General features: G+C 49.7%; 2 protein-coding genes across 4 annotated transcripts in view; both read right to left on the minus strand.

The window, feature by feature from the left end:
- mtmr10 (myotubularin related protein 10) overlaps positions 1–281 on the minus strand; it is a 38,135-nt gene extending 37,854 nt beyond the window's left edge. Inside the window, exons 1-2 of the mRNA XM_038784317.1 lie at positions 198–281; positions 46–103 (exon numbers count right to left, since the gene is read on the minus strand). Of these exons, the coding sequence (XP_038640245.1) occupies positions 46–103; positions 198–245 (106 nt within the window). The 5' untranslated portion in view covers positions 246–281. The remainder of the gene's footprint in view (positions 1–45; positions 104–197) is intronic.
- Positions 282–6,111: 5,830 nt separating this feature from the next.
- Positions 6,112–88,431, minus strand: trpm1a (transient receptor potential cation channel, subfamily M, member 1a). 3 transcript variants are annotated; one of them, XM_038784122.1, is made up of 27 exons: positions 88,097–88,431; positions 76,390–76,469; positions 76,080–76,272; positions 72,746–72,959; positions 68,749–68,873; positions 63,951–64,122; positions 60,584–60,758; positions 58,120–58,243; positions 55,998–56,070; positions 54,439–54,539; positions 51,924–52,073; positions 51,698–51,832; positions 47,265–47,315; positions 44,934–45,074; positions 42,119–42,148; positions 40,769–41,067; positions 34,210–34,438; positions 33,569–33,688; positions 32,875–33,006; positions 32,019–32,147; positions 31,218–31,469; positions 26,064–26,256; positions 21,373–21,393; positions 20,114–20,258; positions 19,534–19,724; positions 13,377–13,509; positions 6,112–8,283 (listed from the first exon to the last, which is right to left on the minus strand). In XM_038784122.1, exons 1-27 carry the CDS (start codon positions 88,175–88,177, stop codon positions 6,942–6,944), a joined length of 5,031 nt encoding a protein of 1,676 aa, XP_038640050.1. In that variant the 5' UTR covers positions 88,178–88,431; the 3' UTR covers positions 6,112–6,941. The 3 variants fall into 3 exon arrangements, with proteins under 3 accessions (XP_038640050.1, XP_038640051.1, XP_038640053.1); XM_038784123.1 differs by having other exon boundaries at positions 26,082–26,256; positions 88,097–88,430; XM_038784125.1 differs by lacking the exon at positions 88,097–88,431 and adding an exon at positions 78,882–79,006.
- Between the last annotated feature and the right edge of the window lie 24,628 nt (positions 88,432–113,059).

The following is a 113,059-nucleotide window of genomic DNA, read 5'->3' on the forward strand; positions in this document are numbered from 1 at the left end:
CCCCCGGGCCTAGTCCCCCCGGCCCGGGCCCCGGTTCTCACTCACCCGGCAGCAGCGCGGCCTCGCAGACGCGGCTCACCTCGGCCCGGCTCGGGAAGGAGCTCTGCGGGGAAAAAAGAAGACCCGTTACCCCGGCTCAGGCCCAGCTCCGGTACCCCCCCCCGGGCCGCCCCGCCCCGCCCCGGGCGCGGCCTCACCTCCGCCGGCGGCAGGTAGCTCCTGAAACTCGGCTTCGAGCTCTTCATCCCGGAGACTGGAACCGCCCGGGAGGGGCCGGGGAGAGAGGGAGGGGCCGGGGAGAGAGGGCGGGGCCAGGCTGAGGGGCGGGCCACAGCGGGGGGGGGCCCACCGCGGGGGGCGGGGCCCGAGAGGGGACGGGCCTGAGGGCGGGGCCAGGCAGAGGGGCGTGGCCCGGGAACGGGGCGGGGCCCAAGCGGGGGGGCGGGGCTGAGGGCGAGGCCCGGGAAGGGGGCGGGGCTGAGGGCGAGGCCAATTTGGTGGGCGGAGTCGGAGTGGGGCCTTATGTTGGGATAGGTCCCAGCGTGAGGGAGTCATGGTGACGACGGTGACGGGGATCTCAGGGTGAGGGGGGATCTGAGGGTGAGGGGGGATCTCAGGGTGAGGGGGGATCTCAGGATGAGGGGGATCTCAGGGTGAGGGGGGATCTGAGGGTGAGGGGGATCTCAGGGTGAGGGGGGATCTGAGGGTGAGGGGGGAATCTGAGGGTGAGGGGGGATCTCAGGGTGAGGGGGGATCTGACGGAGAGGGGGATCTGAGGGAGAGGGGGATCTCAGGGTGAGGGGGGAATCTGAGGGTGAGGGGGGATTTGAGGGTGAGGGGGGATCTGAGGGTGAGGGGGGATCTGACGGAGAGGGGTATCTGAGGGAGAGGGGGATCTGAGGGAGAGGGGAATCTGAGGGTGAGGGGGGATCTGAGGGTGAGGGGGGATCTGAGGGTGAGGGGGATCTGAGGGTGAGGGGGGATCTCAGGGTGAGGGGGGAATCTGAGGGTGAGGGGGGATCTGAGGGTGAGGGGGGATCTGAGGGTGAGGGGGATCTGAGGGTGAGGGGGATCTGAGGGTGAGGGGGGATTTGAGGGTGAGGGGGGATCTGAGGGTGAGGGGGGATTTCAGGGTGAGGGGGGATCTCAGGGTGAGGGGGGATCTGAGGGTGAGGGGGGATTTGAGGGTGAGGGGGATCTCAGGGTGAGGGGGGATCTCAGGATGAGGGGGGATCTCAGGGTGAGGGGGGACTTGAGGGTGAGGGGGGGATTTGAGGGTGAGGGGGGATCTGAAGGTGGGGGGATCTGAGGTTGAGGGGGATCTGAGGTTGAGGGGGCTCTGAGGGTGAGGGGGGATTTGAGGGTGAGGGGGGATTTGAGGGTGAGGGAGATCTCAGGGTGAGGGGGTATCTGAGGGAGAGGGGATCCCAGAGTGAGGGGGATCTGAGGGTGGGGGATCTCAGGGAGGGGGATATCAGGGTGAGGGGGGATCTGAGGGTGAGGGGGATCTCAGGGTGAGGGGGGATTTGAGGGTGAGGGGGATTTGAGGATGAGGGGGGATCTGAGGGTGAGGGGGATCTCAGGGAGGGGGGATCTCAGGGAGGGGGGATCTCAGGGAGGGGGGATCTCAGGGTGGGGATCTGAGGGTGAGGGGGGATCTGAGGGTGAGGGGGGATCTGAGGGTGAGGGGGATCTCAGGGAGGGGGGATCTCGGTGAGGGGGGATCTGAGGGTGAGGGGGATCTGAGGGTGAGGGGGGATCTGAGGGTGAGGAGGCTCTGAGGGTGGGGATGTGAGGGGGATCTGAGGGTGAGGGGGGGGGATAAAATGAAAATCGCTTGTCGCAAGTCGGCTTCAAATGAAGTTACTGTGAAAAGCCCCTGGTGGCCACATTCCGGCGCCTGTTCGGGGAGGCCGGTACATGAATTGAACCCGCGCTGCTGACCTGCCTTGGTCTGCTTTAAAAGTCAGCGATTTAGCCCTGTGCTAAACCAGCCTCTGGTTCAGAGGGTAAGAGGGGGTCTGGGGGTGAGGGGGATCAAAGGGTGAGGGGGGAGTGGCATCTGAGGCGAATTTTGGATGGCCTCAAGTTCACCGAGGATTGGGCGGCATGTGGCGCAGTGGCTAGCACTGGGACTGCGTCGCTGAGGACCCGGGTTTCAATCCAGGCTCTGGGTCACTGTCCGTGTGGAGTTTGCACATTCTCCCCCCACAACCCAAAGATGTGCAGGGCAGGTGGATTGGCCACGCTAAATTGCCCCTTGGAAAATAAAAATAACTGGCCAGAGGATGGAATGTGGGGGAGGGGCCAAGAGTCAAGTCTGAGGAGATAAAAATCATGAATGAGGGTTTAGTGACGGAGAACAGCCCCACTGCTGTGGGATCAGCCCTACCTATGTGGGCTTGGCCCAGTTCGCTCGGGCCTGCCCTCGCTCATGGTCATTCAAGATGGCCACCAACTCAGTCCTCATTTCCCATATCTCCACGTGTTGCCTGCTGCAACTAGCGCTCTACCCTCCCTTCCCCCTCAGTTTCTCCTCCTGTACCACCTACCTTTGTGCACCCCCTCTCCCTTTGGCTTTACCCGCTTCTCTACCTCCCCCGACCCCCCCCCCTCCACTTTTTGCACGTGTCCCCTGAAGTTCTGTTTCTTCCTCCCCCTCTGCCAGGAGCTCCCTCTCTCCCTGGAGGCGTGCACAGCCTCCTCCTTCGCTGTACGTCTGTACACCAGCCTGCTCGCCAGTGTAGTGGCTCCCCTATCAGTCGGATTCTCCTATTTTACCCCCCGCCTACCTCTCCCCCACCCCTCCGCGCCTCTGCCTGCGGTCCCCCCTGCCCCTCTGCCTGTGTTTGCCACTGCCCCTCGAATTCTTGCAGCCCACGTTCTGGCCATTGCCTCTGTCGTTGGTTTCCCAGTCTATTTTTCTGGACCAACCTGTTGGCTTCCTCCAGGGCATCCACGTAATGTTCTTGATCCCGGTACGTGAGAGGTCCAAGCCTGGATATTGTCCAGGTCTTGCTGCATTTGGACATGGACTGCTTCAGTTTGAAGAGTCGTGAATGGTGCTGAACATTGTGCAGTCATCCGCAAACACTTCTGACCTTATGATGGAAGGGAGGTCATTGCTGAAGCAGCTGAAGATGGTTGGGCCTAGGACACTACCCTGAGGAACTCCTGCAGTGATGTCCGGGAGCTGAGATGATTGACCTCCAACCACCACAACCATCTTCCTTTGTGCCAGGTATGACTCCAACCAACGGAGTTTCCCCCTGATTCCTATTGACCCCAGTTTAGCTCGGGCTCCTTGATGCCATGCTCGGTCAAATGATGCCTTGATGCCAAGGGGAGTCACTCTCACCTCACTTCTGGCATTCAGCTCTTTTGTCCATGTTTGAACGAATTCTGTAATGAGGTCAGGGGCTGAGACCCTGGCAGAACTCAAACTGAGCCTCCATGAACAGGTTAGTGCTGAGTAAGTGCCGCTTGATAGCACTGTTAATGATTCCATCACTTTGCTGATGATGGAGAGTAGAAGGATAGGGCGGTAATTGGCTGGGTTGCATTGTCCTGTTTCTGGTGTACAGGACACACCTAGGCAATTGGGAGGCAGAGTAACAAAGAGGAGAGAAATTGAAAGAGATATAAAGACAGGAGAGAAAGAGATAGGTGGGGTAAAGAGAAGAAAAGTAAAACAAAAAGTGTGAATAGAATAGAATAAAACGTACATGCAATTGGACGTAACTTGAAATTCAAGTTCAATAGTCCTGGTGATGTAGCAAATTAGGATGCATTAAAACCAGGTAGTAAACAGGGACTAGATAGGAAGGAATCCAGAGTTCAAATCAGATGGTGCAGATATGGGGCGAAATTCTCCGACCCCACGCAGAGAATCGGCCGGCAGCGGCGTTAATCCCGCTCCCGCAGGGTTTTTTATTCTCTGACCGGCCAAAAACCGGCGTTGTGCAAATCCCGCCGGCAGCCTCTGAAAACAGCTGGCGCCGGCGGGATTTCATTATATTTTTGTTTCAACAAATCTCCGGCCCGAATGGGCCGAAGTCCCGCCGACGTGGCCATGGGTCACGTCGGCGAAAAACAGAGTAGCTTTAAAACGGCGTCAACCATTGATGATGGTTGACGCCGTTCAGTGTCCCGGGGGGGGGGGGTTGCGGCGTTGAGGGGGGGTAGGGGTGGTGGGGAGGGGGGTAGGGGTGGTGAGGGGAGGGGGTAGGGGCAGCGGCGTGCAGAGAGGGGGCGACGGTGCGTTGGCCCCGGGCATCCGTCGCCCCCCTCCTCTGCACGCCGCTGCCCCAACCCCCCTCACCACCCCTACCCCCTTCACCCCTACCCCCCTCCAACGCCGCCCCCCTCAACTCAATGCCGCAAACCCCCCCCTCTCCTCTCAACTCAACGCCGCAACCCCCCCAACGCCGGGTCTGTCTCTCTCCTCCTCCCCGCCCCCCCAAATGCCGGTCTGTCTCTCTCGTCCTCCCCTCCCCCCAATGCCGGTCTGTCTCTCTCCTTCCCCCCCCCCCCCCCCCCCCCCCAACGCCAGGTCTGTCTCTCTCCTCTCCCCCCCCCCCCCCCCCAATGCCGGTCTGTCTCCTCTCCCCCCCCCCAAATGCCGGTCTGTCTCTCTCCTCTCCCCCCACCCCCCCCCAAATGCCGGTCTGTCTCTCTCCTCCCCCCCCCCCCAAATGCCGGTCTGTCTCTCTCCTCCTCCCCCCCCCCCCCCAAATGCCGGTCTGTCTCTCTCTTCCCCCCCCCCCCCCCCAAATGCCGGTCTGTCTCTCTCCTCCTCCCCCCCCCCCCCCCCAAATGCCGGTCTGTCTCTCTCCTCCTCCTCTCTCCCCCCCCCCCCCCCAAATGCCGGTCTGTCTCTCTCCTCCCCACCCCCCAAACGCCGGGTCTGTCTCTCTCCTCCCCCCCCCCCCCCCCCGACGCCGGGTCTCACCACTTCCGCAGCGGGTGAAACTGACGCGTATCGCGTCAGCCCGCTGCTGGCCCCTCCGGGAACGGAGAATAGCCGCCTAAAAGAAGGCCCCCACGCCGGAGTCATCCACACCAATTATGCTCGCCGGAAATCGGCGTTACGACGGTCTGCGGAGAATTTCACCCATGATCAGAAACTTAGCAGGGGTTAAATTGGCATTAAGGTTGGCCTTGGTCCAGCCTCAGACAGTTGACAGGAAGAGCATTGAAGACTGGATAGAGAATGAGTCACCATGATGCTGACTTCCCAAGAACACAATTCACCATGGAAATTAGCAGGACATTGAATTAGAATCACAGTCATAATAAACAGAAGTGGGGGACGGTTTAAAGAAGACAAAAAACTCAGTCATAGTAAACCCAACATTTTTATTACCATTGTTCTCTCAGATGCTGTCTAACACCATGGGAAAAGGTGTATTTTTAAGTGACAGTAAACCAGAATCTTAAACATGAAAAAGACAACAAGAGCCACTCTGCACATTGCAGAGAGTTACAAGGACATTTTAAACCTGCAGATTTGGCAACACCAAATTCAGAGTGTAGAAACAAACCAGACAACAGGGTCCAATGAATGAAGTTGGTGAAAGTTACTGTTGAGTCACATTGTCAGTTAATGCTCATTATCTGCAGTGCTGGAATCAGGTTCAGTAAGTGTTTTGGAAATAAAGCAATTGAATACACTATCATCAGTAATTCTTGAATCAGAAACAGCTTTGCATGCTGAAGGATGGAGTCCACATGTAAAACAATTCCATTCTCTTGCAAAAAACATTTTTTTCTGCATTTTCTTTTAGCAAATTTTGTGTTCACCTACTCAGACTGCCTAATTACATGTGTAATGCGGCAAAGTTTTATTCATTCAATTCTTGTTAACATGAACTGTGTTAAAACCCAATTTCCAAAAGATTAATGGACCCCCAGCACGGTGGCACAGTGGTTAGTGCTGCTGCCTCACAGCGCCAGGGACCCAGGTTCAATTCCGGCCTTGGGTCATTGTCTGTGCGGAGTTTGCACTTTTTCCCCATGTTTGTGCTGGTTTCCTCCGGGTGCTCCAGTTTCCTCCCACAATCCAAACATGTGCAGGTTAGGTGGATTGGCCATGCTAAATTGCTCTTGGTGTCCAAAAAGGTTAGGAGGGGTTATTGGGTTACGGGGATAGGGTGGAAGTGAGGGTTTAAGTGGGTTGGTGCAGACTTGATGGGCCAAATGGCCTCCTTCTGCACTGTAGGGATTCTATGGATTCTGTCACACTTAGGATCTAGGCTAAAATATCTGTGGGTACATTTACAATGTGAATGAGCTGGAGAATGCAGGAAAGGTCCTGACACTTTTGAAGCCAAATGCTATTTGTGATAAGGCAATCTGCTTGACTGGTACCCTAGCCACCACCTTAAACATTCACTCCCTTAGTGGCTACAGCGTGTACCATCTACAGGATGTACAGCAGCAGTTCCCCAAGGCTCTTTCCAAAACCATAATCTCAACACCTGGGAGGACATGGGCAGCAGAAGCATGGGACCACCATCACCTACAAGTCCAGCTCCAATTCACACACCTTTGTGACTTGGAAATATATCACTGATCCTTCATCGTTGCTATATCAAAAGTCAGGAACTCCTTCCCTAATAGCATGTGGATTGCAGCGGTTCAACAAGTTGGCTCATCATCTTTTCAAACGAATTGGCAATAAATACTGGTCTTGTCAGCTTTCTCAACATCCTGTGATTCTTTTTAATTTCTTGTCTACAAAAGAATGACCATTTGAGGATTTATCTGCTGGTGGTGTTGTATCTGACCCACAGCAGAGGTCAGTGTCTTTAGGGGAGGAAGGAGATAAATTGATGAGAAAAATAGACCAAGGATGATTTAAATCTGTGGTGAGAATGGTGCACTAAAGTTCTTCTGATAATAATTGGGCTTTTAAGGATCAGACAGTTGAAGGAAATCCTTTAGCAAAAAGTCTCTGTGGATTTCTTCTTCGGGCCTGCTGCTCGACTACTGCCTGTCCGCCTGGGGTCTCTATACACCTGCTGGGGGTCTCTGCTCATCTGCCGGGGGTCTCCGCAAGTCTGCCGCAGATCTTTTGTACTGAATGCTTGTTTTGGTTTGTTGACGTTTTCTTCCATCATGAGCATTGTTTTCCTGCTACGCCCATGAAGACTCTTTGACCTTGAAGAGATTAATCTATCCGGTGTGACTGTTAAAAAGTTTTTGGACTTTGGGACTGTTCTCGGCACCTCCACTCTCGGTGGCGGGAGATCCAAGACGTAGCGGCCAGTGCCAATGTCATCCTCCGTGTCTGTCAGCTCCTGTTTTTGTTCTGCCAGTGTTTCAGGAGAGGATGGTAATGTTGGGTGAGGGGCATCTTCCACCATCCCTCGTTCTTCAGGCAGATTCTTATAAAACTTGTGCTCACACTGAGTGACCCATTCAGGGGTCTTTGTAGAAGAAGAGCCGCCAGAATGTACATGATCTATATTATAGCCACAGTCTGGGCTCCAGCTTTGCTCTGGTCTACTCACCATACCCTCTAGCCCAAAGATGACACTTCTAGCTTTTACCACTGTGGCTTGGCATGCACCATGGCTTTGTGAAGGCAAGTAGTTTGCTGCTTTAGACTTCTCTAAGGGAAATGATAAACAGGCCTTCAATGTTGTCCGTGTTACTAACCCAGCTTCTTTTACTAATTGTCCATTAAGCCCAGCTTCTACTGTATGCAGGAACCTTTGATAATTAGTTTCCTCTTTTGTGTTCAAGGGGCTCGAACAGCCATCAGATGAAACAAAGATATCAACACAGGAGTTGAAATTCCTGGTGTCCTGTGTGACTCCCAGCCTTAGGCTGTTTTCCTTCATCCTACAGGAGCTGGAGGATTGATGCAGCCCAAACCGACGCTTTGGTGTCATGTTAATCTTCTGTTCTGCAAGTTCTTTTTCATCCCTCAGTGCAATCGCCGAATAAGTCTTCCTGTGAGATCCCATTAAAGGAGACATCAGGCCAGAGCTGTCTTCAAAGTTTGTGTCATCTCCATCCATGTGGAAGCGATACATGCTCGTTGCCTCAGTGCTGTTTTGTCTTATCAGGTAGGAGGCATCACATTCTGAAGGGCACCTTGAGCGAGTATGGGTTAGCTCCGCCTTGTCTATACCAGCCAGTTTTTCCATTGCATTGACCATGCGGCCAGAGAATTCCTCGAGTTGGGCCAATCGAATATCAACAGTTTGAAGTGAAGCTTTCATAAAATGTTCCCTCTCATTCACTTCCTCCAAACGCATTGCCATGTTCTCCACCCTGAAATATCGAGGCAAGCATTTGTCAAATAAACGCGATCGAGTTTCTGTCAGAAGTCACCAGCGGAAATTATATTCAAGCAAAGTTACTGTGGATTCTGGAAATCTTACATTAAAAACAGAAAATGCTAGAAATACTCAGCAGTTGGATTGGATGTGGATTTGGATTTATTGTCACATGTACCGAGAGGTCTTTAATTATGCTGCCCACTTTCCCAAGGCAGTGCGAGGTGTAGACAGAGTTAATGGTTGGGAGGTTCGGGGAGCATCTGTGAAGAGAGAATCTGAGATACAGGGTTTGATTTGTAATTTGGTGTCAGGAACCCAATGTTTGGATAATTTCCATAGCTGGTTTTGTGAAGGGAAGGTCGTGTCTCACTAACTTGATTGAGTTTTTCAAGGAAGTGACAAAGATGATTGATGAGGGTAGGGCAGTGGATGTTGTCTACATGGACTTCAGTAAGGCCTTTGACAAGGTCTCTCATGGCAGACTGGTACAGAAGGTGAAGTCGCACGGGATCAGAGGAGAGCTGGATACAGAACTGACTCGGTCATAGAAGGCAAAGGGTAGCAGTGGAAGGGTGCTTTTCTGAATGGATAGCTGTGACTAGTGGTGTTCCATAGGGATCAGAGCTGGGGGGCGGTATTCTCCGCTCCCGATAAAAATCGGGATAGCCGTCGTGAAATCGGCCGAGCTACACGACAGCCTCGGGGCCCGCTCCCCAAATCTAATTCACCCTCACCCGGGGGGCTAGGAGTGAGCCCCGGCCGCGACCTTATCGCGCCGGAAATGACGCTAAAACGGGGCTTTCCTGATGTCATCCGCGCATGCGCGGTGCGGTCTTTCTCCTCCGCCGCCCGACAAGACCTGGTGGCTCGATCTTGCCGGGCGGCGGAGGGGAAAGAGTGCGTCCGTTTTGGACGCTGGCCCGATGATCAGTGGGCACCAATCGCGTGCCTGTCCCCTCCCGAGCACAGTCGCGGTGCCCCCTAGATGCCCCAAACGGGCATCTGACGCTCGTTTTACGACGGCAGTGACCAGGTGTGGTTGCTGCAGTGGTGAAACAGGCGTGAAGGGCCGGCCGCTCGGCCCATCGGGCTCGGAGAATCGCCGTCCGCCGTGAAAAACGGCGAGTGCCTATTTTTCCAAGCGCGGGGTGGGGGGAGAATCGCTGGGGGCGCCAGGGGGGTGTAAAAAATGTCAGGAGGCCCTCCCACGATTCTCCCACGCCACGTGGGGAGCAGAGAATTCCGCCGGGGGCCTTTGCTGTTTGTATATATATATATAAATGATTTTGAGGAAAATGTAACTGGTTTGATTAGTAAGTTCGCCGATGACACAAAGGTTGATGGAATTGCGGATAGCGATGAGGACTGTCAGAGGATACAGCAGGATATAGATCGATTAGAGACTTGGGCAGAGAGATGGCAGGTGGAGTTTAATCCGGACAAATATGAGGTAATGCATTTTGGAAGGTCTAATTCAGATGGGAAATATACAGTAAATGCCAGAACCCTTAAGAGTATTGATAGGCAGAGGATCTGGGTGCACACGTCCACAGGTCACTGAAAGTGGCAACGCAGGTGGAGAAGGTAGTCAAGAAAGCATATGGCATACTGGCCTTGATCGGCGGGGACATTGAGTTTAAAAATTGGCAAGTCATTTGCAGCTTTATAGAACCTTAGTTAGGCCACACTTGGAATATTGTGTTCAATTCTGGTCACCACACAACCAGAAGGATGTAGAGGCTTTGGAGAGGGTGCAGAGAGATTTACACGGATGTTGCCTGGTATGGAGGGCATTAGCTATGAAGAGAGGCTGGAGAAACTTGGTTTGTTCTCACTGGAATGACGGAGGTTGAGGGGCGACCTGATAGAGGTCTACAAGATGTCCGTCCTGAAAGAAGAGCGGCACGGTAGTACAGTGGTTAGCACTGTTGCTTCACAGCAGCAGGGACCCAGAGTTGATTCCCGGCTTGGGTCACTTGTATGTGGAGTCTGCACGTTCTCCCCTTGTCTACGTGGGTTTCCTCCGGGGGCTCCGGTTTCTTCCCACAAGTCCCAAAAGATGTGCTTGTTAGGTGAATTGGACATTCTGAATTCTCCCTCAGTGTACCCAAGAGAGACACTGGTCTCCAAGGTGGCAGAGTGTTGTGACTCGGGGATTTTCACAGTAACATCATTGCAAGTTTAAATAAACCTATTTGTGACACTAACAAAGATTATGAGGGGCATGGACAGAGTGGATAGTCAGAGGCTTTTCCCCAGGGTGGCATAGGTTTACGGTGTGAGGGGCAAGGTTTAAAGGAGATGTATGCAGCACATTTTTTACACAGAGGGTAGTGGGAGCCTGGAACTCGCTGCCGGAGGAGGTGGTGGATACGATAGTGACTTTTAAGGGGCGTCTTGACAAATATATGAATAGGATGGGAATAGAGGGATATGGACCCCGGAAGGGTAGAGGGTTTTAGATCAGAAGGGCAGCATGGTCGGTGCAGGCTTGGCGGGCTGAAGGGCCTGTTTGTGTGCTATAATTTTCTTTGTTCTTTGTTCACTCATAATATAATAATCGCTTTGCAATGCAATGCAATCTTGAAATGTAAATCCCAAATTTGGGCCAGAGGTGAGCTTGGCACCCAACTAATAACCAGCTGGTGGGAGTTGCCTGTAGAGCAGGCAGAACATGACTGGCAAAGGCAGATGAAAGTTATAATGGGTCTGCCCCTGCCTTACAGAAGAAAGAAGGCAGCTCCTTCGAGGGCCAGAAGCCTGATCAAGCACCAAGTGGCCACTTGGCCAAGTGAGAGGTAATGTACATGATCGGCACAAGAACCCTAGGTGCTGGGATTTTTCACCCCGGCGTTGGCACGCACCAAACTAAATTTGGTTTAGTTTCCAAACAAACAGGTTCACTAAATTCCCTATTAAACATTGCACCTCGCCCTCCTGGTTTGAATTTAACAGACTGTTAATTGGATGTGAGAGGGATCCCCAATCTATCTCCCTACTTCACTTCAAAAATCGAAGTGCATCCCAGAGAGGTTGGGATCCAGACTTCCAGGAACACAATTTTCAAATCATGTCTGCATCCATTTCTGACCCCACTGGCAATTGAAAATTGGGTCCAACGTTTTAGTTCTGATGAAAGGTCTTTGGCCTCAAACATTAGGGCAGTACAGTAGCATAGTGGTTAGCACTGTGGCTTCACAGCTCCAGGGCCCCAGGTTCGATTCTCTGCTGGGTCACTGTGTGCAGAGTCTGCACGTTCTCCCCGTGTGTGCGTGGGTTTCCTCCGGGTGCTCCGGTTTCCTCCCACAATCCAAAGATGTGCAGGATAGGTGGAGTGGCCATGATAAATTACCCTTAGTGGCCAAAAAAAGGTTAGGAGGAGTTATTGGGTTACAGGGATAGGGTAAAGTCAGGGCTTAAGGGGGTTGGTGCAGACTCGATGGGCCAAATGGCCTCTATGCACTGTATGTTCTATGTATTAGTCGGAATCTTCCCAAAACTGCATGGAGTGTTATCGTTTCTCGGCCTTTTGGCTAAGATGAGCGTGAGGTCAGATGCCTGGAAGTGATATGTCTGTCTTGTGGAGACAATGAATTGGATTCAATTTGAATTGGTTTTTGGAGCTGTATTAGGAGTTTGTCCACACTCTTGAGCTCTGGCTTTGTAACTCTGATAAAGTAATAAAGCAAAACGCATGCAGTGTTGGAGCAGACAAGAAAACCAGTGTAAGCTTACAGGCTGCACAGTGGCTTTTCTCGCTCTATTGAACAGCACTCTGGGCAGTTTCAAAGGGGAAGCAAGATTCACGCAGTCAGCTGGAGGGGCGGGGCCTAGTGGGCGCCCTGATCTCAGATATTTAAAAAGACACCCCTTCCCCCCCACCTCTCCCCAACGACACCGAAGCCTCCATGGACACAGAGACCCCCCCCCCCCCCCCCTCCCCTAACCACAGACATGGAGACTCTCTACTTGTAGCTTCTTTAACTCTTTCTCACTGAGGATTAGTTCTGTCACAAGGAAGGGGAAATGGGGCAGCACGGTGGCCTAGTGGTTAGCACAACCGCCTCACGGCGCTGAGGTCCCAGGTTCGATCCCGGCTCTGGGTCACTGTCCGTGTGGAGTTTGCACATTCTCCCCGTGTCTGCGTGGGTTTCGTCCCCACAACCCAAAGATGTGCAGGGTAGGTGGATTGGCCACGCTAAATTGCCCCTTAATTGGAAAAAATAATTGGGTAATCTAAATTTATTTTAAAAAAGGAAGGGGAAATGATTGGCCGAGCGACGTCACGCCAGCTGGGTAGTTAGGCAGCATCAAGCCCGCTAATATGTTAATTTACGCAAATCCGGTCCATACTCTTCTTGGGCGTCACCGGGGGGGGGGGGGAGAGATCTCACTGGCACATAACCCGTTTTTAGTCTCTTGCAATATTTAGGGGCCATGATAGGATTGGCACCCACAGTAAGTGGACCGTTAGATCACAGCCATTCATTCTGTTTCTCCCTTCACAGGTGCTGCTGAATATTTCCAGAATTTACAGTTTTTATTTAAAATTATATTTGCTTTAATATTGCGTGTATTCCCTCGAGTATAGAAGTATTTTAACTTTGATGGAAGGATTTGATAGGATAGATGAGAGAAGCTATTTCCATGGGTGGGTAAGCCCAGAACATTGGGCCTAATATTGAGCCAGGATTCCTGGGGTGGTGTCAGGAACACTTCTTCACACAAAGACTCATGGAAATCTGGAATTTCCTTCCCCCAAAGCCTGTTGGGATTCAATCAAAAATATATAAACTGAGATTAATCGATTTTTTTGCTGGGAAAGAGTTCTAATGGTTACAGAACAATGGTGAGTAGACGAGGTTGAGATTACAGATCAGCTATGATCTAATTGAATAACAAAACAGGTTTGAGGGCTGAATGGTCACCTTCGGTTCTTATATTCTCGTAGCGGAAGAATCATGGGTAGAAGCAGGAAACTCTTGCCAGTACGTTGGGAAGAGAACATGTCACATAATAAGAAGCTGCACCCGGACAAGATTTATTCTAGGAATGAAAAGCAAATCCATCCGGCAAACTGCCCACCTATCAGCTGTGATCCGAATGCGCTCATCATTCGAGGATTGCTCTTGGTCTTCTTTCTGTGTGAAGTACTGTTCCACACACTGCTCCTCAAATACTTGTAGCTTCTTTAACTCTTCCTCACTGAGGATTAGTTCTGTCACAAGGAAGGGGGAATAAGGATATTGTTTATACACACACGCTAAGGTAATGCAAGTAAAAGATTATTAAAATTCAATAAAGAAAGATAATAAAGAAAGTGAATGGAATGTTGGCATTTATAGCTAAAGGAATACATATAAAGGGAAGGAAATGTTGCAACTATACAAGGCATTGGTGAGACCACACTCGGAGTACTGTGCACAGTTTTGGTCCCTTTATTTGAGGAAAGATGTAGTGGCATTGGAGGTCGTTCAGAGGAGGTTCACTGATGAGGGGTTTGTCATGAGGAGAGATTGAACAGTTTAGGTCTATACTCTAGAGTTTAGAAGAATGAGGGGAGAGTTAATTGAGGTATATAAGATAATAAAAGGTATGGACAAAGTAAACATGGAGCAGATGCTTCCCCTTGTGGGGAATTCTAGGATGAGAAATCATGGTCTTCGGATAAGAGATGGAAAATATAAAACAAAGGTGAGGAGAAACTACTTCTCGCAAAGGCTCGTGAATCTGTGGAATTCGCTACCCCAGAGTGTGCTGGATGCTGGGACAGTGAGTAAATTTAAGGAGGAGTTAGACAGATTTTTAATTGGGAATGGGTTGAAGGTTATGGAGAATGGGCAGGACGGTGGAGTTAAGGCCAGTATGAGATCAGCCAGGATCGAATGGTGGAGCAGACTCGATGGGCCATAGACTAATTCTGCTCCCATTTCTTATGAATTTATGAACTTATAATACTGGTCTGTCTGAAAAAGCAAAGCTGAAAGCATTGTGAAATGTTGCTGGGGCTGGGAATGGGGAGTGAAGGACGGCTGGAACATAGGTACATTTAGACTCTGAAGCCTATTCCAACATTCAATGAGGTTGTGGGAGATTGTGACCCAAGATCCTATACCCACCTCTGCCTCATATCCTTTAATAGCTGTCAATCTCAGCTTGATCCAGCATCAATTGCCATTTACAGATAGAGTTCCAAATTTTTGTTTCCCTTGTGTACAGAAATGTTTCCTAATTTCACTTCTCAAGACCTTGTCCTAATTTTTAGACTTTGCCCCCCCTAGTTCTATACTCCCCAACTAGCAGAAATAGTTTCTCTAGCTACTCCATCTTGAGAACTTTGATTAAATTAACTCCAAACATTGTAAATTCCAGGGAATACAATCCTAGTCTGTAATCTCTCCTTGTAATTTAACCTTTGGAGTTGGTATAATTCTGGTAAAGCCGACACTCCACTCCCTCTAAGGTCAAAGAGCTGGTACCTGCACCCAGTCTGGGGCTGGTTTAACGGAGTTAGCTGAACAGCTGGGGCGGGATTCTCCCCTACCCGGCGGGACGGGGGGTCCCGGCGTAGGGAAGTGGCGCCAACCACTCCGGGATCGGGCCTCCCCAAAGGTGCGGTATTCTCCGAAGCTTTGGGGGCTAGCCCCATCCGGAGCGGTTGGCACCACGCCGACTGGCACAAAAACCGGCGCCAGCAGCCTTTCAGGCCCGCCACCCAGCAGCGGGGCTGGCCGAAAGGCTTTCGCCGGTTCGCGCATGCGCCGGCGGTGACGTCAGCGGCCAGCTGCTGCTGCCGTCACCACTGGCGCATGCGCGATGTGGGTTTCTCTTCCGCTGCCGCCATGGCGGAGGCCGTGGCAGCGGCGGAGGAGAAAGAGTGCCCCCAGGGCACTGGCTCATTCCCTGATCGGGGGGCCCCGATCGCGAGCCTGGCGACCGTGGGGGCACCCCCCGGGGTACGATCGGCCCGCGCGCCCCCCGGGAGCCCGGTCGCGCCGCCGATCCCGCCGCCAGCAGAGGTGGTTCAAACCTCGGCGGCGGGAGAGGCCTCCCAGCGGCGGGACGTCGGCCCATCGCGGGCCGGAGAATCGCCGCTGGGGCCTCGCCGATCGGAGTGGCGTGATTCCCGCCCCCTGCCACTTCCCGGGTGGCGGAGAATCTCTGCCACGGCGGGGGCGGGATTTGCAGCGGCCCCAGGCGATTTTCCGACCCTGCTGGGGGTCGGAGAATTTCGCCCCTGGTTCGAGGTGCAGAGTGAGGCCAACAGTGCGGGTTCAATTCCCGGACTGGCTGAGGTTATTCATGAAGGCACCGCCTTCTCAACCTTAACCCTCGTCTGAGGTGTGATCCTCAGGTTAAATCACGATATAATGGTTTGACTCTGGATGGGATTTATCAACCTTGTCTTGTGTTTTTCCAGCGGGATCTACTGGACGGGTAAACCCCGCTCGGGGTTTGGGGAAACACCCCACAACCTATTTCAAAAACACATCTGCTTACGGAAAATAGCAAGAAAATTAAAGGGGTTAATTTTTGTCTTTCTCCCCCACTCAAAATACTTACATTAATTTTGGTAAGGCTCTGTCCAATATTAGTTTCTCTGGGATATCTGGACTGCTGCTCTGCCTCTACTCAAATACTGAAGCAAATTAATGATTCAGCAAGTCCATCATTTCCTTCTTTCATGGGGAATATCACCACTACGAATTTTGAAGGGGCCCCATTGCTCCTGACCGTTTCTAATATAATTGTAAAAAGGTTTTGTGTTGATTTTGATATCCTTTGCAAATTCCTTTTCATAGTCCCTTCTTGTGGTTCTTAATCTCTCTTTAATGTTGTTATTCTTTGTATCTTTTGCTGTTGCCAGGATCTGTGGTATTTTGTATTTTTGATTGCATTCTCTTTAAGTTTAATGTTATCTCTTAATCTTTGGCTGTCCTTAGCTCTCTTTTTTGCCAGGTAGACCTCCTGTTCCTGAGGGATATAACCTGGTCTGTATCACCTTAAATTATCTTTGAACCCCTCTCACAGATCTTGTGACGTTTTATCCATTAACAGATTTATCCAGTTCAGTCTCATCTCAGCCTAGTCCAAATCTAGAATCTTTGTAGCCGTTTCATATTTCTCCAAGTCAAACATTTTAAAAAATAAATTTAGAGTACCCAATTAATTTTTTTACAATTAAGGGGAAATTTAACGTGGCCAATCCACCCACACTGCACATCTTTGGGTTGTGGGGGTGAAACTCACACAGGCACGGGGAGAATGTGCAAAGAGCACATGGACAGTGACCTGGGGCTTGGATCGAACCTTGGACCTCGGCGCTGTGAGGCAGCAGTGCTAACCACTGCGCCACCATGCTGCCCAGATAAATGTTAATGCAGCGTGAAACCGTTAAGTAAATTTAGCTCATTACTAAATAGACTGCGCCCTTATTGTTACTAGGACATATTATTTCAGATAACTATCCCAGGATCATAAAAAAATTAATGATCTCTCTGATATGAGTCAGAATGCTTATTAAGATCCTGCATTAAGACCACTCTGCCTTTACTATGTTTGTTTAATCTCTGTATTTATACAATCTACCACTTCACAGCTGCTACCAGGAGGTTCGTACACAACTCCCACCTCTGTCTTAAATCCTTTCTATTTCTTCTTATAAATAAATTTAGAGTACCCAATTTTTTTTCCCAAATAGGGGACAATTTAGCGTGGCCAATCCACCTAACCTGCACATCTTTGGGTTGTGGAGATCCCACACAAACTCGGGGAGAATGTGAAAACTCCACATGGACAGTGACCCAGGGCCGGGATTCGAACCCGGATCCTCAGCGCCGCAGTCCTAGTGCTAACCACTGTGCCACGTGCCGCACTTCTATTTCTTAATTCTATCTATAAAGTCTCCACTGCCTGCCTACCCCTCGTTTTGTGCAAGGTTATGGGAATAAGGCAAAGGAGTGGGTCTGGGTGGAAAGCTCTTTCAGAGAACCAGTACAAAACCACTGGGTTGAATGGCCTACACTGTAAAGATGCTTCACTCTGTTCTTTCCTCCCTTGTCATCGATGTGATTTCATCCTTAATCACTAAGGCTACTCTATTCATCATTTTCCCAAATGTTCTTGTCGACTTCATACCTGCTATATATATTTCCCAATCCTGATCATCTTGCTGCCATGTTACAGGAATGGTGCAGTTCTCCCAAAAGGGAACAAAGTCCCCTGGCGAGCACGTTTAGCACCGTATTTCCCGGCACTCATTGAATAAGGGGCCTGAACGGGGAAGGTGTAGTCGAGGCCACACACAGCCTCACTTTGTACACTGGGGAGCTCCACTTGCTGTAACTGGGATGGCACCCAGGTGACACTGCCAGGGTGCCCAGGTGCCACCAGCAGTGCCAGGGCACCACCCTGCCCAAAGGGCATCCATCTGGCCGCCTCCGACCCCTGAGGGACACCTCCGTGTGCCGTTCCATCTGGTCCCTGTTTTTTTTTCAAAAAATATACTTTATTCATAAAATCTATCATAAACTTTACAGAACATTTCAAATTGTCTTGACTGTGCATTTCCATCCGAGTTACATTCATTTGTCTTTCTTCAATTCAATTGGGATAACGTTACACACGTATCCTACAATGAGTTACAGTTCTTTCTTAAATATTTACATTGTTTTGCTTCTTTCATACATTGTGGTATTGAAGACCCGGGCCGAGGGCCTGTGCTGAGTTGAACTCGCCTGAGATCCCCGAGGCAAAGGGGATGAATCCCAAAGTCTCAGGTACCTCGGGAATCTGCACATTAGAGTCAGGCTTACTGCCTCACTCCAATATGCAGATTTCCTAAAAAGTGATCCTGCCCATTGTGGGGGGATTCACATCGCACCTTTTCGAGAGATTGCATTGAATCTGGCGAGGCGTTGCCAACTGGGTGGATGCTGGGAGTGGGGTCTCCCGGCTTTCACCGGCCACGCTGCGCCGCAGCGAGCTGCTTTTCAGAAGCAGCGAGACGTTGGATCGCAGCCTACGTCACACCCTTCAAACTGAATTTGCAACCACAAATCATCCGAATTGGGTTTTTTTCTCCATTCATTTATATAAAGATTCTTTATTTGGGTCACACACCCTAACCACTCCTGCTCTAATGCTTTACTTCAATAATTCTCTTTTCTGGTTTCATTCATTTCCATCTTTTAGTTTTCTCTTTACCCATGATGCCAAAAGCACAATTTCTAACTGGTACACCACTCTACTTCCTTTCACTATTATCTATTTTACCTTTTCTACCAAAGTCCTCACCCGTAATTACCCTATTTCTCCATTTCTCTAGGATTCTGGTACTAACCCCAGTACAGGTGGAGTCCATCTCAATGTACATTTCCTTCCAGTACTAATACTGTGCAATATCCCATGAAATGGAGCCCCTCTTTCTCACATCGTTCCTTCAACCATGTTTTTACCTCTCTAACCTTTTTTTTTCATAGTATTTACAGTGCAAAAGGAGGCCATTCAGCCCATCGAGTCTGCACCGGACCTTGGAAAGAGAACCCTACTTAAGCCTAACGTCTCCACCCTATCCATTTTATCCCCGTAACCCAATAACCCCTCCTAACCTTTTTGGTCACTAAGGGCAATTTAGCTTGTCCAATCCACCTAACCTGCACATCTTTGGACTGTGGGAGGAAACCGGAGCACCCGGAGGAAACCCACGCAGACACGGGGAGAACGTACAAACTCCGCGCTGACAGTGACCCAAGTCGGGAATCGAACCTGGGACCCTGGAGCTGTGAAGCCACTGTGCTGCCCAAAATTTTATAAATTTTATAAATTTAGAGTACCCAATTATTTATTTATTTCTTTCAATTAAGGCACAATTTAGCATGGCCAATCCACTTAACCAGCACATCTTTGGTTTGTGGGGGTGAGACCCACGCAGACACGGGGAGCATGTGCAAACTCCACACGGACAGTGACCCGGGGACGGGATTCGAACCCGGTTCCTGAGTGGCGTAGGCTGCAGTGCTAACCACTGTGCCACCATGCCGCCCTTTTACCTCTCTAAGCTGCTTGTCCAATTTGCACAAAGTTCAGGTACTAATCCAGAGGTGATAATGTTTGAAGTCCTGGGGGTTGGTGGGGAATGAAGGAGTTTGTAGCGGAGGTTGGGTTGGAGACAGCTGTTGGGAATGGGAGTGTTGCACGGGAGTGTAAGGCAGCATTATTATTGGTCCGGTAATGTACATACTCAATCCCCGATCTCGTTCTTCCACCTCCTTGCCCTTCCTGCGACAGCAGTGATGAGCGACCATTGACAGGTAACTGAAGACGATGAGCGGTGGAGGGAAAACTGGCCTTTCATGGAATGTTAAAATAAGCTGATAGCGTTGGAATTTCCACACCTGGTTCGAGATGGAAATCACCTCCAGGAAAGTGTTGCTGCAGAACAGAGGACATCTCTATCAACAAAGCCCAAGAAGAAAGGCAAGCGAGGATCAGGGTCTTACAGTCCAGGGCAGGGGAGGGAAGCAGGGAAGAGTAAAGGGGATTGAAGGACGGGGAGGGAACCAGCAAGGGAAGAGGGACGGGCAGGGGAGAGAGAGGGCAAGGGTTCAGGGTGGGGGACAGGCGAAGGAGGAAACAATGTAATGAGCCTCAATTTCATTCCGAGAAGGTGGTGGGGAGGAAAACTAATCCTGGAGTTTTGAAAAAATAAGAGAGCGGGTAAATAATCAGCTGCTTCAGGACTGATTATAATCTGCAGTTTGGTTAAACTATCAGTTGCTTTAGGATCTCAAAGGTTACAGATTAACTATTCTGATTCTTACTTGAAGACAGCAATCAGCAGATTTACTAGCAGGACATTTGCGACCAGCAGGTAACAGGCCATGATAGCAGGAATAATCCAGGCTCCTGGGATACAGGGAGGGAGTCGCTTCCCATCATCGTCAAATAGATTATCTCCACAAGGCGCTACAGGAAAAGAAACTCCTCACAGTTTGATAGAAACAAGAAATGACACTGGATGCACCCAATGCTTCATTTCATTGACAATTATTTCAAGAACGTGACCCTCCAACCTCCCATTTCTTGTTTGCCCCTCATCACTTGGGGAACAAAAGTGACCCCATTAAAAAGTCTCAGGTGGACTGAGAAAAAAGGATAACCAGACTGCGGGGGCACACCTGTCGAAAACCACAGGGCACACCTGTCCAAACCGCATGGGCACACCTGTGAAAACCGCATGGGCACACCTGTCGAAAACCACAGGGCACACCTGTGCAAACCGCATGGGCACACCTGTCCAAACCGCATGGGCACACCTGTCCAAACCGCATGGGCACACCTGTCCAAACCGCATGGGCACACCTGTGCAAACCGCATGGGCACGCCTGTCGAAAACCACAGGGCACACCTGTCCAAACCACATGGGCACACCTGTCCAAACCGCATGGGCACACCTGTCCAAACCGCATGGGCACACCTGTGCAAACCGCATGGGCACACCTGTCCAAACCGCATGGGCACACCTATCCAAACCGCATGGGCACACCTGTCCAAACCGCATGGGCACACCTGTCGAAAACCACAGGGCACACCTGTCCAAACCGCATGGGCACACCTGTCCAAACCGCATGGGCACACCTGTCCAAACCGCATGGGCACACCTGTCCAAACCGCATGGGCACACCTGTCCAAACCGCATGGGCACACCTGTCCAAACCGCATGGGCACACCTGTCCAAACCGCATGGGCACACCTGTCCAAACCGCATGGGCACACCTGTCCAAACCGCATGGGCACACCTGTCCAAACCGCATGGGCACGCCTGTCCAAACCGCATGGGCACGCCTGTCCAAACCGCATGGGCACACCTGTCCAAACTGCAGGAATAACCTTAGCAAACTTACAGGGCACCTGCACAGTATAGAATTGTAGCGTATTTGTGTGAAGTGCAGAGGTGGTAGATTTATATCTGTCCTTTGTGAACAGAGAATCACAAATGTAAATACTGTCTGTCATCATCAGGTTACATCCATATGACAAACTACTCCATCCCCGAGCAAAAGATATGTTTCACACTTACGATTAATCTCCATGGCGTATACTAGTGCACGATTCCATCATGTGGAGCAAAAATAAATAAAGAGAAACAGGAAATGAGAGAAACTCTACAATATCAAAGGCAATACATAATAAAAATAATGTTGCAGTGCTGAAGAATGAAGCATAGAGGGTAGGATTCGAAGTGCTCACCACCAGAGGGTGGTGAATCTGTGGAACTCTTTGCCGCAGAAGGCTGTGGAGACCAAATCACTGAGTGTCTTTAAGACAGAGATAGAGAGGGCAGCACGGTGGCACGGTGGTTAGCATTGCTGCCTACGGTGCTGAGGACACGGGTTTGAATCCCGGCCCTGGGTCACTGTCCGTGTGGGGTTTGTACATTCTCCCCGTGTCTGCGTGGGTTTCACCCCCACAACCCAAAGATGTGCAGGTTAGGTGGATTGGCCACTCTAAATTGGCTCTTAATTGGAAAAAATAATTGGGTACTCTAAAAAAAAATTAAGGCAGAGATAGGTTCTTGATCAATAAGGGGATCACGGGTTGGGGGAGACGGCATAAGAATGGGGATGAGAATATTAGCCATGATTGAATGGCGGAGCAGACTCGATGGGCTGAGTGGCCTAATTCTGCTCCTATGTCAGCATCTACTGCATCACATACAGCCAGCATATACTGAATCAAATCCATCCAGCATATACTGAATCAAATACAGCCAGCATATACTGAATCAAATACAGCAAGCATATACTGAATCACATACAGACAGCATATACTGAATCACATACAGCCAGCATATACTGAATCACATACAGCCAGCATATACTGAATCAAATACAGCAAGCATATACTGAATCACATACAGCCAGCATATACTGAATCAAATACAGCCAGCATATACTGCATCAAATACAGACAGCATATACTGAATCACATACAGCCAGCATATACTGAATCACATACAGCCAGCATATACTGAATCACATACAGACAGCATATACTGAATCACATACAGCCAGCATATACTGAATCACATACAGCCAGCATATACTGAATCAAATACAGCCAGCATATACTGAATCAAATACAGCCAGCATATACTGAATCAAATACAGCCAGCATATACTGAATCAAATACAGCCAGCATATACTGAATCACATACAGCCAGCATATACTGCATCAAATACAGCCAGCATATACTGAATCACATACAGACAGCATATACTGAATCACATACAGCCAGCAGATACTGAATCAAATACAGCCAGCATATACTGAATCACATACAGCCAGCATATACTGAATCACATACAGACAGCATATACTGAATCACATACAGCCAGCATATACTGAATCACATACAGACAGCATATACTGAATCACATAAAGACAGCATATACTGCATCAAATACAGCCAGCATATACTGAATCACATACAGCCAGCATATACTGAATCACATACAGACAGCAGATACTGAATCAAATACAGCCAGCATATACTGAATCAAATACAGCCAGCATATACTGAATCACATACAGCCAGCATATACTGCATCAAATACAGCCAGCATATACTGAATCACATACAGACAGCATATACTGAATCACATACAGCCAGCAGATACTGAATCACATACAGCCAGCATATACTGAATCACATACAGACAGCATATACTGAATCACATACAGCCAGCATATACTGAATCACATACAGCCAGCATATACTGAATCACATACAGCCAGCATATACTGAATCACATACAGACAGCAGATACTGAATCAAATACAGCCAGCATATACTGAATCAAATACAGCCAGCATATACTGAATCACATACAGCCAGCATATACTGCATCAAATACAGCCAGCATATACTGAATCACATACAGACAGCATATACTGAATCACATACAGCCAGCAGATACTGAATCAAATACAGCCAGCATATACTGAATCACATACAGCCAGCATATACTGAATCACATACAGACAGCATATACTGAATCACATACAGCCAGCATATACTGAATCAAATACAGCCAGCATATACTGAATCACATACAGACAGCATATACTGAATCACATACAGCCAGCATATACTGAATCAAATACAGCCAGCATATACTGAATCACATACAGCCAGCATATACTGAATCACATACAGACAGCATATACTGCATCAAATACAGCCAGCATATACTGAATCACATACAGCCAGCATATACTGAATCACATACAGACAGCAGATACTGAATCAAATACAGCCAGCATATACTGAATCAAATACAGCCAGCATATACTGAATCAAATACAGCCAGTATATACTGAATCACATACAGCCAGCATATACTGAATCAAATACAGCCAGCATATACTGAATCACATACAGCCAGCATATACTGAATCACATACAGCCAGCATATACTGAATCAAATACAGCCAGCATATACTGAATCACATACAGACAGCATATACTGCATCAAATACAGCCAGCATATACTGAATCACATACAGCCAGCATATACTGAATCACATACAGCCAGCATATACTGAATCACATACAGCCAGCATATACTGAATCACATACAGACAGCATATACTGAATCAAATACAGCCAGCATATACTGAATCAAATACAGCCAGCATATACTGAATCAAATACAGCCAGCATATACTGAATCACATACAGCCAGCATATACTGAATCACATACAGCCAGCATATACTGAATCAAATACAGCCAGCATATACTGAATCAAATACAGCCAGCATATACTGAATCACATACAGACAGCATATACTGAATCACATACAGACAGCATATACTGAATCAAATACAGCCAGCATATACTGAATCACATACAGCCAGCATATACTGAATCACATACAGCCAGCATATACTGAATCACATACAGCCAGCATATACTGAATCACATATAGACAGCATATACTGAATCACATACAGCCAGCATATACTGAATCACATATAGCCAGCATATACTGCATCAAATACAGACAGCAGGGGCTGGTTTAGCACACTGGGCTAAATCACTGGCTTTTAAAGCAGACCAAGGCAGGTCAGCAGCACGGTACAATTCCCGTACCAGCCTCCCCGAACAGGCGCTGGATTGTGGTGACTAGGGGCTTTTCACAGTAACTTAATTGAAGCTTACTTGTGACAATAAGCCATTTTCATTTCATATACTGAATCAAATACAGCCAGCATATACTGAATCAAATACAGACAGCAGATACTGAATAAAATACAGCCAGCATATACTGCATCAAATACAGCCAGCATATACTGAATCACATACAGCCAGCATATACTGAATCAAATACAGCCAGCATATACTGAATCTGGGATTCATGTCGCATTACATTCGGCCCCCACCAACAAGCCTGGACTTGCAGAGGCCTACCGACTGAACTGGCCTGGGACAATTCACACCTCTTTAACCTGGAGTTACCTCTCTCTCTGCATCTTTGATGATTTGATTGCCTGCAGGTGCTCGCATTCCGGGGCATCTCTGACTGTGTCTATATAAACATTTCTGGAACAAGCCTTTCCATTCACCTGAAGAAGGAGCCGTGCTCCGAAAGCTCGTGTTTGAAACAAACCTGTTGGACTTTAACCTGGTGTTGTAAGACTTCTTACTGTGAATCACATACAGCCAACATATACTGAATCACATACAGCCAGCATATACTGAATCAAATACAGACAGCATACACTGAATCACATACAGCCAGCATATACTGAATCACATATACAGCCAGCATATACTGAATCAAATACCAACAAACTCTAACTCTTGAGTACACACTCCGAAATTATCAACATCTTTGTATTGAAGATTGAACACGCCCTCAGTCTCCGGGAATGCAAAGATTAAATGTGGCAGGTGATTTTCCTGCACAACTATCAATCGCTAATGTAAGAGGTTCCCTGAGGTTTTCACATGTGGCTCAATTGTGAAGTATTTTACTCGGTGATGCTGTGAAATTGTCAAATAGACTGTCATGTTTTGGGTCCCACTTTCCAATGTTAAATAATTCAACTTTCAAATCTGAATATTGCAAGTATGTTTGCTAATCCCTGTTAGTTCATGAACTGTCAATATTTCCATCAACATTGCTCCAAATGCTAGCGACTGGTAATGATTTCTGAAACTGAAGACTGCGGACCCATCTCCCAATGAAATAGTACGATATGATATTAGGAGTGAAAGCTCTCTCAATCCATACTCTCCTTATTTCTGTTTACTGCAACTTAATTTCTTGCCCTTCAATAGACTCGTTTCTAATCAGTTAGATTTAGACACTCTTACAAATGTATATTTAATTATCTTTTAATTCCTCAATGCTTCATTGATTAGATTTTATGGTTCAGTTCAGATCAGAAAAGGATTAGTTTGAGATCTGTTCTGTGCTGGGTTAGCTGCCCAGTGAACACTGTATATGTGAATGAGGTTACATGATGTCTACCATGGATAAATATCCTAGTCAATTACTAGACTGTAATTGGCACCTGTGGAACTGTGCCCCAACAGAGGTAAGCACCTTCATGGAGGTGAGGAGAATATAGAGATACAAACACCTGCTGTGTGTCAGGGTGTTATTGCTTCAGACACTAATGGTGACTGTAATCCTTGGTACCAGTTTGGTTGTTCAAGTACTGATCATTTGCCGAAGAAACAGAAAGCAGAGTCTTACTATAAATTCTAGTCTTACGGTCTAACTGATCCGCAAACACCTCTCCGTAGATCATCCAGTACGGCATGTAGAAAATGTTCCGGGCCAATCTCCAAGAAGGTTCCTCGTCTGGGTGAAGAATCGCCTGCCTCGACACTCCAAAACTCATCAGGATCACCAGCATAATGACAACAAAGTAAAGCATGTCGACCATCTGCAATTGAAAAGTTAAATGCCCGCCATCAGAGACATAGATGATGAATCATCACACAGCCAAGGTCAACACACAGCTTCCCTTTTCAATTCGGTAGAAGAGTCATATGGGCTCGAAACATTGGGCGGAATTCTCTGAAAATGGGGCAATGTCCACATGCCCGCAAGAAAACAGGCGTGAATCACTCTGGACTTTCCTGGACCAGATCACGAGGACCCACTGATTGGTGGCCCCCGATCATAACCCTGGCCGTCCTGGAGGCCCACCCGGTGACGGACCCCTCCGCCCCACAGCCGGTCCACAGCCGCCAGTCCGAGTGCCCACCAGGTGGAACCATGAGGGAACTACGCCGGCAGGAACTCGGCCAGCTGTCGGCGGAGAATCGCCACGGGTGCCTCTTTCAATGGCCCCCGACTGGCGCCGTGTCGACCGTGCGCGCGACTGGCGGCGATTCTCTGGTCCGCGGAGAATTGCGGGAAGGCGTCGGACCTGATCCCGGGTCTGACACCCCATTCTCAGACCCCGCGCCGAGCCCGATTTTGCCGCGGCGGCTCTAAGAATTCCGCCCATTAACTCTCGCTCCATGGATGCTGCCATGAGTTTATCCAGCATTTGCTGCTTTTATGTCATCACACAGGCAAGGTCATGACACAGCACCCAGTCATGGGATCATCACAAGCTGCGGGGTTGGGGCTTCAGCTCATTACACAACCTATAATCAACTGCATCCAGTTTTCCTATCCTGATCACGCCCCATTCCAAAACAATCCCTGCATTTTGGCAAAATGATTGTGTAATAATTTGTATTATTTCTATATTGCACCTTGCACGGTTTTTAAAATTCTTCCATGAGACATGGATATCGTTGGCTGGGCCAACATTTATTGTCCATCCTGAATTGTCAACCACATTGCTGTGGGTCTGGAGTCACATGTAGGCCAGACCGGGTAAGGACGGCAGATTTCCTTCCCTAAATGGTTTGCCATCATTAGACTTTCAATTTCAGATTTTTATTAAATTCAAATTTCACCACCTGCCCTGGTGGGACCCGGTTCCCCTGGGTCTCTGGAATATCAGTCCAATAGGAATGCTCCTGCAGCACCACCTCCATTAGAGATAGCTTGGTTTTAGTTTGTGATAGATGGAATAAATCGATGAATTGATTTCAGTTAGCTCTACATTTAAATTAATCAGTTCTCTAAGACAAAGCTGGTGTGGGAGGAGGTGGAACAGGGAGGGCAGTGGGCAGGGGGAGGGGGAGGGGGGAGCAATGCGTGTGGCAGTAGCTGCAGCACAAAACTGACCAAATGCCTCAATGAGCATTAGTAGTTTTTGTCATTGAAGTGCAAACATCAATCCTTCAATTCACTATAATAAACTTGCAAAGTCAAACAATGTGAGGGCAATGTAAAATCATGTCACTCACCAATGTCTGCATTGGGAAGACTGCAAAACATTGCTTTGGATTGGATTTGTTTATTATCATGTGTACCGAGGTACAGTGAAAAGTATTTTTCTGCGAGCAGCTCAACAGATCATTAAGTACATGGGAAGAAAAGAAAATACATAATAGGGCAACACAAGGTATACAATGTAACGACATAAGCACTGGCATCGGATGAAGCATGCAGGGTGTAGTGTTAATGAGGTCAGTCCATAAGAGGGTCATTTAGGAGTCTGGTAACAGCGGGAAAGAAACTGTTTTTGAATCTGTTAGTGCGAGTTCTCCGACTTCTGTATCTCCTGCCCGATGGAAAACATTGGAAGAGTGAGTAAGCCGGGTGGGAGGGGTCTTTGATTATGCTCCATCCTAAAGTCTTGCATGTAATGGAACTGATGCTAAAACTTTGAATATATTCAAGAGGTGGCTGGATATAGCACTTGGGGAGAATGGGATCAAAGGCTATGGGGAGAAAGCAGGATTAGGCTATTGAATTGGATGATCGGCCATGATCGTGATGAATGGTGGAGCAGGTTCGAAGGGCCAAAAGGCCTCCTCGTACTCCTATCTTCTTTGTATGCAAGTCAAAAACCTGATGGATCAATTCTAGCTGTTTTCTGTATTATGTTACCAAATACTTGCTGGCTTACTGTTTGTGCAGTCACATGGTTTTAGCCTGAAGATAGTGCCTCTGTGGCACGACATTGAGTTAAGTTACAGAGTAGACTGGAGGACGTGACGGACTCTCAATGCAATCTCTGGTGTGTTTTGTACAATTAAATATTTTCTCTGAACTCATTTCTACACACACAGGGCCAAGAAAAATAATTCAAAAACACTTCAAAGAACTTTTTTGACATGGATCATAAAGCAGGTTCCCTTTAAGTAGGACCAGATGGAGCAGCAATTCCTTCTGAATTCAAGCAATCTATCAGATCCATAGAATTCCTCAGCAAATGTTTGAATATTAAGCAGAGAATTATTTTGCTTGCCCTGGTTTGAAATTTTCAGTAGATGGTAATTTAATTTCAGACAATGATTTGAGATTTTATTTGTATTTAATATGTTCATTGTCTATGTCACCCAGTGACTATCAAACTGTGACAGATTCTCGGCAGTGCAGAAAGAGGCCATTCAGCCCATCAAGTCTGCACTGACACTTCGAAAGACCACCCTACCTAGGCTCAATCCCCTGCCCTGCAACCCCACCCTAAGGGGCAATTTTTCGTGGCCGATTCACCCAACCTGCACATCTTTGGACTGTGGGAGGAAACCGGAGCACCAGGAGGAAACCCACGTAGACACAGGGAGAGAGTGCAAATTCCACACAGGCAGTCACCCGAGGTCGGAACCGAACACCGGGTCCCTGCGCTGTGGACAGCGGTGTTAACCCGGGTCCCTGCACTGTGAGACAGCAGTGTTAACCCGGTATCAACACTGTGAGACAGCAGTGTTAACCCGGGTCACTGGCACTGTGAGTCACCAGTGTTAACCCTGTGGCAGCAGTGTTACCCAGGTCCCCTGGCGCTGTGAGACAGCAGTGCTGACCCGGGTCCCTGGTAGCTGTGAGGCGCAGTATTAACCAGGTCCCTGGCACTGGTGAAACACAGTGTTAACCCAGGTTCCCTGCACTGAGACAGCAGTTTTACCCTGGTCCCTGGCACTGTGAGACAGCAGTGTTAACCCGGGTGCCTGGCGCTGTGAGACAGCAGTGTTAACCCGGGTCCCTGGCACTGTGAGACAGCAGTGTTAGCCCGGGTCCCTTGCACTGTGAGACAGCAGTGTTAACCCGAGTCTCTGGCACTGGGGAGACAGCAGGGTTAACCCCGGGTCCCTGGCACTGTGAGGCAGCAGTGGTTGCCCAGGTACCTGGCACTGGTGAGACAGCATGTTAACCCGGACCCTGGCACTGTGAGGCAGCAGTGTTAACCCGGACACTGCACTGTGAGACAGCAGTATTAACCAGGGTCCCTGGCACTGTGAGACAGCAGTGTTAACACCGGGTTCCTGGCACTGGAGGCAGCAGTATTACCCGGGTCCCCTGGCACTGTGAGACAGCAGGCTAACCGGGACCCTGGCACTGGTGAGGCAGCAGTATTAACCAGGGTCCCTGGCAACTGTGAGACAGCAGGGCTAACCCGGACCCTGGCACTGTGAGGCAGCAGCAGTATTAACCAGGGGTCCCTGGTACTGTGATACAGCAGTGTTACCCGGGTCCCTGGCACTGTGAGACAGCAGTGTTAACCCGGGTGCCTGGTGCTGTGAGGCAGCAGTGTTAGCCCAGGTCCCTGGCACTGTGAGGCAGCAGTGTTAGCCCAGGTCCCTGGCACTGTGAGGCAGCAGTGTTAGCCCAGGTCCCTGGCACTGTGAGGCAGCAGTGTTAGCCCAGGTCCCTGGCACTGTGAGGCAGCAGTGTTAACCCGGGTCCCTGGCCAGTCCTTCCCTCTGCTGATCATCGTTTATAACCAATTGGTGGTGTTGGTTTCTGCTCAACCCTGGGGATTTTGTTTCTCCTTATTTTTCAGGGGGATATGGGTGTCCCTGGCAGTGCCAACATTTGTTGCCCATCCCTAATTGCCCTTGAAACAAGTGGCTTTTAAGAGTCAACCACATTGTTGTGGGTCAAAAGTGTCACATGTAGGCCAGACCAGGTAAGGACGGCAGATTTCCTTCCCTAAAGGGCATTAGTGAAGCAGGTGGGTTTTTACAACAATTGATAGCTTCATGGGTACCATTACTTTATATTCCAGATTTATTAAGGGAATTTAAATTCCACCAACTACCATAGTGGGATTTGAACCGCTGTCCCCAGCTTGGACCTCTGGATTAGTAATCCCTTTGCCACTGTTTCCCCACAACCTCAGGAACAAGGGTCTACAAATCCTGCCTTAGAGAGCTGAACAATCTTTTTCTCTAGATTCAGTCAGAGTCCCACAGATAAATATGTCCAGAAGATTGACAAGGGAAGCGGAGAGAATGATTGGAGACGGGAAGGAAGTGAGGGGTGGGGGACAAAGACGCAGCCCAGAGGCATAGAGATTGAAAGATCAACAGCTGAGGGGGAAACACTGGGAACTAGAAATATTCTGGAACTCCAGGGGTTCAGGGCAGGAGTTGGGACATTCAACTGCAGAAGATTATAAAGGTCAGGCAGAGTGGAACCAGATCAGGATTTAAATCCTGAGCCTGTGGATTCACTGCAGGCGAGCCAGCAGCAGGTGGAGGATGTCCTGGAGTTTGTACAGAGGGAATCCAAGCACAAAATTCCATCAAGCTGGAGCCAAGCAGGAATGTCCAAGACATTTATTGAGACATTAAAATGCCCCCAAAAAAGGTCAGTTCCAGAACTGGATGGAAATACTCTGCCCCTTGCTCCCCGTTTGATATTAAAGTTCAATACCTTTCATTCTGATTCTATCTGAATGTTCACTAAAATATGGGGGCAGTGAGAAGTGAGAAATAGTTCCAGACCAAAGCACAAATCCCAGAGCCTTGTGACTGAGGTGTGTGGCTGACTCACCATCTTCCCAATCATCATCACATAGGGTCCCAGGTACTTGTTGACACCAAAGATATCGAGGACACGGATATACCAGATAATGATGTCCACACAGTAAATGACACGACCGTAGCTCATATAGGGCTGATTCTGGAGTCGCAGTAACACACCACAACTGAAGATAGCAATTGCCACCATGTCAGTGACATTCCAGTATTCCTGCATCCAGACCTTCACCTTCTGCCTCAATTTACTGGGCTCCGACATTAGGATCTAAATTAAAAATTAAATTAACAAGATATAATTTGTTATAATTTAATACAAGCAAATCCGTCATCTCCAAATTGGTCTTCTTGTACATTTGCTGAGAGCAGGTTAATGTAAAGGAGGAGAATGTGGATCCCATCATACATAGTCAGTTCATACAAAAAATTAGTGCACAAAAAATATCCAGACCAAAGGTTTGGCAGAAAGCAGAGTGAATTAAGCCTTCAACGATCAGTGACCTTCCCCAAGACCTAGTGACCTTTTCCCCCATGCCAGTGACCTCCCCCATAGCCAGTAACCTTCCCCTGTAGCCAGTGATATTCCCTCTCAGTCAATCACATTTCTCCACAGTCAGTGACCTTCCCATACATCAGTGACCTTCCTGATTGGCCGATGACCTTTCCTGTGGTCGGTGACTTTTTTCCATGGTGACCTACCCCTCCCCTAGCATTCTCTCACGTTAAGACTTCCTACACAGGGAGAAACATATTTCCTTTTTGGGGACACTCTTCTTAAAGGTCAGGTTTGAAAAGGATAAAACTCTGATTTTCTCACCTCCCTGATTTTCTCAACAGCCAACATTAAAATGTATGAGATGAGAACCCATTCTGCCATCGAAGGTAAACCCTCCATCTTTACCAGGATTACATAGTTGTAGAGAAACAAGTATGCAAGGTATGCCATCTGTAAAAAAATGGACACAAGAACCTTCTGTAGGATTAGCACACTCTCAAATGTTTATTAAGACATAAGAGAGATCTATAATTTACAAGCCGACAATGCAAAAACAGCAGAGTGGGATTAATTGGTAACTCTTTCAAAATGCCATGGATAGAATGGACTCTTTCTTTACTGGTCAATTCTATTCAACAATTTGTATGTGTAGAGAGTGTACAAGGCAGAATTTCTAAGGATCATTGTCAAAATATAAAATGATTAAGAGACGTGTTCACTAGGGTCAAACCAGCCCGTCCCTTTTCGATAGGTTAACATTTTCACCATCTACATCCTCAATCCCTCTCACCAGGTCACTAAATCTTACAGTTTAGGAATCCATTTACCCACTGTGCGCATGTAGCTCTTCACAAGAGTTACCAATCAGTCCCACTCCCTGATCTTTCCTCAAATGATTTCCTTTTCAAGTAGTTATCCAATTTCCTATTGAAATGTATCCCCCAGATCCTTCAATTCCATCACACTCTACCATGGTAATGGTGGGATTTTACAGGGCAGGGCTGGATAATGCTGCAAGCTGTTCAAAGGTTCATTGGCTTAAGCGCGACTGGAAATTCCGACCTTTGGGAGGAGTCATAAATTCCACCCAGCCAGTATTGTATTTCTCTTCCTCGAGGTATAATTACCAACCTTTCACTCCCAGAGAATGAACATCCATGTTTACAGTGGAACTTACAGTGTGGAACCAGAATTTAACAATCGGCGCATTATAAAACTCATAAATCTTTCTTCCAATTGGAATACTTCTGTGATTTTCCATCCCATCTTCTTCATCACCTTTTCTGGAAACGGCTTCGTTGTTCGCATCCTTGAAATAAAGGGAACAACGTTTTATACAGAACAGCCTTATGTCTGAGTCAGTGTAATACAGTCAGTACTGGATAATGTCGGGGCAGCGCGGTGGTGCAGTGGGTTAGCACTGCTGTCTCACGGCACCGAGGTCCCAGGTTCGATCCTGGCTCTGGGTCACTGTCAATGTGGAGTTTGCACATTTTCCCCGTGTTTGCGTGAGTTTCACCCCCACAACCCAAAGATGTGCAGGCTAGGTGGATTGGCCACGCTAAATTACCCCTTAATTGGAACAAAATGAATTGGGTACTTAAAATTTAAAAAATATATACTGGATAATGCATCTCTGGTCAGTTTAGCTCACTCCCATTTTTATCTCTCTCTCTCTCTCTCTCTCCATGTTGAAAGTATTTTGGCCAGCTGACTGTCTACTTGCTGGACCAATCATTATTGGTCACTTGGCTGGTATTCTATATTATTCTGGTTTGGTTCTTTAATGTTAACTTTCATGGATTGTCCCCTCCTCCCAGGTTTCCTCCCCCAGTCTGTTATCTGCCCACCCCCACCCCTGGCCCACTTACATTGTCTTCTTCTTTCTCTTTGCCCTGCTCATTGTCCCCAGATGCTTCATACGACAAATCATCACTGCCTTTAAAATCCATGAAGAGAATGGCTGGAGGGAATATGATTCCCAGCACAATCTGACAGGAAAGAAGAAGAAAGTAAAGTTGATTCAGGATGAAAACGTAATCACAGGAATACTCTGCTACATTTTGGTTTCAGACGGAAGTCGATAGATCTGAATTAAAATACTAGAGACCATGGAAACATTTGTACTGTGATAATATCTAACATTGCTGTTTAATTATATTTTCAATGTTAACAATCCCCTGATAGATTCATGTACATAAGGCACTATATAAATGCAAGTTATTTCTATTCAACACTTTTCACATTGTCAAGATGTCTCAATTATGCAGTTTACAGCGAATGAAGTGTTTCTGAAGAGAGATCATTGGGAGTAATGGAGGGAACACAGTAACTAATTTGAGCACAGCAAAACCCTCCAAAACACCAACAACAATTTGTGTTTTTATCGCGCCTTCTGAGAAGATTGTTAAAGGTGTTTCATTGTGTTACAGGATAGCATAATTAGATTTTAAAAATATAAATTGGTTTGAATTTGTAGTTTGTGATGTAAGCGGTATCCAGAAAAATGCACCTTCAGACCAGGGTTTTTACACATGTGAAGCCGACCCATCCACATGTCAGTCAGCAGCATCTGGCTGCAGGTATGTGCGATGAAGTCTCGGTGTTTCGCTGTTACTGCCAGCTTCAGGCAGGTCGAGTCACTCCAGTTCTTCAGCTCGTACGTCAGGAGCTTCATGGCCACCTGTTCGTCATGTTTGTATGATTGGTCCAGCAAGTCAACAGCCAGCTGGCCAAAATCCCTTCAGCACGGAGAGAGAGAGAGAGAGAGATAGATACAAATGGGAGAGAGGAAAAGGAAGAAAGGCGAACACACAGACACAACTGAGCTGCTCACAGCTTCTCAGAAAACTTCAGGCCATTGGTCCTATATCGAGATTCCTGGATCCGATACCAGGAATGATTAATTTTGTGGCACAAAGAGAATGGCAGAGTAATTCGAGAGGTGAGAGAAACTTGGGATCTGAGTCATGTGTCAGACCCGCCCATCCGCTGACCCGTGCGCCGCAGGTTTGTGAACTTGCCGTGTCAGCTGAATAGGGGCTGGTTTAGCACAGTGGGCTAAACAGCTGGCTTGTAATGCAGAACAAGGCCAGCAGCACGGTTTCAATTCCCATACCGGCCTCCCCGAACAGGCGCCGGAATGTGGCGACTAGGGGCTTTTAACAGCAAATTAATTGAAGCCTACTCGTGACAATAAGCTATTATTATTATTATTATGTGTGGGGCACAGCTAGAGACTCATACAGACTACACATTGGGCCAGTCTCAGACCCACATTACTATGTCAGGCCAAGCCTGTGAGACTGACTTGAGTCCAATATCACCAAGTGCGGAGTCGACCTAAGAATATTATCACCACGTTTGTATGCTGCAAAAAGCAGCTTCCTGTTGGAGAAGAAAAGGAGCCACCATTTAAAAAAAAGAGAGAGATGGGACAAACAATTCTGGATTTGGTGATGTGTGATGAGGCAGACTTGATTAGGGAACTTAAGATGAAGGAACCCTTAGGCAGGGCCGGCTGAAGGTACCGGCAACTCGGGCAGTCGCCCGGGGCGCCATGTGCTATGGGGCGCCATCAACGAGTGCGTGACCGACGTCAGAGACCAGCCGACAGAGAGACCGGCCCGCCGATCGGTGAGTCCCGATCATATACCAGGTCACCCCGGCCCCCCCCCCCGACCCGACCCCCCCTCCCTCGACCCGACCCCCCCCTCCCCCGACCCGACCCCCCCTCCCTCGACCCGACCCCCCCCTCCCCCGACCCGACCCCCCCGACCCGACACCCCCCCACGACCCGACCCCCCCCTCCCCCGGCCCCCCCCCCGACCCAACCCCCCCTCCCTCGACCCGACCCCCCCTCCCTCGACCCGACTCCCCCGACCCGACCCCCCCCCTCCCTTGACCCTCCCCCCCTCCCTCGACCCCCCTCCCCGACCCGACCACCCTCTCCCCCTCCCCCCCCCTCCCCCGACCCCCCCTCCCTCAACCCCCCCTCCCTCCCCCCCCCCTCCCCCGACCCGACCCCCCCCTCCCCCTCCCCCGACCCGACCCCTCCCCTCCCCCGACCCGACCCCCCCTCCCCCGACCCGCCCCCCCCTCCCCCGACCCGACGACCTACCCCCCCCTCCCCCGACCCCCTGACCCGACCCCCCTCCCCCGCCCGACCCCCCCCTCCCCCCGACCCGACCCCCCCCCCCACCGACTCCCCCGACCCGACCCCCCCTCCCCGACCCAACCCCCCCCCTCCCCCGACCCCCCTCCCCGACCCTCCCCCCTCCCCCGACCCCCCCTCTCCCTCCCCTCCCCCGACCCGACCCCCCCTCCCCCGACCCGACCCCCTCCCCTGACCCGACCCCCCCTCCCCCGACCCGACCTCCCCCGACCCGACCCCCCCCTCCCCCGACCCGACCCGACCCCCGACCCGACCCGACCCCCGACCCAACCCCCGACCTGACCCGACCCGACCCCCCCCCGAAGGGCGCCGAAGTTCAGCTTGCCCGGGGCGCCAGCAACCCTAGGGCCGGCGCTGCCCTTAGGGAGCAGTGACCACAATATGTTAAAATTTACACGCTGCAGTTTGAGCGGGAGAAGCTGCAATCAGATGTAACGGTATTACAATTAAATAAGGGTAACTACAAAGACATGAGGGAGGAGCTGGCCAGAGTTGATTGGAAAAGGACCCTAGCAGGGAAGGCAGTGGAACAGCAATGGCAGGAGTTTTTGGGGGTTATTAGGAGGCACAACAGAAATTCATCCCAAGGAGGAAACATGCTAAGGGGAGGACAAGGTATCCATGGCTGATGAGGGATGTCGAGGACAGCATAAAGGCTAAAGAAAAAGCACACAAAGTGGCGCGGAGTAGTGGGAAGTCAGAGGACTGGGAAGCCTTTAAAAGCGAGCAGAGGACAACTAAAAAAGCAATAAGGGAAGAGAAGATGAAGTCCGTGTGCAAGCTAGTTAGTAATATAAAGGAAGATAGGAAGAGTTTTTTCAATATATAAAAGGTAAGAGAGACCTGAATGGACATTAGACCACTGGAAAATGTGGCTGGAGAAATAGTAATAGGAAACAAAGAAATGGCAGAGGAACTGAATAGTTACTTTGCATCAGTCTTTACAGTGGAAGACACCAGTGAGATACCAGAACTTCAAGAGAGTCAGCGGGCAGAGGTGAGTGCAGTGACCATTACTAAGGAGAAGGTTCTGGAGAAACTGAAAGGGCTGAAGGTGGATAAATTACCTGGAGCAGATGAACTACACCCCAGAGTTCTAAAAGAGATAGCTCTTTGTGGAGATTGTGGAGGCATTGGTGATGATCTTTCAGGAATCACTGGAAGCAGGGAGGGTCTCAAAGAACTGGGAAGTGGCTAATGTTTGAGAAGGGAGGAGGCAGAAGACAGGAAATTATAGGCCCGTTAGTCTGACTTCAGTCATTGGTAAGGTTTTAGAGACTGTTATTAAGGATGAGATTGCGGAGTACTTGGAGGTGCTGAGTCTAGAGGACTGTGTGCCGCAGGTTATCCACGAGGATCAAACGGGGTTCGTGAAGGGGAGGCAGCTGAACACTAACATACAGAGGCTCTTGAATGTTATAATGATGCCGGCGGTAGAAGGGGAGGCGGGGATAGTGGTGGCGTTGGACGCGGAGAAGGACTTCGATAGGGTTGAGTGGGGGTACTTGTGGGAGGTGCTGGAAAGGTTCGGGTTTGGGGAGGGGTTTGTCAGGTGGGTGAGGCTGCTATATGAGGCCCCGATGGCGAGCGTGGCCACGAATAGGAGGAGGTCGGAGTAGTTTCGGTTATACCGAGGGACGAGGCAGGGATGTCCCTTGTCCCCCCTGCTTTTTGCGCTGGCAATTGAACCTCTGGCTATGGCGTTGAGGGAGTCGAGGAACTGGAGGGGGCTGGTGCGGGGTGGGGAGGAACACCGAGTGTCGCTCTCTGCGGATGATCTATTGTTGTATGTGGCGGACCCGGTGGGGGGAATACCGGTGGTGATAAGGATTCTCAGGGAATTTGGGGATCTCTCAGGGTACAAGCTCAACTTGGGGAAGAGCGAGCTGTTCGTTGTACACCCGGGGGACCAGGAGGGGCGGATTGGTAGGCTCCCACTAAAAAGGGCGGAGAGGAGCTTCAGGTACTTGGGGGTCCAGATGGCCAGGAGCTGGAGGGCCTTGCATAAGCTTAACCTCACAAGGCTGGTGGAGCAAATGGAGGAGGAGTTTAAGAGATGGGACATGCTGCCGCTGTCTCTGGCAGGTAGGGTGCAATCAGTCAAGGTGATGGTGCTCCCGAGATTTCTGTTCCTGTTCCAGTGCCTCCCCATCCTTATCCCGAAGGCCTTTTTCAGGCGGGTTAACAGGAGCATTACAGGGTTTGTGTGGGCGCACGGACCCCGAGAGTGAGAAGGGTGTTCTTGGAGGGGGGCAGGGATAGGGGGGTGCTGGCGCTGCCCAACCTCTTGTGGGTATTATTGGGCTGCCAACGCAGCGATGGTGCGCAAGTGGGTAATGGACGGGGAAGGGGCAGCATGGAAGATGATGGAGATGGCGTCCTGCGTAGACACGAGCCTGGAGGCGCTGGTAACGGTGCCGCTGCCGCTCCCTCCAACGAGATACACCACGAGCCCGGTGGTGGCGACTACCCTCAAAATTTGGGGGCAAAGGAGACGGCACAGAGGGGAGGTGGGGGCCTCGATGGGGTCCCCGATACGGGGGAAACCACCGGTTGTCCCGGGGAGAATTGATGGCGGGTTCCTGAGCTGGCACAGGGCAGGTGTTAGGAGGTTGAGGGACCTGTTTGTAGACGGGAAGTTTGCGAGCCTGGGTGAGCTGGAAGGGAAGTTTGGGCACTCCCCGGGGAACACCTTTAGGTACATGCAGGTAAGGGCGTTTGTCAGGTGGCAGGTGGCAGAGTTCCCTCTACTGCCACCGCGTGGGGTCCAGGACAGGGTGCTCTCGGGGTGTGGGTTGGAGAGGGGAGGATCTCGGCAACGTACCAAGTGATGCAGGGGGTAGACGAGGCCTCTGTGGAGGAGCTGAAGGGTAAATGGGAGGAGGAGCTGGGTGGGGAGATTGAGGAGGGGACGTGGGCGGACACCCTAGGAAGGGTGAACTCCTCCTCTTCGTGTGCGAGGCTTAGCCTCATACAGTTTAAGGTGCTGCATAGGGCTCACATGACCGGGACAAGGATGAGCCGGTTCTTTGGGAGCGAGGACAGGTGTATTAGGTGCTCAGGGAGCCCAGCAAACCACGCCCATATGTTTTGGGCATGCCCAGCGCTGGGGGAATTTTGGAAGGGCGTAGCAAGGACGGTATCGAGGGTGGTAGGATCTAGGGTCAATCCAGGCTGGGGACTCGCAATATTTGGGGTTGCAGTGGAGCCGGGAGTGCAGGAGGCGAAAGAGGCCGACATTCTGGCCTTTGCGTCCCTAGTAGCCCGGCGGAGGATTCTTCTTCAGTGGAAGGATGTGAGGCCCCCAAGCGTGGAGGCCTGGGTCAACGATATGGCGGGGTTTATTAAATTGGAGAGGGTGAAATTTGCCCTAAGGGGATCAGTGCAGGGGTTCTTCAGGAGGTGGCAACCATTCCTAGATCTCCTGGGGGGGGAGGGCGGGGGGGGTCGTCTCTTGTTTTGGGCTGAAGGGACGTGTATATTTGTTCTTTACTAATGACGGGCGTTAATTTATTTCTTCTTTGTATACACAGGGGGTTTGTTCTTTCTGTTCTTAGTATTTTCTGTTATTGATATTTGTGAAAATTTGAATAAAAATTATTTTTTTTAAAAAGGAAGTGATGAGTCAGCACGGCTTTGTCAAGGGGAAGTCATGCCTGACAAATCTGTTAGTGTTCTTTGAGGAGGTAACAAGGAAGTTAGACAAAGGGGAACCAGTGGCCATGATCTATTTGGATTTGCTATACAGTTGCCTGCTAAATAAGATAAGAGCCCACGGTGTTAGGGGCAAGGTACTGGTGTGGATAGAAGATTGGCTGACTGGCAGAAGGCAGAGATTGAGGGGTCCTTTTCAGGATGGCAGCCAGTGACTAGTGGTGTTCGGCAGGATTCAGTGTTGGAACCACAGCTATTCATGATATACATTAATCTGGAAGAAGTAACTGAGGTCATTGTTGCTAAGTTTGCAAATTATACAAAGATATATAGAGGGACAGGTAGTATTGAGGAAGCAAGGGGGCTGCAGAAGGACCTGGACAGACTAGGAGAGTGGGCAAAGAAGTGGCAGATAGAATACAATGCGGACAAATATGAGGTAATGCACTTTGGTGGGAAGAATAGAAACAGAGACTATTTTCTAAATGGGAAAAGCTTCAGAAATCAGAAACATAAAGGGATTTAGGAGTCCTAGTTCAAGATTATCTTAAGGTTAACATGCAGGTTCAAGTGGTAGTTAGGAAGGCAAATGCAAAGTTCGTATTCATGTCAAGAGGGTTAGAATACAAGACCATGGATGTACTTCTGAGGCTGTAAAAAGCTCTGGTCAGACCCCATTTGGAGTATTGTGAGCAGTTTTGGGCCCCCATATCTAAGGAAGGATGTGCTGGCCTTGGAAAGGGTCCAGAGGAGGTTCACAAGAATGATCCCTGGAATGAAGAACTTGCCGTAGGAGAAACGGTTGAGGACTCTGGGTCCGTACTCGTTGGAGTTTAGAAGGATGAGGGGGGAATCTTATTAAAACTTACAGGATACTGCGAGGCCTGGATAGAGTGGACGTGGAGAGGATGTTTCCACTTGTAGGAAAAACTAGAAGCACAGCCTCAGACTGAAGGGACGATCCTTTAAAACAGAGATGAGGAGGAATTTCTTCAGCCGGGGGGGGGGGGGTTGAATCTGTGGAACTCTTTGCCGCAGAAGGCTGTGATGGCCAAATCGCTGAGTGTCTTTAAGACAGAGATAGATAGATTCTTGATCAATAAGGGGATCAGGGGTTATGGGGAGAAGGCAGGAGAATGAGGATGAGAAACATATTAGCCGTGATTGAATGGACTCACTGGACCAAATAGCCTAATTCTGCTCTTATGGTGTCATGACAACAACAAGCAGAAGGGTGACTGACTTTGAGTTGTTGTCCAGGTCCTGTGAGATGTCATCCACAAGCTCACTGCCAGAACATTCGTTGGACATGGCTTTGTAAAGCTTGCAGGCAACCAAGGCCTTGGCCAGAGCCTCCTCTCCGTGCTGCCAGAAGAATAACGCCATTCTCTGCCGCTTCATCAGCACTGCCCACACCAACAACTCATGGAAGGGGAAGGTGAAACGGCCAATGGCTGGGTCATCCTCATCAATGTCAATCTCTTCTTCTTTCTTTTTCTTCTTCTTCTTCTTCCTCTTGGATTTTGAGGGCGGATCATCGTCCTGGAACAGGCCACAAGCAGAGTGAGCATTATGTGCAGAACATCCCTTCACACTGACACAATTAGTAATTATTAGTGTCACAACCAGACTTACATTAACACTGCAATGAAGTTACTGTGAAAAGCCCTTTATCATTTACCAGGAGTTCAAATGACACCAGGCTGCAGTCAAGGCATAAATCAGGGCTCAACAGGCACCAGGATTGCCAAAAACATGGCTCATCGCAAAGGATCTATGCATTTCTTTAATCTGAAAAGTTAATTTTTGCACACAGCACTTTGGCAGCAAATAAAAGTGACACTGGGCAAGGGAGCAGATTCAGCATCGATCGAGCAGTTATGGTGCGAATTTAAAAATCCCTGAAATCCAGCACTGGTTTTAGTCTGACTAACACGATGAGTAGGGAGGTGCTGCTTCACGAGCGGAGAGTCACAGGATGGAGCAGGACCAGGTGCCGCAGTACATGTCAGTCTGACCCCATGTAGAGAAACAGGAACATCCAAGACAACCATTCCTAGGCAGGGAGGTTATTATACTGAGAGTGGATAACAGAGCTACTGAGGAAAGGTTAAAGAAGTGGGGGCTGGTATAGGTTGTCCTAAACCACACGGAAAACAATATTGGGAATACAAAGCAAGAAGTTTAATTTCAGGAGGTTTTGCCCTGGATGTTGTTTCTCCCTCTGCCCCATAGGGGGCGTAGTGTAAGCACAAAGCTATTGCAGCACAGATTCCTCCATTGCTCATGTGCCATGGCCCATAACACCTTGTCCTGTTACACACTGAATTATCCCAATTCCCACGTCATTACATCTTCTTCCACTTAAGGAAACCTTGTGAAAAAAATCATCTTTGATTAAGGGAGGAACGGAAGACAAGCCCCAGGGGTTGGTGGAAAGATTATTATTATTATTGAATAGGTCGGTGTAAGATACAGCTCTGGGGGAAGAGAATGTGTGAAAGGGAGAAATGGAATACACCAACATTCAAAAGGAATCAAATTCCAAATTTCATCAAAAACATTGCTCAAGAATACTTCAAACATTGCTCACCTCCATTCCCAGAAGTTTAAGAGCTTTTGGCTGTGGAAAGATAAAATGAAATAGAATAAAGATGGAGGATAGAGATCGAGTCATCTTTAACACACAACCTCTTTTCACTGCATCAGAAACCACCCAAGTGCTTCACAGACAAAACTAGTTTGCGCAGTGACTGTGGGATGAAGTCAGCAGCCATTTCATATTCGGTGTGATCACCGATAAACGAGCTTCAGGAAGAGTTGAGGAGTCCCAATAGAGATCAGTATATAGGACACTGAGGCGTATGGGGCGGGATTCTCCAATCCCGCGGCAGAGTGTCCACGCCGTCATAAACGCCGTTGTGTTTTACGATGGTGTGAACGGGCCGCTGCCAGGAGTAATTCTGGCCCCTACAGGGGCCCAGCACGGCGCTGGAGCAGTTCACGCCGCTCCAGCTGCTGATCCCGGTGCGAACTGGGCGCCGCGGGATCCGCGCATGCACAATGGCGCCGGTGCCAACGTGCGCATGCACGGTGGTCTCCTTCAACGCGCCGGCCCCGACGCAACATGGCGCAGGAGTACAGGGGCCGGCACATAGGAAAAGACGCCGGGAGACAGATGCCGGCCCGCCGACCGGTGGACCCCGATTCGGGCGGGCAGAGGCCACAAGTGAAGGCCCCCCCCCAACCGGTCGATGCCGCCCTCCCTGCTCCTCCCTCCACCTCCCCCCCCCCGGGTCGGAGCCCCCCCTCCCCCCCCCTCCCCCCCCGGGGTTGGAGCCACCCACTCTCATCCCCCCCTCCCCCACGGTCGGAGCCACCCACTCTCTCCCGACCCTCCCCCCGGGTCGGAAGCCACCCTCTCTCTATCCCTCCTCTCCCCCCCCCCCCCCCCCCCCACAGGCCGCCATCCGACCACGCAGAGTTCCCGTCGGCTGTGAGCAGGTGTGGACGGCTCCGGTGGGACTCAGTGTTTAACTGCGGCCGCTCGTCCCATTGCCGCGCCAAATACATCGGTGCCAATGGCGCCAATTCTCTGCTCTGCGGAGAATCGCGTGTCGGGGTGGCGTGGCCCAGTCGCGGGGATTCTCCCGCCGGGCACCGGGCTGAGAGAATCCGCCCATGGTATCTGACACAGTGGTTAGCACGACTGCCTCACAGTGCCAGGGACCCGGGTTAATTTCCAGCCTTAGGTTAGTGTGCGGAGTCTGCACGTTCTCCCCGTGTCCGCGTGGGTTTCCTCCGGGTGCTCCGGTTTCCTCCCACAATCCAGAGATGTGCAGGTTGGGTGTATTGGCCATGATAGATTGCCCCTTAGTGACCAGAGATGTGCAGGTTAGGTGGGCTACGGGAATGGGACCTAGGTAGGGCCCTGTTTCATAGGTCGGTGCAGACTTGATGGGCCAAATGGCTTCCTTCTGTAGGGATTGTATGGAGGGGTATGGGGGTGTAGTGATTGTTACTCGATTACCAATGATTACCAATGCAGAGATTGTGGCAGGACGTATTGCCCTCCTCCGAGGCAAGGAATGTGGAAACTGGGGACTTGCCATCTGCCTACCTCTGCCTTGCTTAAAGGCATCTTGCCACTGCTCGGTATTCAACCCTGTCGTGTTTGCTGATGGGTGGGGCAGGTTCAATGCGGGGGGGGAGCCACTGAGCACCACCCCATGTCCTTTCCACCAGTTCCCCTATTCTCCCCTAGCTAATAAACTCGCCCCATGATCCCTATTCTTCCCTCACTCAGCTGTGACCCAGCTCCCCCGCTGGTCCGGGGCCTCTGGTCAGTGGGTTGCTGACAGGTACCACAGCAATGAGGAGTGCTGGCCTCTGATTGGCCATCAGATCTCAGAGTGGGTGTGGGGGGGGGGGGGGGGGTGGCTCTGGGCGATCCGGCGAAGACTGCTGGTGGCAACATAAATACCTGATTGTCAGTGAATACCAACAGGCCCTTCCCAAAGGTAGAGGCCAGGAAGACAAAGCTCTCGCCAGCTCTGCAGCCAGAGATGGAGAGAGAGTCCCAGCACCTTCAACTCCGCCCAGTCAGCTCCTGACACTAGAGTTTGGAATTTGAATTCTGTCTGTAAAATCCTGGGAATAGAATTGTCTCAGCAAAAGTGGCAAGGAAGCTTTTGGATTGTCATAGAAATCCAACTGGTTTTCTAATGTCCTTTCGAGAAGAAACGACCTTCCTTTCCCAGTCGGAGTCTAAGGCCAGATTTTCCAGCCCTCCTGTTGGGAGTATTTTTCCCGCTGCTGAGAAGGCTTGTCATTGGCTGCTGGTGAAATCCTTTGGTCCCGTCAAAGTCGATGGAATTTGAATGGTTTTCCCACACCAGCACTGGGTACTTGCGGAAAGGGGGTCCACGTCAGCGGGAACTGCAGATCCCGCCACAGGAAGGGCCGGATTTCCCGTCCTTTATGTAACACCTAGTGCACACCTGGGAAGTTGGATTGCCCTCTGTGGTGACCAGCTACCTAGTTAAGTCAAACCTCCGGCAGGTGGAACACCATCAGGGTAGGGCAAAGAATGCTGGACTTACTAGAGACACACACACCCCATTGGCTAACTGAACACAGCGGGAGGATGGGTCCCAGTTACCATCTCTTTAACAAGTCAGAGTGTGGCAATATGCTGGACCCACTGAACCATTTACAGAGGGCGCACTCCAGCAAGTCCAGATTGGGGGATAGGGAGTGGAGAGGGCAGCTCACCAGGATCACGTCCTTCCGATTGGCTCTTGCCCTTGGCCAAAAGGTGAAGCACGAGATTTTTTGTAAAGAAGCTTGGAACAGTTTTAATTCCAATTCTATATGAAGTGATCGGCTTACTCAAAGGTCAGACTTACCCGCTTTGGCCCAAATAAGTTATTGTAGAGTGTGCGGAATGTTTTCCTTGTGTAAGTGCAGCGATAGGCTCCTCCCATCAGGTACTCCATGACCAGCCCAATGTCGATCAAACTGATGTGGTAATCAGGGGGCAAGTTCCCCTGGAACACAGACAACAGAAATGGGTCAACATGGGTTACCCCCAAAAGCACAGCCCTAAACCAACAGGACAGCTTCCAGTTACAAACTCAAAGAGAGAGGGGCGAAGGCACTACGAGTCTCGGTTCATTGTTCACTGTCTAACCAGAGGCTGGATTCACCCAGGATTGAACCTCCCATTCTGTGGGCGTCAGACTCAGTCCTGATGGGCCTCAGCTTCAGTCCCACTCTCCCCCTGCCCCACCTACAGTAACGCTCGTCATCACCGCAGTAAATTTTCTTCTACCTGGCACTTTATAAACCAGATTTCTCTACCAACTGAAATTTCTGGGGCTGGATTCTCCGATTTTGGAGCTGTGTCCGGAGGATCCGTGGCATTTTTCGTGGGAAAAAATCGGCGAGACTCCAGCACTGCTCCTCCGACCGGTGAGGGGCTAGCAGCTGCACCATGTAAAATGCACGGTCTTCCTGATATAAACAGCTGGGGAATTGCAGGGTCCGTGGCCACGCAGGCGCACCCTGCGATGACCTGCAACAATCTTGATGTATAAAATGGCGCCGGCCGCATATGGACCCAACCTACCAGATAGCGCCCCTGGACCTCCCCCCCGGCCCCTCCCCCCCCCCCCCCCCCCCCCCGGCCCCTCCCCCCCCCCGGCCCCTCCCCCCCCCCCCCCCCCCCCCCGCCCCTCCCGGGCCACCCCCCAACAGTCCCCAGCGCTCACCAAACCCGCCCCATGAGAGGCGGAGCATCGTGGAGGGCCTTCAGGTTACATCCTGAGGCCGTCCCAACGGCGTGCAGCGTGTTCCTTGATGACGCCGTTTCGGAGGGGCAGGAGCATCCAAAAATAGGCGCCGCCCCCCCATTCCATCGTAAACAGGGATTCTCCGCCCCATCGCTGATTACAAAATCGACGTCGGGGAACAGGGAATCCCGTCCCTGATGTTTCCGGAATATAAACCGTTACTTTACTAATCAGAAGCAATTGCAAAGTTATCCGGATGCCATACTTGTATACCGTTTTATTTTATACTTTTTGTTTTAATACACTGTGAAGGATTAGATGTTAGTAGAATACCGTTTCCTACCCTGAGCATCCATTCATACTGCAGGTATTGGGCACTCCCTTAAACGGCATTTTTATTATCCAGCACCACCCACCCTGTGCATATCAGACAATAAACATTTTACTGTATTATTCACCTGTTGAGGTGTCCAAAATGGACAGACTTCATGGGATGTGCTGTCTGTATTTCTTACACACATTTATGCATTTCTGACACACATTTAGTCAGAATTACAAAAATATCCAGCCCTCAAATGAAACGTTTTGGATGTTTGAAGAGTTTTCCTCACGCAGGAAGGCAGTCAAATTTGAATTCAGCACAGCAGGAATGTGAATTAGCTGGAGTCACATTAACAACCTTTCTTTAAAATAAATTTAGAGTACCCAATTATTATTTTCCAATTAAGGGTCAATTTAGCGTGGCCAATGCACCTGCCTTGCACATCTTTGGGCAGACACGGGGAGAATGTGCAAACTCCACATGGCCAGTGACCCAGGGCCGGGATCGAGCCAGAGTCATCGGCGCCATGATGCAGCAGTGCTAACCACTGCGCCACCATGCCACCTTATGTTTACAATCTTACTGAGTCTGTCAGACAAACAAAACTAAATTCCCAGCAGGCATCTTAAAGAGCTATCAGAACACAAGGTCAAACACAGGCACTGATTCATCAGGTGGGTTGTAAACCCTCCAGTATTGGCCTGGGCAAAGCTCTGCACAATCCAGGATAAAAATAATTTGACATTAAAATATATATATTTTTTTTTCCTTTCTTACCAGATATAAAAATGGGTGAAAAGTGGCCTTTTGGCTCAGAATCAAGGATCATCCAATTGGGTGATGAGAGATTTTGCTTTCTGATTGGTGTCAGGAGACTGTGCGTCACGGGGTTAATGTGCTGGAGGGGGCGTACAGCCGGGTAAATAATCCTCCGTGGCGACACGTAATCACGCTGGCAACCCTCGTAGCCAGACACTCACCTTTCACCTCGTCACTCCACCAATCACAATACAGAGGTCTCTGCAAATGATGTTGGGAAATGAAATTCCTTTCCCACACAACTTCCCTCTATCCTGAGAGAACGTTATTCCGAACAGTACCACATTCCTTACAGCTGCTCTTACCTTTTTCACATCTCTGACCAGATAGTGCAACGTGTTGGGCGGGCCCAGCCTCTGGAACAAAATCAAAGTCATTACTCACTCGGTTTCAATGTCCCCCACCTGCCTCTGTCCACAGACACTAGACCTCCCGACATTAACTTCTACCAGCTGACCCAAACCGCACACCAAAACACACACATACACACACACACACACCAAAACACACACACACACCAAAACACACACACACACACCAAAACACACACACACCAAACACACACACACACACCAAAACACACACACACACACACCAAAACACACACACACACACACACACACCAAACCACACACACACACCAAAACCCACACACACACACACACCAAACACACACACACACCAAAACCACACACACACAAAAACACACACCAAACACACACACACACCAAAACACACACACACACACAAAACACACACACACACACCAAACACACACACACACCAAAACACACACACACACCAACACACACACACACCAAAACACACACACACACTAAAACACACACACCACAAACACACACACACCAAACACACACACACACACCACAAACACACACACACCACAAACACACACACACACCAAACACACACACACACCACACACACCACAAACACACACACACCACAAACACACACACACACCAACAACACACAAACACACACACCAAACACACACACCAAACACACACCAAACACACACCACACCACAAACACACACACACACCCAAAACACACACACACCAAACACACACACACCAAAACACACACACCAAAACACACACACACACACCAAAACACACACACACCAAAACACACACACACACACAAAACACACACACACCAAAACACACACACACACACCAAAACACACACCCAAAACACACACACCAAAACACACACACCAAAACACACACCCCAAAACACACACACACACACACACCAACACACACACACACACCAACACACACACACCAACACACCAAAACACACACACACCCACAAAAACACACACCCACAAAACACACAAACACACACACCAACGCACACACACCAAAACACACACACCAAAACACACACACACACACACCAAAACACACACACACACACACAAAAACACACACACACACACACAAAAACACACACACACACGCACCAAAACACACACACCAACACACACACACCAAAACACACACACACCAAAACACACACACACCAAAACACACACACACCAAAACACACACTCATCAAAACACTTGCTAAAACAAACATACACCAAGACATGTAAGTGAATGCAGAAACTCCCTTGCTGCAGGTGCCGCTGGGCTGTGATCAGGATTGGCACCTGCTCGGATTTCTTTTCCCAAATCAAAGAGCCCAAATCTAATTGGAGACAGGCGGAGATTGGGGTTGGATGCAGGGATTTTCCGGGTCTGCCACACATTGGGTTGGGCAATAACCCCCCTCTCCCCTGACCACAGGAGAATAAATTAAAAATCTTTTGGTCCAAATCATTTAACATTTCAACAATTCAAAAGATCATTAGAATAACCAAACGTCCTGCTGCGAGTTGTCAGCCATTATGAGTGAATTGATGTTCGGAGTCTCATTTCCTGCCTCAGTTTAGGCAAGTGTTCTTTTCTGCTTCAGTCTCTCGGTGTCTTTCTCACTGTCAGTGAGCTCTTCAAGCAGGGCTTTGAGCTCAGGCGAGAATGAGAGAGCGAGAGAGAGAGGGAGAAATAAGGAAAGTGTGGTTTATTGCGATACTGACTTTACCTCAAGTTTTACTCCAGCATTCTGGCCCCTGCCAACCTGTTGTTGAAAATCACAATCTCTGTGATGTGACGTTTGGAAGACTTTAAGAAAATTGGATTATGAGCGTATTGGTAAATTTGAGGGTTAAAAGTCTGGGGTTAGAATGTGTTTGACTGCAATGATCTTGCATTTTTAAAAAGATAATTCTGATCTTCAGGACCTTGGTGGGTTTAGCAGCCAGCAGGTAAAATTGCTGAAGGAATGTGTTTTTCAGTCTGGGCTAATACGCAGTGGTTTGCCTGGGGAAGTCCCTGGAGAGTTCATGTGCTTTTTAGCTTGGGGAGATGATGTAATTGCTGGGCAGAGCCAAAGAATGCAGAGTTTTGGCGAAAGCTGTGGAGAGAGATGTGTTTTTGGAGAAAGGCTTTTGAAAATGAAGTCTGATCTCTGATTTGGCAACCCTTCTTTTTAGACCACACGGGAAGGCAGTTTTCTATGGAATAATTAAAAAGAAGAGTAATAATATTTTAAAGCAGAGCAGTCTCATCTGAAGACAAGGAAGAGGCTGAAACAACCCAGTTGAAGCGACTATTTGAAGACATTCAGCCAGAGTCTGAAAGGGTTCTAACCAGAGCCAGAATATAGTTTTGTAAAGCAAGTATTAGTCGATGCCCTGCTTACTTTTAAGCAAGATTGAGAGCTGTATAGAACATAAAACATAGAACATTACAACGCAGTACGGGCCCTTCGGCCCTCAATGTTGCGCCGACCTGTGAAACCATCTGAAGCCTATCTGACCTACACTATTCCATTTTCATCCGTATGTCTATCCAGTGACCACTTAAATGCCCTTAAAGTTGGCGAGTCTACTACTGTTGCAGGCAGGGCGTTCCACACCCCTACTACTCTCTGAGTAAAGAAACTGCCTCTGACATCTGTCCTATATCTACCACCCCTCAATTTAAAGCTATGTCCCCTCGTGTTGGTCATCACCATCCGAGGAAAGAGACTCTCACTGTCCACCCTATCTAACCCTCTGACTATCTTATATGTCTCTATTAAGTCACCTCTCAGCCTTCTCCTCTCTAACGAAATCAACCTCAAGTCCCTGAGCCTTTCTTCGTAAGACCGTCCCTCCATACCAGGCAACATCCTAGTAAATCTCCTCTGAACCCTTTCCAAAGCTTCCACATCCTTCCTATAATGTGGTGACCAGAACTGCACGCAGTACTCCAGGAGCGGCCGCACCAGAGTTATGTACAGCTGCAGCGGGACCTTGTGGCTCCGAAACTCAATCCCCCTACTGATAAAGGCTAGCACACCATATGCCTTCTTAACAGCCCTATTAACCTGGGTGGCAACTTTCAGGGATTTATGTACCTGGATGCCGAGATCTCTCTGTTCATCTACACTACCAAGAATCTTGCCATTAGCCCAGTACTCTGCATTCCTGTTACTCCTTCCAAAGTGAACCACCTCACACTTTTCCGCATTAAACTCCATCTGCCACCTCTCAGCCCAGCTCTGCAGCTTATCTATGTCCCTCTGTATCCTATAACATCCTTCAGCACTATCCACAACTCCACCGACCTTCGTGTCATCTGCAAATTTACTAACCCATCCTTCTACACCCTCTTCCAGGTCATTTATAAAAATGACAAACAGCAGTGGCCCCAAAGCAGATCCTTGTGGTACACCACTAGTAACTGAACTCCAGGATGAACATTTGCCATCAACCACCACCCTCTGTCTTCTTTCAGCTAGCCAATTACTGATCCAAACCGCTAAATCGCCTTCAATCCCATACTTCCTTATTTTCTGCAATAGCCTACCGTGGGGAACCTTATCAAACGCCTTACTGAAATCCATATACACCACATCAACCACTTTACCCTCATCCACCTGTTTGGTCACCTTCTCAAAAAACTCAATAAGGTTTGTGAGGCATGACCTACCCTTCACAAAACCGTGTTGACTATCGCTAATCAACTTGTTCTTTTCAAGATGATTATAAACCCTATTTCTTATAACCTTTTCCAACATTTTACCCACAACCGAAGTAAGGCTCACAGGTCTATAATTACCAGGGTTGTCTCTACTCCCCTTCTTGAACAAGGGGACAACATTTGCTATCCTCCAGTCTTCCGGCACTATTCCTGTCGACAAAGACAACATAAAGATCAAGGACAAAGGCTCTGCAATCTCCTCCCTGGCTTCCCAGAGAATCCTAGGATAAATCCCATCTGGCCCAGGGGACTTATCTATTTTTACATTTTCCGAAATTGCTAACACCTCCTCCTTGTGAACCTCAATTCCATCTAACCTGGTCGACTGAACCTGAGTATTCTCCTCGACAACATTGTTTAATTTCTTGTTGTTTAGTAAGAAATTGAGTAGCAGTGGTAAGGGGTAATTGTAAGTTTTTTTATTGGGTGTGAAGTTAAAAGATTAATATTGTATTCATAATAAAAAGTTTTCTTTTAGAAATACCAAAGCCCTATTTTTTCATGCAATCATTTCTGGAGTGAATCATTCTTTCCACAATCTTACAAATACACTAAAATAGTGGGGTTTCGATCCATTATCCTTGCCGCTATTGGGGTCTGGTCTGGGACGGTAATAGATGTGCGGTGCAAAGACTCACCGTGTTGTATAGTTCCTCCAACCGAGGGATGGTTAAGAAGTTGTGAATGTTTACTCCATTCTCAATCAACAGCTTCACAAAGTCGACCCTGTCCAGAACCAGTGCATCTATCATGGCTTGTTCCAGTGAGTTCACCTGCAGCAGCAGCACAATCCCGTTAATTCACCGGTAAAACCATCACAGAGTCAGCAATAAGGCAGCAAAGACACAATGCCAGGATTCTCACCCAGTTCAGCAGCTCCAGCTTCCGAGGGTCAGTTTCTTCTTTCACTTCATCCTTCCCTCTCCTTTTCCCTTTTCCCTTTGATTTCGTCATCCGCTGTTTTACAGATTTTTTCGATCCCTGAGTAGTACATTCAGAGCTGCTGCCCATTGGCTGCAATACAGAAGCAGGCAGTGACATTGACACTGGAGGGATTAATGGAGGTAATTTACATGGCAAAGCTCCTGAACGAACACTTCACTCAGGTGTTTGGACAATTCTAATTTCAGGATGTCACCTGTGCCTCAGTGGGTAACACTCCCATTGTACAATCAGAAGGTTGTGTGCCCAAGTCCTACTCCAGGAACACCCCCCCCCCCCCATGGGAAATCACTCCCCTCCATCAACCCCCCTTCATGGGAAATCACACCCCTCCATCAACCCCCCCCATGGGAAATCGCACCCCTCCATCAACCCCCCCCATGGGAAATCACACCCCTCCATCAACCCCCCTTCATGGGAAATCACACCCCTCCATCAACCCCCCCCATGGGAAATCACACCCCTCCATCAACCCCCCTTCATGGGAAATCACACCCCTCCATCAACCCCCCTTCATGGGAAATCGCACCCCTCCATCAACCCCCCCCATGGGAAATCACACCCCTCCATCAACCCCCCCCATGGGAAATCACTCCACTCCATCAACCCCCCCCCCCATGGGAAATCACTCCCCTCCATCAACCCCCCTTCATGGGAAATCACTCCCCTCCATCAACCCCCCTTCATGGGAAATCACACCCCTCCATCAACCCCCCCCCCCCCATGGGAAATCACACCCCTCCATCAACCCCCCCCCATGGGAAATCACACCCCTCCATCAACCCCCCCCCATGGGAAATCGCACCCCTCCATCAACCCCCCTTCATGGGAAATCACACCCCTCCATCAACCCCCCTTCATGGGAAATCACACCCATCCATCAACCCCCCCATGGGAAATCACACCCCTCCATCAACCCCCCCCATGGGAAATCACACCCCTCCATCAACCCCCCCCATGGGAAATCGCACCCCTCCATCAACCCCCCTTCATGGGAAATCACACCCCTCCATCAACCCCCCCCATGGGAAATCACTCCCCTCCATCAACCCCCCCCATGGGAAATCACTCCCCTCCATCAACCCCCCTTCATGGGAAATCACACCCCTCCATCAACCCCCCCCCCCCATGGGAAATCACACCCCTCCATCAACCCCCCCCCATGGGAAATCACACCCCTCCATCAACCCCCCCCCATGGGAAATCGCACCCCTCCATCAACCCCCCTTCATGGGAAATCACACCCCTCCATCAACCCCCCTTCATGGGAAATCACACCCATCCATCAACCCCCCCATGGGAAATCACACCCCTCCATCAACCCCCCCCATGGGAAATCACACCCCTCCATCAACCCCCCCCATGGGAAATCGCACCCCTCCATCAACCCCCCTTCATGGGAAATCACACCCCTCCATCAACCCCCCCCATGGGAAATCACTCCCCTCCATCAACCCCCCCCATGGGAAATCACTCCCCTCCATCAACCCCCCTTCATGGGAAATCACACCCCTCCATCAACCCCCCCCCATGGGAAATCACACCCAACCTAAGATAGAACCTGGTGATAGCGAGGCTGTGGCTAAATTCCTTCTATTCTACTCAATCATAGATCATAGAATTTACAATGTAGAAGGAAGCCATATGGCCTATTGAGTCTGCACCAGCCCTTGGAAACATAAGCCCACACCTCCACCCTATCCCCGTAACCCAGTAATCCCACCTAACTTTTTTGGGGGGACACTATGGACAATTTACCATGGCCAATTCGCCCAACCTGCACATCTTTGGACTGTGGGAGGAAACCGGAGCACCCGGAGGAAACCCATGCAGACACGGGGAGAACGTGCAGACTCCAGACAGACACTGAATGCCAGAATTGAACTGAACACGAGCAGGGCATCACGGTGGCGTAGTGGTTAGCACAGCTTACTCACGGCAGCGAGGTCCCAGGTTCGATCCCGATCTGGGTCACTGTCCATGTGGAGTTTGCACATTCTCCCCGTGTTTGTGTGGGTTTCGCCCTCACAACCCAAAAGATCGGCATATTGGGTATAGAGGGATATGGGCCAAATTTGGGCAAGTGGGACTAGCTTAATGATAGAAACTGGGCGGCATGGATAAACTGGGCCGAAGGGCCTGTTTCCATGCTGTAAACATCTATAACTCTATGACGCTATGTGCATGGTAGGTGGATTGGCCACGCTAAATTGCCCCTTAATTGGAAAAAAATCAATTGGGTACTCTAAAAAATTTTTTTAAAGAATTGAACCCGGGTCCCTGGAGCTGTGAAGCAACAGTGCTAACCACTGTGTCACCGCGCCACCCCTTTTATCAGGTAGATTTGTGAATGCGATGTCACTGTTGTCTGTAAATGTCACTAAAGCTCCAAATCTGCAACATCTCAAAAGGCCAAAGGATTTTCTCGCAGTTTTACCGGCCAGTGGTTTCCAAAGACAAAGATCTGATTGCGGGCAATATCCACCCTGTTCCAGGCCATTGCCAAGCTCAACTGGTCTGGGGCCGAGGCATTTGTACCTGGAAAAGGAAAAAGTAATGGCATAAATTATACAGGAAGCTGCAGATTGCGGGGACGGCGAGGGGGGGAATCTGACAACAGTTCAGAAATCACAAGTCTATCCAAAATGTAAGACAATTATGAGGTTTATGAGATTATGATGTTTTGGGACTGTGTCTTTAAATTTAGGAGGTCATGTGATCTGTTCTGAAGTTTGCCTAACAACAGGTCTGGGTGAAGTAGCTCTTAAAGATTAATGGGAAACCCAGATTGCTGGGGGAAAGGTGCATGTGGAGACAATGGCAGCAACATCTGTGCTTATAGTAGTTAGACTGCTAGTCTTCAAAGTCTCAGGAAGGTGTGGAGAATGTCACGTTATAAACAGTTGATGCTGAAAACCGTCCATTTAGTTCCAAAATAAAAGAGAGTTGGGCTCTAAATGATAGCTAATCAACATTTCTACCTGGATACAAGACCCATGTAATTAATGTTGCCAGAGAGATAGGCTTTGGGAAACTAGGAGCAGGAGTAGGCCATTCTGCCCTTCGAGCCTGTTCTGCCATTCAATATTATAGAAGGGAGAGTTTCTAAGATATCCCTGAAACTCACAGACACTGCTAATCTGCCAGGATCTGGGAAAAACAGCAGTTAGACTTTGAAACGTTCATCCTACAGGAACACAGATAGGCGCTCACACTGAATGGAAAAGAACAAATTCTTGAGGCTTTAAATTAGACTGGAGGATTCACCCAGCTTTAGCCAAAAGGAGGGGAAGCTTTCATTGTCAAGGACAGTTCTGAGGTTAAAAATTACCAAGAGTGGAAAGGAAAAGAATGCAAGTAAACCCTCAGAAACTAATAATCACTTGGGACGATGTTTAGAAATAATTAATGTCTACTTAAAGGACAGTGTATAATATACCTGTGAAGTGTTTCTATTTTTGGTTGTTTTAAAAGTAAAAGGGAGAGTTTGGTTCTATAGTTCAAAGTGTAAACTCTACAAAAGCAGTGTTTAGCCACAGTGCTTCAAATTTGTTATTACAGTGCAAGTCTTAAAACATGAAATCTTGTCAAGTCATTCTTTCAGTAATTAACCGGAAGTTCACATTTTTTAAAAAAAGGTTAATGGTCTCTATGGCGATCGTACCAACTGCTGTTTAACTAATCCAACTTTCTAAGCCACGGTAAATGTTTGCCATGCACCCACACTCGCCAAATGCTCCCAGCACACCAAACCCAAGTTCTTGAGAGAGGGTATCTAATTTCGGAGGGAATAAATCAAGAGGAAACTAGAAATAACTTCACAAAGCACAGGGAGGAGGTGGAAGAGAGCTGAGGCAGCCCTTTTGGGGAGTTACTTCCCTGTAATAAGCATTTCACTTGGGAGATTCTGATGACAGATATTTTAGTGCATTGAGGGATTCAATGGGAGGATTGAAGAATAGAAACATAGGTGCAGAAAAGCACGAGACAGCTTACCTTTCAGCAGTGCCGTTAAGATGGCAAGATCAATGTCTTGCTGACCTTCTGAACCCATTCGAAAAACTGTGATCTATGGGAGAGAAAACAAGCCCAAGGCCTGACCATCGTCATCACAACTGGAGGGACGCGTTAATGAGTTCACATAAACCTAATGGGCCATTAATTGATCACCAATAGCAGGATCGGGGAGTATATTTTCATCTACCCGTAAGGATACAAAGCCAATAGACAATCTTCCACAGGCACCAGCCTCCCTAAAGTCAGCCATCTGCCTAGACAGTAACAGCCGGCTGTTTGACCACAGAGGGCCTCACAGCTCATACTAACTTTCTGAATAACTGCAGTGAGTTTGATTATAGAATTGCCATGCTGAAGTCAAAGATCAACTTGTAGCCAAGAATCGTACAGAAGTTTTTCAGCAGTAAAAGCACAACAATTTATGGCAGAATAGTGAACAGCACCAATATTAATGAAAGCACAGAATCACAGAATTATCACATTGCAGAAGAAGGCCATTCAGCCCATTTTGTCTGCACTGTCACTCCAAATAAGCAATTCTCCTTGTGTCATTCTCCTGCCTTATCCCCATAACCCTGTTCATTCTTATGCATGGTCAACCCATTGTTTCCACACACACACTCCACAGCCCAGCATTTGCACAATGTTCCGCAGCCCAGCATTTAATAATGATAATCCTTAACTTCATTTTCACCTAACAGCACATCTTTCGGGACTTGTGGGAGGAAACCGGAGCGCCCGGCAGAAACACACGCAGACACGGGGAGAACATGCAGACTCTGCACAGTGATCCAAGCCGGAAATCGAACCTGGGACCCTAGAGCTGTAAAGCAACAGTGCTAACCGCTGTGCTACTGTGCCACCCTTAAACGCACACTCCACAGCTCTGCGTTTACACGCACACTCCACAGCCCAGCGTTTACACGCACTGCACAGCCCAGCGTTTACACGCACACTGCACAGCTCTGCGTTTACACGCACACTGCACAGCTCTGCGTTTACACACACACTCCACAGCCCAGTGTTTACACGCACACTCCACAGCCCAGTGTTTACACGCACACTTCACAACCCAATGTTTACACGCACACTGCACAGCTCTGCGTTTACACGCACACTCCACAGCCCAGCGTTTACACGCACTGCACAGCCCAGCGTTTACACGCACACTGCACAGCTCTGCGTTTACGCGCACACTGCACAGCTCTGCGTTTACACACACACTCCACAGCCCAGTGTTTACACGCACACTCCACAGCCCAGTGTTTACACACACACTGCACAGCCCAGCGTTTACACGCACACTTCACAACCCAGTGTTTACACGCACACTCCACAGCTCTGCATTTACACGCACACTGCACAGCCCAGTGTTTACACACACACTCCACAGCCCAGTGTTTACACGCACACTCCACAGCCCAGTGTTTACACACACACTGCACAGCCCAGCGTTTACACGCACACTTCACAACCCAGTGTTTACATGCACACTCCACAACCCAGTGTTTACACGCACACTCCACAGCTCTGCGTTTACACGCACACTGCACAGCCCAGCGTTTACACGCACACTGCACAGCTCTGCGTTTACACGCACACTCCACAGCCCAGTGTTTACACGCACACTCCACAGCCCAATGTTTACACGCACTCCACAGCCCAGTGTTTACACGCACACTGCACAGCTCTGCATTTACACGCACACTGCACAGCCCAGCGTTTACACGCACACTGCACAGCTCTGCGTTTACACGCACACTCCACAGCCCAGTGTTTACACGCACACTCCACAGCCCAATGTTTACACGCTCACTCCACAGCCCAATGTTTACACGCACACTCCACAGCCCAGTGTTTACACGCACACTGCACAGCTCTGCGTTTACACGCACACTCCACAGCCCAGCGTTTACACGCACACTGCACAGCCCAGTGTTTACACGCACACTTCACAACCCAGTGTTTACACACAATGTTCAACAGTCAAACTCTTTTATCATCAAATTAAAACGAATGTAAACTAAATATTAAATTCAGCCTGTGATGAATAAATGAGGTGGAAACTCTTGATGACAATAGTTTCCATGACGAGACTCACTAAAGCTTTCTTCTTCATACACTCCATGATGCTGACAAACAGTTGCTGTGCCTGTTGTCGACTGTAGTTGAAGGTTTTCTGTACTGTGACCATGAGCTGATCTCGCACCGACTCACTGATTATCCTGCACAGAACAAGTGGAAATAATGGACCTGTGAGTGAGTCCCTTGTGAAACTGCAACGACCTGCATTTATGTAGAGCCTTTAACAAAGTAAAACATCCCAAGGCTCTTCACAGGCAAGCTAGCGAACAAACTTCAACACCAATCCTCATTGTAAAATAGGTGGGTTAACTAACGTAAATTAGAAGCTATGGCTAGCCGGCGGGGGAGGGGGGCGGGTTGCCCTCTGATCCGGCTGATTACCTGGAACGTGAGGGGGCTGAATGGGCCGGTTAAGAGAACCAGTGTATTTTCTCATCTGAGGGGGTTGAAGGCGGACGTGGCAATGCTCCAGGAGACCCACTTGAAGGTGTCGGACCAGGTTCGTCTGAGGAAGGGGTGGGTGGGGCAGGTTTTTCACTCAGGATTGGATGCGAAGAACCGGAGGGTGGCGATTCTAGTGGGGAAGAGGGTGGCGTTCGAGGCGGCTGAGGTGGTGTCGGACAAGGAGGGCAGATATATTATGGTGAAGGGTAGGCTGCAGGGAGAGAAAGTGGTGCTGGTTAATGTATATGCCCCGAATTGGGATGATGCTGGCTTCATGAGGCGCTTGTTGGGCCGCATCCCGGACCTGGAGGCAGGGGGCCTGATCATGGGGGGAGACTTTAACACAGTGCTGGATCCCCCACTGGACCGGTCCAGTTCAAGGACGGGTAGGAGACCGGCGGCGGCCAAAGTGCTGAGGGGATACATGGACCAGATGGGAGGGGTGGATCCCTGGAGGTTTGGGAGGCCGAGAGCGCGGGAGTATTCCTTTTTCTCCCATGTCCATAGGGTTTATTCCCAAATATACTTTTTCGTCCTGAGCAGGGGATTGATCCCGAAGGTGCAGGATGCCGAGTACTCGGCTATAGCGATTTCAGACCATGCTCCGCACTGGGTTGATCTGGAGATGGGGGAGGCGCGGGACCAGCGCCCGCTCTGGCACCTGGATGTGGGGATGCTGGCTGATGAGGAGGTGTGTAGGAGGGTTCGGAGAAGTATTGAGGGGTATCTGGATACTAATGATACGGGGGAGGTCCGGGTGGGGATGGTCTGGGAGGCTCTGAAAGCAGTGATCCGGGGGGAGCTGATCTCCATCCGGGCCCATAGGGAAAGGAGGGAGAGGAAGGAGAGGGAGAGACTGGTGGGGGAGCTCCTGGATGTGGACAGGAGATACGCGGAGGCACCGGAGGAGGGGTTGCTGGGGGAACGGCGCAGTTTGCAGGCCAAATTTGACTTGTTGACCACCAGAAAGGCGGAGACACAGTGGAGGAGGGCGCAGGGCGCGGTATATGAGTATGGGGAGAAGGCGAGCAGGATGTTGGCGCATCAGCTCCGTAGGCGAGATGCGGCTAGGGAAATTGGTGGAGTGAAGGATGGGGGTGGAAATGTAGTGCAGAAGGGGACAGAAGTAAATGGGGTCTTTACGGACTTCTACGAGGAACTGTACCGGTCGGAACCTCCGATGGGGAGAGGGGGGGGGGGGGGGGGGGGGGGGGGGGGGGGGGGGGGGGGGGGAGAGACGATGACTGTAATTGTTTATTTTATTTTATTTTGTTTATTTAATTTTAACTTATTGTTAAGTTCTCTTGTTGGGGTTGGGGGGGTGGGGGGGATCTGATGCATGTGTTGATACGGTTTGGGGGGTGTTATGGTTGTTATGGGGTATTTTGTTGCATTTTATTGTTTGTTGTTATATTTTTATATTTTCTGTAAAAAATTCCAATAAAAATTATTTTTTTAAAAAAACTAACGTAAATTAGGAATGTGAGCCAGAGGGATTGAAGGAGGGAATTTCAGGGATTAAGGATCTGGCAGATGAAGCCACCGTCGCCAATGGTGGATTAAAGTTGTGGGATTCCGAAATCCACAATTGGGGGAGTGCAGAGAGACTTTGGCAAGTTGCAGTGTTAGAGGAAATTACAGAGATAGGGATGGTTGAGGGGTCTGAAAATGAAGTTAAGGATTGTAAAACGATTTGGGATGTCAATATAGCTCAGAATGAAGAGGGGTGATGAGCGGACAGGTTTTGGAGTGAGTTAGGATAGGGACGGCAATGTTTTGGATGAGCTCGAGTATTGCTGAGTGAGTGATGTAGGAGATTATTTCTGATTTGATGATTCATATTTCTCCGAAATTCAGATCAAAGAATAGGTCAAATTAGCTGGGAACAAATAAGGGAATTTGTGAGGTTAGATTGCCCTGACCCCCCCGCCCGCCCTAAATCTGTTAGGCAGACACACCGTCTCTGTTATTATGAGTGGGGTGGTCCTGGGCTGCTCTGGGCACATTTTGGGGCTGTGAGTGATTAAAAGTCGTACCCTCCTTCTGCTGAGTACTTGTGTGCGAATGCCAGTATGTCAGAAGCTCTCCCGCTACCGTCACAGACCACCACTGGCACAGGAGGGTCCTCGCGCAGACTCTCCAGCACGATCGATATCACATTGGGACCACCTTCAACGATCAAACACACCACCGGCACCCCCTGGCCAAGCCCTAGACACAAAATGGCAACACAGAAAGCCAGGAAATCTCAAACATAAAATACGCCGCCTTTTGGAAAATCCAAGCCAGTAAATTTAGAAATAATAATTGACCAATGTCATGAATGCTTCTGCCATCTGGTGGCTGTAAGAGGCTGGAGATCGAGACTAAACCTGTTCCCGGCAGGACTTCGTTTACAAGACAAATTTGTCCAATCACAAACGTCAGGCAACAGTTCACAACATAGCTGCTTTGGTCACAAGAAAACTTCTGAATTTGGAACTTAGGCAATGATGAGCCATCAATCGAACGCGAGACGAGTTGCTGTACAAAAGTTAGGCTTTAATAAGCTAGAACTTAGCCCTGCGGTCGACTACAATAAATGGACGACCGCCGGGCGTTCTGACTATTTATACCTCGGTATGGAGGCGTGGTTAACTCAGCCTCTCGACCAATCGGAGAGCCGTCACATGACTGGTCTCAACCAATCGGTCGAGAGGCACATGACCGACCAGGGCCAATGGTATGCTGGTGTTCTGCACCAATGGCAGACAGCTATGCAAATCATACCACCACAGGCAATTAGGCGCAATCATTGGACAGTGTAGAGGGAGCTTTACTCTGTATCTAACCCCGTGCTGTACCTGTCCTGGGAGTGTTTGATGGGGACAGTGTAGAGGGAGCTTTACTCTGTATCTAACCCCGTGCTGTACCTGTCCTGGGAGTGTTTGATGGGGACAGTGAAGAGGGAGCTTTACTCTGTATCTAACCCCGTGCTGTACCTGTCCTGGGAGTGTTTGATGGGGACAGTGTAGAGGGAGCTTTACTCTGTATCTAACCCCGTGCTGTACCTGTCCTGGGAGTGTTTGATGGGGACAGTGTAGAGGGAGCTTTACTCTGTATCTAACCCCGTGCTGTACCTGTCCTGGGAGTGTTTGATGGGGACAGTGTAGAGGGAGCTTTACCCTGTATCTAACCCCGTGCTGTACCTGTCCTGGGAGTGTTTGATGGAGACAGTGTAGAGGGAGCTTTACTCTGTATCTAACCCCGTGCTGTACCTGTCCTGTGGGTGTTTGATGGGGACAGTGTAGAGGGAGCTTTACTCTGTATCTAACCCTGTGCTGTACCTGTCCTGGGAGTGTTTGATGGGGACAGTGTAGAGGGAGCTTTACTCTGTATCTAACCCCGTGCTGTACCTGTCCTGGGAGTGTTTGATGGGGACAGTGTAGAGGGAGCTTTACTCTGTATCTAACCCCGTGCTGTACCTGTCCTCGGAGTGTTTGATGGGAACAGAGTAGACGGAGCTTTACTCTGTATCTAACACTGTGCTGTACCTGTCCTGATGGTGTTTAATGGGGACAGTGAAGAGGGAGCTTTACTCTGTATCTAACACTGTGCTGTACCTGTCCTGGGAGTGCAGAAGGAGGCCATTCGGCCCATCGAGTCTGCAGCGGCTCTTGGAAAGAGCACCCTACCCAAGGTCAACACCTCCACCCTATCCCCATAACCCAGTAACCCCACCCAACACTAAGGGCAATTTTGGACACCAAGGGCAATTTATCATGGCCAATCCACCTAACCTGCAAATCTTTGGACTGTGGGAGGAAACCAGAGCACCCGGAGGAAACCCACGCACACACGGGGAGGCTGTGCAGACTCCACACAGACAGTGACCCAAGCCAGAATCGAACCTGGGACTCTGGAGCTGTGAAGCAATTGTGCTATCCACAATGCTACCGTGCTGTATCTGTCCTGGGAGTGTTTGATGGGGACAGTGTAGAGAGAGCTTTACTCTGTATCTAACCCCGTGCTGTACCTGTCCTGGGAGTGTTTGATGGGGACAGTGTAGAGGGAGCTTTACTCTGTATCTAACACCATGCTGTACCTGTCCCGGGAGTGTCTGATGGGGACAGTGTAGAGGGAGCTTTACTCTGTATCTAACCCCGTGCTGTACCTGTCCTGGGAGTGTTTGATGGGGACAGTGTAGAGGGAGCTTTACTCTGTATCTAACCCCATGCTATACCTGTCCTGGGAGTGTTTGATGGGGACAGTGTAGAGGGAGCTTTACTCTGTATCTAACCCCATGCTGTACCTGTCCTGGGAGTGTTTGATGGGGACAGTGTAGAGGGAGCTTTACTCTGTATCTAACCCCGTGCTGTACCTGTCCTGGGAGTGTTTGATGGGGATTGTGTAGAGGGAGCTTTACTCTGTATCTAACCACATGCTGTACCTGTCCTGGGAGTGTTTGATGGGGACAGTGTAGAGGGAGCTTTACTCTGTATCTAACCCCGTGCTGTACCTGTCCTGGGAGTGTTTGATGGGGACAGTGTAGAGGGAGCTTACTCTGTATCTAACCCTGTGCTGTACCTGTCCTGGGAGTGTTTGATGAGGACAGTGTAGAGGTAGCTTTACTCTGTATCTAACCCCGTGCTGTACCTGTCCTGGGAGTGTTTGATGGGGACAGTGTAGAGGGAGCTTTACTCTGTATCTAACCCCATGCTGTACCTATCCTGGGAGTGTTTGATGGGGACAGTGTAGAGGGAGCTTTACCCTGTATCTAACCCCGTGCTGTACCTATCCTGGGAGTGTTTGATGGGGACAGTGTAGAGGGAGCTTTACTCTGTATCTAACCCCGTGCTGTACCTGTCCTGGGACTGGGAGTGTTTGATGGGGACAGTGTAGAGGGAGCTTTACTCTATAACATGTTGTGGAGGTGGAATAGTGTGTTGTTAGGTTTTGACAGGTGGGAAGTGATCCTGGGCTGGGAATATTGCCCTCAACACAAGAAAAAGGTGAAATTTATTCCAATTCCAGAATTAATTAGATCTCATTAACTGCCATAAATTTCACATTGAATTCCTTTCCCAAACAGGAAGCAATGGTTCTAAAGTCCTTAAATTAGCAACAACACGAGTGGAGGATGAAATTCTAAATGTCAAATAAATTGCTGGTCTTATCTTCTGTTGATTGTCACATCAGCTCCTTATTACAGAACAAGACCAAAAGGTGAGGAGGGAGTGAATTATAGACAGTTGAGTGATCCTTTATCCTCCCTGCCTTATCAATATTCCCAGGCATAGGATGAGAAAGGGAAACCCACTCGTCGCAGCGTCTCTCTGAACTGTCCTCGTCTGATGTAAATACCATGGCAGAGCCAGTGTGAGCTGGACAATCGGTTACACTTTGTGCTGGAAATTTCCTTACGTGTGTTGATTTGTTGCAGGGAGATGTGTTTCTCTAGCTGTCGCCGAAGTCGAACCTCCGCTCCATACTTGCCCAAACTGCCGTTATCAGCCAGGATAAAGTGGGAGTGCGTGTTGCTGAGCACAGTCAGTTTACTCAGAGGAGTAGACATTGTTTGATAAGGTTTGGTGAGCTGGAACCAAAAAAAAAAATATCAATAAACTGCCCCTCTCACTGACCCTCAGCGAACCTTCCCCTCTCACTGACCCTCAGTGACCCTTCCCCTCTCACTGACCCTCAGTGACCCTTCCCCTCTCACTGACCCTCAGTGACCCTTCCCCTTTCACTGACCCTCAGTGACCCATCCCCTCTCACTGTCCCTCAGTGAACCTTCCCCTCTCACTGACCCTCAGTGACCTGCCCCTCTCACTGACCCTCAGTTACCCTTACCCTCTCACTGATCCTCACTGACCCTTCCCCTCTCACTGACCCTCAGTTACCCTTACCCTCTCACTGACCCTGTGACCCTTCCCATCTCACTGACTCTCAGTGAACCTTCCCCTCTCACTGACCCTCAGTGACCTGCCCCTCTCACTGACCCTCAGCGAACCTTCCCCTCTCACTGACCCTCAGTGACCCTTCCCATCTCACTGACTCTCAGTGACCTTCCCCTCTCACTGACCCTCAGTGACCCTTCCCCTCTCACTGACCCTCAGTGACCCTTCCCCTTTCACTGACCCTCAGTGACCTGCCCCTCTCACTGACCCTCAGCGAACCTTCCCCTCTCACTGACCCTCAGTGACCCTTCCCCTCTCACTGACCCTCAGTGACCCTTCCCCTCTCACTGACCCTCAGTGACCCTTCCCCTTTCACTGACCCTCAGTGACCCATCCCCTCTCACTGTCCCTCAGCGAACCTTCCCCTCTCACTGACCCTCAGTGACCCTTCCCCTCTCACTGACCCTCAGTGACCCTTCCCCTCTCACTGACCCTCAGTGACCCTTCCCCTCTCACTGACCCTCAGTGACCCTTCCCCTCTCACTGACCCTCAGTGACCTGCCCCTCTCACTGACCCTCAGTGAACCTTACCCTCTCACTGATCCTCACTGACCCTTCCCCTCTCACTGACCCTCAGTGACCTGCCCCTCTCACTGACCCTCAGTTACCCTTACCCTCTCACTGACCCTGTGACCCTTCCCATCTCACTGACCCTCAGTGACCCTTCCCCTCTCACTGACTCTCAGTGACCCTTCCCCTCTCACTGACCCTCAGTGACCTGCCCCTCTCACTGACCCTCAGTGACCTGCCCCTCTCACTGACCCTCAGTTACCCTTCCCTCTCACTGACCCTCAGTGACCCTTCCCATCTCACTGACCCTCAGTGACCTGCCCCTCTCACTGACCCTCAGTGACCCTTTACCCCTCACTGACCCTCAGTGACCCTTCCCCTCTCACTGACCCTCAGTGACCCTTCCCCTCTCACTGACCCTCAGTGACCCTTCCCCTCTCACTGACCCTCAGTGACCCGTCCCCTCTCACTGACCCTCAGTGACCTGCCCCTCTCACTGACCCTCAGTGACCCGTCCCCTCTCACTGACCCTCAGTGACCTGCCCCTCTCACTGACCCTCAGTGACCCGTCCCCTCTCACTGACGCTCAGTGACCTGCCCCTCTCACTGACCCTCAGTGACCCGTCCCCTCTCACTGACGCTCAGTGACCTGCCCCTCTCACTGACCCTCAGTGACCCTTTACACCTCACTGACCCTCAGTGACCCTTCCCCTCTCACTGACCCTCAGTGACCTGCCCCTCTCACTGACCCTCAGTGACCCTTCCCCTCTCACTGACCCTCAGTGACCCGTCCCCTCTCACTGACCCTCAGTGACCTGCCCCTCTCACTGACCCTCAGTGACCCGCCCCCTCTCACTGACCCTCAGTGACCTGCCCCTCTCACTGACCCTCAGTGACCCGTCCCCTCTCACTGACCCTCAGTGACCTGCCCCTCTCACTGACCCTCAGTGACCCGTCCCCTCTCACTGACGCTCAGTGACCTGCCCCTCTCACTGACCCTCAGTGACCCTTCCCCTCTCACTGACCTGCCCCTCTCCAGATAATCAGTGACTTCCTTCTACCTCCAAATATCAAAGGGGCTGGTTTAGCACAGTGAGCTAAACAGCTGGCTTGTAAAGCAGAACAGGGCAGCAGCGCAGGTTCAATTCCCGTGAATTCTGAACAGGCGCCGGAATGTGGCAACTAGGGGCTTTCACAGTAACTTCATTGAAGTCTACTTGTGACAATAAGCGATTATCAATGTTGTCCCGACCATTTGGGTCTCGATACCTCCCCCACCAACCATTATCCGTGTCCCCATTATCAGCTGGCTCTGGCCCTCTTGACTGTTAGTGACCTGACTTCCAGCTAGCAGTGACACCTCATGACCATTTGTGACTACGCTGCCCCATGACCGTTAGTGACTGCGCTGCCCCATGACCATTAGTGACTGCGCGGCCCCATGACCATTAGTGACTGCGCGGCCCCATGACCATTAGTGACTGCGCTGCCCCATGACCGTTAGTGACTGCGCTGCCCCATGACCATTAGTGACTGCGCTGCCCCATGACCGTTAGTGACTGCGCTGCCCCATGACCGTTAGTGACTGCGCTGCCCCATGACCGTTAGTGACTGCGCTGCCTCATGACCATTAGTGACTGCGCTGCCCCATGACCATTAGTGACTGCGCTGCCCCATGACCGTTAGTGACTGCGCTGCCCCATGACCATTAGTGACTGCGCTGCCCCATGACCGTTAGTGACTGCGCTGCCTCATGACCGTTAGTGACTGCGCTGCCTCATGACCATTAGTGACTGCGCTGCCTCATGACCGTTAGTGACTGCGCTGCCTCATGACCGTTAGTAACTGCGCGGCCCCATGACCGTTAGTGACTGCGCTGCCCCATGACCGTTAGTGACTGCGCTGCCCCATGACCATTAGTGACTGCGCTGCCCCATGACCGTTAGTGACTGCGCGGCCCCATGACCGTTAGTGACTGCGCTGCCCCATGACCATTAGTGACTGCGCTGCCCCATGACCGTTAGTGACTGCGCTGCCCCATGACCGTTAGTGACTGCGCTGCCCCATGACCGTTAGTGACTGCGCTGCCCCATGACCGTTAGTGACTGCGCTGCCTCATGACCGTTAGTGACTGCGCTGCCCCATGACCGTTAGTGACTGCGCTGCCCCATGACCGTTAGTGACTGCGCTGCCCCATGACCGTTAGTGACTGCGCTGCCTCATGACCATTAGTGACTGCGCGGCCCCATGACCTTTAGTGACTGCGCTGCCCCATGACCATTAGTGACTGCGCTGCCCCATGACCGTTAGTGACTGCGCTGCCCCATGACCATTAGTGACTGCGCTGCCCCATGACCGTTAGTGACTGCGCGGCCTCATGACCGTTAGTGACTGCGCTGCCCCATGACCATTAGTGACTGCGCTGCCCCATGACCATTAGTGACTACGCTGCCCCATGACCGTTAGTGACTGCGCTGCCCCATGACCATTAGTGACTGCGCTGCCCCATGACCGTTAGTGACTGCGCTGCCCCATGACCGTTAGTGACTGCGCTGCCCCATGACCGTTAGTGACTGCGCTGCCCCATGACCGTTAGTGACTGCGCTGCCCCATGACCGTTAGTGACTGCGCTGCCCCATGACCGTTAGTGACTGCGCTGCCCCATGACCGTTAGTGACTGCGCTGCCCCATGACCGTTAGTGACTGCGCTGCCCCATGACCGTTAGTGACTGCGCTGCCCCATGACCATTAGTGACTGCGCTGCCTCATGACCATTAGTGACTGCGCTGCCCCATGACCATTAGTGACTGCGCTGCCCCATGACCGTTAGTGACTGCGCTGCCCCATGACCGTTAGTGACTGCGCTGCCTCATGACCGTTAGTGACTGCGCTGCCCCATGACCGTTAGTGACTGCGCTGCCCCATGACCGTTAGTGACTGCGCTGCCCCATGACCGTTAGTGACTGCGCTGCCTCATGACCGTTAGTGACTGCGCTGCCTCATGACCATTAGTGACTGCGCTGCCCCATGACCGTTAGTGACTGCGCTGCCCCATGACCATTAGTGACTGCGCTGCCTCATGACCATTAGTGACTGCGCTGCCCCATGACCATTAGTGACTGCGCTGCCCCATGACCGTTAGTGACTGCGCTGCCCCATGACCGTTAGTGACTGCGCTGCCCCATGACCGTTAGTGACTGCGCTGCCCCATGACCGTTAGTGACTGCGCTGCCCCATGACCGTTAGTGACTGCGCTGCCCCATGACCATTAGTGACTGCGCTGCCCCATGACCGTTAGTGACTGCGCTGCCCCATGACCGTTAGTGACTGCGCTGCCCCATGACCATTAGTGACTGCGCTGCCTCATGACCGTTAGTGACTGCGCTGCCCCATGACCGTTAGTGACTGCGCTGCCCCATGACCGTTAGTGACTGCGCTGCCCCATGACCGTTAGTGACTGCGCTGCCCCATGACCGTTAGTGACTGCGCTGCCCCATGACCTTTAGTGACCTGTCACCCCCACCACCACCACCATTAACTGACTGGGCAATTACCTGGAATTGAGAGATGTCCCTGAAGAATAATTCCACAAAACATGGAAAGGATTAAACTCATTCTCTGACTGGGATCTGATTTCAGGTTGTCCTGACCTTTGCTTCAGGTCAGTCCTGCATTGGGGAATTTGCAAATTGTGAAAACTTTCTAATCCTGGTCATGTTTTTCTGACAACAGTTAGTGCTGGACATACTTACATCTTTCCCAATTAAATCCATCCTGTTTTCAACAATGCCCCAGGGAGCAAATCCAATTGCACAGATCTTTCCACAGGATTTGGATGAATGATCTTTCAAGGCATCTCCTACGTGACGTATTACTCCTTAAAATTAACAATAAGGAACTGTCAGCCTTGAAGGTGATATTGGTGTACAGGGATAACAGGGGTCCCTGGGAGAATGAGAGGGAACAGGCAGCAGGGGGAGGGGTTAGGAGAGAGTGTGTGGGGTGGTAGGGAGCGTGGGGTATTAGGAAGTGTGGTGCGGAGGACAGCACGGTGGCACAGTGGTTAGCACTGCTGCCTCACGGCGCCAAGGTCCCAGGTTTCATCCCGGCTTTGGGTCACTGTCCGTTCGGAGTTTGCACATTCTCCCCGTGTTTGCGTGGGTTTCGCCCCCACGTTCCAAAGATGTGCAGGGTAGGTGGATTGGCCAAGCTAAATGGCCCCTTAATTGGAAAAAATCAATTGGGTACTCTAAATTTTGAAAAAAAGAGGGTGGGGTGTGCGGGAGGGTGAGGTGTGAGGGAGGGTGGGGTGTGAGGGAGGGTGGGGTGTGAGGGAGGGTGGGGTGTGAGGGAGGGTGGGTGGGGTGTGAGGGAGGGTGGGTGGGGTGTGAGGGAGGGTGGGGTGTGAGGGAGGGTGGAGTGTGAGGGAGGGTGGGTGGAGTGTGAGGGAGGGTGGGTGGAGTGTGAGGGAGGGTGGGGTGTGAGGGAGGGTGGGGTGTGAGGGAGGGTGGGGTGTGAAGGAGGGTGGGGTGTGAGGGAGGGAGGGTGGGGTGTGCGGGAGGGTGGGGTGTGCGGGAGGGTGGGGTGTGAGGGAGGGTGGGGTGTGAGGGAGGGTGGGGTGTGAGGGAGGGTGGGGTGTGAGGGAGGGTGGGGTGTGAGGGAGGGTGGGGTGTGAGGGAGGGTGGGGTGTTCATTGTCTATCGATTATGTTCTATTGTTTGCTGGTGTTAGGCTGGAGAGTCACTTGTATCCTGTAAATTAGAACAGTCTGAAATTGGACTTGATGGATTTGGTACTTGTTTGTAACATGTAACTCTCTAAAGAAGTGTTGCTAAAAGTGTGAAGATTAGATCCAGTTTTATCCTTCACCACCCAGCTTTCAGGTGTGACAGATGAGAGTAGAGGATTAGGAAGAAAAAGTTGGAATAAAGAGGAAAATAATTTGAAGGAGAAATTTTAACTCACCTATAAAAATCAGACTTCATACCAGTCCCAGGTACCTGCCCCAGATTCGAATTGACCATCATAAATATAAAATAACGCGTGTGTGTGTGCGTATGAAGGAAACACGAATGGATAACACGTGGCATGATAAATTGAGAGATATTTTAAGGACATGAGAAAAAAGAGCAGGAGCAGACCGTAGGCCCTCAACCATTCACTGCAATCATGGTTGATCATATCCTCAAATCCACTTTCCTGCCCAATCCCCAGATCCCTGGATTTCCTGAAAGATCCATTGATTGAGATCCTGAACATTTTCACCGATGGAGAATCCACAATCACCAACTTGGGGTAGACAATTCCAACGCTCAGAGTGAACAGATTTCTCCTCACCTCAGTCCTGAATAATTGACTCCTTATCCTGTGACTATGCCTCCCATGTTCTAGATTCCCCGAGCAAAGGATACAGCTTTCCAGTGTTACTCTGTCAAGCAGCATCAGAATCTTGGATGTTGGATAAAAACTGACAATAAGAGCTTGTTTAAATATATAAAAGAAGAGAGAGGTCAAAGTGAAGGTAGGCTCCCTTAGAAAATGAATCTGGGGAGATGGTTATGGGGAACAAGGAAATTACGGAGGAGTTAAACAGATATTTTACATCAGTCTTAATGGTGGAAGAGACTTCGAACCCCATTAATACTAAAGAATAAGCAGAGGAATTAATACCATCACCATAGAAATAATATTAGACAAACTAATGGGGCTAAAGTCAGTTTGGTCCATTGGCCTGATGGCTGCATCCTAGGATCTTAGTGTCCAAAATTGCCCTTAGTGTTGGACGGGGTTACTGGGTTATGGGAATAGGGTGGAGGTGTAGCGTTGAGTAGGGTGTTCTGTCCAAGAGCCGGTGCAGACTTGATGGCCCGAATGGCCTCCTTCTGCACTGTAAATTCTATGATTCTATGATCCTAAAACAAGTAGCAACAGAGATAGTGGATCCACTGGTTGTAATTTTCCAAAAATCCTTGGATTCTGGAGAATATCCTGAGAAGAATTTCATAAGAGTCCCTACAGTGCAGAAGGAGGCCATTCTGCCCATCGAGTTTGCATTGACCCTCCAAAAGTGCAGCCTACCTAGGCCCACTTCCTGCCTCATTTCCATAACCCCACCGAACTTGCACATCTTTGGAGTTGTGGGAGGATCCCGGAGCTCGGGGAGGAAACCCATGCAGACACGGGGAGCAAGTGCAAACTCCACACAGACAGTTACCAAAGTCCAGATTCGAACCCTGGACCCTGGCGGGTTGAGACAACAGTGCCAACCACTGTGCCATCTTGCTGTGCCAGAACAGAGGATGGAAAACTGCTAATGTGACACCCCTATTCAAAAAGGAAGGGCGGCAAAAAGCAGGTACATAGGAATTAGGAGTAGAAGTCGGCAATTCAGCCCTTCGAGCCTACTCCGCCATTCAATAAGATCATAGCTGATTTCTTCCTGGTCTCAAATCCACCTCCCCACCTGTTCCCCATATCCTTTTAACCCGTAATTATCAGAAATACATCTATCTCCTTTGAAACCATTTAATGATTCAGATTCCACCACACTATCGGGCAGCGAGTTCCACAAATTCACCCCCCTCTGCGAGAAGCAGTTCCTCCTCATCTCAGTTCTAAATCTACAGCCTCCCAACCTATATCCGTGACCACTCGTTCTAGATTGCCCCACAAGGGGGAACATTTGGTCTATGTTTACTTTATCAATACCTTTTAGTATTTTATAAACCTTGATCAGATCCCCTCTCATCCTTCCAAACTCCAGCGACCTTTTGCAATAAAGGCGAACATTCCATTTGCCTTTTTAATTACAGGCTGTAGCTGCGTACTGACTTTCTGTGATTCATGAACAAAGACGCCCAGATCCATCTTGAATCTACTTTTCATTTAGATAATAATTTCTTATAGTTTCCTTTCATAGTGCATCTTAGCTCTTTTTATTTTATTTTTAGTAGTCTTTTGTTGAACCCTAAAGTTCCCCCAATCCTCCAGCTTACCACTAGCTTTTGCAGTATGGTATCCCCTAGTTTTTGCCTTGATGTCTTTCTTGACTTCATTGTTTAACAATGGAACGTTTTTCTCCCTTTTTCAATTCCTCCTCCTCTCAGGAATGTACTTTGAAAGCTATTTCATATCTCCCTGAACATCCGCCATTGTTCCTCAACTGTCCTACCCTCAATTATTTGTCCCCAATCTACTTGGGCCAACTCTTTCCTCTGGCCTGTATAATTACCTCTGCCCAACACTAAAACTCTAGTATGGCACTCTGTCGTCTCTCACTCAAATTGAATTTGAAATTCTAGCAATTTGTGATCGCTCCTTCCAAGAGGATCCTTAACGACAAGACTATTTATCAAACTATTGAGACTATTTAACCAATCAAGCAACTCCACCTCCTTTGCATTGTCAGCAAACCTAGATACATTATACGCAGTCTCTTAATATAGATTGTAAATAGCTGAAACCCTATCACTGACCTGAGTGATACTCCACCTGCCAACTGGAAATTGCCCCATTCATCCCCAATCTCTGCTTCCTGTCCATTAACTAATCTTCCAACCATTCAGCCCCAACTTCACCTTTTGCATGGCACCTTACTGCAAGCCTTTTGGAAATCCAGGTGTATTAACTACATCTACTGATTCCTCTATAAGCTAGCAGTTTGTATGGGTCTTACTTGCTGATTTACTGTAACCATTAAACTCTCCATTCCTTCTTGCCCACCTCTTCCATTGCTCTCTGGTTCCTCACCTGTGTTGACTCCAGCTGTGAATATCCAGGCGCCTGTTGTCATCGTGGCTTTGATCAGGCCTTTGCCAAACACCTGCTTCAGTTTAGGCTGAAGTTCAAAATTCTGAAGTCCACCATGGACGGATATGAGGAGCTTTGGAAGCTCCAGTTCCCACTCGGAGGTCATCAGCTGGAGAAGGAGGTCTGGCTTGGTGTCATACGACACGCGGATATACTGAAAGATGGGAAGAGCAGACTGAGGCAGAAGGTCTTTGGACGAATAAACCCTCTTTCAGAAATCATCCTAAAACATGTCTCACGACTCAATACATTCTTCCTGCTGTTCAGGTCAGACCTCTAATCTAAAGATGTTGACAATCTCTGAGGTACAGTTCATGAAGGTGCTGACTCAGTTTCTGAAGGTGCTGACTCTCACTGGGGGACAGTTCCTGAAGGTGCTGACTCTCACTGGGAGACAGTTCCTGAAGGTGCTGACTCTGACTGGGAGACAGTTCCTGAAGGTGCTGACTCTCACTGGGAGACAGTTCCTGAAGGTGCTGACTCTCACTGGGACACAGTTCCTGAAGGTGCTGACTCTGACTGGGACACAGTTCCTGAAGGCGCTGACTCTCACTCGGGGAGAGTTCCTGAAGGTGCTGACTCTCACTGGGACACAGTTCCTGAAGGTGCTGACTCTCACTGGGACACAGTTCCTGAAGGTGCTGACTCTCACTGGGGGACAGTTCCTGAAGGTGCTGACTCTCACTGGGACACAGTTCCTGAAGGTGCTGACTCTCACTGGGGGACAGTTCCTGAAGGTGCTGACTCTCACTGGGGGACAGTTCCTGAAGGTGCTGACTCTCACTGGGGGACAGTTCCTGAAGGTGCTGACTCTCACTGGGAGACAGTTCCTGAAGGTGCGGACTCTCACTGGGAGACAGTTCCTGAAGGTGCTGACTCTCACTGGGAGACAGTTCCTGAAGGTGCTGACTCTCACTGGGGCACAGTCCTGAAGGTGCTGACTCTCACTGGGGGACAGTTCCTGAAGGTGCTGACTCTCACTGGGACACAGTTCCTGAAGGTGCTGACTCTCACTGGGACACAGTTCCTGAAGGTGCTGACTCTCACTGGGACACAGTTCCTGAAGGTGCTGACTCTCACTGGGGGACAGTTCCTGAAGGTGCTGACTCTCACTGGGGGACAGTTCCTGAAGGTGCAGACTCTCACTGGGGGACAGTTCCTGAAGGTGCTGACTCTCACTGGGGGACAGTTCCTGAAGGTGCTGACTCTCACTGGGACACAGTTCCTGAAGGTGCTGACTTTCACTGGGGGACAGTTCCTGAAGGTGCTGACTCTCACTGGGACAGTTCCTGAAGGTGCTGACTCTCACTGGGGGACAGTTCCTGAAGGTGCTGACTCTCACTGGGACACTGTTCCTGAAGGTGCTGACTCTCACTGGGGGACAGTTCCTGAAGGTGCTGACTCTCACTGGGACACAGTTCCTGAAGGTGCTGACTCTCACTGGGACACAGTTCCTGAAGGTGCTGACTCTCACTGGGAGACAATTCCTGAAGGTGCTGACTCTCACTGGGGGACAGTTCCTGAAGGTGCTGACTCTCACTGGGACACAGTTCCTGAAGGTGCTGACTCTCACTGGGACACTGTTTCTGAAGATGCTGACTCTCACTGGGGTACAGTTCCTGAAGATGCTGACTCTCACTGGGACACTGTTTCTGAAGATGCTGACTCTCACTGGGGTACACTTCCTGAAGGTGTTGACTCTCACTGGGACACAGTTCCTGAAGGTGCTGACTCTCACTGGGAGACAGTTCCTGAAGGTGCTGACTCTCACTGGGGGACAGTTCCTGAAGGTGCTGACTCTCACTGGGGGACAGTTCCTGAAGGTGCTGACTCTCACTGGGACACAGTTCCTGAAGGTGCTGACTCTCACTGGGACACAGTTCCTGAAGGTGCTGACTCTCACTGGGATACAGTTCCTGAAGGTGCTGACTCTCACTGGGGGACAGTTCCTGAAGGTGCTGACTCTCACTGGGGGACAGATCCTGAAGGTGTTGACTCTCACTGGGGGACAGTTCCTGAAGCTGCTGGCTCTCACTGGGTGACAGTTCCTGAAGGTGCTGACTCTCACTGGGGGACAGTTCCTGAAGGTGCTGACTCTCACTGGGACACAGTTCCTAAAGGTGCTGACTCTCACTGGGGAACAGTAGGAAATAATGTTTTTTTCTCTGTCGGTTCCCCCTCCTTTCCCATTCTCCGTTTGTATTCCATCTATTCCTCGCTCTGGTTGTGTGAAGTAGAACAGCAGCTGGCCAGATTGACCTTAATCAACACATCACACAAATTACTCAAAAAGCTGACTTTTCACTGATTGGATTTTTGTTTAACTACACTCTAATTGAGTGAAACATTGAATCTAGGTCACAATAGGATTAGTTGTTGAAATCAGATTTAAATCACATTCTCATTGCAGAATTCCAGTCATAAACATTTTGAGTAACGAGGAGGGCAAGTGCCCAGAGCGTGGGGAGGTGCAGCACAAACCCATCTGTTTGCTCGTACTTCAAGTGGAGAAAATAAAATAAGTAATTTTTTAAAGAACAGGGGCAGCAGGGTAGCACAGTGGTTAGCACTGTTGCTTCACAGCTCCAGGGTCCCAGGTTTGATTTCCAGCTTGGGTCACTATCTGCGGAGTCTGCATGTTCTCCCCGTGTGTGCGTGGGTTTCCTCCGGGAGTTCCGGTTTCCTCCCACAGTCTAAAGATGTGGGGGTTAGGTGGATTAGCCATGATAAATTGGCCTCAGTGTTCAAAAAGGTGGGGTGAGGTTACTCGGATACGGATAGGGTGGAGGTATGGGCTTGGGTGGGGTGCTCTTTCCAAGCGTCGGTGCTGACTCGATGAGCCGAATGGCCTCCTTCTGCACTATAAATTCTGTAAACATCAATAGAATTCTTCACCCCAACACCATCCCCACCATCAATCCAGGTCACCCAATTCCAAACCCACTCCATCACCTCTACCCCCTCCCCTGTACCCATCAGCCTAACTCACGTCCAAGACCCTCACTCTATTTCACTCAGTACAAGAAGTCACTGTTTCGAACATTCATTGACATTCATTTGGTCACAGATCTGGGATAGTTGTGGTCAGACTTATGCAGGTAATTCTGTTGGGGAGCAGAATTTATATTGTTCCAATTCAAACATTCGGACACAACACTTGTCGAAGGTACGGCCAAATCCAGCTTCTCCAACGAACATGGTGAGAAAGGTTTAATGTCGATTTGGACGAATATCACACACAATTTGTAATGCATAAATTGTTGTTGGTTCTTACCATGGCTTTGCTGGCATGTCCACCCCCCTGAAACTCCATAGCTCCAAAAGCGTCCGTTGGACTGGCCTGTGTGTGCTTGCTGGGCGTCCACTTCTCGGACTGAGCCACATGCTTCTCCTCTTCGCCTGCTTCACTGGACGGTGCAGTGGGGGTATTGGCCACATGCTGACCGACCAGCTGACCGCAGCAACACCTTGGAAAAGAAGGGGCAGCGACCACACCCGACAGAGACACCAAGTTACCAACCCAACAGTAATTTAATGTAAAACAACAACAAACGGAATGCCCCCCTCCAAAACTCTGTTGTTACCTTTGTGGGTCTTTAGGGTTCAGGATAATACAAACACAATCACGCTTCTGAAAGTTTTTCTCAATCCAAGCTTTGTGACCCTGGAGTTAGAAACAAACAATTTTAAATTCAAATGGCGGGGACATAATCGAGGTCAAAAGCAAACGTGTGAATCCTGCAAGAAAGTGGTCAAGGAACATATATTCTGATGTTGCCATCCCCATCGCTATAGCACATGCTGCCAACAGAAAATAGGGTCTGTATCGACTCTAATACACAGGAACACCTTTCATTTATATAGCATCCTTAATGTATGGTGCTGAACAGGAGCATTATCAGACAGAAACTGACCCTGAACTGTATAAAGAGATATTAGGAGAGGTGGACAATAGCTTGATCAAAGACAATGGGCCCTAGAAACCTCCTTAAAGGAGGAGGGAGGGAGAATTTCAGAGTGCGGGGCCCAGGAAGTTGAAAGCACAGCCACCCAATGGTGGAGGAATTTAAATTAGAGATGAGCAAGAAGCCAGAATCCAAGGAGCACAAATATCTCTCGAGGCTGTGGGGCTGGGATGTAGGGAGCGGGCAATCCCATTGAGGGATTTGAACACGGACATTGCTGGACTGGGAGCCACTGTGGGTCAGATAAGCATGTGGATGGTACAAAAATGGGACTTGGTGCAAACTTGGAGACAGGCAGTAATATTTTGTTGAGCTGAAGTTTACAAAGAGCAGAATTTAGGAGAATTTTATTTCTGTAATGCTGTACCTATCCAATTCTGCAATTTAAATCCTTCAGCTCATATTCTGAAACCCAGGTAAACACGCAAATAAATAGACACCAACTTTCAACAGGTCGACTCATAAACCATAGGTCAAATTAAATTCAAAAGGCAACTTTCATTTAAATTGAAAACAGAATTTAGGGCTGCTGTCTGCCCCCCACCCCCCCAACGCCCCCCCCCAATGCTGCCCCCCACCACCACCCCCCAATGCTGCCCCCCACCACCACCCCCCAATGCTGCCCCCCACCACCACCCCCAATGCTCCCCCCACCACCCCCCCAATGCTGCCCCCCCCACCACCCCTCCCACCCAACGCCCCCCTCCCAACACCCACCAACCCCCCTCCCACCCAACGCCCCTCTCCCAACGCCCACCAACCCCCCTCCCACCCAACGCCCCTCTCCCAACACCCACCAACCCCCCCCCCAACGCCTCCCCAATGCTCCCCCCACCACCCCCCCAATGCTGCCCCCCCCCCACCACCCCTCCCACCCAACGCCCCCCTCCCAACACCCACCAACCCCCCTCCCACCCAACGCCCCTCTCCCAACACCCACCAACCCCCCCCCCCCCAACACCTCCCTCTTCCACCCAACCCCCCCCCCTCCCAACCCCCCCCCCCCCCCCCCCCCCCCCCCAACGGCCCACTACCCCGGATCGAATATTTCACCACCAAGGTGAATGGAGTATTTGATGGAACTCACAAGTGGGACCTGGATGCCCAGGTTTTCTAAATGGGATCAAAAGATGATTTTGTACTCTCCTGACAAGGTAATCAGGAAACAACTGAAACTCACTCACCTGGGCCCCCTGTCAAGCTTAGCATCCCTGATTCTGGCAGGGACTGGTTACAGCCACAATCTCCCCCTAAACCCCAATCAGGGTCGGAATGATGTACTTGAACCCTGACATTCCAATGTTTCCTTTGCAATGAGGTCCCGCTGCCTATGGCCACAGCACTGCTGAAACCCAGGGTTCTGGCCTATTGTATTCAAAGCAACTCAATCATAGAACTTTCAAACTCTAAAAGGAGTCTGACCCCACCATGCAATCAGTTTCCAGCCATGTTACATTTATCAGAATTGAAAACAAAGAATGTAATGTAGAAAAGGATAAGCAAAACAATGGTCCAAGAACAAAAAATCAGAAATTAAGATTTAAACATGCATCATAATTCTACCTTGAGAAAGAAATGTTGCTGAATTTACAATTATTTCAGATGGGGAATTATCTCTTTTATAAACTGGGTCAAGTTCTTTGCTTCCTTCATTCTGCTCTCTCACTGTTTTGTTGCTGCACGTTCCTTCAACTCACTAATAATGCAACAAAATACTTTGTGGCTTCAGCCACCTTCTTCCTTCTATCAAAAATTCACTCTCATGATCAGCTTCCCGTTGCTTTCCCAGATTCTCAGTGCCTCTCAGGCACTCAGACCTCTGAATATTGTGAGTCAAGTGCGGCCACTTAAGGGCCAGCTCACGTGGCCAGGAAATCGACCCCCAGCTTTGTTTGGCTCATGATTTCAGCGGGAAGGTAAATCCTCCTGTGCTTTCATGATTCTTTGTAATGGCCGAAAGATTTTACTTCACAGGTGAGACAAGGCACGTTAAGTCTGTACTGATAAGAACCGATTACCGGGTTGCGAAACAATCTTATCACCCACACCTTTCCCACTCTCCTCCCTGATCCTCAGTTACTCCAATGATTGAGCAGCCAAAGCAGACAAACCTGAAACCCAAACTCTCAGTTTCAGCTATCAGGGCCCAGATTCAGATGCTTCTCCAAAACTGGAAGTGGACGTGTGCAAATGCTCAAAAATCCCGCATTCACTTACATTCTCGAGATGAGGAGGGATTAACAATCCTTCTGAAGAGAGCTCACACAACAACTATCGGAGTTAATCTGCACAATGCCCACTAATCAAATCTGAAGCTTAAAAGGTTCAGTAGCTTAAATACAGCAGGAATTTTGAAAAAAAAGTAAGATCCATTATTCATTTACACTAATAACTGCCCACAACTGAAAATCCACAGTAATGCTGCTCTATTAATAAATCAGGATTCTAATCAAATGCCTCAATTCACGTAAGATTTACCAAATTGTCCATGAGATTAATGCTGCTTCTCATTAATGTATTAGTCAACAACACCACAGGTTTATAGATAACTGTTTCAGTCAGGATTTGTCACTTTATAGCTCTCTCCTGAAGGTGCTGACTCTCACTGGGACACAGTTCCTGAAGGTGCTGACTCTCACTGGGAGACAGTTCCTGAAGGTGCTGACTCTCACTGGGAGACAGTTCCTGAAGGTGCTGACTCTCACTGGGAGACAGTTCCTGAAGGTGCTGACTCTCACTGGGACACAGTTCCTGAAGGTGCTGACTCTCACTGGGACACAGTTCATGAAGGTGCTGACTCTCACTGGGACACAGTTCCTGAAGGTGCTGACTCTCACTGGGACACAGTTCCTGAAGGTGCTGACTCTCACTGGGAGACAGTTCCTGAAGGTGCTGACTCTCACTGGGACACAGTTCCTGAAGGTGCTGGCTCTCACTGGGACACAGTTCCTGAAGGTGCTGACTGTCACTGGGACACAGTTCCTGAAGGTGCTGACTCTCACTGGGACGCAGTTCCTGAAGGTGCTGACTCTCACAGGGGGACAGTTCCTGAAGGTGCTGACTCTCACTGGGACACAGTTCCTGAAGGTGCTGACTCTCACTGGGACACAGTTCCTGAAGGTGCTGACTCTCACTGGGGGACAGTTCCAGAAGGTGCTGACTCTCACTGGGAGACAGTTCCTGAAGGTGCTGACTCTCACTGGGACACAGTTCCTGAAGGTGCTGACTCTCACTGGGACACAATTCCTGAAGGTGCTGACTCTCACTGGGAGACAGTTCCTGAAGGTGCTGACTCTCACTGGGACACAGTCCTGAAGGTGCTGACTCTCACTGGGACACTGTTCCTGAAGGTGCTGACTCTCACTGGGACACAGTTCCGGAAGGTGCTGACTCTCACTGGGACACAGTCCTGAAGGTGCTGACTCTCACTGGGGGACAGTTCCTGAAGGTGCTGACTCTCACTGGGGGACAGTTCCTGAAGGTGCTGACTGTCACTGGGACACAGTCCCTGAAGGTGCTGACTCTCACTGGGGGACAGTTCCTGAAGGTGCTGACTGTCACTGGGACACAGTCCCTGAAGGTGCTGACTCTCACTGGGGGACAGTTCCTGAAGGTGCTGACTCTCACTGGGACACAGTTCCTGAAGGTGCTGACTCTCACTGAGACACAGTTCCTGAAGGTGCTGACTCTCACTGGGACACAGTTCCTGAAGGTGCTGACTCTCACTGGGGAACAGTTCCTGAAGGTGCTGACTCTCACTGGGGGACAGTTCCTGAAGGTGCTGACTCTCACTGGGACACAGTTCCTGAAGGTGCTGACTCTCACTGGGACACTGTTCCTGAAGGTGCTGACTCTCACTGGGAGACAGTTCCTTAAGGTGCTGACTCTCACTGGGGGACAGTTCCTGAAGGTGCAGACTCTCACTGGGATACAGTTCCTAAAGGTGTTGACTCTCAGTGGGACACAGTTCCTGAAGGTGCAGACTCTCACTGGGATACAGTTCCTAAAGGTGCTGACTCTCACTGGGACACAGTTCCTGAAGGTGTTGACTCTCACTGGGGGACAGTTCCTGAAGGTGCTGACTCTCACTGGGGGACAGTTCCTGAAGGTGCAGACTCTCACTGGGACACAGTTCCTGAAGGTGCTGACTCCCACTGGGTTACAGTCCCTGAAGGTGCTGACTCTCAGTGGGGGACAGTTCCTGAAGGTGCTGACTCTCACTGGGGGACAGTTCCTGAAGGTGCTGACTCCCACTGGGTTACAGTCCCTGAAGGTGCTGACTCTCACTGGGGGTCAGTTCCTGAAGGTGCAGACTCTCACTGGGTTACAGTCCCTGAAGGTGCTGACTCTCAATGGGACACAGTTCCTGAAGGTGCTGACTCTCACTGGGACACAGTTCCTGAAGGTGCTGACTCTCACTGGGACACAGTTCCTGAAGGTGCTGACTCTCACTGGGGGACAGTTCCTGAAGGTGCTGACTCTCACTGGGGTACAGTTCCTGAAGGTGCTGACTCTGACTGGGGGACAGTTCCTGAAGGTGCTGACTCTCACTGGGACATAATCCCTGAAAGTGCTGACTCTCACTGGGACACAGTTCCTGAAGGTGCTGACTCTCACTGGGACACAGTTCCTGAAGGTGCTGACTCTCACTGGGGGACAGTTCCTGAAGGTGCTGACTCTCACTGGGAGACAGTTCCTGAAGGTGCTGACTCTCACTGGGGGACAATTCCTGAAGGTGCTGACTCTCAGTGGGACACAGTTCCTGAAGGTGCTGACTCCCACTGGGTTACAGTCCCTGAAGGTGCTGACTCTCACTGGGGGTCAGTTCCTGAAGGTGCAGACTCTCACTGGGACAGAGTTCCTGAAGGTGCTGACTCTCACTGGGACAGAGTTCCTGAAGGTGCTGACTCTCACTGGGACAGAGTTTCTGAAGGTGCTGACTCTCACTGGGACAGAGTTCCTGAAGGTGCTGACTCTCATTGGGACACAGTTCCTGAAGGCGCTGACTCTCACTAGGGGACAGTTCCTGAAGGTGCTGACTCTCACTGGGACAGAGTTTCTGAAGGTGCTGACTCTCACTGGGACAGAGTTCCTGAAGGTGCTGACTCTCATTGGGACACAGTTCCTGAAGGCGCTGACTCTCACTAGGGGACAGTTCTTGAAGGTGCTGACTCTCACTGGGAGACAGTTCCTGAAGGTGCTGACTCTGACTGGGGGACAGTTCCTGAAGGTGCTGACTCTCACTGGGACACAGTCACTGAAGGTGCTGACTCTCACTGGGGGACAGTTCCTGAAGGTGCTGACTCTCACTGGGACAGAGTTCCTGAAGGTGCTGACTCTCACTGGGACAGAGTTCCTGAAGGTGCTGACTCTCACTGGGACAGAGTTCCTGAAGGTGCAGACTCTCACTGGGAGACAGTTCCTGAAGGTGCTGACTCTCACTGGGACACAGTTCCTGAAGGTGCTGACTCTCACTGGGGGACAGTTCCTGAAGGTGCTGACTCTCACTGCGAGACAGTTCCTGAAGGTGCTGACTCTCACTGGGACACAGTTCCTGAAGGTGCTGACTCTCACTGGGACACAGTCCTGAAGGTGCTGACTCTCACTGGGACATAGTTCCTGAAGGTGCTGACTCTCACTGGGTCACAGTTCCTGAAGGTGCTGACTCTCACTGGGACACAGTTCCTGAAGGTGCTGACTCTCACTGGGGGACAGTTCCTGAAGGTGCTGACTCTCACTGGGACACAGTTCCTGAAGGTGCTGACTCTCACTGGGGTACAGTTCCTGAAGGTGCTGATTCTCACTGGGGTACAGTTCCTGAAGGTGCTGACTCTCACTGGGACACAGTTCCTGAAGGTGCTGACTCTCACTGGGACACAGTTCCTGAAGGTGCTGACTCTCACTGGGACACAGTTCCTGAAGGTGCTGACTCTCACTGGGACACAGTTCCTGAAGGTGCTGACTCTCACTGGGACACAGTTCCTGAAGGTGCTGACTCTCACTGGGACACAGCTCCTGAAGGTGCTGAATCTCACTGGGGGACAGTTCCTGAAGGTGCTGACTCTCACTGGGACACAGTTCCTGAAGGTGCTGACTCTCACTGGGACACAGTTCCTGAAGGTGCTGACTCTCACTGGGGGACAGTTCCTGAAGGTGCTGACTCTCACTGGGACACAGTTCCTGAAGGTGCTGACTCTCACTGGGACACAGTTCCTGAAGGTGCTGACTCTCACTGGGACACAGTTCCTGAAGGTGCTGACTCTCACAGGGGGACAGTTCCTGAAGGTGCTGACTCTCACTGGGACAGAGTTCCTGAAGGTGCTGACTCTCACTGGGACAGAGTTCCTGAAGGTGCTGACTCTCACTGGGGGACAGTTCCTGAAGGTGCTGACTCTCACTGGGACACAGTTCCTGAAGGTGCTGACTCTCACTGGGACACAGTTCCTGAAGGTGCTGACTCTCACTGGGACACAGTTCCTGAAGGTGCTGACTCTCACTGGGACACAGTTCCTGAAGGTGCTGACTCTCACTGGGACACAGTTCCTGAAGGTGCTGACTCTCACTGGGACACAGCTCCTGAAGGTGCTGAATCTCACTGGGGGACAGTTCCTGAAGGTGCTGACTCTCACTGGGACACAGTTCCTGAAGGTGCTGACTCTCACTGGGACACAGTTCCTGAAGGTGCTGACTCTCACTGGGGGACAGTTCCTGAAGGTGCTGACTCTCACTGGGACACAGTTCCTGAAGGTGCTGACTCTCACTGGGACACAGTTCCTGAAGGTGCTGACTCTCACAGGGGGACAGTTCCTGAAGGTGCTGACTCTCACTGGGACAGAGTTCCTGAAGGTGCTGACTCTCACTGGGACAGAGTTCCTGAAGGTGCTGACTCTCACTGGGACACAGTTCCTGAAGGTGCTGTCTCTCACTGGGACACAGTTCCTGAAGGTGCTGACTCTCACAGGGGGACAGTTCCTGAAGGTGCTGACTCTCACTGGGACACAGTTCCTGAAGGTGCTGTCTCTCACTGGGACACAGTTCCTGAAGGTGCTGACTCTCACTGGGACACAGTTCCTGAAGGTGCTGACTCTCACTGGGGGACAGTTCCTGAAGGTGCTGACTCTCACTGGGCCACAGTCCCTGAAGGTGCTGACTCTCACTGGGACACAGTTCCTGAAGGTGCTGACTCTCACTGGGACACAGTTCTTGAAGGTGCTGACTCTCACTGGGGGACAGTTCCTGAAGGTGCTGACTCTCACTGGGACACAGTTCCTGAAGGTGCTGACTCTCACTGGGACACAGATCCTGAAGGCGCTGACTCTCACTGGGGGACAGTTCCTGAAGGTGCTGACTCTGACTGGGGGACAGTTCCTGAAGGTGCTGACTCTCACTGGGACACAGTTCCTGAAGGTGCTGACTCTCACTGCGAGACAGTTCTTGAAGGTGCTGACTCTCACTGGGACACAGTTCCTGAAGGTGCTGACTCTCACTGGGACACAGTCCCTGAAGGTGCTGACTCTCACTGGGACACAGTTCCTGAAGGTGCTGACTCTCACTGGGGGACAGTTCCTGAAGGTGCTGACTCTCACTGGGGGACAGTTCCTGTAGGTGCTGACTCTCACTGGGGGACAGTTCCTTAAGGTGCTGACTCTCACTGCGACACAGTTCCTGAAGGTGCAGACTCTCACTGGGACACAGTTCCTGAAGGTGCTGACTCTCACTGGGGGACAGTTCCTGAAGGTGCCGACTCTCACTGGGGGACAGTTCCTGAAGGTGCTGACTCTCACTGGGACACAGTCCTGAAGGTGCTGACTCTCACTGGGACACAGTTCCTGAAAGTGCTGACTCTCACTGGGGGACAGTTCCTGAAGGTGCTGACTCTCACTGGGGGACAGTTCCTGAAGGTGCTGACTCTCACTGGGACACAGTCCCTGAAGGTGCTGACTCTCACTGGGACACAGTTCTTGACGGTGCTGACTCTCACTGGGGGACAGTTCCTGAAGGTGCTGACTCTCACTGGGACACAGTTCCTGAAGGTGCTGACTCTCACTGGGACACAGTTCTTGAAAGTGCTGACTCTCACTGGGACACAGATCCTGAAGGCGCTGACTCTCACTGGGGGACAGTTCCTGAAGGTGCTGACTCTGACAGGGGGACAGTTCCTGAAGGTGCTGACTCTCACTGGGAGACAGTTCCTGAAGGTGCTGACTCTCACTGCGAGACAGTTCCTGAAAGTGCTGACTCTCACTGGGGGACAGTTCCTGAAGGTGCTGACTCTCACTGGGGGACAGTTCCTGAAGGTGCTGATTCTCACTGGGGTACAGTTCCTGAAGGTGCTGACTCTGACTGGGACACAGTTCCTGAAGGCGCTGACTCTCACTGGGACACAGTTCCTGAAGGTGCTGAATCTCACTGGGGGACAGTTCCTGAAGGTGCTGACTCTCACTGGGAGACAGTTCCTGAAGGTGCTGACTCTCACTGGGACACAGTTCCTGAAGGTGATGACTCTCACTGGGGGACAGTTCCTGAAGGTGCTGACTCTCACTGGGGGACAGTTCCTGAAGGTGCTGACTCTCACTGGGACACAGTCCCTGAAGGTGCTGACTCTCACTGGGACACAGTTCCTGAAGGTGCTGACTCTCACTGGGAAACTGTTCCTGAAGGTGCTGACTCTCACTGGGAGGCAGTTCCTGAAGGTGCTGACTCTCACTGGGACACAGTTCCTGAAGGTGCTGACTCTCACTGGGGGACAGTTCCTGAAGGTGCTGACTCTCACTGGGGGACAGTTCCTGAAGGTGCTGACTCTCACTGGGGGACAGTTCCTGAAGGTGCTGACTCTCACTGGGACACAGTTCCTGTAGGTGCTGACTCTCACTGGGGGACAGTTCCTGAAGGTGCTGACTCTCACTGGTTGGCAGTTGCTGAAGGTAGTGAGGACAGAGATTTAAGATTTGAGAATAAAATATTTATGCAATATGTTTGTGTGTCGGGAATTAATCAGAAAATGTGCTGGAAGCAGATCAATAATCAGCTGGGAGTTTGATAAGGCATAAATGTGCAGTACCACAGGGAGAAAACCGGATCCTGGGACTATTTGAATAACTCTTTCAAAGAGCCAGTTTGGACGTGATGTGCTCAATGATCTCTTTCAGTGTTGTATCATTCTGTGACACTACATGGATGAATCTTAGCTGAGGAAAGAATTTTCAATTGAAGCAACTGTGCTATTGTGCTGCCCAGAGAATTACCATCACTGGACAGAGAGAACTTTAAACCTGAGGCATCAACTCCGCTGAAATCCGAAAAATGGCTAATCAGAGCACACGCCTCAGCTGTGAAGGATGATAGAAAGCGGCCAACGTTAAATCGTTTTCACTTCATTTTAGCATTTTTCTCTTTTTGTTCTTCATTTCTAGTTTTTCAAGCATTGCCTATCCTTCCCTTAATTTGCAGCAATTAAAATGCCAGGAATTCTCTTCACTGTCAATGTAACCATGAGAATATAATGTTGAGACTGGAGATTGAAATAATATAGCATGAGGGTTGGAGGTTGTGATCCCAAAGCCACAACAACCTTCAACCCCATGTGCTCGATCCAACACTATCTCCCACATCCTCCACCACCACTCCCAACCCACACTATGGGCGAAATTCTCCGACCCCCACGACGGGTCGGAGAATAGCGGGAGGGCCTTCCCGACATTTTACCCGCCCTCCCGCTATTCTCCCCCACCCCCCGCCCAACTCCCGACCCGAATCGCTGCCGCCGTTTTTTTACGGCCGGCAGCGATTCACAGCTGTTCGATGGGCCGAAGTCCCAGCCCTTTACGCCGTTTTTACGAACGGCAAACACACCTGGTCTGGCCATTCGTAAAAACGGCGTCACAAACTCGCTTTTCATAACCATGGCACCGATTGGCACGGCCGTACCACGGCCGTGCCAAGGGTGCCATGGGCCCGCGATCGGTGGGCAGCGGGCCCGATGCCCGCGCACTCTTTCTCCTTCCGCCGCCCCGCAGTATCCATTCGCGGGGCGGCTGAGGGACAACCCGGCCCGCGCATGCGCGGGTTTCGCGCAAATACGCGATGACGTCATCCGCGCATGCGCGGGTTGGAGTCTTCCAATCCGCGCATGCGCGGCTGACGTCATATGACGCGTCAGCCGGCGCTAACTCCGGCAAGCGGGCTTAACGATATTCGTTAAGCCCGTCATGCCGGAGCCTACGGCGTCGGGCTGCTAGCCCCGACCGGGGACCAGAATCGGTTCCCGGTCGGGAAGGGGCGCGCTGCCGTAAAACCCGCCCGGGTTTGACGCCAGCTTTACGATTTCTCCCGTTTTGGGAGAATCGCGCCCTATATATTTTAATTCACTCTTCAGATCTGAATGTCACAGGCAAGGTCGGCCACCATTTATTGGCCATCCCTAATTGTTCTTGAACTGATTGGCTTGCTGAGCTATTAACAAAGGGCTGTTAAGTCTCAAGTGGTTCTGGAGTCAGGTGTAGCCCAGACCAGGTAAGGACAGCAGATTTCCTCCCCTACAGGGCAATAGCGAATCAGCTGGCTCTTTTTAATGACAACCCAGCAGCTTCATGGTCATTCTGGAGTCTAGATTTTTAATTGAATTTAAATTCCTCCAGCTGCCATGGTGGGATTTGAACTCACATCTTGAATGCAATTGTCCAGACCTCTGGGTTACTAGTCTAGTAACATATTAACTGTACCAACATCCCTTGACCCCTGCAAAAGGACCAGGTTCCATCGGCAGCCTCTGTTGAGTCTGCTGGTTTGAGCCAAAGTAGGTAGAACTGAACACAGGATTTTTGCTGGGACAAAGAAACACATTCAGCTGAATATCCGCACTCTGAATCTCATTAATAACCCTTACTAGAAAGCATATGAAGTTTGGGTGTGGATAGGATCAGATAGTAAGTCAAATAACCTGTTAGCATTCACTTGTGTGGCACATATGTCACAGGAGATTATTGGGTAGCCTTGAACTTAGACCCCAGTGAGAGTCAGGAGATGCGAAGATAAGCTTGTGCTCAATACAGATTTGAGCTAATACATTAATTAAAAGTGCATGTGTGACATTGTTATCACAATAAGACATCAATCAAAGACCAATTGGGGGAGCATTTAACTCTTTAAATTAAAACCTGTTCTGAAATGATAAAACAATGGACCTTGGAGTTTTCATCACCCACTACTCTGGTCTCCTTAGGATATTTTACATAATTTATGCTGAACATACAGATAAACACCATTTCTACACTGGACAATGAGGATGAAATTACAGTTAGATTGTTATTACCACCTTCCTACTCACCTTTTGTGACCCAGATACCGTACGTTTAATGGAGGTGCGCTTGAAGGAGCCACTCATTTTCTTCAAGGAGTTTGTCAACATCCTTCTTCTTCAATGGCCCGCTCTACCTTCTCACAGCCAGCACGCGCACCACACTCGTGCTGAATCAATGGGTGCAGGCACACATTATAAAAGGGAGAAAAATAAAGAAAGGAGATGGAAGCAAGCTGATAGGACCGCTGTGCTAGATAATAGAGAATCGAGCATAGGACAACACATCATCCACACTCTGCCCCCTCTATAATCAGGCTTAGAGCACAGCCTCTGACAGCAACCACTGAAAGGATGGAGATTTAACAAACAGCGATTGGAGATAAATCTACTTTGCAGGGCGGAGATTTTATACACGCAGGAGTCAGATGGAAATAATTTATATTATCGAGAAAAGAGTGGTGAATGAAGCAGATGGTCAACATTTGTTGGAATGTAGAGTTAGTGTAATGACAGAGTAGGTGCGGAGAGCTGACCAGCACACTCCACACCAGAGATGGACTTGCAATGAAGAATTACAAATTATTGAGTACTACTTAAAAAATATATAGTGCTTGATATTACAGGAAAATGTTGCCCTTTGACATTTTGCAGATAGAGGAACTGAATCATGGTCATACTTTGATCTCTCACTGCCATAACTGAGTGTTTCTACAAAGGACTCACTAAAAATCAGCAGTTGCATCCCTGCCCCATAACCCCTTCCATAGCTGCAGTAAAACCCATTGTCCCAGCAAAGAACGAGGCCATTCAGCCCATCAAATTTCAACTAACTGATTCCTCCACACAGTCATAAGTTCATTACAGCATGAAAGGAGGCCATTCAGCCCACCAAATCCACACTAGGCCACACTAACCCACTCTTCTCATTCTCATTACTCTTTAATCGTCCAGTTTCAAAGCAACTATGCAATGGCTTTTTCAAAGAGTTTGTGGATTGTACTGTTGCAGGGGTCTGTGGCTGCGAATTCCACACTCACCCCCTGTGTTAAAGAATTCACTCCACTCTCAGTTTGGGCAATGCAGTTCCACCTACTGCAATGAGCTCAATACTACTTTAGATGAACTATTTCATTTTCAAACCAGGGTCTGGAGATGCCATAGGCAATATTAATAAGGAGGAAGTTGCATTTCTATAGCGCCTTTCAACTCATCTGTAAACTGTTGAAGAATTACAGTGGAATTGGAGGTAACCTTGTGACATGGTTTGGTCAATAGTTTTTTGGTATTTTCACACACAAATATTTATTTATCTTTCGGAAATATTTGGGAAGTGTTAGAAGGATGAACAGACTGGTTAACAAGCTCAGACAAAAACAGGAAATACTGGTCAATCTCAGCAGGTCTGACAACCTCTGTGGAGAGAGAAGCGAGCTAACATTTGGGGTCTGAATGACTCTGTCAAAGTTGGTTATCAAGCTATTTGAAGAACACCGTGAACAATCTTTCTGTGGTCAACAAGTCCTGAAGTGGGACTTGACCCCAGAGATGCTGGTTCAGAGGCAGGGACACTACCACAAGTCCCCATGACGGTTACAGTAGAGATAAAGGGCTGGAGTTTCCTGTCCAGAATTGGAAGAAACTGGAGGTGGAGCAGCATAAAAGAAATGGTGGTCTGTAAACCAGTCTGCCGCCTTGCTTCCCAACTCCATTCCAGAGGACGGGAGAGCGGTTATGGGCAGGAAAGTGAAGCCTTCCTCCATGTTAAGCGGAAATGCTGAGGGCTCACATTCTGACTTCCCAAAATGTTCATGGCGACAGGCACCCACCTACCTTTTAGGTGCTCTAATACCTGACCAGCTACAGCCTGACGTGCTAAAACAATTCTGTTCAATGACAAAAAGTTAATGCTTGGTCCAAAAAATGACTGAGTAGCCTTGATATTTCAATAACCAATCTCTCCCTACACTATTCTGAGTCCCAGCGTTCTAATTGCCATGGCCATTTTGAAGATGAAGATTCTCTCAGTTTTTTAAGACCACACACAGATGGCAGCCTCAACAATGGTTACCAAAGAGCAGCACGGTGGCGCAGTGGGTTAGCCCTGCTGCCTCACGGCACCGAGGTCCCAGGTTCAATCCCGGCTCTGGGTCACTATTCGTGTTGAGTTTGCACGTTCTCCCCGTGTTTGCGTGGGTTTCGCCCCCACAACCCGAAGATGTGCAGGCTAGGTGGATTGGCCACGCTAAATTGGAAAAAACGAATTGGGTACTCTAAATTTACATTTAAAAAAAACAATGGTTACCAATTCGGGCCAGCATTTATTGCCCATCCCTATTTGGCCCTTGAGAAGGCGGTGGTGAGCTGGCTTCTTGAACCGCTGCAGTCCATGTGGTGTAGGTACACCCACAGTGCTGTTAGGGAAGGAGTTCCAAGATTTTGCCCCAGCAACAGTGAAGGAACGGTGATATATTTCCAAGTCAGAATGCTGAGTGACTTGGAGGGGAACCTCCAGGTGGGGGGTTCCCAGGTATCTGCTGCTCTTGTCCTTTGAGATGGTAGTGGTTGTGGGTTTGGAAGGTGCTGCCTAAGGAACCTTGGTGAGCTACTGCAGTGCATCTTGTAGATGGTACACACGGCTGCCCACTGTATGTCGGTGGCGCAGGGTTTGAATGTTTATGGAAGGGGAGCAATTAAACGGATTACTTTGTCCTGGATGGTGTTGAGCTTCTTGAGTGTTGTTGGCGCTGCACTCATCCAGGCAAGTGGAGAGTATTCCATCACACTCCTGACTTGTGCCTTGTAGATGGTGGACAGGCTTTGTGGGGTCAGGAGGTGAGTTACTCTCCGCAGGATTCCTATTCTTTGGCCTGCCCTGGTAGCCACAGTATTAATGTGGCTGGGTCCAGTTCAGTTTCTGATCAATGGTAACCCCCAGGATGTTGATTGTGGGGGATTCAGCGATGGTAACCCCCAGGATGTTGATTGTGGGGGATTCAGCGATGCTAATGCCATTGAATGTCAATGGTTAGCTCCTTTTGTCAGAGATGGTCATTGTTTGGCACTTGTGTGGCGCCAATGTAACTTGCTACTTGTCAGCACAAACCGGGATATTGTCCAGGTCTTGCTGCATTTGGGTATGGTCTGCCTCATTATCTGAGGTGTCGCAGATCGTGAACATTGTCCAGTCATCCGCAAACATCCCCACTTTTGAAATGACACGAAATGAAAATCGCTTATTTCCTCCCACAAGTCCCAAAAGATATGCTTGTTAGGTAATTTGGACATTGAATTCTCCCTCTGTGTACCCGAACAGGCGCCAGGGGCCTCACGGTAGCATGGTGGTTAGCATCAATGCTTCACAGCTCCAGGGTCCCAGGTTCGATTCCCGGCTGGGTCACTGTCTGTGTGGAGTCTGCACGTCCTCCCCGTGTGTGCGTGGGTTTCCTCCGGGTGCTCCGGTTTCCTCCCACAGTCCAAAGATGTGCGGGTTAGGTGGATTGGCCATGCTAAAATTGCCCGTAGTGTAAGGTTAATGGGGGGATTGTTGGGTTACGGGGTTACGTGGGTTTAAGTGGGGTGATCATGGCTCGGCACAACATTGAGGGCCGAAGGGCCTGTTCTGTGCTGTACTGTTCTATGTTCTATGTTCAGAATGTGGCGACTAGGGGGATTTTCACAGTAACTTCATTGCAGTGTTAATGTCAGCCTACTTGTGACAATAGAGATTATTAAAATGATACCACATGGTGATGAAGTAAGCCTCCTAGTAGCATTCAGTATTTATACCTGTTCACATTAACACAAAGAAACTCTCCAATCAATTTCTTAAGTGCTTGAGTTCACAATTGGAGGATCGTTAATTCTCCATCATTGAACACATTTAAAGCTGGGATAAGCAGAGTTTCCATCTCTCAGGGAATCATGAGAGGGCAGGGGAGTAGGGTTGAAGCCGAGACCAGCCATGATTGTACAGGTAGACTCAAGGACCCATGTGGGCGACTCACATGTCAATTTAATTTCTTCTTGTACTCCTGCATTGCAGCCTTTAATTTAAAGGTGAAACATTAAGATCTAAAGCCCACCCTTCCCACAATCTAACAATTCTTTTGCAAAAGTGGCTGACAGAAAGTTGATTGAGGAATAGATCAGCCACTGATCTAAGGCCTAGATGTGATCTGACATGTAACTGTACTGCAGAGGACACAAGTGGATTAGTCTTGTTTCATTATTATAAATGTCATGTTTAATCAATTAAATTAATCCCTCCAGAATGAGGTCATCAACCTGATGAATATTTGGCCATGAAAGCCAGAGGTTTGACTTGATTATTTCTCAACAGCCTCTTGCTGTCTCAGTGCCAGGCCTGCTGGGTCAGTCCTTCCCAGAGAGAGCCGTCCAGACCAGTACTGTACAGCCGCACTCTGTCAGCCGGTACAGGACAGATTTGCTGCATAGCTGAAGAGTAAAGCTGCTTCATTACTTCCACACATTTTATGGTCAGATTTTAGAAACTACTTCTGCCCAGAATGCTTTGGACCAAGTCTGTGATGGATTTTGGAATTTTTTGGATTATAGAATATTAGTTTTCTTAACTGCAGGTGTGTGAACTCGAAAACAACTTGGATATAAATATTTACCTGGAACATACTGATAAAGCAATATAAAGGAGTAATAAAAATTGTTTTACTGATCCAAATACGTTCCATGTTTCCGCTCCAAAAGTACGGATACCAAGACATTGAGGGAAAGCTTGGGTGTGCTCATTTTCTAGAAAACTGGCGCTTCCGAGCGATAGATTTCAGTATTGAAATGAAATGAAAAGAAAATTGCTTATTGTCACAAGTGGGCTTCAAATGAAGTTACTGTGAAAAGCCCCTAGTCGCCACATTCCAGCGCCTGTTCAGGGAGGCTGGTACGGGAATTGAACCCGCGCTGCTGGCCTGCCTTGGTCTGCTTTAAAAGCCAGCTCTTTAGCCCTGTGCTAAACATGTATTTTGTATAATCGGGAAAGGAGAAAAATAAGAGCTCAAAGAAGGTAGCATGTACGTTCCCTAACAGGAAACCATGGTTTAACTGGGAGACTGACTCCCTACTCAAGGCCAGGTCTGAGGCATTCAAGACAGGCGCCCCTGACCTATACAAGAAATCAAGGTATGGCCTCTGCAAAGCCATTAGGGATACCAAGAGACAATACAAGAGTTACAGACTAATGACATGGACTCTTGTTGGTTGTGGCAAGGCTTAAAAAAACATAACGAGCTACAAAGTAAAGCCGAGTAGAATCTCCGGCAATAGCGCACCCATCCCTAATGAACTCAGTGTTTCTATGCTCATTTCGAGCAGGAAACCGATAAACCGTTGTCAACCGCCCCAACAGCCTCGGACACTCCCATACCCACCGTCACAGCCTCCAAAGTCAGATCGGCCTTCTTGAAAGTGAACCCTTGTCAATCAATCAATCAATCAAATGGGTCCTAATGGAGTCCCTGGTCATGCATTCAGATCCTGCGTGGACCAACTGGTGGGTGTTTTCGCAGTTCAACCTGTCCCTCCTCCTGCGCTTGAAACCCCATCACATAAATTTGCATAGGACGCATCACTATAAACTATGAGTTTCAAATGCCTAAGGTCACCTAAAACTGGGAACCTCAAAACACACTCCTGCAATTTTAGTTTGACCAACGCTTTACTTGTTCTTATTATGTCTTCCACTTTGGGATCATTCATTTTTGTACTCAACTCTAAGACATCAAAACTCACGTCCGGTCTGGTCTATCTACCTAACCAATGCAGTTGCCCAATTAAACTTCGCAGTTGCTCTTTTTCCATCTTTGAAACCATTGCGTCTTTTTGTGAAACCTGGCCACGACTAAATGCTATTGGGCTGTTGCTTTCCAAATAAGATTGCTGAGGTAAAGTCACCCCTAACTGAGTCTGTCCAATTTCCAGTCCAATATATTTAAATGCACCGGAAGCCTGACTTCCAACCCTGAATTCTTTCCTCAAAACAGAGATTACAATAGCTTCAAAATCACTAGTCCCACCCCACAAAAAATCATCGAAATGCATCATAAAGATACCAGAAAGATTTCCTTTATAGTGCCAGTAAAACATTGCTGGATCGGCTTTCAACTGGCAACAGCTTAACTTTAACAAAGCTGACCATACCGTAAAGTACCACACTCTAGACGCATCATTTAATCCATATACACATTTGTTAAACTTCCAGAGTCCCCTTCTGTGTTAGCTGCGTCTTTAGGAAGACAGAGAAAAACGTCTCTCTTGGAGTTGATGCCCCTGCAAAAAGGCAGCTTTTATATCTATAGATTTGCATTCCTATGCATTTGCAGCTAATAGCGCCAAGATGATCTTTAAAATTACCTTTCCTGCCATAGGTGAATCTACCCTTAAATCCTGATTTTCTAAGTTTTCTTCAAATCCCCTTGCCACAAGCCTGGCCTTTGCCTTATGTTCCATCCAGAAGAACCTTTTCCGTCCAAATCCATCTGTGGGATAGAGCTCTTTGTCCCCTATCCGTGTATACCCCAAATTCACTCCAACTATGCAGTTCTTGCTGTTCGGCATCTTTGATAACTTTTTCATTTAATTTAATGGAAGCCACCAAAATCTCACGTGCATGTGGGTTTCTACTCCTATTAGTATTACTCCTAATAGCCCCCAACCATCTGAAGTGAATTCTTTGCATGTACCGCCCATGCTAAAGCTGAATTTAGCTTGCAGTTTGGTGTATCTGCCAAAATTTTCCGGAGCATATCATCTATTACCACATGGTTTCTTTCACACACACCATTACTAAATGGGCTTTCCACAGCCGTATTCATAACTGTGATATTCACATGTTCACACATATCCCTAAACTAATCATTAGCAAATTCTCCCCCATCGTCTGTAAGGAATTTTGCTGGTGGGCCCATTCTTGTCCCTATCCATTTTTCCACGATTTGATCCAGAATTACTCTCTTTTTTTTACTTCGTACAATCGTTGATTGACTAAATCTGGTTGCTAAATCTACAAAATGCAAAATAAATATATTGTTGGCTTTATCTCAGATCTTAAGGTCCATGGCCACAATGTTGTTAAAATCCCTGGCCAAAGATAGGGTTACTATCGGTCGTGCTGGTGTCCTTCTGTACTTCCTACAAACTTCACAGCGATCACTAAACTGTTCTATCAGTTTAGTATAATCATCATCCCTTATCACTGCATCCTTTAATACATTTTTCAGCCTCCGAGGAGACGGATGCGCAAATTGCCTATGCAGTTTTACTACAACAAGCTTTTTACTCGGCTAAAGTCCCATTTTCAACTGCCATTAACACATCCTTAACAACTCTACTTTTATTATTTGTCCGTAATGGAATACAAAAGTGTCCCGACTGTGTAAATTGTAAGTCCACCGTCTTTCCAAAAACAATTGTCTTATCCTTTTCCATATTCAGTTTCATGTGTGCTTTCTTCATCGACAGTCTGCTCAGAAGCAAAGGTATCTCACTTGATACAACATCCGTGCTAATGAAATGATTCACTCCAGCAATATTGCAAGAGATCACCACTCTTTTCAGCGACTTCAGAGTATTATCATCCCCAAACCTGAAACTTGTGGAACTTTTGAATTCTTTAACCTTGTTACGATTTTCAGCATTCAAGGAGTCCAAGAAACATTTTAACCAGTCAATTCCACACACAGTAGATGTGTAGCTACTGTCCAATACAGCACAATTGAAAGATTCTGCAACTAACACCCTCATTACCGACGTAAAACTGCTTGTTAATAGGACAAGCCTTCTTTCTAGTCACTATCTGTTTCCTCTTCTGACTCTTCCATGTCATGTGTCGCTTCAAACACTCTATTATAACATGTTGTACAGTTGAAAGTATAATGGTATTGAGAGTCACATCGGAAACATTGATTTATCATGGCCCGGGCATTTCTGGGGTTCATCTTCCTATTGTAGATTCTAACTGGGTTTCTGTCTTCATAATTTCCGGGTCCCGATCTCCTTCTACAGTCTTGGAACCTGTTTGTAGTTGTGCGATTTCACCATCCTGTTAGTAGTGCATCTTCCATATTCTGCTTTATTGCAGACTACCTATTTTGGTCATCAGAGCCATCAGAATCGAATGTTTCCCGAGAAACTTTTTTAAAGCTTCAGTCATCTGATCGAATAAGGTATCCTTATCCACAAACTGAACTCCTGTCAAAAGCAGGAGCCTATCCATGTTGCTCACTCTAGCACAGTCAAGTAATTTAAAGGCCAACACAGACTGCGGAAATTCCAGGTTGTGTTTCTGCAGCCTTTTATATGGTCTGCCAAATTCCATTATAGACATAGAACAGTACAGCACAGAACAGGCCCTTCGGCCCTCGATGTTATACCGAGCATTGTCCGAAACCAGATCAAGCTATCCCACTCCCTGTCATTCTAGTGTGCTCCATGTGCTCCATATAGTCTTCCATGGAGAATTCCTCTATTTTCCAGAACCTATTAAAATCCGACCATGCTTCATACACACTTAACAAGTCATCATTTTTATAAATCTTATCCATATAACGTAATAGAGTCTCCAGACTTTCTTCGGAGTCTAATTCTTCCAATTCCAGCTCAGAAATCACTTTGCTTCGGATTTTACTGTCATAAGGTAGAGAAAGAGCCAATGCCATACCTTGTTTTCTCTTTTCCAAGGCAATTACCTTAGTCCACATAACTACTGCACTTCTCCATTGGTCGTATGATCTCCTTTCAGAAAATAAGAGAGGTAGTCATATTCCGCCATCTTCATCCTTGGTTCAGCCATATATCATTTTTTTCCTTCTCACTCACTCCTTGGACTGTGTCTGTGGGCCAGACTGATCCCCTGCTCTGTCTGTGGGCCAGACTGATCCCCTGCTCTCTGTCTGTGGGCCAGACTGATCCCCTGCTCTGTCTGTGGGCCAGACTGATCCCCTGCTCTCTGTCTGTGGGCCAGACTGATCCCCTGCTCTCTGTCTGTGGGCCAGACTGATCCCCTGCTCTGTCTGTGGCCCAGACTGATCCCCTGCTCTGTCTGTTGGCCACACTGTTCCCCTGCTCTGTCTGTGGGCCAGACTGTTCCCCTGCTCTCTGTCTGTGGGCCAGACTGATCCCCTGCTCTGTCTGTGGGCCAGACTGATCCCCTGCTCTCTGTCTGTGGGCCAGACTGATCCCCTGCTCTGTCTGTGGGCCAAACTGTTCCCCTGCTCTGTCTGTGGGCCAGACTGATCCCCTGCTCTCTGTCTGTGGGCCAGACTGATCCCCTGGTCTCTGTCTGTGGGCCAGACTGTTCCCCTGCTCTGTCTGTGGGCCAGACTGTTCCCCTGCTCTGTCTGTGGGCCAGACTGATCCCCTGCTCTGTCTGTGGGCCAGACTGATCCCCTGCTCTCTGTCTGTGGGCCAGACTGATCCCCTGGACTCTGTCTGTGGGCCAGACTGATCCCCTGCTCTGTCTGTGGCCCAGACTGATCCCCTGCTCTGTCTGTGGGCCAGACTGATCCCCTGCTCTCTGTCTGTGGGCCAGACTGATCCCCTGCTCTGTCTGTGGGCCAGACTGATCCCCTGCTCTCTGTCTGTGGCCCAGACTGATCCCCTGCTCTGTCTGTGGGCCAGACTGTTCCCCTGCTCTGTCTGTGGGCCAGACTGATCCCCTGCTCTCTGTCCGTGGCCCAGACTGATCCCCTGCTCTCTGTCTGTGGGCCAGACTGATCCCCTGCTCTCTGTCTGTGAGCCAGACTGTTCCCCTGGACTCTGTCTGTGGGCCAGACTCACGGTAGCACAAGTGGTTAGCACTGTGGCTTCACAGCGCCAGGGTCCCAGGTTCGATTCCCTGCTTGGGTCACTGTCTGTGCGGAGTCTACACGTTCTCCCCGTGTCTGCGTGGGTTTCCTCCGGGTGCTCCGGTTTCCTCCCATGGTCCAAAGACGTGCTGTTAGGCGGATTGGCCATGATAAATTGCCCTTAGTGTCCAAAAAAAAGGTTAAGAGGGGCAACGGGGATAGGGTGGAAGTGAGGGTTTAATGTGGGTCGGTGCAGACTCAATGGGCCGAATGGCCTCCTTCTGCACTGTATGTTCTATCTTCTATTCCATAGTTTGAAAATAATCTATTTTCCATGACAACATTTTCATGTGGAATCCTGCCTGACCTTGCAGATAAGAGGATTGGGATAAAGTTGTTTTAAGCCCCAAAATCTAATGTCACAGGACAGCTGTTGTGTGCGCACTGCATTCCAGTATCTCATATACAGCTGGAACAAAAGAGAACTTAATACCCACAACTCCAGGAGCTACATATCATCCAGATTGCTGCTGCCTTCAGCAAGGTCTCTGCTCCGAGTACGAAACAAAGAACAAAGAAAAGTACAGCACAGGAACAGGCCCTTCGGCCCTCCAAGCCTGTGCCGACCATGTTGCCTGCCTTAACTAAAATCTTCTACACTTCCTGGGTCCGTATCCCTCTATTCCCATCCTATTCATGTATTTGTCAAAATGCCCCTTAAACGTCATCTTCGTCCCTGCTTACACTATCTCCTCCGGCAGCGAGTTCCAGGCACCCACTACCCTCTGTGTAAAAATCTTGCCTCGTACATCTCCTCTACACCTTGCCCCTCGCACTTTAAACCTATGCCCCTGAGTAATTGACCCCTCTACCCTGGGGAAAAGTCTCTGACTATCCACTCTGTCTATGCCCCTCATAACGTTGTAGACCTCTATCAATGTTTGATGTTATCCAATTCTTGAAAGTGCATAATGAGTATGTGAATAATTTAGTCCCTGACCATCCCCCACCAACCCACCCTCGCCCCGACCAGAGTCCCATGTTCCACTCCCCATCACCTCCCCTTCCGGCAACCTGGATAGGCTCCACAGGTTTTGGAATTCTCGGATCTCTTTCATAGATTATTGACCTATTACTGATCTGGGCTGGGTTTCCCAGCATATCCTGACCCTACTCTCACCCAACATCTACACGGCACTGGGGTAACTAGGTAAGAAAGAAAGATTTGTATTTACATATCCCCATTCATAACCACAGCTTACCCCAAATCGCTTTACACCCGATGATGTACATTTGAAATGTAGTCACTATTTTCATATAAAAACATTGGCAGCCAAGTTAAGCCCAGCAAGATGCCACAAGCAGACGCGATAATGACCAAATAATTGATTGAAGGTTAAACATTGGCCAGGGTACCTGGAATAATCCCAATCTCGGCTTCAAAATAGTCATCATGGAATCTTCCCCATCCACCCGAGAGGAAAGACAGGTCTCAGTTTAACATCTTATCCAAAAGGTGTCCGCTTGGATATTTCAACACTCCCTCAGTATTGACCCTCCAACAATGCAGCACTCCTTCTGTACTGATTTAGCCCACTTTGTCCTGACCCTCCCACAATGGACGGTCAGGACAGGAGGTTTAGGGCAGCATGGTAGCACAGTGGCTAGCACTGTGGCTTCACAGCACAGGGTCCCAGGTTCGATTCCTTGCTGGGTCACTGTCTGTGCGGAGTCTGCACGTTCTCCCCGTGTCTGCGTGGGTTTCCTCCAGGTGCTCCGGTTTCCTCCCACAGTCCAAAGATGTGCGGGTTAGGTGGATTGGCCATGATAAATTGCCATTAATGACCGAAAAAAAAAGGTTAGGAGGGGTTATTGGGTTACGGGGATAGGGTGGAAGTTAGGGCTTAAGTGGGTCGGTGCAGACTCGATGGGCTGAATGGCCTCCTTCTGCACTGTTTGTTCCATGTTCCAATGCAGCACTCCCTCAGTACTGACTCTCCAACAATTCAGCACACCCTCAGTACTAACCCTCTGACAGTGCGGCACTCCCTCAGTACTGACCCTCTGACAGTGCAGCACTCCCTCAGTACTGACCCTCTGACAGTGCAGCACTCCCTCAGTACTGATCCTCTGACAGTGCGGCACTCCCTCAGTACTGACCCACTGACAGTGCAGCTCCCTCAGTACTGACCCTCCGACAGTGCGGCACTCCCCTAATACTGACCCTCTGACAGTGCAGCACTCCCTCAGTACTGACCCTCTGACAGTGCAGCGCTCCCTCAGTACTGACCCTCTGACAGTGCAGCACTCCCTCAGTACTGACCCTCTGACAGTGCGGCACTCCCTCAGTACTGACCCTCTGACAGTGCGGCACTCCCTCAGTACTGACCCTCTGACAGTGCGGCACTCCCTCAGTACTGACCCTCTGACAGTGCAGCACTCCCTCAGTACTGACCCTCTGACAGTGCGGCACTCCCTCAGTACTGACCCTCTGACAGGGCAGCACTCCTTCAGTACTGACCCTCTGGCAGTGAAGCACTCCCTCAGCACTGACCCTCTGACAGTGCGGCACTCCCTCAGTACTGACCCTCTGACAGTGCGTCACTCCCTCAGTACTGACCCTCTAACAGTGCGGCACTCCCTCCAGTTAGACAGGACTTTGGTTTTGGTTTATAGTTTGGGCTCCAGGTCTGAGAGGTGAGAGAGCTATCTCTCTGAGCCACGATAAAACCAACGGAGGAGGAATCCCAGCTGATTATATTTCCTGCTTTCTAGCCTCAGAGGGACCGACATTAACTCTGCCTTAACCAGCAACTGAATTCAGTACAGAAGGAGGCTATAACCCCGAGTCCTGGTCTGTCGTGCCTTACTCCCTCAGCACCTGGAGGGAGATGTGGGGGGGGGGGGGGGGGGGGGGGTGTTCCGAACAAACGGAAGATTTGAAAGGACCACTTTATCTACAAGATGATAATTCTGTTCTAACTACCAATGGAACCACTCCCATCACTCCCAACCAGCAAGTGTTTCCAGATGGCCCCTTGTGAAACATCCTATTCACTTTTTAGCCTTCCCTATAATTTAGGTTCTATTTCAATCTCTCATTAGTCTATTCAGAAATTACCAGTGAGGGATTTACCTCGTCAGATGGAACAAAACAACAGAAGCTCTGATATCTGCTCCAAGTTGCTGTCTGGGATTAATGAACTCTCGTCTTTCGAAGAAATCTGTGTTTTCCACATTTGTCCCTGTGACACATTCTTGTCACTATAAATTGCAGAATGGCACCCTTGGTGCAGGCCAGACCTCCACTTACTTTACAGAACTCCAAATCCTGAAGATAACAGCTCTGAGTGGTAGACAGGGCGTCATGATGAGAGCCCAGGGAAAATTCCCCTTGATCTAATCTCTGTGGTCAGACTGAATAATGAATAACAGCTTTCCAACTGCAAACTCTGTACTGGGATACTTAGAGTACCCAACTCATTTTTTCCAATTAAGGGGCAATTTAGCATGGCCAATCCACCTACCCTGCACATCTTTGGGTTGTGGGGGCGAAACCCATGCAAACATGGAGAGAATGTGCAAACTCCACATGGACAGTGACCCAGAGCCGGGATCGAACCTGGGACCTCGGCGCCGTGAGGCAGCAGGGCTAACCCACTGCGCCACCGTGCTGCCCCTTGCTGCATCCTTTAAGGTTTGTCCGTAAACTCACCATGCCTTTGAAGTTTTGAGGGTTTTACACTTTCAATTGCCAGTAATTCCCTGCATATAACACACATGGGTTTTGCATCTTGATTTGCATTACCACAATAAACAAAACCATACCTCAATAAATGATCTTTGTACTGCTTTGTTCCTGATCCAAATGATCCATCTTCAGTTCTTCACAGTTCTGTTGCCTTGGTTGCAGCTAGAAAATGGAGGAATCTCTTTTCTGTGATTTTACAGCAAAAGCACAGACGTGCAGGGCGTGCGACGGACATGCAGGGCGTGCGACGTCAGTGCAGGGCGTGCGACGGACATGCAGGGCGTGCGACGTCAGTGCAGGGCGTGTGACGTCAGTGCAGGGCGTGCGACGTCAGTGCAAGGCGTGCGACGTACGTGCAGGGCGTGCGACGTCAGTGCAGGGCGTGCGACGTACGTGCAGGGCGTGCGACGTCAGTGCAGGGCGTGCGACATACGTGCAGGGCGTGCGACGTCAGTGCAGGACGTGCGACATACGTGCAGGGCGTGCGACGTCAGTGCAGGGCGTGCGACGTCAGTGCAGGGCGTGCGAAGTACGTGCAGGGCGTGCGACGTACGTGCAGGGCGTGCGACGTCAGTGCAGGGCGTGCGACGTACGTGCAGGGCGTGCGACGTACGTGCAGGGCGTGCGACGTACGTGCAGGGCGTGCGACGTACGTGCAGGGCGTGCGACGTCAGTGCACGTGGCGGGCACATGATCTGCTTTCTGCTTCCAATTCTGGCCTGAAGATCACGTTGTTCTATTTAAAAGCCGGTCGCAGCCATTGGGTGATTCTCCTGCAGTCAGGAATGCCATGACCGATCACTCCGTGACCATCCCGACACCCGCCCACGACCCACCTGTTGGTCACGGCTCGCAGTCTTAAAAGCCCTGGGTTAAATTACCAGCTGAATTGTCGGTCGTTGACTCAAAAACAGAAAATGCTGGAAACCCTCAGGAGGTCTGGCAGCATCTGTAAAAAGGGAAAATAGAGTTAGCCTTTTGAGAAATTCTGAGCTAAAGAGAAGTAGAAATGTGATGGATAGGGCAGCATGGTGGTGCAGTGGTTAGCACTGGGACTACGGCGCTGAGGTCCCAGGTTCGATCCCGGCTCTGGGTCACTGTCCGTGTGGAGTTTGCACATTCTCTCCGTGTCTGCTTGGGTTTCACCCCCACAACACAAAGATATGCAGGGTAGGTGGATTGGCCACGCTAAATTACCCCTTAATTGGAAAAATAAATAATTGGGTACTCTAAATCTATATTAAAGAAAAAGAAATGTGATGCATTAAATATTGTAGAAGAGCAGATGTCGAGCTGGAACTGAGTAGAAGGTCAGTGATTGGTGGGAGCTAGATGTGGGGCTGGATTCTCTGGTTGCCGACGGTGAAATTATGTTCGGTGAACGGCCGGAGAATCCAAATTCCCGACGAAATCGGGGCGGCGCCTTTTTCCCGAGGCTCCGCCCCCTCCAAAGCTACATACTCTTGGAGTACGCCGTGCGCTGTATCGACAGCCTGAGGCCCACCCCCCCGATGCTCCGCCCCCACCCAGCCGAGATCCCGATGGCATGGGACACGTGGGTCTTACCTGTCGGGAACGCGGTGTGCCACACTGTTACCCTGTTGTCTTCTGCGGCATGTGCTGTCCGTCAGTTTATGGAAGGACCAACTATACCTGTACAACTTGGGCCATCATTAGCCTCCCTTTTTGGCCCCTTCCTCAGTCTGATAGGTGACCGGGTCTTCAGGGTGTGCAGCAGCCCCCTGCACATGTGATGTCGTCCTGGCCTACGTTGACATTGCAGCCTTCTTCCGTGTCTGCCAGTCTTGGCTGCCACAATCAGAGTGAGAGTAGCTTCCACGGGATCCATACCAGCAAACATTTTTGTATCTGGAAGGAATTGGCGAAGGAGACAGACCGACAATCAGTTAGGGCTTCCATTCCGGGACCTTCAAATTCCCCAGGCCTCCCACACCTTCACCATGACTTTCCTGCCTTCTCCCAGAGTTCGATCCAGCGAGCCAGTTGTGCTGACAAACCTCACTCTGCACCCTCACCCCCGGCCACAGCAGGAACCCTGAGACCCCAGACGTCTGCGGGGGACATTAGGAGGGCCGTGCTCAACTGCCCTCCGCTCATCCAGACACTTATCCTTTGGCCACGAGAGGATCCTCAGTGGTGAAGCCCTGGTCTCTTTACTGTTTGATTAATGGCAACTGCCTGTATGGGGCTGACGCTTCTAGAGTTCAGGCAAACTGTTCAGGCATCAAAGGTTGAAGGAGGAACATGCAGCCTCATCGATGAAGGAGGTGGAAACAGACCAGGAGGGTTTGGAAGACAAGCTCAAGGAGGAGGCGGTGGATGGAGGACAGGCTGTGGGTGAGGGTCCGACTTGCCAGGAGCACCAGGGAGGCCCACATTGTCTCCAGATATGCCGAGGATGAGCTCAAAAACCTCCAGTCCCCCCACATCACACCCTGCCTGACCACCCTATCCTCCCCCTCCAAGGGTCTGTGTACCATCACTCCAGGGTAATAGGCCCGTGTCGACATTATCAGAGGGGGAGTATGATGCTCACTCACCGTGAGGAAGTCTCTGGTGTTCCTCAGGATCTGATTCAGTCTAACTCCTGTCTCTCTGCTGACATCACACCCATCCTCATGACGGAGTCTGCATCGGGGGCTTATCATCTTGGCCCGCTGTGGGAGGGGCAAGAGAGGGGAGGAAGGCAGGCCCGCTGTGGGAGGGTGCGAGGGGGTGCAGGCATTCAGAATGTCCAATTCACCTAACCTGCACATCTTTGGACCGTGGGAGGAAACCGGAGCACCCGGAGGAAACTCACGCAGACATGGGGAGAATATGCAGACTCCACATAAACAATGACCCAAGCCGGGAATCGAACCTGGGACCCTAGCGCATGAAGCAACAGTGCTAACCACTGTGCTACCGTGCTGCCCCGATCCTGCGAGGAAATTGACATATGAGGCTGGATTGTCCGCCCCGCCGCGCCACATTTCTGTTTCACCCCATTGGCGGGATTCTCCGTTATGCCGGCTGGTCAATGGGGTTTCCATTGTGGGGCAGCCCCACGCCGTCGGGAAACACCCGCGCTGCCGGCAAAATGGAGCATTCCACCGGCGGAGAATCCAGTCCCGTGTCAGTGAGAGGGAAGGATAATTTTGTGAGACATCAACAAGTCAATTGAGACAGGTCACCTGGGTGAAGGGGCAGTGGATCCTCATCTCTCTGGCGCAGGCCGGCCTTGATGTTGGTGACTGCTCTCTCCTCGGGCAACACCACGATTTCCAGGGGCCACTCCTCATAGTGAGTGAGGACTCATCTCCTGGACTCCCTCCCCCTGGCTTGGCCCATTCCCTCTTATTATGGGCTATCTTCTCCTGTGGTGACAAAGAGAGGGCATTTTGGGCTGTACGCATGATGGGCCACAGGGGTCAATAGCAGGTGGAATGTGTGGGCACCGCACCTGGACATGAAATGGTTGTGCTGGTGGGTGCCAGGGGCTTCTGAGGAACAAGCTTGAAGATCGGATGTTGGGAGGGTGCAAGGTGTCAGCCAGTGGATTGGGGAAGGATTTTTTGGAAAGTTAAGGGGTGGCAGGCGGGACGAATGCCAGGCGAGGTGGTAACTTACCCTTGCAACTTGTTGGAGGTCATTCATCTTCTTCCGACATTGGACGGTGGTCTTCCTGGTCATGCTGCAGCACCACTGCCTCCCGGGCTCCTGGGCAGCATGGCTGACCCTGCTGCTGGTCCTCCCACTTCCCCTGGGGAACAGGGTGCCCCGCCTCTTACCCCGGTCAGGTTGGCATCCCCAGAGCAAGGAGCAGGTCTCTGCGCTGCCATCGTTTGACACAAAACACCCCACCAAACTCACCCAAAATTACAGGTTGACATTTTTCCACTGGTTTGTGCCCTGGATTTTAATTCCAGATTTATTAATGACTGTGTTGGATTGGAACCCTTGTCTCCAGAACATTAGTCTGGGCCTCTGGATTATCACCACTATACCAACACCTTCCTCTAAATGCTACTTTTCCCTAATTATCACATGGACTGAATTGAGTTGGTTGAAGACTGGCATCGATGAGGGAGAGGACTTCAGGAGGAGACCGAGATGGATCATCCACTTGGCACTTCTGGCTGAAGATTGTTGCGAATGCCTCAGTCTCATTTTTTGCACAAACGTGCTGGGCTTCTCCATCATTGAGGGTGGGGATATTTGTCGAGCCTCCTCCAGTGAGTTGTTCAATTGTTCACCACCATTCACGGCTGGTTATGGCAGGACTGCAGAGCTCAGATCTGATCCATTGGTTTTGGGATTGCTTAGCTCTGACTCTTACTTGCTGCTTCACACAAGCAGTCCTGTGTTGTAGCTTCACCAGGTTGACACCTCGTTTTTTGCTGTGCCTGCTGCTAGAATAACAAATTAGAAAAAAAACCTCAAACCGCCCACATAGAGCAACAACTGAGAAACTGAAAACTCAGTTTGTTAAGAGTGTGGGTTGTGGTGCAGTTGTTGTCATGGCAACAGATGCTGGTTTACTGTGACCAATGTAGCCGGAATTGGAGAAGACGTGATAAGGACAAACACATAGAGCGTGTACACTGTGAGTGTTAAAGACAAACCAGCAAAAACAATGATCACAACACTTCACAGTGTGAGAATCCCAGGTTGGTATCTCGGCACTGTATGAGGACTGAGTGCAGGAGGCAGGGCCCATCGCAGTGTCCCAAGGGGATCCCGTGCCCAAATTGTAATGTTAATCAGCTCACAGTGGCAACACCAAGCTTGGTTTTAAAAACATATGAAGACAGGGAAGGTGAGGGATTAGGATTGGATTTTGTTTATTGTCACGTGTACCAAGATACAGTGAAAAGTATTTTTCTGCAAGCAGCTCAACAGATCATCAAGTACATAAGAACTAGAACATAAGAACTAGGAGCAGAAGTAGACTGTCCGGCCCTTCGAGCCTGCTCCGCCATTCTATAAGATCATGGCTGATCTTTTCGTGGTCTCAGAACCACTTACCCGCATTCTCGCCATATCCCGTAATTCCTTTATTTTTCAAAAAAACATCTACCCTATCTTTAAATATATTCAATGAAGTAGCATCTACTACTCCTTTTGGTAGGGAATTCCATACTTTAACCACACTCTGAGTGAAGAACTTCCTCCTTGATTCAGTCCTAAATCTGCTCCCCCTAATCTTGAGGCTATGCCCTCTTGTCCTACTTTCACCTACCAGTGGAAACATCCTTTCTACTTCTATCTTATCCATTCCCTTCAAAATTGTATATGTTTCTATTAGATCCCCCCTCAACCTTCTGAATTCCAGTGAATATAATCCCAATCTACTCAGCCTCTCCTCATACGATAACCCCCTCAACTCCGGAATCAGCCTAGTGAACCTCCTCTGCACCCCCTCTAGTGCTAGCACATCCTTTCTCAAGTGTGGAGACCAAAACTGCACACAGTACTCCAGGTGTTGCCTCACCAGCACCTTGTACAACTGCAACATTACCTCTCTGCTTTTAAACTCAATCCCCTTCGCAATGAAGGACAAAATTCCATTTGCCTTCCTAATTACCTGTTGCACCTACAGACCAACAATCTGTGACTCATGCACAAGTACACCCAGGTCCCTCTGCATAGCAGCATGCTGCAGCTTTTTACCATTTAAGTAATAATCCGTTCTATTGTTACTCCTACCAAAATGCATGACTTCACACTTATTGACATTATACTCCATCTGCCAGACCTTTGCCCACTCACTCAATGTGTCAATGTTCCTCTGTAAGGTTTTACAGTCCTCAGTACACTTTGCTCTGCCACACACCTTCGTGTCATCTGCAAACTTAGATACCTTACACGTAGTTCCCAACTCCAAATCGTCTATATAAATTGTAAATAATTGTGGTCCCAACACCGATCCCTGAGGCACACCACTCGTCACTGATTGCCAGCCAGAATAGCACTCATTTATTCCCACTCTTTGTTTCCTGTTAGACAACCAATCCTCTATCCATGCTAGTACTCTACCCTTAACACCATGCATCCTTATCTTATGCAGCAGCCTCTTGTGTGGTACCTTTTCAAAGGCCTTTTGGAAATCTAGGTACACCACATCCACTGGGTCCCCTTTGTCTACCTTGCTCGAAATGTCTTCATAGAATTCCAAGAGATTCGTCAAGCATGACCTGCCCTTCATGAATCCATGCTGCTTCCGTTCAATGGGTCAATTTCTATCGAGGTGCCTTCCTATCTCTTTCTTGATAATAGACTCAAGCATCTTCCCCACGACAGAGGTTAAGCTAACCGGTCTATAATTCCCCATCTTTTGTCTACTTCCCTTTTTAAAGTCCAAAGATGTGCAGGTTGGGTGGATTGGCCATGATAAATTGCCCTTAGTGTCCAAAATTCTATGATTAACCTAGGACAAAATTTCGGCGCAACATCGTGGGCTGAAGGGCCTGTTCTGTGCTGTATTTCTCTATCTAAACAGTGGCATCACATTTGCTGTTTTCCAATCCTCTGGGACTGCCCCAGTGTTCAGCAAATTTTGGAAAATTACCGCCAGTGCATCTGCTATTACTCCAGCCATCTCTTTCAGTACCCTGGGATGCATTCCATCAGGGCCAGGAGACTTATCTATCCTGAGCTCCATTAGCTTGCCCAACACTTGCTCTTTCGTGATAGTAATGGTTTCCAGGTCCTCACCTACCTTCTTCTCTCGGTTAATTGCTGGCATGTTATTAGTGTCCTCCACTGTGAAGACCGATACAAAATATTTGTTCAATGCCTCCGCCATTTCGTCATATCCCATAACTAAATGACCACTCACATCCTCTAACGGACCAATGTTTACTTTAGCCACTCTTTTTAGTTTTATATAATTATAAAAACTTTTGCTATCTGTCCTTATATTCTGTGCCAGATTTTTTTCATGTTCTGTCTTACTTTTCTTTATGGCTCTTTTCGTGGCTTTCTGCTGACCTTTAAAGTTTTCCCAATCTTCTAGTTTCCCGCTGATCTTGGCCACTTTGTAAGCCTTCTCTTTCAATTTGACAGCCTCATGTATTTCCTTAGATACCCATGGTAGATTACCTCTTTTCTTACAATTCTTCCTTCTCACTGGAATATACTTTTGTTGAGCACTATGAAAGATTTCTTTGAAAGTACTCCACTGCTCCTCAACTGTCCTACCATAAAATATTTGTTTCCAGTCTACTTTAGCGAGGTCCTTCCTCATTCTATCGTAGTCCCCTTTGTTCAAGCATAGGACCCTGGTATTGGATTCTATCATCACACTCTCCATCTGTATACTAAATTCAACCATGCTGTGATCACTCCTCCCAAGAGGATCCCTAACGATGAGGTCATTAACTATCCTGCCTCATTACACAGGACCAGATTTAGGATAGCTTGCTCTCTCGTCGGTTCCATTACACATTGTTCCAGAAAACTATCCCGGATACATTCAACGAACTCCTCTTCAAGGCTACCCTGACCCAGCTGATTTGACCAATCTATATGCAGATTAAAATCTCCCATGATAACTGCTGAACCCTTTCACAGGCATTAGTTATCTCTTCATTTACTGCCCGTCCTAGTGTGATGCTATTATTTGGTGACCTATAGACTACACCTATCAGTGTCCTTTTCTTCTTAGAATTTCTAATTTCTACCCAAATGGATTCAACCTCATTCTCCATAGAACCTATATCATCCCTCAATGCCACCCTGATGTCGTCCTTGATTATGAGTGCTACTCCACCTCCCTTACATACCTGTCTATCCCTCCGAAACATCTGGTACCCCATGATATTTAACTCCCAGTCGTGACTATCCTCCAACCATGTCTCCGTAATGGCTATCAAGTCATATTCATTCGCGATGATTTGTGCCGTTAATTCATCAACTTTGTTACGAATGCTACGAGCATTCAGGTAAAGTGCCTTAATGCTGACTTTCTTATCATTTTTAGAGAAATTGGACATCATGAGATGTCCTAAGTTATCCTTCCTTTTTGCTTCATTCCTAGTCTGCCTTGAACTTAAACCCACCTGCACACATGCTAACCTGCTGCTTATCCTTCCATTTAACTCCCTACTCCCTGTCGCTTTCCCTTTCCCTTCCCCCCGACTCAGAAGTTTAAAGTCCTACTGACCACCCTATTTATCCTTTTCGTTAGAACACTGGTTCCAGACATGAAAAGGAAATAAAAGAAAATACATAATAGGGCAACACAAGGTACGCAATGTAACTACAGAATACCAGCATCGGCTGAAGCATACAGGGGTGTAGTGTTAATGAGGTCAGTCCATAACAGGGTCGTTTAGGAGTCTGGTAACAGCGGGGAAGAAGCTGTTTTTGAGTCTGTTTGTGTGTGTTCTCAGACTTTTGTAGCTCCTGCCCAATGGAAGCAGTTGGAAGAGTGAGTTATGGCGTTTTATGGCTTTACAATTCTAGGAAAGAACCAAAATGGGGGCCAGTGTGATGGGAAGTAGAACCACAAATGATTATTTCTGCTCACTCATTATGTGTGATGCAGCCTCAAACTCAAAAACAATGGATTGTTGAACTCTTGCGAATTTCCTGGCAACAGAGGTCTCCCGTTGGACCAACCCCTGGGGTTTTGGGCTGGAGGCTCTGCATCAGCACTAATTGCTGGTGTGAAACTAGTGATGGGCTAACATGATGGGACAGAATACAAGGCAAGGCTCAAAATAGTCACTGCGGCAGCATGGTAAGTGGGTTAGCCCTGCTGCCTCACGGCGTTGAGGTCCCAGGTTCGATCCCGGCTCTGGGTTACTGTCCGTGTGGAGTTTGCATATTCTCCCCGTGTTTGTGTGGGTTTTGCCCCCATAACCCAAAGATGTGCAGAGCAGGTGGATTGGCCACACTAAATTGCCCCTTAATTAGAAAAAAAAAATTGGAAACTCTAAATTAAAAAAAAATCACTGCTGTGAGTACGTTTTAAACTAAGGATCTGCATTCGAGTTAGTAATTGAGGCAAAACCACGGAATCAGACTGTGGGCCCTGTGAAGGATGACTGATAATTACATACACACAAACTGGTCTGAAAATGTGAACACATGTCGATATCAGTGATGCTCAGGCATCAGGGTAACCCTGGAAACAGGGCTATTAACTCAAATATGGCACCCCAAACCAGGAATTCCATACGTTAAGAATAAGAGGTTGGGTGAGAAGGATCATCAAACAGTAACTGCAGTTTGTCACAAGATGGCAGTAATGAGCCAGATTCTCCATTCGCTGATTTAAAAATACCCTCCCTGGCCCAGGGAGCAGCTTAACCCAGAGATAACAACAACCTGCATTTCTATAGCATGTTTAATGTAGTAAGTCAGTTCACAGGAGCGTTATCGAACACGATTCGACACTGAGCACATAAGGAGATAAAAGGTGAGGTAAGCCAAAAGCTTGGACAAGGAGATAGGTTCTGAGGAGTGGCTTCAAGGGGGAAGGGAGGGAATTTCAGAGTTCAGGGACCAGGTTGCTAAAGTCTGGTCGGTCACCAGTGATTAAAATCAGGGACGTGCAAGAGGCCAGGACTAGAGAAGCACAAGACCCTAGAGGCAGCTGGAGTTTACATAGATTGGGGAGGAGGCCATGGGGGGGGGGGGGGGGGGGGGGGGGGGGGAGGGGTTACAACAAGGATGAGAGTTTTAAATTGAGATGTTGTTGGACTGGAAGGCAATGGAGTTGAGTAATCACAGGAGTGATGACCGACTGGGTCTTTGTGAGGGTTAGGATAGGGTAGCAGAGTTTTGGATGAGTTAAGAGTGGCAGATGGGAGACTATGGCCCATGCTGCCGGAGGGGGGGGGGGGGGTTTCAGCAGCCGAGAAGCTGAGACAGGGCGGAGTCGGTGATGTTATAAGATGTGATCAGAGACCACATGGTTCTGTGCCTCTGGGTCAGGCTGTTCCCTGGGTCTGTGTTCCAGGGTCAGACTGTGTTCCTGGGTCAAGCTGCTCCCTGGGTCTGTGTTCCATTGTCGGGCTGCTCCCTGGGTCTGTGTTCCTGGGTCTGTGTTCCTGGGTCAGGCTGCTCCCTGGGTCTGTGTTCCTGGGTCTGTGTTCCATTGTCGGGCTTCTCCCTGGGTCTGTGTTCCTGGGTCTGTGTTCCTGGGTCAGGCTGCTCCCTGGGTCTGTGTTCCTGGGTCTGTGTTCCAGGGTCAGGTGGTTCCCTGGGTCTGTGTTCCTGGGTAAGGCTGCTCCCTGGATCTGTGTTCCTGGGTCTGTGTTCCTAGGTCAGGCTGCTCCCTGGATCTGTGTTCCAGGGTCAGGCTGCTCCCTGGGTCTATGTTCCTGGGTCTGTGTTCCCGGGTCAGGCTGCTCCCTGGGTCTATGTTCCTGGGTCTGTGTCCCTGGATCTATGTTCCAGGGTCTGTGTTCCTGGGTCAGGTTTCTCCCTGGGTCTGTGTTCCTGGGTCTGTGTTCCTGGATCTATGTTCCAGGGTCTGTGTTCCTGGATCAGGCTGTTCCCTGGGTCTGTGCTCTTGGGTCTGTGTTCCTGGATCAGGCTGTTCCCTGGGTCTGTGTTCCTGGGTCAGGCTGCTCCCTGGGTCTGTGTTCCTGGGTCTGTGTTCCGTTATCGGGCTTGTCCCTGGGTCTGTGTTCCCGGGTCAGGCTGCTCCCTGGGTCTGTGTTCCTGGGTCTGTGTTCCAGGGTCAGGTGGTTCCCTGGGTCTGTGTTCCTGGGTCTGTGTTCCTGGGTAAGGTTGCTCCCTGGGTCTGTGTTCCTGGGTCTGTGTCCCTGGATCTATGTTGCAAGGTCTGTGGTCCTGGGTCAGGCTGCTCCCTGGGTCTGTGTTCCTGGGTCTGTGTTCCTGGGTAAGGTTGCTCCCTGGGTCTGTGTTCCTGGGTCTGTGTCCCTGGATCTATGTTGCAGGGTCTGTGTTCCTGGGTCAGGCTGCTCCCTGGGTCTGTGTTCCTGGGTCAGGCTGTTCGCTGGGTCTGTGTTCCTGGGTCAGGCTATTCCCTGGGTCTGTGTTCCTGGGTCAGGCTGTTCGCTGGGTCTGTGTTCCTGGGTCAGGCTGTTCGCTGGGTCTGTGTTCCTGGGTCAGGCTGTTCGCTGGGTCTGTGTTCCTGGATCAGGCTGTTCCTGGGTCAGTGTTCCTGGGTCAGTGTTCTGGTCAGGCTGTTCGCTGGGTCTGTGTTCCTGGGTCAGGCTGTTCGCTGGGTCCGTGTTCCTGAGTCAGGCTGTTCGCTGGGTCTGTGTTCCTGGGTCAGTGTTCCTGGGTCAGGCTAGTCCCTGGGTCTGTGTTCCTGGATCAGGCTGTTCACTGGGTTTGTGTTCCTGGATCAGGCTGTTCCCTGGGTCTGTGTTCCTGGGTCAGGCTGTTCGCTGGGTCTGTGTTCCTGGGTCAGGCTGTTCGCTGTTCTGTGTTCCTGCATCAGGC

The sequence above is a fragment of the Scyliorhinus canicula genome, chromosome 24 (genome assembly GCF_902713615.1).
Source record: "Scyliorhinus canicula chromosome 24, sScyCan1.1, whole genome shotgun sequence".
Lineage (NCBI taxonomy): Eukaryota > Metazoa > Chordata > Chondrichthyes > Carcharhiniformes > Scyliorhinidae > Scyliorhinus > Scyliorhinus canicula.

Coding starts and splice junctions, on each gene's coding strand:
- trpm1a (XM_038784122.1), bottom strand. CDS start 88,177: ATGTTGACAAACTCCTTGAAGAAAATGAGTGGCTCCTTCAAGCGCACC. Junction 32,148..32,874: donor TTAAATTCTGGTTCCACACT/GTAAGTTCCACT, acceptor ATTTTTTTACAG/ATGGCATACCTTGCATACTT. Junction 26,257..31,217: donor TGATGATGATTGGGAAGATG/GTGAGTCAGCCA, acceptor TTTCAATTGCAG/ATGGTCGACATGCTTTACTT.